At 39.1% G+C, this 144,179-nt stretch overlaps 2 protein-coding genes and 1 pseudogene across 9 annotated transcripts; 1 reads left to right on the top strand and 2 right to left on the bottom strand.

The window, feature by feature from the left end:
* Nucleotides 1–29,746: 29,746 nt before the first annotated feature.
* TFAM (transcription factor A, mitochondrial) lies at nucleotides 29,747–43,765 on the bottom strand. Its single transcript, XM_066242461.1, has 7 exons — nucleotides 43,502–43,765; nucleotides 42,869–42,987; nucleotides 40,780–40,850; nucleotides 40,201–40,350; nucleotides 36,838–36,933; nucleotides 34,145–34,201; nucleotides 29,747–33,435 (listed from the first exon to the last, which is right to left on the bottom strand). Exons 1-7 carry the CDS (start codon nucleotides 43,600–43,602, stop codon nucleotides 33,295–33,297), a joined length of 735 nt encoding a protein of 244 aa, XP_066098558.1. The 5' UTR covers nucleotides 43,603–43,765; the 3' UTR covers nucleotides 29,747–33,294.
* Nucleotides 43,766–49,422: 5,657 nt separating this feature from the next.
* UBE2D1 (ubiquitin conjugating enzyme E2 D1) lies at nucleotides 49,423–137,741 on the bottom strand. Of its 8 annotated transcripts, XM_066243126.1 has the most exons (12): nucleotides 137,646–137,741; nucleotides 137,021–137,496; nucleotides 125,817–125,914; nucleotides 123,073–123,183; nucleotides 122,480–122,540; nucleotides 120,894–120,929; nucleotides 120,422–120,459; nucleotides 101,922–101,985; nucleotides 101,797–101,828; nucleotides 99,728–99,805; nucleotides 97,426–97,531; nucleotides 49,423–50,467 (listed from the first exon to the last, which is right to left on the bottom strand). In XM_066243126.1, coding segments are annotated over exons 5-12 (522 nt in total). In that variant the 5' UTR covers nucleotides 122,481–122,540; nucleotides 123,073–123,183; nucleotides 125,817–125,914; nucleotides 137,021–137,496; nucleotides 137,646–137,741; the 3' UTR covers nucleotides 49,423–50,300. The 8 variants fall into 8 exon arrangements, with proteins under 8 accessions (XP_066099223.1, XP_066099224.1, XP_066099225.1 ...); XM_066243127.1 differs by lacking the exons at nucleotides 137,021–137,496; nucleotides 137,646–137,741 and adding an exon at nucleotides 127,611–127,712; XM_066243128.1 differs by lacking the exons at nucleotides 122,480–122,540; nucleotides 123,073–123,183; nucleotides 125,817–125,914.
* On the top strand, nucleotides 102,098–102,665 carry LOC136313157 (phosphatidylinositol N-acetylglucosaminyltransferase subunit P pseudogene; annotated as a pseudogene).
* Nucleotides 137,742–144,179: the final 6,438 nt, after the last annotated feature.

The raw sequence follows: 144,179 nt of genomic DNA, 5'->3' as shown, positions 1-144,179 counted from the left end.
ACATCAAACTGAAAAGTTTTTGTGTAGCAGAGGAAACCATCAAAAAATGAAAAGACAACCTACTACTGAATGGGAGAACATATATTTTATGCAATGTAATTCTTCCATAAAGTATATTTTTTGGCTGTGGGAAGCAGAAGTATTTGATCAACTGTGTAAACTCATCTCTTTGTACACAAACCATACATTTCCTCCCAAAAATATCATATTCAGAAAGCCAAAGATCACAGATACATTCAGGGATCCCATATTAGCCACAGAGTCAATAATACTTCATTCTTTGAAGATTACAAGATGCAAGTTCCTGGATAATATTGTGACTGGTAACTATTTTAATATTTATAAGAGCTTTAGCCAGGCTGAAGTGCTCACCAGCCACAAGAAAGTGGCAACAAGAGTAACAAGAAATTTAACCTTGGCCAGTTGGCTCAGTGGGAGAGCATTGGCCCAGTGTGTGGAAGTCCAGGGTTCGATTCTTAGCCAGGGCACACTGGAGAAGCACCCATCTGCTTCTTCACCTTTCCCCCTCTCCTTTCTATCTCTTTTTTCCCCTCCTGCAGCCAAGGCTCCAAGGGAGCAAAGTTGGCCTGGGCCCTAAGGATGACCCCATGGTCTCCACCTCAGGTGTTAGAATGGCGCTGGTTGCAGCAGAGCAATGTCTCAGATGGGTGAAGCATTGCCCCCTGGTGGGCATGTTGGGTAGATCACGGTTGGGCACATGCGGGAGTCTGTCTGCCACCCCCCATTTCTAACTTCTGAAAAATCCAAAAAAAAAGTAACAAGATTTCAACCACAGGAAGTTTTCAACTATCCTGATACAGGTTTATGTAACCAACATAGAGCAGAAGAGCAGCAGTGCAGTACAAGAAGACAAAGACTGCAAACATAACATAGTATTGCACTGAAGAAAATTTTAAATAATTAAAAATAAAACTGCCTTATGACCCAGCAATTCCACTTCTGGCTGTATATCCAAAGAAACTCAAAACACTAATTCAAAAGAATATGTAGAAAATGACGTCAGAGTAATGGCGCGGTAGGAAGCAATACCGATAAATCTCCCCCAAAACTCAACAAGATCTTCAACCAGAAACAGAAAAACCTATCCTTGGAGCCTCCAGATGCTTTGCAATACACCCGAAGGTATGGTCGAGCGAAAAATTGGCTAAATATATAATCAAACCCCGAAGGAAATAGAAAGTAAGAAATGCTCCACCTTCCCAACTAACCTAAACAGGGCTGCTTTCACTGGGAACTGAGAATATCGAAACAAAGGCGGGCAAAGGGGGTGAATAGATCCAGGCTGTGGCACAAACAGCAGAACCAGGCTGTGGCACAGAAATCCAAGGCGAGGAAAAACTGTGCCTGTGGCAACCCAGTCAATTCAAGCTAACACTTGCACCAAACCCAGACAAAGAAAGACAAGTGGGGCAGCCATTTTCCCCGATCTACTGGTCGGTGCACGCAGATAGTGGGCGAGAGATTCCTTCAAAAGCCCCGGGAGTGGGTGCCCGTGTTACCCCACAGAGAGGCAGAGTCAAAGGCCTTTGTGTGGGCTGAAAGCGGAATCTTTGGGCCGCCTCAGCGCCCTGAAAAAGCCGCGCACAGGGAGGGAGCGAGAGCCAATTCCAACCTGAAACTTTTCCATGCGGGTGGGGGTTTCACTCAAACTGTGAGGCGGCCGGCCTGGTATCCTGGTCTGCGCACACGGAGAGTGGGCTAGAGATTCCTCTGAGCACCTCAGGAGTGGGCGCCCGTGTTATCCCACAGAGGGGCAGAGTCAGAGGCCTTTGTGTGGGCCAAAAGCGGAATCTCCAGGCCGCCTCAGCGCCCTGAAAAAGCCGCGCACGGGGAGGGAGCAAGAGCCAATTCCAACGCTGGAACTTTTTCGTGCGGTGGGGGTTTCACTCAGAGGGTGAGGCGGCCGGCCTGATATCCTGGTCTGCGCACGCAGATAGTGAGTGAGATTCCTCCGAGTGCCTCGGCAGCACACGCCCGTGTTATCCCACGGAGGGCCAGAGTCAGGGGCTTTATGTGGGCCAAAAGCAGAATCTTCCAGGCCACCCCAGCACCCTGAAAAAGCCGCACATGGGGAGGGAGCGAGAACCAATTCCAACACTGGAACTTTTCCGTGCAGGCGGGGGTTTCACTCAGAGTGTGAGACTGCCTACCTGATATCCTGGTCTGTGCACAGATAGTGAGCAAGAGTTTCCTCAAAGTGCCCTGAGAGTGGGCGCCCGCTCGTGTTACCGGAAAGAGTGGCAGAGCCAGAGGTCTTTGAGTGGGCAGAAGCCCCGCCTGATTATGCTAGCAGCTCTGACTGACTGAGCCTTACCCAGAGCCCTGTGCTGAGTGGGAATAGAGTGGGGAGTTGCCAGCTCTTTGAGCCTCTTACTATCCAGGCAGAGGCAGCAGCAACCTCATTGCTAGATTATCAGGCTACTAATTGAGGAAGGAAAGACTAGGAGAGAGGCTCCAGGGACACGAACTCTATCACTGTCGGAGCCTACAAATACTAATGAGCGTCGACTGCCAATGAGACTGAAGCACAATACATGACATCGCCATAGAGTCTTATCAACTGCAAACCTCTACCTGAGCATGACAAAGGGGCAGAACCCGGAATACAGAGTCACCGACCAGGAAGAGGGAGAGAAAGGAAAAAGCAAGAAGATAACCTCTCAAAATCAAGAATAATCCACAGACTTTATAACCCATCCCATTTTATTATATTTGTTCATTTGTTTCTCTTATCTTCATTCTTGATTTTTTTTTCCTCCTCCAGTTTGGTCGTTTAACTCTCTGCCGGTCCTATTCTCTCCTCTCCTTGAACTACACTACCCATAAGTGTTACATCTCCCATTATCTTTTCTTTCTTCTTCCTTTCTCTCTATGAGGGTTGTACTCTAAAACCCTTAACTCTCTCTCTCTCTCTCTCTCTCCTCTTTTTACTTCTTTTAGTGATTCCCTCTTTTTTTTCCCTGTCTCTCTTTCTTCTCTCCCTCTATATTAGTTTCTTCCTTTCTTCCTCATGTCTCCTCTCATTCAAACCTCAATAATGAACAAATTATCTTACCTGGGACTCAAACTTATGTTTGTGGCATTTTGGGGGGTTTACACTTCACCTTTTTAATTCACTAGCAGTGCTCTCATCCCTGGCCCTTCATTTTATCTAGTTATTGTTCCACTAAATAGTAATTTTTTCATTTGTCCCCCCATTTTCCTGTTTCCCTCTTATTCCTCTCATCATAACTCTTAACCAACACCTAAGAGCAAATCATTTTATTCTTGACCCAAATTTTTCCTTATTTGCTTTTTATGGGTCCACACCTCCTTTTCTTTTCTTTTCTTTTCTTTTTTTTTTTTTTGTGCCTTTATTACTTCTCCCCAATTCAGGTCCTCCATTACAGGCATTGTTTGTTCTATTTAGTGCAATATAATTCACAGTTCACCACAAGATTTTCTCAAGAAAGAGGGGAGAGGAGAGGAGAGGAAAAAAGGAGGGGGAGGAATAATTTCCTTTTTTTCAAATTTTTATTTTATTTTATTTTTCTTTATTTAATTATTAATTTTTTTAAAAAACCAACTCTTTTTGATTTTTTATTTTTTAACTTTTTATTCTTTATTAAATCTCATTAATACTATCAACAAAACCACCCTCAGATGCCATTAAAGAAGAGAAACTCAAATATCATGGATACAAAAGAAAGAGAGGTAACACCGAGAGATGAGGAAAAATCTATGGAGAAAAAATTTAATATATTGGAAACCTTGGAGTTAAATGACAGAGAATTTAAAATAGAAATCCTAAAAATACTCAGAAATATACAAGAAAACACAGAAAGGCAATTTAGGGAGCTCAGAAAACAACTCAATGAACACAAAGAATATATTTCCAAGGAAATTGAAACTATAAAAACAAATCAAACAGAAGTGAAAAACTCAATTCACAAGCTGAAAATGAGGTAACAAGCTTAGCTAATAGAACAGGCCAAATAAAAGGTAGGATTAGTGAAATAGAAGACAAGCAACTTGAGGCACAACAGAAGAAGAAGAAAGAGACTCAAAAATTAAAAAAAAAAAAATGAGATACCCTACAGGAATTATCTGACTCCATCAAAAAGAATAACATAGGAATAATAGGTATATCAGTGGGAGAAGAGAGAGAAAATGGAATGGAGAACATACTCAAACAAATAATAGATGAGAACTTCCCAAGTGAAATAAGGACAGGATGAACAAATGGAACTATACAAAACTAAAAAGCTTTTGCACAGCAAAATACAAGATGAACAAAATAAAAAGACAACCCACACAATGGGAGAACATATTTGCCAACATTTATGATAAGGAGTTAATAACCAAAATCTATAAAGAACTTGTAAAACTCAACACCAGGAAAGTAAACAATACAATCAAGAATTGGACAGCCCTGGCCGGTTGGCTCAGCGGTAGAGCGTCGGCCTAGCGTGCGGAGGACCCGGGTTCGATTCCCGGCCAGGGCATATAGGAGAAGCGCCCATTTGCTTCTCCACCCCTCCGCCGCGCTTTCCTCTCTGTCTCTCTCTTCCCCTCCCGCAGCCGAGGCTCCATTGGAGCAAAGATGGCCCAGGCGCTGGGGATGGCTCTGTGGCCTCTGCCTCAGGCACTAGAGTGGCTCTGGTCGCAATATGGAGACGCCCAGGAAGGGCAGAGCATCGCCCCCTGGTGGGCAGAGCATCGCCCCTGGTGGGCGTGCCGGGTGGATCCCGGTCGGGCACATGCGGGAGTCTGTCTGACTGTCTCTCCCTGTTTCCAGCTTCAAAAAATGAAAAAAAAAATAAAAAGAAAGAATTGGACAAAAGAACTGAATAGACACTTCTTTAAAGTGGCCATAAAGATGGTCAATGGGCATATGAAAACATTTTCAACATCACTAATCATTAGAGAAATACAAATAAAAACTATAATGAGATATCACCTCACACCTCTCAGAACGGCACTCATTAACAAAACAAGACATAACAGGTGCTGGCGAGGGTGTGGAGAAAAGGGAACCCTCTTGCACTGCTGGTGGGAATGCAGACTGGTACAGCCACTGTGCAAAACAGTATGGAGATTCCTCAAAAAATTAAAAATGGAACTGCGTTTTGACCCTGCTATCCCACTTTTAGGAATATATCCCAAGAACACCACATCACTGATTCAAAAGAAGAAGTGCATCCCCCATGTTTATTGTAGCATTGTTTATAATAGCCATGATCTGGAAACAGCCCAAGTGTCCATCAGTGAACAAGTGGATTAAAAAGCAGTGGTACATATACACAATGGAATACTATGCAGCCATGAAAAAGAAGGAAATCTTACCCTTTCCTACAACATGGATGGACCTGGAGTCTATTATGCTAAGCAAAATAAGCCAGGCAGAGAAAGAAAAATATCATATGAACTCACTTATATGAGGAATCCAATGCACAATGTGAACTGAGGAACGGAAGAGAGGCAGAAAAGGGGTCAAAGAGTCCAGAGTTAAAATGGTCAGAGGGAAAGGGGATGAGAGGAGAGAATCAAAGAAAGGAAAGACATTAGTGAAAGTATATACACATAACACAGAGAGATAGAGGGCAGGATAGTAAATCATGAAGGTAAGAGGGGAAAGTGGTGGGGGGAAGGGATAAACGGGTTATCAATGAGAACATGAGGGAGGGAAGGATGGAGATATATTTGGGGAAACACTTGTAACTACGTAAACACAACAAATTAAAATCAATAAAATAAATAAATAAAATATTATTGGCCAACAAAAAAAAAGAATCTTAGCATTTGCAACTGCTCATATCACATACTGCTTCATATAGAAGATAACAACCTGTTAGAACAATGAAATGACCTGCTGAAGGACTAACTCATAGGAAATATTCTGTAAGGACAGGGTATCATGCTCCAGTATGCAGTGCACACAGTAAATCAAAAACCTCAATATGTGCTACATCTCCAATAAGGATAATTCATGGATCCAAAAACCAAGGGGTAAAAGCTTGACATCATTTACAATGACTCATTAGTGGACTTTGTGCTTTCTGTTCCAACTCTAGGCTCTGCTGGACTAGAGGTCCTGGTCCCAAAAGGTCCTTGCAAAGGGACATAGCAAGGCTTCCACTATCTATATGACATAGCTGTCATTAGGAATCTTTATATCTAGGACCATTAGGCACAAACAGGAGTCATTGCCTTAGCAAGGGTTATTGATCTTAATCAGCAGAAGTCAGGGTTATGTTACACAAATGGGACAGGGACAAATGTTTGAAACTCAGGTCATCCACCAGAGCACTTCTGGTTATGCTTTTGTCTAACTGGGACAGTGAATTGACAAGTGCAGCCATCCTAACCTTGGAAGAATATAGTTCTCAAAAATTCAGACTCCTAATGAATTAGCATTTGGATCAAACCAAATAAGAAGCCACTGAGGCCAGAAGGTGGAAGCTGAGGGAGAGAAGAATTTAGAATGGATGCTGGGCAGAGATAGAAAACAAGTACCGAGTGACGACAGAGAAATGGTGCCATGAGGAGCACTACAATAAATCTCCCAAAAATTTCAACAAGTTCTACAAACAGTGACACAAAAATCTATCCTTGGAGCTTCTGGAAGTCCCACACACTGAAAAAAAGTACTATCAACAAAACCATCCTCAGATGCCATTAAGAAAAAGGAAATCGAATATCATGGATACAAAAGACAAAGGTGTAACACAGATAGATGAGGAAAACTCTATGGAGAAAAAAATTAATATATTGGAAACCTTGGAGCTAAATGACAGAGAATTTAAAATAGAAATCCTAAAAATACTCAGAGATATAAAAGAAAACACAGAAAGGCAATTTTGAGAGCTCAGAAAACAACTCAACAAACACAAAGAATATATTACCAAGGAAATTGAAACTATAAAAACAAATCAAACAGAGATGAAAAATTCAATTCATGAACTGAAAAATGAGGTAACAAGCTTAACTAATAGAATATGCCAGATAGAAGGTAGCATTAGTGACATAGAAGACAAGCAACTTGAGGTACAACAGAGAGAAGAAGAGACTCAAAAAATTTTAAAAAAATAAAAAAGCCCTACAGGAACTGTCTGACTCCATCAAAAAGACTAACATAAAAATAATAGGTATATCAGAGGAAGAAGAGAGAGAAAATGGAATGGAGAATATAGTCAAACAAATAATAGACGAGAACTTCCCAAGCCTGTGGAAAGAACTAATGCCTCAAATTCAAAAAACAAACAGAACACCAAGTTTTCTTAACTCCAACAAACCTTCTCCAAGACACATCATAATGAAATTGGCACAAACCAACAACAAAGAAAAAATTCTCAAGGCAGCCAAGGAAAAGAAGAATACAACATATAAAGGAAGGTCTATTAGATTATTATCGGATTTCTCAGCAGAAACTCTACAAGCTAGAAGAGAATGGACCCCAATATTTAAAGTCTTGAAAGAGAGGAACTTTCAGCAATGAATACTATACCCATCAAAGCTATCCTTCAAATACAAAGGAGAAATAAAAACATTCACAGATACAGAAAAGATGAGGGAATTTATCATCAGAAAATCCCCACTCCAGGAAATACTAAAGGCGGTTTTCCAACCACATACAAAGAACAAAACAAAACAAAACCACAAGTAAAAGCTCCACCAAGAACACAATAAAACCAAATTTAAACTGTGACAAAAAAAGGGGGGGAAGAGAAGACAGAGATTAACAGTAGGAAAGGACGATGGAGTGCAGAAGTACTCACAAGATAGTGCACTACAATGAACAGGGTAGGAACACTTTTCATTACTTAATGGTAACCACCCTTTAAAAAACCACCACAGAAGCACATGACTTAAAAAACTTAGCAACAGAGGAAAGATGTATGGAATACAACCAGACAAAAACAAATAATAGAAAAATGAAAGAGAAGAATCAAACAAAATACAAAACTAACAGAAAGTAATTTATAAAATGGCAATAGAAAACCCACAAGTGTCAATTATTACACTAAATGTAAATGGATTAAACTCACCAATAAAAAGAAACAGAGTAGCAGAATGGATTAAAAAAGAAAATCCAACTGTATGCTGCCTACAAGAAACTCATCTAAGCAACAAGGATAAAAACAAGTTCAAAGTGAAGGCTGGAAAACAATACTCCAAGCAAATAACATCCAAAAAAAAGCAGGTGTAGCAATACTCATATCGGATAATGCTAACTACAAGACAGGAAAAGTACTCAGAGACAAAAATAATCATTTCATAATGATTAAGGGGACACTGAATCAAGAAGACATAACAATTCTTAATATATATGCACCAAACCAAGGAGCACCAAAATATATAAGACAGCTACTTATTGAACTAAAAACAAAAACTGACAAAAATACAATCATGCTTGGAGACCTCAATACACTGCTGACGGCTCTAGATCATTCATCCAAACAGAAAATCAATAAAGATATATTGACCTTAAACGAAACACTAGAGTACCTGGATATGATAGACATCTACAGAATATTTCATTCCAAAGCGACAGAATATACATTTTTCTCTAGTGTACATGGAACATTCTCAAGAATAGACCATATGTTGGGCCACAAAAATAACATCAGCAAATTCAGAAAAATCAAAATTGTACCAAGCATATTTTCTGATCATAAAACCTTGAAACTAGAATTTAACTGCAAAAAAGAGAAAAAAAACCAACAAAAATGTGGAAACTACACAACATACTTTTAAAAAATGAATGGGTCAAAGAAGAAATAAGCGCAGAGATCAAAAGATATATACAGACAAATGAAAATGACATTATGACATATCAGAACCTCTGGGATGCAGCAAAAGAAGTGATAAGAGGGAAGTTCATATTACTTCAGGCCTATGTGAACAAACAAGAGAGAGCCCAAGTAAACCACTTAACTTCACACCTTGAGAAACTAGAAAAAAAAACAAACAAAGGCAACCCAAAACCAGCCCAAGAAAGGAAATAATAAAAATCAGAGCAGAAATAAATGAAATGGAGAACAGAAAAACTATAGAAAAAATTAATAAAACAAGGAGTTGGATCTTTAAAAAGATCTAAAAAATTGACAAACTCTTGAAAGACTCACCAAGGAAAAAAGAGAATGGACTCACATAAACAAAATCCAAAATGAAAGAGGAGAAATCACCGCAGACATCATAGATATACTAAGAATTATTGTAAATACTACGAAAAACTATATGCCACCAAATTCAACAATCTAGAAGAAATGGATAAATTCCTAGAACAATACAAACTTCCTAGACTGAGTCATGAAGAAGCAGAAAGCCTAAACAGACCAATTAGCAGGGAGGAAATAGAAATAACTATTTAAAAATACCCCAAAAATAAAAGTCCAGGCCCAGACGGTTACACTAGTGAATTCTATCAAACATTCAAAGAAGACTTGGTTCCTATTCTACTTAAAGTCTTCCAAAAAATTGAAGAAGAAGCAATACTTCCAAACACATTTTATGAGGCCAACATAACCCTCATACTGAAACCTGGCAAGGATGGCACAAAAGAAAAACAAACTACAGACCAACATCTCTAATGAATACAGATGCTAAAATACTCAACAAAATACTAGCAAATCGAATACAACATGTTAAAAAAATAATACATCATAATCAAGTGATAATATGTTGATCAATAATATCATGATCAAGTAGGATTCATCCCAGAATCTCAAGGATGGTTCAACATATGTAAAACGGTTAACGTAATACACCATATCAACAAAACAAAGAACAAAACCACACGATCTTATCAATAGATGCAGAAAAGGCATTCAATAAAATACAACACAACTTTATGTTTAAGACACTCAGCAAAATGGGTATAGAAGGAAAATATCTCAACATGAAAAAGGCCATTTATGATAAACCATCAGCTAACATCATATTAAATGGCATAAAACTGAGGACTTTTCCCTTTAAATCAGGAACAAGACAGGGTTGTCCACTCTCTCCACTCTTATTTAACATGGTGCTAGGAATTCTAGCCAGAGCAATCAGATAACATAAAGAAATAAAAGGCATCCATAATGGAAAAGAAGAAGTAAAGGTACCACTTTTTGCAGAAGATATGATCCCATACATCAAAAACACCAAAGACACCACAAAAAGATTACTAGAAACAATAAACCAATACAATAAGGTTGCAGGATACAAAATTAATATACAAAAGTCCATAGCCTTTCTATATGCCAACAAGGAAACATTAGAAACGGAAGTAAAAAAAATAATCCTCTTCACGATTGCAACAAAAAAAAATAAAATACCTAGGAATAAACATAACAAAGAATGTAAAGGACCTATATAACGAAAACTACAAAGCATTGTTAAGGGAAATCGAAAAAGATACAATGAGATGGAAAAATACTCCTCTTTCTTATATAGGAAGAATAAATATAATCAAAATGGCCATATTACCCAAAGCAATGTACAAATTCAATTTAATTCCCATCAAAATTCCAATGACATTTTTTTTTAAAAATGGAACAAAAAATCATCAGATTTATATGGAACTATAAAAAACGTTGAATAGCTAAAGCAATCCTAAGGAAAAAGAATGAAGCTGGGGTCATTACAATACCTGACTTCAAACTATATTATAGGGCCATGACAATCAAATTAGCATGGTATTGGCAGAAAAATAGACACTCAGACCAATGTAACAGAAAAGAAAGTCCAGAAATAAAACCACATATATATGGTCAAATAATTTTCGATAAAGGGACCAACAACACACAATGGAGAAAAGAAAGCCTCTTCAACCAATGGTGCTGGGAAAACTGAAAAGCCACATGCAAATTATGAAACTCGACTACAGTTTGTTCCCGTGTATTAAAATTAATTCAAAATGGATCAAAGACCTAAATATAAGACCTGAAACAATAAAGTACATAGAAGAAGACATAGGTACTAAACTCATGGACCTGGGTTTTAAAGAGCATTTTATGAATTTGACTCCAAAGGCAAAAGAAGTGAAGGCAAAGATAAATGAATGAGACTACATCAGACTAAAAAGATTTTGCTCAGCAAGAGAAACTGAAAACAATATAAACAGACCGCCAACTAAATGGGAAATAATATTTTCAAACAACAGCTCAGATAAGGGCCTAATATCCAAAATATACAAAGAACTCATAAAACTCGACAACAAACAAACAAACAATCCAATAAAAAAATGGGAAGAGGACATGAACAGACATTTCTCCCAGGAAGAGATACAAATGGCCAACAGATATATGAAAAGATGCTCATCTTCATTAGTTTTTAGACAAATGCAAATCAAAACTACAATGAGATACCACCTCACACCTGTTAGATTAGCTATTATCAACAAGACAGGTAATAGGAAGTGTTGGAGAGGCTGTGGAGAAAAAGGAACCCTCATTCACTGTTGGTGGGAATGTAAAGTAGTACAGCCATTATGGAAGAAAGTATTGTGGTTCCTCAAAAAACTGAAAACAGAACTACCTTATGACCCAGCAATCCCTCTACTGGGTATATACCCCCAAAACTCAGAAACATTGATTCGTAAAGACAGATGTAGCCCCAAGTTCATTGCAGTATTGTTCACAGTGGCCAAGACATGGAAACAACCAAAAAGCCCTTCAATAGAAGACTAGATAAAGAAAATATGGCACATATACACTATGGAATACTACTTAGCCATAAGAAATGATGACATCAGATCATTTACAACAAAATGGTTGGATCTTGATAACATGATACGAAGTGAAATAAGTAAATCAGAAAAAAACAAGAACTGCATGATTCTATACATAGATACATAGGGGGGACATAAAACGAGACTAAGAGACATGGACAAGTGTGTGGTGGTTACAGGGGGGGGCACAAAGAAAACTAGATAGAAGGTGACGGAGGACAATCTGACTATGGGTGATGGGTATGCAACATAATTGAATGACAAGATAACCTGGACATGTTTCCTTTGAACATATGTACCCTGATTTATTGATGTCACCCCATTAAAATTAATAAAAATTTATAAGAAAAAAAGAAAGAAAGAAAGAAAGAAAGAAAGAAAGAAAGAAAGAAAGAAAAAAGAAAGAAGGAAAATGATACCAGTTGGAGCCCTTATCTTCCCCATGAGGAAGGCTCATTGGAATGCTAAAAGATCTGCTGCCATGCAGCATAAGGGGTGGACTGTGGCAGCCATGGAGGTTTATCGCTCTGAACTCCCTTCAAGAGAGAGCCTGCTGGCAGTCTCAGCTATTAACGCTTTCAGAATCTGCCTTAACTTTCAAGCTAAATCCACACTCTTCCAAATCATCCCCAGCTCATAAGAGCACAGCGGAAGCACTGGCGCCTGGCTATGTCTGCTTACTCCTGTAAAGAGCAATGTGTTGAGTTAGCTGAGGTTTTGTCAGATCTGAATCATGGTCTAAGGCACTTCCTACGCAATCCTGCTTCCTCCTCCTCTCCCTTCACAGGTGTCAGAGCTACATCACAAATCCCACTTCTTTCCCCTTTGATCTTTCACGTATATTACCACCTAATAAACTTCTTGCACTCCAAACCTTGTGTTGGTGTCTGCTTACGCTAGGAGCCAAATGACACACATGGTTTCAAGTATAAGCTCCAAATTTAATGTCACAAGGGCCAACACTGAAACTTATAATTGTTTATTTAGAAACAACTTATTATCAGGGATTTACTTATTTAAGGATCATAAATAATCCTTTCGAAAAATGCAAAGAAGGCCAGCTAGAAATAAAGTCACAGTTGAAATCTACTAAATATTTATAGTTATTACATGCCAAACTCTCCACATGAAATTCCCTACTTACTCCTCATAGTGCCTTATACAGTGTGTAGAATTTTTATTATTCCCTTTTACAGAGAGCAAATGGCAATTACTTTGATTGTCCAATAACATAATTAGTAAGTTAAAGAGTCAGAATTTGTACCCAGGAAAGCATACCCTATTAACCACTACACCATTCCTGTTACCCAGAGTTGATTTATGTTGTTTACAACTGAAGAATACTAATGATAAGAATATTAGTTCCAAAGAACAAGTTGTAGGGTACAGAGCTAGGCAAACAAATCTGGTGCTATCTAAAAGTATCATCTGCTTCTGATCCTGGTAACCTCAATACCCTTTCCTAAAAAAAATTGCTTGCCTTATTTTTGCTGGTATAAATTAGCCAATTTCTACAATGTTTTTGGAACATAAACTTTTTTTTTAACTTTTATATTTTATTTATTTCATTTATTCATTTTTAGAGAGGAGAGAGACAGAGAAGGAGAGAGAGGAGAGAGAGACAGAGAGAGAGAGAAGGGGGAAGGAGCTGGAAGCATCAACTCCCATATGTGCCTTGACCAGGCGAGCCCAGGGTTTCAAACCGGCGACCTCAGTATTTCCAGGTCGACGCTGTATCCACTGCGCCACCACAGGTCAGGCCATAAACTTCCTTTTGAAGGGTCCAGTTTTGCATATAATCCTAAAAACAATGGGATCTAGTCCTAGTCCCCAAGCTGCTGATAGATGAAGCATGAAGGGGATCATTAGCTTCCTCTTAGAAGAGAGCTAGCTCTCAGGTTGGCAAAAAGAACAGCTTCATGTTCATTGCAGCATTATTCACAGTGGCCAGGACATGGAAACAACCAAAAAGCCCATCAATAGATGACTGGATAAAGAAGATGTGGCACATATACACTATGGAATACTACTCAGCCATAAGAAATGATGACATCGGATCATTTACAACAAAATGGTGGGATCTTGATAACATTATATGAAGTGAAATAAGTAAATCAGAAAAAAATCAGGAACTGCATTATTCCATATGTAGGTGGGACATAAAAGTAAAACTAAGAGACATTGATAAGAGTGTGGTGGTTACGGGGGGGGGGAGGGGGGAAAAGGAGAGGGAAAGGGGGAGGGGGAGGGGCACAAAGAAAACTAGATAGAAGGTGACAGAGGACAATCTGACTTTGGGTGATGGGTATGCAACATAATTGAACGACAAGATAACCTGGACTTGTTATCTTTGAATATATGTATCCTGATTTATTGATGTCGCCCCATTAAAAAAATAAAATTATTTAAAAAAAAAAAAGAACAGCTTCTATAGACAAGGGAGGTAGAACCACTTCATTATGCACTGACATTTCAATGGTGAGCTTTTAAGAGGGATCTGAGTACTTGGGAATCTCCAATTCCCTTTCCAATCCTTATAGCAATCTCAGCCTTACAGTTAGAAGAGTTAGAGATTCTTAGAGAATGCTGGTCATAGAAAATTGAGAAATTTCCATTTGTGACTCCTGGAAAATCAAACTCTGGGTTGGTTTCATAGGCTGTAGGTTAAATTTTCAGTCTTTCCAAGCATCTTATGTAAAAAATCTGGGCATTTATTATTAAAGAGTCCACTTACCCAGAGACTTTATATTCAATATACCAGCTGCAGTAACTGGATGCCATTCTAAGAGGGGCGGTATCTCGGGATCCACATAAAGGGCCTTTGGACTTCAAATACCCCAAGAGAAGCTGTTGAAAAACATACATAAGTAGAATGTATTTTGTTTAAAAGCTATACTGTGAGGTCAGGTAGGTTTAGCTATTTCTAGTGCTGGTGTGTGAATAGTGTCGGGGAACACGTCCCAGCTGTGCCTCCATAAAGAATATGTGTAAAATAGCTCACAATCCATCACCAATTTGTATTTGTGGGACCAGGAAAGCTGCACTTGTTAGCATCGCTCCTAAGAAGCCTTTTCCAAACTTTCTCATGTCATCTGCGAGGTAAATGATTATTGAATGAATTATAGCTGCGAGCTTGATCACTACCTCATATCCATTATATTAGTGGCAGTGGTGGGCTCCCAGTCACTTACTTAGAAGTGGGACAAGGCACACAGGAAGAAGGAACTTATTACTCCAGAGGTTTCATGGTGGAATTGCATTTCAATTCACCTGATGGTTGCAAAGATCAGTGAGCTAGGGATCATAGTGCTGTATTTAGGCTGCAGCTGTTGCTTACCTTCAGCCAGGGCATCATTCAGGGATCAGTTAGAAAACAGAAACCACTTCATGGACATAGATAAAAGTGAAGTGGCTATCAGAGGAAGAGGGATGTAGGGAAAGGGTGTGGGGGGAAGGTAGTAAAAATGACCAAATATAGGATGACAGAAAATGATTTGGTTTTGGGTGCGATGGGTACACGGCATAATCAACAGTTCAAATGCTATAGAAATGTTTACCTGAAACCTATGTACTCTTATTGATCAATGTCACTCTTTTAAATGTAATTTTTTAAACAAAATTTTAAAAAAAAGAAACGACTTCAGTTATTTTAAGCAGAAAGGGATTTAAGAAATGCAGAGAAATTGACTGCATATAAAATATTGGGTTAGAGAAGTGAATTTGAGGTGGACCCTCCAGGGATGGCTCCCAGATGAATTGGCCTGCCAAGGAATCAGCTACCCTGCCATAATTAAAACAGAATCAATGCCAGGAAACTGCCCTGGAATTAGCTCCAGGAGCTCACAGCCTCAGTAGCAACTGGAAATCACGATGCCCCAGGAATATAGCTGTTGTCTTCAAAGTCATAATGCTCCTGCTATACTGGTACCAGGCAAAACTGCATGTCCAACAACCGATGCCTTAATGCCCATGGAGCTAGTGATTAGACATGTGATGCTATGACCAGAAGTCCAATCCTTCCACACCATGCCAGCCTGCAGGAAAGCAGCAGCAACTGTGCTTCTCCATGCACACATTTTTCTTCTAAACGTCCCACAGGTGCATCTGATGGACCAAACTTCAATCACATCTGGAACCTTAACTATAAGGGAATCGAGTTTTTAGCTCTCCAGCCTATGGTACAGACCGATATCCTAAAAGGAGCAAAAAGGAATGCCGAGCACTTTTCTACTGTGAACCCAGCCGACTTGCTGTGTCCTGGAGGAGGAAGGGCACAGGGGCAGCAAAAAGTCACAGGTGAAGTCATTTCTTGGTTTGAAAACAGAAGAAGAATAAGGAAAAATAAAGAACAGTCTAGTCCAATGGAGCATTCAGGCAGGTTTAACCCAGAGAATAGTTTTGAACTTTTGGAATCCTTATCAAATGCTGCCCTCTGATGTTTGTGAGATAAACTGCTTTTGAGAAATAATGAAACAGACTGATGAGAGAATACATCCAGATGTAGTTTTCTGGAGTAAATAGCTGTGGATGTCTGAACTTCACAGAAACGGGGAAGATCCACTGAATTGGACACTAAAATTATTTCCAAGTGAAGCAGCCAATTAACATCCAGATCCAGTTTTGCCAAAGTGTTATTGACCCAGACCTCTAGATATACATAGGTTATTTTTCCTTCATAATCAGAGTAGGGAATTTTTAAGTAGTCCTGGTGGTTCATGCAATAATCAGGAAAGCAGATGATCATTTAAATTGTGAATCATTTACACAAATTATGGATCAAAGAGAAGACTTTCAATGAAAGAGTTTAATTTACTGTCAGTATTGTTGATTTGATTTTTCTTTGTTTGTCATCTATATCTTTATAAGATGCTTGAAACGTGCTTTCCCCCAATATTGCATCCATAGAAGTGTGGTTCTCTCTTGTCTTCCTTCCAAGATGTTAAAATGCTAAGGTCCAGGCCCTGGCCGGTTGGCTCAGTGGTAGAGTGTCAGCCTGGCGTGCGGAAGTCCCGGGTTTGATTCCCAGCCAGGGCACATAGGAGAGGCGCCCATCTGCTTCTCCACCCCTCCCCCTCTCCTTCCTCTCTGTCTCTCTCTTCCCCTCCCGCAGCCAAGGCTCCATTGGAGCAAAGATGGCCGGGCGCTGGGGATGGCTCTGTGGCCTCTGCCTCAGGCACTAGAGTGGCTCTGGTCGCAACAGAGTGACGCCCGAATGGGCAGAGCATCGCCCCCTGGTGGGCGTGCCGGGTGGATCCCGGTCGGGCGCATGCGGGAGTCTGTCTGACTGCCTCCCGGTTTCCAGCTTCGGAAAAATGCAAAAAAAATAAAAAAAAAAAGATACTTAAAAAAAATGCTAAGGTCCAGGGTCCATGATCTCAAGAAGTGTGTCATAGTCCTCTATGAAAGGAGCTTCCCTCTTCTTTCTTCATGGCCATCTTGTGGAAAACCAGAACTGTGGTTGGGATCTTTCAATGACCAAAGCTGGGTTAGAGTAGGTCTCTTCTTTAGACAACTTTATGCGAGTTATCTATACTGGAGTTGGGGTTCAAAAGAATATTTATCAATCAAGTGTTACTCTGTTTTCTTTTGCTAACCTTCCTGGACTGTATACCTTTATTGGTTATTCTTTAGTAGGATTTAAATATCCACTGGTCTCTGGCCAAAATAACTTCAATATTTTTTATTTTTAAGTGGGAGGAGATGAGATAGAGAGACAGACCCCTGAATGTGCCCCTACCAGGACCCACCCAGCAACCCCCTTCTGGGGCTGATGCTCAAATCCACTAAGCTAACCTCAGCACCTGAGGCTGACGCTCAGACCGAGCTATCTTCAGCATCTAGGACCAGAGCTCCAGCCACTCGAGCCACTGGCTGCAGAAGGGGAAGAGGGAGAGAAGGGGGAGAGGGAGGGGAAGAGAAGCAGATGGTTGCTTCTCGAGTGTGCCCTGACCAGGGATCGAACCTGGGATGATCGTACGCGGGGCCAATGCCCTATCCACTGAGGCAACCGGCCAGGCCCCAAAATAATTTCCAGTAGCATCTCAGTTTCACTGTGATTTCTAATTGGATCCAAGCTAGAGAAGTCAAGGACAGTAATGAGAAAAGGCCATCATGGCTGGCGTTGTAGCACTCTTTTCTAAAAACTGTCTCTTCCGCCTGACCAGGCGGTGGCGCAGTGGATAGAGCGTCGGACTGGGATGCGGAAGTACCCAGGTTCGAGACTCCGAGGTCGCGTGCGGGCTCATCTGGCTTGAGCAAAGAGCTCGCCAGCTTGGACCCAAGGTCGCTGGCTCCAGCAAGGGGTTACTTGGTCTGCTGAAGGCCCACGGTCAAGGCACATGTGAGAAAGCAATCAATGAACAACTAAGAAGTCGCAACACGCAATGAGAAACTGATGATTGATGCTTCTCATCTCTCTCTGTTCCTGTCTGTCTGTCCCTGTCTATCTCTGCCTCTGTAAAAAAAAATAAAATAAAATAAAATAAAATAAATCTCTTCTTTAAAAAAAATAAAAAATAATAAAAAATAAAAACTGTCTCTCCCTAAGATCACCATCTCTGAGAACCTCTAAACTTTTGGAAACTCTTTGACAAAGAGTATGAAACCATCCAAGTTTGAGGCTAGAGCAGAGCTAAATATGACAAGCTGGTGGTGCTGAGCAGAAACCACTTCTTAAATTGCTTTATACAGATAAACCTTCTTTTTCCAGGTGCCAGAGCTGTCCCCATTCCCACTTCTCTGTTCAGTGTCCTGACATGAAGAAGGGAAAGGCATTAGCAAACAAGTCACTGCAGAGATCAGAGAGTTCCCTCTGCACAGCCTGGGGGACATGCACCAGCTCTTCCCACTTCACTGTTTGCTTTCCCACTGGGGAGGACATGGGCTTGTCTTCAGGACACAGGGATGAAAGGCTACAGAAAATAACAAGCGGGAAGCTGTGTGGGGTCAGGGCTGTGTGTAATCAGTCATTAGGGGGCCCTGATCGGCTGATCTGCTTCAAAGCTTTGGAATTGGACTGAAAGGAGGCCATCCTGCTGGGTTCACAGAAGAAATTCCCAGGAGCTGGAGGTGAGGTTCTGCCACAGAAGTGAGATCATAGATGGAGAAACACTCAGAAAAGAGTTTGCAGTGCTGTTGTTATGATAATGACAACAATAATAAGTCAACCACAAGAATCTTCCCCAAACTGTCAAATTCCCCCATGTTGAATAGTTTAGTCATTGTACAGTAACAAAGTATAGCTTTGAGATAAATAAATGTGGGCTAGAGAATCAGTTTTAATATTGACAAACAGGAGACAGATTAAATAAATTATGAATAGAATAATATGCAGCCATTTATAAACTATGTGGCACACACATGTTGCTAGCAGGCATGTAATTGGTACTTACGACTGTGGAAGCCAACTAGGCACCACAAATCAAAATGACAAATGCCTATACCTCTAAATTGGCATTTTGACTTTAAGAAATCTCTCTTACAAAATGTATTCACAGAAGTACAAATTAACATGTACAACATTATTTACTGCTTCATTTTTTTTGCAAGAGCAAATGTTTAGGAAATATCATTAGGGAACCTGTTTTAAAAGTTATGGTATAGCCATGCAACAGAATAGAGTGCAGCCTTAAAAAAAAAAAAAAAAAAAAAAAAGCAGCAGCAGCTCTATGTCCTGATATATTGCTACTAAATGTAAAATAATAATAACACACAAAAAAATCAAGCTGCAGAACAGTATCCTATTACACTCCCATTTGAGGTTAAGAAAGTGAGAGAGAATGGACCCCGGGGAAGAATATTTGCTGGATGAAACTCAGCCAGTGCCAAGCCGACCCGCTGTCCGCCTGGAAGCCTTCAGCCGGGGCCAGCTGGGCACTAAGCAGTTCCTGAACTGTGCAGCCTTAGCTGGAAGACACACATGTATGTACCCTGTTACAGGAGATTGAAAGTTTTAGTGGACATAAGAATCATCTGGATTATTTGATGAAAATGCAGATGTAAGGGATCTAGCCTTAAGAAATTGTGACTCAGTAGGTCTGGGGCTGGAACCTGGAACTGGGGTGGGGGCTATTTTTAAAATAGACTTTATTTTGTAGAGCAGTTTTATGTTTACACAAAACTGAAAGTACAGAGATTTCCCATATACCCACACACACACGCAAAACTCCCCCCCATTATCAATATTGATAGAGTATCAATATACTATACAATCAATTATATACATATATATGATTATATATATATGTATATGATTGCTAGTGCACCATATGTAACCTATTTCCTAGAGTATCTTTAGCACCACATCCACCCTGAATTGCAGGAGAACTACTGAAGCTGGACACTCCCAAACCCCTTACAGAGGTCCCCAAACTTTTTACACAGGGGGCCAGTTCACTGTCCCTCAGACCGTTGGAGGGCCGCCACATACACTACTCCTCTCACTGACCACCAATGAAAGAGGTGCCCCTTCCGGGAGTGCGGGGGGGCGGTCGGATAAATGGCCTCAGGGTGCCACGTGCGGCATGCGGGCCGTAGTTTGGGGGCGCCTGCTGGGAGAACCACTGAAGCAGCAGGACGTTCCCATACCCCTGAGATGACTGGTGCCCAAGAAGCAATAAAGACCACGATTGGATTGGAATGCCATGGAGAAGAAATTACAATCCTGGGAACCGGCCATCCTGCTTGATGAGTCTTACAATGCTGGGAACCAGCTATCCTACTTTATGACTAACTGCATGCCCCCATTGCACCTACCTCACCTGAAAAAGTATCTAATCAGTCCTCGCAACTGAGATTGTAAGGCAAGCTTTGGGCTAGTATGTGCTGCTTGTCTTCTCAAGTTGCTGGCAAGCTTGATTAAAGACTCCTGTTATCCTCTCAGATCCACTCTCTGCTTATATATAATGACCTTGTACACACAGCGTAGTTTTACTGCCCTAACAATCCAATTGCTCCACCCTTTCATTCCTTCCTCTCCCTTAATCCCTGGAAACCACTGATATGTTAACTGTCTCCATAGTTTTCCCTTTTCCAGAATGTTATCTAGTTGGTATCACATAGTATGTAGCCATTTCAGATTGGTTTTTTCACTTAGTAATATATACTTACAACCCCTACATGTTTTTCCATGGTTTCATAGCTAATTTCTTTCTTTTTTTTTTTTTTCTGAAGTGAGAAACGAGGGGGCGGGAAGGCGACAGACTCTCACATGCACCCGACTGGGATTCACCGGCACGCCCACCAAGGGGCGATGCTCAGCCCCTCTGGGACATTGCTGTGCTGCAATCGGGGCCATTCTAGCACATCAGGCAGAGGCCATGGAGCCATCCTTAGCACCCGGGCCAACTTTGCTCCAATGGAGCCCTGGCTGTGGGGAAGAGAGAGATAGAAAGGAGAGGGGGAAGGGTGGAGAAGCAGATGGGCGCTTCTCCTGCGTGCCCTGGCCAGGAATCCAACCCGGATGTTCGATAGGCCAGGCCGACGCTCTACCGCTAAGCCAACCGGCCAGGGCCTCATAGCTTATTTCTTTTTAGCACTGAATAATATTCCATTGTCTGAATGTCCCACAGTGTATTTATGCATTCACCAACTTAAGGACACCTTGGTTGCTTCCAGGTTTTGGCATCATTATAAATAGCTGTGAATAAATAACATATGCAGCTTTTTTGAGTGGACATACATTTTTAACTCCTTTGAGCAAATACCAAAAGGTACGATTGCTGGATTGTATCGTCAGAGTAGCTTTGTAAAAAAGACTCAAAAAATACAAAACTCTCTTCCAAAGTGGCTGTACCATTTTGCATTCACACCTCAATGTGTGAGACTCCCTGCCCTTTTAAATAGGCATGTTGTGGTATCTCATTGTTGTTTTATCTTGCATTTCCCTGATGACATACAATGAGAAGCATCTTTTCATGTGTTTATTTGCCATCTGTATACTTCTTTGGTGAGGTATCTGTTAAAATTTTTGGCCAATTTGATCTTTTTTAAAAAACAAGCACGAAAGGTGATTCTGAAACAGGAGATCCTTTGCTTAGTCTTTGAGAAGCAATGCTATAGCAACCACAGAACTAGGTGTATGAACAAAGCCTTCTCACTGGATTGAGGTCAGATCCAGGATCTGTGAGAGGGAAACCAGCCATGCCATTTGGCCTCAAGATCAAACTCAAAAGAGCCTTACAACTTGGCTACTATTAACTGGCAAATTTGTCCATGAAAACAAGCTCCTCCCAAAACATTCATGTTTTGGTCCTTTTGAGCTTGAGGCTATCAATACCATTTTTTATTAATTATAATAGAACTGCAATATAGGTAATTGCTGATCACCCAGAATTATTCATGGGTAGAGAGCTGGATTTATATGCACAAAACAATTGCTTGCCCAGTTTATGGCTTAAAGATGTTTTATCTGCTTCCATTTATATGGTGACACTTCTCAGAGAACATGGGATAGATATGCCCTTAAATAGTCATTGATAAAAATCTATGTATTGTATAATACACATGAGTATTGCAACTTGTTTTGTTAATTCTATTTATTTTCTTATAGTTTATTGCATTATTAGTTGTATTTTGTCATTTGCTTCTTTTGTTAATTTTAAATATGATTCAGGTAAAATAGAAGTGCAAACACACATTCAACATTTATGCATTTTTCCTATACCACTACTTACTCTTTTCATCAGCTCTGTAATATCTTTCAAATCCATTAATATTGTTTTGTTTGCAATTTACAGAGCTCATATTACTTAATAAACTTCCTAAATTTATATTTTACTCAGAAAAGTACAATGTAATCTTTGTTACATACTAGACTGGTGAGAACTTAGGTCGTAAATTTTCATAAAACTTTGCGTTATTATACGACACGTTTCCTGATATGTAGTGCAGTAAGCTACTGTTCTAGATACTTTATAACTAATTTAATAATCAAATAAGTCTCCCAATAAGTTGCTATTTCCATTATGCCATGTTGACTCTCAATATTGATGTCAAAGTTAGACTTCTGACCCTAATCCACCTTGAATTGAAATCTCCCTACACTAGCTAATTCCAAGAGCAAGGGGTCTCAAATCTGAATGCCTGTGGCTTCCCCAGTGCTGTTAGAAGAGTGTTCCCTACATATTGTACAACTCCAGCTCAGTCCTTGCAACTGCATAAAGTTTCTTTTCTTTTTTTTTTAGAGAGAGAGAAAGAGAGAGGAACAGACAGACAGGAAGAGAGATGAGAAGCATCAATTCTTCATTGCAGCATCTTGGTTGTTCATTGCTTTCTCATATATGCCTTGATCGGGGTGCTCCACCTGAGCTAGTGACCCCGTGCTCAAGCCAGCGACCTTGGGCTCAAGCCAGCAACCTTGGACTTCACACCAACAACCTTTGGGTCATGTCTATGGTCCCACACAAGCCAGCAACACTGCTCTCAAGCTAGTGAGGCTGCGCCCAAGCTGGATGAGCTTGCGCTCAAGCCAGTGACCTCAGAATTTTGAACCAGGGTCCTCTGCATCCCAGTCCAATGCTCTATCCACTGCACCACCGCCTGCTCAGGCTGCATAGAGTCTTGATAGATCCTGCTGGAAATGGGGTCCTTGCTTACACTCTGCCCTTCATGACTTGTCGCTGGATCTTCACTCTAGAAACCCTCTCTTGGGTGTTTGTCTATCCTAGGCTCTGTCTGGCTTTTTGACGATTACTGTTGCTTCTCTTTGTCTCTGAGTATTGCCTGTTGTCTCCATTCCCTCTGCATACTGTACATTTCACCTTCACCCCATCTTTAATTGGGCTATTGGGTTGGACTTCCTAGAGACTGTTATCTACTTGATTTATTCTAGAGTTCAATAGCCCCTTTCAATGCTGACAATAACCCTACAACTGGACCAGTTTCTCCCGACCCAGGTCTGACTTTCTACCTCAATTTCTTGGACTTGGGTTCTTAACATAAGCAGTATAGAAATCTACCTAAGCTCTGACACTTTTCCTTTGATTTGGAAATAATAAAGGCTCTGAGAAACTGGATTTCAGTGATGTGACCAAAAGCACAGGGCTCTCATGTTATACGAAGAGGTGAAATGTAACAGAAGCTGCACAGGAAGGTTAGCATCCTCCCTGCACTCCTGTTTCAGAGTTGTCTTCTGTTCTGCTTCACATCTGCTCTAGTCTTTCAATTTATATGAAGAACTACCTGTTTAGAGGCTATAAGAATTTTCTTCCCCCATAATAGTACTGCATTTCAAGTTGGGCAACTCAACACATCAATACAATCGACCGTAAATTTACTTTCCCTCAAATGTACTTCTACTAATTTTTCCTTATAAGGAAAAGAAGTACTTAGCTTTACAGAATCCTGCCTCGTATTTAAGACTGTGCATTAGCACTGGAGTTAGTTCATCAAACGGCCGTACTGAGCATTCCTGAATTTAATAGTACTAATAACATGCTGATTTTGTTTTAAAAACATTGAATCAACCTCTTTAAAGTGTTTTTTGGTTTTGTTTCAGACAAACCCCTAGAAAGGTTTAAAATGTTTAATGAGAGACCTTGTAGACACAAATATATATATATACTAACTTTAAAAGTCTTCAGTTTTAAGTCTACTTTCATTTATTCCTTTAATGTTCACTGAGTGCTGAGTATGTGCCAGGCACAATTCTAGGTACAACAGAGAAAACAAAGCAGACCTATTGAAGCTGACATACTAATAGCAATAGATACTAAACACAATGAGTAATTATATATATGGTATTCAGAAAGTGTTAAGATCTACGGAATAAAGAAAAAGAAGAATGGGCAGAAGGAATGGTAGTATGAGGATGGAGACACAGGTTGCCTTTTTTTTTTTTTTTTTTTTGTATTTTTCTGAAGTTGGAAACAGGGAGAGATAGTCAGACAGACTTCCGCATGCGCCCGACCGGGATCCACCCGGCATGCCCACCAGGGAGGGCAATGCTCTGCCCCTCCAGGGCGTCGCTCTGCCGCGACCAAAGCCACTCTAGCGCCTGGGGCAGAGGCCAAGGAGCCATCCCCAGCGCCGGGGCCATCTTTGCTCCAATGGAGCCTCGCTGCGGGAGGGGAAGAGACAGAGAGGAAAGAGAGGGGGAGGGGTGGAGAAGCAGATGGGCGCCTCTCCTGTGTGCCCTGGCTGGGAATCGAACCAGGGACTTCTGCACGCCAGGCCGATGCTCTACCGCCGAGCAAACCGGGCTCACAGGTTGCCATTTTAAAGGGTGTTTAGGAAGGGCTTCATTGGAAAGAGGACATTTGAGAAAAGACTTGAAGAAAGAGATAAGCTTCAGGAGTGGGTATATGGTCTGGTAGGTGAGAAGTGGGTAAAATTATGTGTTGGGGGTAGAACAGGAAATGAGGTTAGAAAGGGAGGATGAGGGTGAATCTATAATAACCCTATTAGCTTTGGTTCAAAATTGAGACAGACATTTACTACTTTTGAGTAGGGATTTATTTTTCATACTTCCAATAAAATTTTATTTTTTAATATTTATAAAATCTTGAAACATATTTTATTGACTTTATTGATAATAGAAGGTATGGCAAAAGTAGGTTTATAGTTATGAAGGCACAAACGTTTCTTCTTGTATTATCAATTAATTATGGTATTATTTTCCAAACAAATACAAACATACTTTTACCCCATCTTGTATACATTATATAATTCAATAAAATTTGATAGATGATAAAACCTGTAAACTCACTTCACTAAAGTTATAGAACATCATCCCTAAATTTTCCTATAACTCTGCAATCTGTTCCTCCCTATACTGCCAGCTCCAGTCAATTACCAATCTGCTTTTTGTCACTATAAACTGGTTTGCCTTTTCTAGGTTCTTATGGACATGGAAATCATACAGTATATACTCTTTTATGTCTGGCTTCTTTCACTCAAACAATGCTTTTCAAATCCATCCATGCTAATATATATATATATATATATATATATATATATATATATATATATATATATATTTCAGTCATTTTTTATTGCTGCACATTCCATTATATAAATATATATTATTCTTTCACTTATTGATGGAAACTTGGATTTTTTCCCTCTCAATTGTAAAATATTAATGTTGCTTTAAATAATTGTGTTCCAATAGCTATTATAATGATCCCACAATCTAGAAATTTTAAGTACCTAAAGCCTTGTGACCACAGGAAATTTTAGTTCAATACAAATTTATATATGTATTTTTGCTCCAGAGAATTATTATATGGTAATAAATAAAAGCCCAAAATAATGTTATAGGCTGTTGTTTTAAACATGAAAACATCTTACCATGATAGAATAGTTTTATGGAGGAAGTGGAATGGAAAGAAATGATGGGAAATTTCCTAGTGCTAATAAGTTACATGTTACACTGTGGTATTTACAGACCATTACAGAACTGAGGTGACTTTTATCTTTTTAAGTCAATATTTACAGTATGTTAGGTATACTTTACAACTCTTTGAAGTTAAATTATTTTACATATCAATTTTAAAATATGAATGTGAAAATTTTAAAAAAGTAAAAATGTTATAGAGTATCCCTTCTCTCAGGTCCTATTCCTAGAAACTGCTCTTTAATTGTTCTGGGGTGGGCAGGAACATTATGATTTTAAAAGTTTTCCTGGTAATGCAAATATACAACCAAAGTTTAGAGCAGCTGGTCTAAAACAGTAGTCTCTCTCAGCAGAATACTTGACAAGGGGTAGAAAAAAGTGAAAACCGCACTGTTTACCATTTTCCTGGGAGTGTTATGTTATCTAGCAAGTAACTATTTATAAGGTTCATAAAAATATTAACAGTCCTTATAGAACTTAAGTACAAAAAAGGTTAACTGATAACCAGGGGTAATCATTATGATGCCTTCCAATGGAGAAATGCTACTATTTGCAAGGCACTGTTACAGCTGTTGTAAGTAAATGAAATTACCATCTTTGTAGATTGTCCCAGGCCTGGAACACTAACTTACACAGAGATATGGTAACAAAGAAAGACCTCAGTAGGGTATAATTATTCATTAACTGGTAATTGCCCCTGGACTTACCTGTTAATCTCTTTTCACAGCAATTTTTCTTTTTGCTTACTGTCCAGAATTTCAAGTCTGCAATTTAATTTTGTTTTCTACTTCCCTATTCTTCTTCTGTTCTTTTCTTTTGCCTTAGCTATTTTTTCCTTTTACTCTCATTTCTTGTTATGATTTATAGCAGGGGTCCCCAAACTACGACCCGCGGGCCACATGCGGCCCCCTGAGGCCATTTATCCGGCCCCCACCGCACTTCCGGAAGGGGCACCTCTTTCATTGGTGGTCAGTGAGAGGAGCATAGTTCCCATTGAAATACTGGTCAGTTTGTTGATTTAAATTTACTTCTTTATTTTAAGTGTTATATTTGTTCCCGTTTTGTTTTTTTACTTTAAAATAAGATATGTGCAGTGTGCATAGGGATTTGTTCATAGTATTTTTTTATAGTCCGGCCCTCCAATGGTCTGAGGGACAGTGAACTGGTCCCCTGTGTAAAAAGTTTAGGGACCCCTGATTTATAGTATAGTGATAAAAAATGGGACTAGGATTGGGGCTTAAAGCCAAATTTCACAATTAATTACCGTGTGACCTAGTAAAATAAAGTACAGTGCAAGTCGTTGCTGTGTGGGCCGACGGGAACCTCCAGAGGGAAATGTTCACGTCCTAATCCCCGAGGCTTATGAAATTACCTTTTACAGCAAAAGCTGTGATTAAGTTAAGGCTCATGAGAGGAGGATTTTATCCTGGATTATCTAGCTGCATGGACCCTAAATATACTACTCACAAAAATTAGGGGATATTTTATTGCTTCATATTCATTTTGAACTCTCCCCTAATTTTTGTAAGTAGTACAATCACATGAGAAAGGTGAAGATTTGAGACACATATACAGAAGAGAAAGTGATGAAAAGACAGAGCAGAAAGAGATACAGCCACTACAGGCCAAGGGCTGAGCTGAGAGGCTGGAAGAAGCAAAGAACGGATTCTCCCTTAGAGCCTTTGGAGGGACTGCAGCCCCACAGAACCCTTGACTTTATAGTCTACTAGAGAATAAATTTCTATTGTTTTAAGTCACCAAATTTGTAATAGCTTGTAACAGCAACCACAAGAATGAATACACTCTGGTTACCTCTCAAAGCAAAGAATAAGCTGAGGATTGTACAAATGCTTTGCAAACAGAGTGCTATACAAATACAAGCTCTCTGCACTGGTCTCTTTCTATGAGAACTTCTAAGACCATGCAAACAGCCATCATCATGAATCAGTCTTCATGGAACAGACGTAAGGCGAGTTCCTGGGGCTCCTTCTCCAACGCTCCCCATCTTGTCACCCCAAAAAATTTGGAAATTATCTTTCTCTGTCTTGTCTGTCACACTCCATCAATTATCAAGTCCTGTAAATTCAACTTCATAAGCATCTCTTGAATTAACCTAATTCTCGCCACCCCAAACGTACGGTCTTTGTGCTGTTGGCTTGGCCTTTCTAAAACTACAGAAGATTGGCCACATAGTAGCTACTTCACTGTTAGGTTAACCCATAGGTACGCTCCGAAATTCTGTAGATTACAAATGTACATATCTGCCAAATGCAAGTGAACACAAAGGTGCCATTGATGGCACAGAATAATAGAAACTAATATCAAAAAACAACAATTTCACTACAGAGTCAGTGAAATGCCTATCAGAAGAATCCCAGCTGGCTTCTTTGCAGAAATTGACAAGCTGACCCTAAAATTCAAATGGAAACACAGGAGGTTCCAGAATAGCCAAAACAATCTTGAAAAAGAACTAAGTTGGGAGAACTCACACTGCCAGTTATAAAACTTAACTACACAAAGCTCCAGTAATGAAAACAATGTGGTAGTGGCATAATGATGGCATCTAGATCAATCTAATGGGATTAAGATGTCAAAAATAAACCTATATATCCATGGTCAATTGATTTTTTAAAAGAGGTTATCAAGACAATTCAATGGAAAAGAATAGTCTTTTAACAAATGGTGTATCCACATGTAAGAGAAAGAAGCTATACCCCTACCTTATACCATATATAAAAATTAACTCAAAATGGATTATAAAACACTTAGGAGAAAGAGGAAGTAAATCTTTATGAACATAGATTTGGCAACTGTTTCTTAGATATGACACCAAAAACATGCAACAAAAAAATAAACATCATCAAAAAACTTTTGTGTGGCAAAAGGATACTACTATCAATAAAGTAAAGAAGGCAACTCCCAGAATGGGAGTAAATATTTGTAATTCATGTATCTTATAAGGGACTTATATCTAGAGTACATAAAAAAATCCCTTGAAACTTTATTAAAAAAAAATAACCCAATTTTAAAATGGCAAAAGATCAGAACAGACATTACTCTGGAGAAAAACAAATGTCCAATAAGCACATGAAAAATGCTCAATATCACCAGTCATTATGTAAATGAAAGTCAAAATCACATCGAGGAATTTACTTCACACCCACTAGATGGCAATAAGAGATTCATAGCCTGACCAGACAATGGTGCAGTGGTCCCTGGTTTGAAACCCCAAGGTCAACAACTTGAGCACAGGCTCATCCAATTTGAACACGGACTCACCAGCTTGAGCAGGGGATTGCTGGTGTGAACACAGGATGAAGGACATAATCCCAAAATCGCAGGCTTGAGCCCAAGGTTGCTGGTTTGAGCAAGGAGTCATTGGCTCAGTTTGAGCCCCAAAGCATATATGAGAAGCATTCAATAAACAACTAACGTGATGCAACTTCTCTGCTTCTCTCTCTCAAAAAATAAAAATAAAAAATTAAAGTAAAAAACAACTGTCCTTGTGTTTTTTTGTTTATTTTTAAAGAGAAGGAGGGAAAGTGGCTGTCGGAAAGGGAGAGAATATTCTTATAGTTGATATTGATAAAATTAAGAAAAACAATGGATACTATCACTTAACTATACAAAAAATTCCCTGGTGATGATTAATTTTAGATACAGTAAATGTCAAAAAAGGCAGTAAAATTTGCTACTTTAAATCAACTTCTATTTTAATTCAGAAATTTAAATACACATTCATAGCAATTATAAAAAATACAACTTTTTTTAAAAATGGCATTTTCAAGAAAGGAGCCAAAAGCAATAGCAAAATTACATGATTACAGCACGCTAAATCTTCACACAATATCCTTCAAATAAACATCAGAAAGTAGAGTTATCACACAACCCTCTCCTGTCATCAAATTATTCTTTTAATTGAATTTATCAGGGTGACACTGGTTAACAAAAGTATACAGGTTTCAGGTGCACAGTTCTACAACACATCTTCCGTAGACTGTATTTTGTGTTCACCTCCCCAAGTCAAGTCTCTGCCCACCATTTTCCCCTCCTGTACCCTCTCATCAAATTACTTCAAACCTAATGCAGCACATGCTCATAACAGCATAAACACGGCTGTTTCATTTCTTTGGCATCATTCCGCATAGCACTCTTCCTTAGCTCTTACTACAGCAATTAGTTTGTTAGGTCAAATTAAGTCTAAAAAGTATGGTTTTATATGAGTGGCCACTGGTTATTGACATAAGTTCTTATTCTTTATAACAACAAAAAACTAGTTTATATTGTTAAACTGGAAGGCACTGGATACATGGCATACCAATCTTCTACATGTATTGAAGTGGAATCAGATATATTTTAAAGCACTAACAAGAAAATTCTTTTAGAAAAAACAACAAAACAAAACAAATAAAATCTGGAATTATCATAAAATGGTTTTATTCTAGCTTTTTTCACTGCTTCACATTTTTCTCCCTATATTATTGTAAATACGTTAGAATTACTCATCACTGAACTTCCTAATATAATTGGGAAGATATGATTTGAATGTGTTCTGTATGTACTGGCAAGAGCTCAGAAAAAGGTAATTGCAAAGATGTGTTTTATACTATTGATACATTTGCCCTACAGATGTTTACATAACTCATTTCTCAAGCTCACCCATCCTATATTACAAACATTGACTCCTCTGTGCTCCCTGGTTTCATCTGAAGCGCAGAACACAGTAAATGATGTGAATGATTTTCTCCACTCTTCTAAGTGTGATACACAGTCAGGGTCATTCTAGATGCCACGGGGAATTAGGGTTTAATATTCCTGGAAACCCAGTTGAGAAACACTGTGATGGACACAAGCACACCTCTTCTTCCCCAACCTCTCCCTCCGCTGGTACCTATTTAACTAAAAGCTGATTTTGTCCTGTATTTACAACCACAGGGTGAAACAGTTATCTTAAGGTTCCTCTTAAATTCTACTATTCTCTTCAGTCCAAACCTTTGTTAAGTTCAGTACAGAACAAATCATGACTTATTTTCTATCCACAAACAACAAAAAACTTCAAACTTTTTCTAGAGATCTAAAATCAAGAATTCTTCAATAGTTTGCATAATAAATATAAGGTACAAAAAATTTTGAGTTAATCTATTCCTATGAAGTGATGATAAAAATGAATTATTTTGCTTGAAAAGGTAGTGTCATTTTGAAAACTTTTGCTTGACTCTCTTAAGAGGATAAACAAAAGCTAAGAGATGTGATTTTTGTGATATGCGCTACCTGGAAAACTCTTAAGGTTCAATTTACTAAACCATACCAAATAATTTAAGAGAATCCCATTCCACACTAGATGAAATTTATTATAGTGCAACATAATTTGAAACAAGATTATTTTTCTTGCTAATATTGTGGGGCAACAATTTAACTTCACTTGTGATTTGACCTCTTTCCTCTTAAGACAATGGTGACAAAGATTCTAAACAAAAACCTCTGAACCAGTTAAAAAAACCTACCCCAACATATTAACACTTGTTACACTACACTATACTATACTATAACCATGGGTTAGCACACATTTTCTGTAAAGGGTCAGCCAGGATTTTAGGCTTTGCAGACTAGTCTCTGAAGCAACTACTCAACTTTTACCACTCTTCCACAAAAGCAGCCGTAGTAATGAATAAATGAGTAAGTATGGCTGTATTTCAACAAGACTTTATTTATGGATGTTAAACTTCATATTAATTTTCATGTCTTGAAATATTTCTTAAACATAATTCTTAGCTGGCTAGATAGCTTGGTTGGTTAGAGCACTGTCCTGAAACACAGAGATTGCCAGTTTGATCCCTGGTCAGGGCACAAAGAGGAACAGATCAATGTTCCTGTCTCTCTCTCTCTCCCTTCCTCTCTCTAAAATAAATTTAAAAACAAACACATAATTCTTAGTTCATAGGCCATGAAAAGCAGGCAGTGGGCTGAATTTGGCCCAAAGGCCAGAATTGGCTATCCCTTATATAGTCTTTTATATGTTTATTTTTAAAATTTTTTTTAAAAGTGAGAGTAAGAGAGATACCGAGACAGACTCCCATATGCACCCTGACGAGGATCCACCAGTGACCCCCATCTGGGGCCACTCTCAACTGAGCTATTTTTAGCACCTGAGTGGAGGCTCCATGGAGCCTTCCTCAGCGCTTGGGGCCTACGTGCTCAAATCAATTGAACTATGGCTATGGGAGAGGAAGAGAAAGAAGGGGGTTGAGGGAAGGAGGAGATGGTCACCTCTCCTGTGTGCTCTGACCAGGGATCAAACCCAGGACATCCACATGCTGGCTCAGTGCTCTAACCACTGAAACAACCAGCCAGGGCCTAAAATGTTTTAAAATTACAGGTTCCAGTTCTAGAGACTTTGAAGACCTGTTTTTTGACCTTTCATTTTAAAACTTACAAGACAAGTTCTCTCTTTCTGGATAAATATACTCACATGAGGGAGAAAAAAAACACTTCAAAATAAAAATCCCTACTTATAAAGAAAAATAAAGACAGAAAGAGTAAAACAAATGTTTCACCTTAAACAAATTTATAATTAGGAAACACAAAATTTTTATTCCATGCACTATAGAACAATATGCATAGATCTGGTACATAATTTCTTAGTTTTTAGTTTAGAAAAAAAGACAATGAGGAAAAAGGTTTATAAAGAGCTCCTCCTCTTACACAAAGTTACAACTAAGACCAGCAAGCCATTGCCTGCATACCCATCAGCTCTGAATATAAATCACACCTAAGAACTGGAATTTACCTAAACAAGTTCTGGGTACTCTTTAAAAAATGCACAATTAAACATTGAACACTATGGCTCGTACAATTTGGGATACTTTTGAATAAGAAACCCGTCTCCATAATGTAAGGAAACAAGAATACTGTGTCCACAGTCATCAAGTTATAAAAAACCTTCACAGTCTGTTTCACCTTTATCAAAGGCAAAGTAATTACTGATACTTTCATGGATTATTCCGATCCTCAGTAGTTTCTAAACAGAAAATAAATTTTGCACGACCTTTTATGTTTGAGTTTTCCAAAGCAAGATACCAGTACAAAATTTATTGAACTGGCAGAAGTCCATGGGCTAAAGAAAAAGGAATAAAGTATAAAATGTTTACCAACTTTATCCTTCTAATTTTATAAGTTTCAGATATTGAGACCCAATTGGTTTCTTGCGTCTGTCCATTATGAACATAATTCAATCTTCTATTTACTATTCATCAGTGCTTTTTGCTTGGGGTTTCACTTTGCGACGAAGAAGATCATTACGGCCAACTTCAACCATTTGTTCTTCCCAAGATTCAATTTCATTATAATAACGATTTTTATCATCCTCAGCAAGTTGAATATATACCTGAGAAAAAGTGTAACTGTTAAAATGATTTCTTTAGAAGAATCTTTGCCATTAATTTCTGGAATGCTTCCATTATATACTATAAAAATTATCTTATTCTTCTAAAGTATAAAGGGGGGCTGGAGAAGGAATGTTTTTGAGAGATAAAAATTAAATGAGAAAAAAGATGAGAAAGATTTTGCATTAAAGTTGTTACAATTGGCCCTGGCCAGTTGGCTCAGCGGTAGAACATCAACCCAGTGTGTGGATGTCCCAGGTTTGATTCCCAGTCAGGGCACACAGGAGAGACAACCATCTGCTTCTCCCTCCCCCCGCCCTCCTCTCTTTCTATCTCTTTCTCTTCCCCTCCCACAGCTATGGCTCAATTGATTCGTGCACATTGGCCTGGGTGCTGAGGATGGCTCCATGGCCTCCGCCTAAGGCGGGTAAGAGCATGACTTCAGAGGGGCATAGCATTGGCCCCAGACAGCGGTTCCCAGGTGGATCTCGGCCAGGGCACATGTGGGAGTCTGTCTATCTCCACTCCTCTCACTTGGAAAAAAAGGAAGAAAAAAAAAAAAGCCAAATTGGTTCTAAGAATATGAAATTATTTTTAAATATTTTAAGTGTTAGTAATATATACGGCTATTTTCACGTGGATCAAGCCTTGCCCTAATACATTCTCTCAAAGATGTTTTAACTAGGTACTGAGACTAAAACACATACTTACTTGCTTTTGAGAATTAGAGAGATTTTTCCAGCTTTCATTTACACTCTTCAGTTTTAACTGTAAAACAACATATGTATAAGAAGTGCTAGACACAGAGACTTCAGTGATTAAAGACAGATTTTTTTTTATTACTCATTCCAACAAAAACTCAAGATACTAACAATCACAGGTAAAGCTTATCAAAACTTAGCATCTTTTCTTTCTAAATAAAACTATTAAACTGTTAAAATACACAAAATGAGTAGAATAAAGATATTTATCTTTTCTATTGTGATATAACAGATATATTAGTTTCAGGTACACAAAATGATTCAATATTTGTATATATTCTGAAATGATCAACACAAGTCTAGTTAACATTTGTTATCATAACTTTTTTTCCTCAGAACTTTTAAGATCTACTCTCTGAGCAACTTTCAAATACGCAATATAATATTATTAACTATAGTCACCATACTGTACATTATAGCCTCAAGCCCCTATTTATTTTCTAAAAGGAAGTTTGTTCCTTTTGACCACCTTCATCCATTTTGTCCACCCTCCAGCCCTGGCAACCGCCAATCTATTTCTTTATCCATGAATTCAGTTGCGTATTTCTTTACTCCGTAAAATAAGATTACACAGTATTTGTCTTCGTCTGGTCTGACTTATTTCACTTAGCATAATGCTTTCAAGATCCATCCATGCTGTTGCAAATGGCAAGATTTTTTTTTTACGGCTGAATAACATTCACATACGTGTATATACGTATCTCACTGTTTGTTTATTCATTCATCATTGGACACTTAGACTGCTTCCATGTCTTGGCTGTTATAAATCATGTTGCAATGAACATGGGGGGGTTCAGATATCTTTTCAAGTTAGTGTTCTCTTTTTCTTTGTATAAATACTCAGAAGTAAAATTGATGGACATATGATAGTTCTAATTTTAAGTTTTTCAGGAAACTCCGTACTGTATTCCATAGTGGCTGCAGCAAACTATGCACAAGGGTTTCCTTTTCTCTACATAGACACCGACACATTATTTCACATCTCTGATAACAGTCATTCCAACAGGTGTGAGGTAAAATGTGGCTCTAATTTGCATTTTCCTGACAGTTAGTGATGTTGAACACATTGATCATCTACCTGTTAGCCATCTTTATGTATTCTTCAGAAAATGTCTATTCAGATCCTCTGCCCATTTTTTAATTTTTTTTTTGCTATTGAGTGGAATCCTTTAGCTAGTTTGGACATTAACCCCTTATCTGATATATAGTATGAAAATATTTACTCCAATTTGGTAGGCTGCCTTTTCATTTTGTTGATGGCTTCCTTTATTGTGCAGATATTTATTTTTTGATTCAGAAATGCTAATATTCAAGTATATTATGTCACAGTATAACTTCAAAGATTGTTTTTAATTCCTCCTTGTAGCTAAATGTTTTCTTCTAAAATGTGTGCCAAAGTCTTTAGGTATACTGTAGTCATAGGAACAAAACAACATCACTCCTCAGTTCTACTTAGCTGAACTTAATTATGTGACTTGGGGAAAAAATCAAACCACTTCCCTTAGGCTTGGTTCTTCATCTATAGAATTAAAGGGACACAGAGACCCCTTGGCTGGAAGAGAGGCAGCGAACACAGCGTACCTACCTCACGCTGGCTATGCTGTTGCTCCCAAAGAGCAGACAATCAAGGGGGAAATGAGAGGCAGAAGAAGGGGGGTATAAAGGAGAGAAGGACATAGTCGGAAAAGTATCTGTTTAAAGCTAGGAAGACATCACCAGTGTTTTTAAGAAGTAGAATGAGAATAACTTCATTGTTCTGAGCATAACTTTGAATTTCATTTTTCTATCAACAAAAATAGAGGTACCAGGTAGAGACTATATAACCATTATATTTTAAACTTACCTTCAAAAAGACTCCTAACACATTCAGGGACAGATATTCATTAAATAACTGCTCTGACTCTTAGCTTTGGAAGGAATTACTTACTTTAATGCTTGTTTCTTTCCTAACTAATCCCTTTCTTATCCATAAAGTTTAATCCACAGTTTCATATTCACTGAGTTCAACAATAATTTATGAAGTTGCATACATAAGTAAATTGACTTTTCACCTAAATAAAATAATTCATTAACAAAACTAGAGATGGAAAGATGTGTTGCTCCCTCCTAAGACCCCATTAAAAATGTAAAGTACAATGTAGAACCACAAAGAAGCTCAGGAACTGACAGCACCAGGTAGGTATAAAATACAGGTAAGGACAGAGGACTGATTGAAAGTGTTTAAGAAGAGGTTGAACCTCCACTGTGGGCAGATTCTAGGACATTTATCCTCTCAAAACAGGAAAATATGTGTTTACTCAGTATATACCAGGTACAGTAGGGGGCAATGGTGCCAGGCTGAAAACAGGGAAATGCAGTGAAAATGTATACTTTATTCCAGAAAGAAAAGTAAAAAAGGCTAAGAGTTTAAAAAGTTGACAATATATGTCTTGTCAACAATTGAGCATACTCAACTGTACATGGTAAGAAAAAGGATTTTTCCATAAAAGAGATACAAGAAAGAAGGCCTTATTTCTATCCAGCACTATAGTAACTTACTATTTTTCTTTACTACCTGACCCATGGCACCCCTAAAATTTCCTGTCTAAATATTTTTAAATGAAAATAAACAAAATTTAAAAAACAAATGCAGTCATGTTTTACCTGTACTGTACCATCCTTAGCTTCTTGGAAGCGTTCAGCTACATAAATATTATATGCTGAGCGAGGTCTTTTTGGTTTTCCAAGCAGTGTCAACTCCTGAGTAATAAAAATGGAAGAGTCAATATAGTTTTAACCTCTGTAAGACTTAATTATACTTACAGAACTGTATTCACTGCTATGCATTATGCAGAATGTTCCTTAGAATCAATGTTATGATTCTTATATAGAATACGTGATTATTCCTTTCTGGGGTCAGAATTTTTATAGCACGAAGTTTTAATAATTTTAACAGATTTTATGACTCATTTTCCATACATTTCCTTTACGTATTATTTTCATAGTCTCTATGAGCTGAGTAACTGAGCACATATGTACAAATCTTTTTAAAAGATAAAGCAATCTCAGTTTCATTCTTACAGAATACTATCATCTCCTTGGCCAAACCATTACGTGTCTCCCCAGAACTCCAGAACACTAGAATATCTGTTTAATAATCTCTCATTTCATTCCCTTGCCTCATGTCTATCAACCTTTAAACCCCAACAGATGTGTTAAATTCTTTTTACTCAGTATCAAAAATAGGGACAAAAGAGAAGAAAAATATACAATTATCCCCTGATATCTGTATCAACTTAATTTCTGAATTTAGAGAATGAAAGATATTGCATTGTCCTAACCAGCATTTGAATACATATGGATAGTGAGTACTACTTGTAATTTATAAAATGCTGTGGTTTTTAACTACTGTAGTAGACTCCAGGCACTTTACAACTTAACTATCAACCCTTTTACTTCTAGAATTACTAGTAGGGACTTCTCTCCTAGGTGATTGCTTACAATTTCCTAGTTCCCACACTTCTTACCTGATCTCTAACTAGTTGGTACTGGGAATCTTTAATGGGGAGGGAAGGAAAATTACAAAATGGAGTGGGAATGGAAATGTGAGGGAAAAACCCTCAGGCTTCAGGTTTAGCATGTAAAGAGCTTGCAAGTCACCACTCCTTCCTAATAAGTATAAACTGAATAGACTGAAAAATCAACACTCTTCTTGGATCCATAGAGGACACAGGGAAAATTGTTGCCCCTCCCCTCGGATTGGAGACAGACAAGCCAATACAGAGTTGGGGCTTACCAGAGCAGAGAAGCAGAGACTAAGGAGGAGACCACTGAGTGAACCAGCTCTGGGTAGGAACACCTGAACTGTAATTAACAAATTGCAGCCTGACCAGGTGGTGGCGCAGTGGATAGCGCAGAGGGCTGGGATATGGAGAACCCAAGTTTGAAACCGAGAGGAAGCCAGCTTGAGTGTAGGCTCATCAGGTTTGAGCAAGGCTCACCAGCTTGAACCCAAGGTCGCTGGCTTGAGCAAGCTGTCACTTGGTCTGCTGTAGCCCCCTGGTCAAGGCACGTATGAAAAAGCAATCAATGAACAACTAAGGTGCCACAACGAAGAATTAATACTTCTCATCTTTCTCCCTTCCTGTCTGTCTGTCCCTCTCTCTGTCACACACACACACACACACAAATTGCACGAGGTTGTGTGTGGACAACTCCAGAGGACCCAGACATTAGGAGGGCCCTCACAAAAATGTGAGATTTACAACTCCAGGACTTTGACCAGATTGCCACAATAAATATCTAGAAAACTTCAACACCCCCCTTGCTTCCAGCATTGGGAGGGGAAAAGAGCCATTTTTAAATGTCTAAGCACGCTATCATTCTTAACAAGGCTTGCCCTGAGGGGTAACTAGTTGATCAGAATTAACCTGCCAGGCTATCACCAGAGCCTAATTGACCTGACTGAAAGGAAAATACCCAACTCCAGCCCACTCTAGCCATCCTGTCCCACCAAAGGAGAGAGAAAACCGAGAAACACTTCTGTAGTTCAGTCCAGAAGCACAGAATCACTGAAAGGACGGGACCTAATCACAGCACCTGAGAACACTTCCCTTGTCCCCACACCTCATCACTCTATTAAGGTTCATTTAACAGCAATTCCTTTTACCCAGTTTATCATATGTCCGGCTATCAAGAAAAATTCCAAGGCACACTAAGAAACAAAATACATGGTTTGAAGAGGCAAAGCAAGCATGGCAGGCATGTTGGAGTGACCAGATCAGGAATTTAAAACAACTACGATTAATATACTAATACACTAGGGGTCCTAGACAGCAAGCAAGAACAGATGGGCAATGAAAACATAGTTGGGAATCCTAAAAAAGAAATGCTAGAGAGCAAAAACACTTATCAGAAATAAATGGTGCCTACAATGTGCTTATTAGTAGACTAGACACAGCAGCAGGAAGAATCTGAGCTATGGGACTCAATAACAGAATCCTTGAAAACCCCAAAACAAAGAGAACAAAGGTTGAGGGGGGAAAACTAGAATACCCAAGGACTATGGGACAATTCTAAAGGTGTAAGACAACCATAGCGGGAATAGTAGGAGAGAAAGAAAGAAATATTTGAAAGGGAAACCCCTTCTCTCTGCCCAGTCCTCACTTCTGGTCCTCTCCACTCTTAGCATTGGCTGGGTGCACTAAGGAGAAAGGGAGAATAAAAAGGTAAACTTTAGCACTCACCCCTCCAAATACCATCCCTGTGCAGTCTGTTACTTCCCCCTCTTGCTATCTTTTCTGGCTCCCTTTTACTAACTGATCAGTAACCTTACATCACTGACTTGAAAATAGTCCCATTTTCTTAAAACATTAGGGTTGTGGATATATAGCTTGGCATCTCACATTAAAGGTTATAATGTACTTTTTCAGAGAAACAGCTTTACCTCTGATGATCACTTTATATATTATATGTACTGGAGCAGCAAGCTGCCCACCTCACATTGAATACTGGTTTTATAAAAAAATGTAGTCTAATTTTTGAACCTTATAGGGTTTTTATTGAGGAAAAGCAGGATTTCATCTTAAATGCACTTATTTGATTAAATAAGTAGGTACTTTTCCCTGATGTGTTAATAAATTCAGTCTATTCAGCAATATTCAGAATCAAATTCACCATTATCTATAGAACAATTCAAATCAGCAGGCTATTCTAGACAAGACTCAGAAACAAAGATTCTTACCATTCCTGATTTAGCTGTTCCTACAACTTTCATGCCAGTGCAGTCCTAACTATGTATCTTAAGTTCGGATACATCCCAAAGTAGCACAAGGGTTTGCAAGATAGACTCAATGACAAATGCTGCAAGTGGCAGAAGAGGGGTAGCCAACTGTTCCTAACTAGAGTATACCTGATGACTTTCTATGAGATAGCCACACATATCAAAATAAGAGAAAATAGCTATATTTATATAGTTATATAAACTGTACTTCTTTGTCAAAGGAAAATTATTTCAATGACACTCACTCTCTTTTTCATTATTGATTTCTTTTTGGAACGTTTTTGTATAAGTTCTTTTTCCAAAGATACCCTCTGAGTTGGAGTTAGCTGCTCCTGAATTCTGTTTATCTCTTCTTTGTATGCCTGCCAGTCTGCCTTGTAAGCATCTTCATATATCTATAAATAAAAAACCAGAAAGATGTCAATAAACAGTTGCTGACTAATTAAACAGCACATCTGCCAAGGAAAGACAACTGCATGACTTCAGACAAAGACGTACTGAACCATCAAGGGAAAAATGTGCTCTGGGATCACATTTATATGGGCCAAATCATGTTGTTGTTTTTTATTTCATGTGTATGCTAACGAAGGTGAAAGTCTAGCTATAAGCTTTCAATTTCAAATTGCTGCCAACTCTTCATCACTAACCCTATACACCCTTATTCTCATCATTTATGTAAATAAGAAGGTATGAAGTTCCTTCGTAGATAATGAATGTTAAAAAATAAAATTCTGGGTCCTCGGGTCCCTTAAAGGACATGAACATGACAACTGTTCCTAATCGCAGAATGACAGGTCAGCAACGTTGGAAACCTATATGCTTACTTTTTTCTCTGAATCAGGAAGGGTCCTCCATAGTTCCGCGATCTTTTTAATTAATTCTGAATTTCTCGCATCTATGGATTGGAATGAGAAAAAATGTCACAATTTTATATCTCAGCATTAATTTCTAAATATTTTCAGAAAATCATAATCCATTTGCTCTAAAATTAAGTTTTATTAGACACCTCTATGCCACATACAACTTAATACAACGACTTAGCATTTCTTTAACCAAGTAGTTTAAATAAATTCAATATTGGCCCTGGCCGGTTGGCTCAGCGGTAGAGCGTCAGCCTAGCGTGCGGAGGACCCGGGTTCGATTCCCGGCCAGGGCACATAGGAAAAGCAACCATTTGCTTCTCCACCCCTCCGCCGCGCCTTCCTCTCTGTCTCTCTCTTACCCTCCCGCAGCCAAGGCTCCATTGGAGCAAAGATGGCCCAGGCGCTGGGGATGGCTCTGTGGCCTCTGCCCCAGGCGCTAGAGTGGCTCTGGTCGCAACGAGCGACGCCCAGGATGGGCAGAGCATCGCCCCCTGGTGAGCAGAGCGTTGCACCATGGTGGGCGTGCCGGGTGGATCCCGGTCGGGCGCATGCGGGAGTCTGACTGTCTCTCCCTGTTTCCAGCTTCAGAAAAATGCAAAAATAAAAAATAAAAATAATAAATAAAAAATAAATTCAATATTTCACCTATATTGTTAAAGTCTGTTATCTAATAATCAAGCAGTGTATCACTTATCACCAAACAGTCCTCAGAAATTGATCACTAATTTAAGCAGTTGGGTAATAAATTTAAGTTTTTTGTTTTTTTTTTAAGCATGAGGTGGGGGGGCAGACAGGGACAGAGAGACAGGAAGGGAGAGATGAGAAGCATCAATTCTTCGTCGCGGCATCTTAGTTGTTCATTGATTGCTTTCCTATATGTGCCTTGACCAGGGGCCTCCAGTGAGCCAGTGACCCCTTGCTCAAGCCAGCGACCTCTGGGCTCAGGCCAGCACTCATGGGGTTGTGTCTATGATCCCGTGCTCAGGCTGGCGACCTTGGGGTTTCAAATTGGGGTCCTCAGCATCCAAAGCCGATACTCTATCCACTGCCCCACTGCTTGGTCAGGCAAATTCTTCAAGTTCTTTACTTCGTATTTCAATCAAACACTTTTTTTCAAGTCTTTTAGGAATTAAGTTCATAACACGTTAAGAACAAAATACAGTCTTTTTTTTTTTTTTTTTTGAAAATACAGTCTTGATTTATATACTACCATCTCAGATTTAAAATACAGTAATATTATTTGCAAACAAACTAAATTTTTCTAAAATCAAGTCATTATTCCCCACTTCCTTTCTCATCTTAACTAAAATGGCAGGGTGTACATGCTCTAACAAACCACTCATTAGTTTCAACTCTTACATTTTAAAAGATGTGAGCACTTAAGCATGTGTCATAAACCAATGCTTTATGTGAGAATTTTTATTACAGCTCATTTGATTTTCACGTGTGCCCTGTGATATACTGCTTGTGAAAATGCTTTAGAAATCATAAGCAAAGGTTAGCTATTATTAATTTAGCTCTCTTTACATTACAACCCAAATGAAAGCCTTACAGCCTATCTAAGGAGTCATCAAACATCCAACCTGGAAATCTTTTAGTGCAAAAGCTCTTGAAATCAGCAGTAATCTGTATAGAGTTTTACAGTTTACAGACCATGTCCACAGAAGTTATTTCACTGCAACTTCTGTTAACAATTCCCTGAGGCAGAAATAGCTAAGCAAGAAATAAAATAATCTGTCAGTGGTCCTCTAAGCCAATGGCAACTAGGCCCCAAATTAAGCTTTTTCATAGCCTCTTCCTGTTTGCTTTTCATTCTACATGCCTGCTATTTTAAAAATACTTTTCATTAGTTCTTAATTATATTTAAAACATTTCTACATTTGGTAAAAAGAAAACATATACCATACATTCACGTGCTATTTCACAGACCATAAAATACAATGGTTATGTTCCTGCAGTCACCAGATGGTTGGTAGTGCAAATGAAGTTTAAAAGTTTAGTGGGCTCTTGATTACATCACAGACGAGTACAAGCCCCCAAAACTCCTTACCTGGGTTCTGCGCTTTAAATATGGGTAGCTTTTCCTTAGAAAATCGAACGTATGAAGACATAGGCTTCTTTGGATAACTACTCAAAGCTGATGAAAACCATCTCGGTATATATACAAAACTACATATAAATAAAAAGAAAGTAACCAATGTTAGTTATTTAAGTGCCAATATTTGTAGGTACATAAATATATCCCAAATAAGATGTCATCTGGATGCTATATATACGACATCTTCTGCAAGAAAGCTAAAATCGTGTCCTAAGCAGAGGGAAGACCTTGCAAACCAGAATTTGAACTCAGAGCCCTTAACTCCTACCAAGGGCAGAGCGGAAAAAGCACCCAAGCTCCTCTCCTGGGCCCCGCCTCCTCAACGCCTAGATGTGGGCGGGAGGCTGCTGGCGCGACTTTACAAAGAACGGCCCGATCGGTCAACCAGGTGCTCAGAGGCTGGACAGGGTGGAAGGCGGCAGGAAGCAAGGCACTGGCTACTACTGGGGTAAGGCCTGCAAAGCCACCGTTCCCTTGGCAAGATCGAGGTCTGAATCAAAGGGTCCAGGTAGCCCTGACCTCCTAGGAAGGGCAAAAAGTGGAAGACGAATATATATACACCACCTGCAAGGCGAGTAGTCCTACCTGAAGGGAGAGCGCAGTCGAGTCCCACAGCCCGCGCAGAGATCCGCTCCGGACTTTCCCAGGCCACTCAGCACGCCCCACAGGCCCCGAAGAAGCGCCATTGCACCCGCCCACAAGGCAGTGACCGGGCCCCAATCTCGTAGAGAACCCTGCACAACAGGACAAGACAACTATCTGAACCTGCGCTCACCCTTGCACAGCTCGCGTTCATACCCTGCTTGCGATGCACGATGGGAAATCTATTTACTTCCGGTGGATAGCTAGGGAAAGAGGCGAGACAGAATTGGCGCAGGCGCCGTAGTGGCTTCCCCAGTGGGCGGGGCTGCAGAAAGGGAGGAGGAGCTCAGGAGGGGAGAAGGGAACTGCTGCTGTCTCGCCAGCCGAGGGCCCTAGCTTCCTAGGGACGCTGCTGAGCCGCTCTGTCCCTGGCCGCCGCCTCCGCAGTCGATACTTCTGCGGGGCCCGGAGGTGATGAAGATACGGCGGCGGCCTCACCGGGATCAGGCACTGATTGGCGTCTCCCGGTGTCGGCTGGAGAGGAGAGTACGTAACAGACAGTTTACCAGCCGGAAGCTGGATGGTTGTGCCGCCCACGCTGCTGAGCTCAGATTGGCGGGTGCTGAGCGCCCAGCAGAGCCTCTCTGTTCAAGCCGGAGCTGGAGCGGAAAATAATACCGAACAGTGCAGTAGAGGATTGGGCATGTTTTTAAACCTAAAAATGCATGTTTTTAGACCTTTCCACAGCTCCTGATTCTGTGTGCCTGTGGGGTGCGAATCTGCGTCCTTAACCAGCTTAAAGTTTGATAAGTTCTAATGCCAGTAGTCGTGAGACCACAGGTAAAATAACACCGATATAGGTCATCGTCCCATCTGCTGCAGCGAGCGGACCCTGACCCTGTCTTCAAGCTTGTCATGCAACCTTGCTTAATTTGCGGGAAGAGACTTGGGCTACTGAGTTGTCCGAAGGCGGAAATTCTAGCCCCAGCATTAACATAAAGGTTTTGATTCAGGAATGTCGCATTCTCTCTCTAAGATTCAGTTTCCCACACTGCAGATGAGGATTTGTCCTCGATCAGTTTTCGCAATCAAAACCCTGAGAACTTGAGACAAGAACACTTTGATGTGCAGTACAACCATTTTCTTCTGTGTAGGCAATGGCATGAAAAAGATTGGGAAGACCTAAAGATATGTAAGGACTTTTCCAGCTTTTATGTTATGGATGCATAATAGCATTTCCTGAAACAGCCTTTCCTCTGTTGAATAGCTGTAATTGTTAGGAAATTCTTACCTGTTAACAATTAGCTGAGAGTCTACTTCCTTTCTGTAGCTTTGAAACATTGGCCCTTTGGTGCTACAAAGGACCAAGCTCATTTATTTTGAGTGGTAAAGAATTATCACCACTTCCCTTTTTATACTCTCAGGGTTGAAAGGGACCTTCCAGATCATGGGTTCAAACCTCTCATCCTGTCATGAAGAAAAGTTGTTTATTTTTCCTGAGTACACATGTACAAGGCACCAAGCATAGATAAAAGACACAGCATTTCTGCACCCCCAGAAAAACATAGTGGCAGAGGAAAAGAAAGAAACAATTATAATATAGTGTCAAGAGAGAAATATGTGTAGAATTCCTTATAATTACATTTTGGGAATAAATTGTTTTCTCTAGTTTTGTAGAATGTTTTTATTCTTTTAAATGTATAAATTCATCTTCTTTTGAATTATTAAATCTTGTTGTTTTAAAGTGTCATTCTGATAAATCTTGCTCTAAAGAGCTTATAAATCTATACTATTACATGCCTATTTTCAAATCAGATACCAGTATTCTTTAAAACTCATTTATATCACAGTGATTTTATTCCAAATGCAGTATTTATGAAGAAAATTTAATTCTACCTACTTGCTCAAACAGTCTTTGACTAAAAAGAGAGACATCTGGTTTCATTTACATTTACTTTATAGAACATGAAGATTTACCACGGTTGTTCTCAGGATTTTGTTCCTTTATTTTAAAAATTCATCCACTCCGATGACTTTATCACTTCTACACTCATGATTCCCATATTTTACATTGAACTCAGACCTCCCCTTTTAGTCCTCTTTTTTATGTAACCATTGTCTTTTGGACATCTACTATCATGACTCACAGATACTTCCATTTTCCCTAAATAATTCACTGTCTTTCTTGAACTCCTCTTGTTAACAGAAACCAGTATCTCATTTGATTCATTCGAGCCAATAACTTGATAAGTCATTTTATAATCTCTCCCATTGACTACTCTCCCATCAACCAATTGATCCTAAGTATTGCTGATTCCTCATTAACCCCTCTAGTAAATATTTTCTTCATTCCAACAGTGTGTTGGTAAATCAGCTCTCCAAAACAAAAGACCTAATTTGTAGTTGCTGGGCAAATAAGTTTGTAAAGTTTGTGTTACTTGGTTTTGCTCACTTTTATTGTTAAAAATGGCCGCTGCTCATGTGATGATGATGCTACATGATAGTGCTAATTACCTTTCTGCTTGGGAAGGGGCTTGGTTATGCTACTGTGTGCTGGAGGAGGGGTTGTCCTGCCAAAAAGTTTTAAAAGGAGGAGCTAGGGGGCCATTTTGGGAGGAGACCACATTGTTGCAGGGAGAGAGGTCACCTGGTTGAAGAGGAGGCAGGCAGCCAAGATGGAGGTGTGCAGATGGGAACCAGAAGGGACTGAGTGAGTTGGTGGGGCCTTTGATTCTAGGAAAACTTGGAAAAGATTCTCCTAGTCTCATTATATCTTTTTCTATTTCCATTAACAATGGTTTATAGTTTTCATTATATAAGTCCTTTACATTCTTTGTTATGTTTATTCCTAAGTATTTTACTTTTTTTTGTTGCAATCGTGAAGGGGATTATTCTTTTGAGTTCGCTCTCAATTGTTTCATTGTTGGCATATAGAAAGACTATTGACTTCTGTATGTTAATTTTGTATCCTGCGACCTTACTTATTGGCTTATTGTTTCTAGTAGTCTTTTTGTGGATTCTTTGGGGTTTTCGATGTATAGGGTTTATCATCTGCAAAAGTGATACCTTTACTTCTTCTTTTCCGATATGGATGCCTTTTATTTCTTTGTCTTGTCTTATTACTCTGGCTAGAACCTCTAGTACCACATTAAATAAGAGTGGAGAGAGTGGACAACCCTGTCTTGTTCCTGATTTAAGGGGGAAAGCCTTCAGTTTAGTGCCATTTAATATGATGTTTGCTGATGGTTTATCATATATGGCCTTTATCATGTTGAGATATTTTTCTTCTATACCCATTTTGTTGAGAGTCTTAAACATAAAATTGTGTTGTATTTTATCAAAAGCCTTTTCTGCATCTATTGATAAGATCATGTGGTTTTTGTTCTTTGTTTTGTTGATATGGTGTATTACGTTAACCGTTTTACGTATGTTGAACCATCCTTGAGATTCTGGGATGAATCCCACTTGATCATGATGTATTATTTTTTTAATATGTTGTTGTATTCGATTTGCTAGTATTTTGTTTAGTATTTTAGCATCTGTATTCATTAGAGATATTGGTCTGTAGTTTTCTTTTTTTGTGCCATCCTTGCCTGGTTTTGGTATGAGGGTTATGTTGGCCTCATAAAATGTGTTTGGAAGTATTGCTTCTTCTTCAATTTTTTGGAAGACTTTGAGTAGAATAGGAACGAAGTCTTCTTTGAATGTTTGATAAAATTTGCTGGTATAGCCATCAGGGCCTGGACTTTTATTTTTGGGGAGGTTTTTAATGGTTTTTTCTATTTCTTCTCTACTAATAGGTCTGTTTAGGCTTTCTGCTTCTTCTTGACTCAGTCTAGGAAGGTTGTATTGTTCTAGGAATTTATCCATTTCTTCTAGGTTGTTGAATTTAGTGGCATAAAGTTTTTCATAGTATTCTACAATAATTCTCTGTATATCTACGGTGTCCGTGGTGATTTCTCCTCTTTCATTTTGGATTTTGTTTATATGAGTCCTTTCTCTTTTTTCCTTGGTAAGTCTTGCCAAGGGTTTGTCAATTTTGTTGATCTTTTCACAGAACCAGCTCCTTGTTCTATTAATTTTTTCTATAGTTTTTCTGTTCTCTATTTCATTTATTTCTGCTCTGATTTTTATTATCTCCTTTCTTCGGCTGGTTTTGGGTTGTCTTTGTTCTTCTGGAAAAGATTCTCCTAGTTGTGGAACCGGAGAATGTGTGAATGGGTTTTGGTGCCCGTGTGTTTGCTTTTACTCTCTGGCTGAGTGAGAGGCTAGAAATAAAGAAAATGGCCCACCAGTTATTGGCTCTGTAATTTCATTACCATCTATCTGAATCAATTGGGAACTTGTATGTGGCAGGTGGCCATGACAGAGGTTGTGACTACTGGACTTAAAGTAGTGTTTGCCAATATCTGTGGTTTAAATACTACCACCATGGCTGAATTCAGAACTATCAGCTTGATGTCACTGAACCTGAAGTTGGGCAAATACACATTATTGGCTCTCCAAACCTGTACCAGCCAGCTTCTGTATGCCACCCGTTCAGGCTCTGCCATCGTTACCCAAACTTATAGTAGTTTTCCTTCCAGTCTCACTTCCCTCCAAACCATATTTCACATTTCACCAGCCCACTCTTTCTAAAAGACAAATTCCATTTACTCGTTTGTTCATTAAGTATTTACAGAGCACTAACTCTGTGCCATGCAGGCAATAATTTTTTTAAATTTTCTTTTTTCTACCCCCAGAGAGACAGAGATGGAGCAAGAAGGGGGAGAGATGAGGAGCATCAACTCGTAGTTACATCACTTTATTCATTGACTGCTTCTCATACGTGCCTTGATTGGGGGGGGGGGCGCTCAGCCAAGCCAGTGACCCCTTGCTCAAGCCAGTGACCTTAAGATCATGTTGATGATCTCACGCTCAAGCTGGCAAACCTCGGGGAGGCAATGATTATTCTATTTCTGTACTTGAAACCTTCAGTGGCTCCTGATTACCCTCAGAATCAAATTTAAATTCTCAAATATGGCATACAAATCTTCCATGAACTGGCCTTTCTGTTTCCTCTCTACTTTATTTCATCTTTGCTTAAAATAATTTATTATTTAAATACCTATTTCTTCTGATTTATTAAATACATCGAAGTACTTTATTTGGCTCTGGGTTTACCATTGCATTTTGTGTGATATTCCAAAGTTATGGAAATCACTGACTTAGAAGTTAGGCAGATCTAGATTCAAATCCTGCTCTTGTTACTCTGACTGGCTGTGTGACCTTGCCAAATGGCAATCTCTCTGACCCAGAGTTTCCCTCTGTGTGAAATGGGGACAGTATATAGTTGATTCCTAGGATTCTCATAAAGATTAAATTAGAAATTTGTAAAATGTTCTTAGCAGGCCCTGGCCAAGTGGTTTAGTGGATAAAGCATCATCTCAGCACACCAAGGTTGAGGGTTGGATCCAGTCAGGGCACATATGAAAAGCAATTAGTGAATACAAAACTAAATGGAATACCTATGTGAAATGAGTTGATGCTTCTCTCTCTCTTTCCCTCTCCTTCCCCCCTCCCTCAAATCAATGGAAATATTTTTTAAAACGTTCTTAGCAGAGTCCTTACCACATAATTAAGACTCAATAAATAGTGGCTAAAATTAATCTTACATTATTTATAACAATTATTATTAGCTCCCTAATTATTATAGGTATAGTATGAATTGTCCCCAAACAAAAAAGTCAGATTTGTATCATAGCCCTGTCATTACTTTGTCATTCCCTCTCCCTATTAAATAACATACATACATATTATATACATACATATTTTATACCAGTGTTGCTCTTTTCTTCCTATTGACCTTTCAACATTTCTTAGTGTTTGAGCATAAATACTATGATATATAATGAAAAATTAAAACAATACACCATTAGGTTGTAATCATACTTTAATGTTTTTAAAACACTTTAACATAACTTTATTTGCTTATCTGATTTACAAATTAAAGAAGTAAACAGAGAAGGTATTATCATGATCATGTTTCCCAATTTACATATGAGAAAAATTAACTTCAGAAAGCCCAAGTCATAAGGTTACAATAGTTAGCAAGTGGTGGAGGTGAAACCTGGTTTTCTGATTCATTGTCTTTTGCTTTTCAAACTGTCCCTCAGACTCAGTTAAGAAAACACATAATACCAGCTCACAGTATCTTCCTTGGATCTTCTATAGCAGTGGTAGTCAACCTAGTCCCTACTGCCCAATAGTGGGCATTCCAGCTTTCATGGCGGGCGGTAGCGGAGCAACCAGAGTATAAATAAAAAGATAGATTTAACTATAGTAAGTTGTTTTATAAAGACTTCTGTTGCCAAACTTAGTGAAAATCCGACATAAAGTACTTGGTAAGTAATTATTATTATATGCTTTAACTTGCTGTAACTTTGCTTTATAAATTTTATAAAGTAAAGTGACTTCCCTACTTTATAAATCACCATTACTGTGGAACTGGTGGGCAGTTAGAAAATTTTACTACTAACAGAGATACAAAAGTGGGCAGTAGGTATAAAAAGATTGATTACCCCTGTTCTATAGTGTGTAAGCTTGTATTATTTACCTGTAACATATCACATACCTCTCTGGTTTGTAATCCATTTTTATGTGTACGTATTTTTTCTAATATATGGTAAGTTACTTGAGGACAAGACCAAGTCTCTTGTTTCTTTCAATCCCTTATAGTACCTATCACAGTACATTGAGAATGACAGATGGAGATAGGGAGGGAGGGACAATATGAAAAGATTTGTATCTGCACAAATTAGTTTTATACAGCCTGACCTGTGGTGGCGCAGTGGATAAAGCGTTGACCTGGAAATGCTGAGGTCGCCGGTTCGAAACCCTGGGCTTGCCTGGTCAAGGTACATATGGGAGTTGATGCTTCCAGCTCCTCTCCCTTCTCTCTTTCTGTTTCTCTTTCCTCTCTCTCCCTCTCTAAAAATGAATAAATAAATAAAAATTTTTTTAATTAGTTTTATACAAATTTGGCCCCACAGAAAACAGCAACTATTTGTTAGTAGTGTTATTTTCCAATAAAAGCACAGTTATGTATGGAGATGAGAACCATGTAAAATTTTGGAATATACATATGAATGTCATGAGCATGGTTTACTGATATTTGCACATGGGCAAAGCCAAAGGGTATCACAATAAGTAGCAGCAGCATTCAGAGACCAAGGTAATTCCCTGATGAATAAAGGAGTTAGATACATAGATGCGTAGGTATCAGTGGAAGAAAAAACAACCCTAAAAAGAAAGCAGTAATGCTTTTGTAATTATAATGGATAAATAATTCAGTTATAATTGAAGCAATCACCTAATAGATTTAACATGAGGAATACATGTAATGCTGAACTCCTAAGTAAAATATATTTCTAGAAATAAGATTATACTGAAAACACCACATTTAAGGACAATTTACATATCAATTAACTAGCACTATGATAGGCATTGGACATGGCACAAAAAGGTAAAATATTGTTCCTGTGGAAACAAAGTATAACCTTGCAAACATTTCAAAAGTATAATAATTTGTTGAAGCATTCAGGGGAAAAAAGTATAATCTGAATATTTCCTAGTGTATCTTTCCTGTAAATTTTAATAAAATGTATAATTTTTTTCCTTCAAATTTTTCATTTACTAATGGTCTGTTATCATTTCACTGAAGTTTGCCTTTAAATTCAGTATACAAAAGGATGGGAGAGAAAAATTAGAAAGATCTATTGCAAATTAATAGTTCTCAGCTATCCAAATTAGTTTGATTTATTTCTCAATTAGAACAACGTCTGCATGAAGCCTTAACTATTCAGAGCATATCGGCCTGACCAGATGGTGGCGCAGTGGATAGAACGTCGGACTGGGGTGCAGAAAACCTAGGTTCAAAATCCAAGGTCACCAGCTTGAGCGCAGGTTTATCTGGTTTGAGCAAGGCTCACCAGCTTGAGCCCAAGGTCACTGGCTTGAGCAAGGGGTCACTCAGTCTGCTGCAGCCCCCCAGACAAGGCACATATGAGAAAGCAATCAACGAACAAGTAAGGTGCCATGGCAAAGAATTGATGCTTCTCATCTCTCCTTTTCCTCTCTGTCCTTATCTGTCCCTCTCTCTGTCTGTCACACACAAAAAAAGCGTATCAGAGTTATTTTTAGTCATTGCTGTAGCAGCATTATGCAAAATAAATATAGCTTTCTATTTTAAAGCTGATTCTATGAGTCAGGAGGTAAGACAAGCAAAAAAAATAACTATAATTTTATGCAAATTTATAAAATCCAAATTGATATTGCTGGATATTCCTAAAAGCTGGCTTGAAGAGTGGGATAAATCTAGAATGATTATATTGGTAGAATAATGATATTAATAAACAGTATAACCTCCAGTGTTTGCCCTCACATTACTGTTAGATACCTGATCAATAGAAATAATTTATTACTCATCTGCATGCCAAGCATTTTAATGCATTATTTCTAACCCTTTTTTTTTACACATCCTACAAGGAGGAATTATTTCTATTGTACAGATATGAAAACTAGTATTCAAAGAGTTATAGGAAGAAGTAACTTCCTTGTTGCATCTTGTTAAAAATTTCCATTTGTGAATCCAGTTTGCAGTTTTCAAATTATATTTGACTTTGTAAGCATGATATCGGGAAACCAGTCATGAAGTTGTGTTTTGTTTTTCCAACACTTGCTCAAATTCTATTGTTTCTTTTCTATCCCCAGAAAGACTCTTTCTTGACTGCTTTAATGAATGCATTGTTTAACATATTAAGTTTCTTTATTCACTCATTTGTTCAGTCATTCAGTAACACTTAAGTTTGAGTTTTTTAAAATTACACTTATGCATGGGTGTGCATGTATAAGAAGTGTGCAAAGTAATACACACAAAATTAGGTTTAATGTTGATTATACCTGAGTATTGCAGGAGTGATAGATGGTACTCACTTTTCACTTTATATAGATCTGTACTGTTTTATTTTTTCCAAAATACAACCGTAGTATTCCTCTTTTGTAATAGTTTTTTCAGAAGTAATTTCCTAGTAGAAGCCAGTACTATACTAGATACTATTAATACAATAAGTCCTAAAATACAAGAATGACTAAAGCCTGACCAGGCGGTGGCGCAGTGGATGGAGCATCAGAACTGGAATGCGGAGGACCCAGGTTTGAGACCCCAAGGTCACCAGCTTGAGCACGGGCTCACCTGCTTTGGGCAAGGCTCACCAGCTTGAGCCCAATGTCGCTGGCTCAAGCAAGGGCTCACTTGGTCTGCTGTAGCCTCCCCGTCAAGGCACATATGAGAAAGCAATCAATGAACAGCTAAGGAGCTGCAACGAAGAATTGATGCTTCTCATCTTTCTCCTTTCCTGTCTGTCCCTATCTGTCCCTCTCTCTGACTCTCTCTGTCTCTCCCACAGAAAAAAAAAAGAATGACTAAAGCATGATCCATCTGTTTTAATCTGCCTGTGAAAGTAGAGGATGTTTTCATTGAGAAGGTGACATTTGAACTGTTTTTTCTAGTGGGGAAGAGTGGAGGTGCTCTCCTGGGAAAGGAAACAGTATGTGCAAAAAAATAGGTGTTCATAAGAACTTGATGTACTTAAAAAACAAAATATATGGGAAAAGGAGTGATATAAGACAAATTCAAACAGGCTGAGTGGCATTAGATGTGGAAGGGCTATATGTTATATGCCAAGGAGTTAGCAAAATATAGACAAATAATTTTTGAGGCAGGTTAAACTTGTTTTTAGAAAAATCTCTTTGGTAGGAACACAGAGCGATGGGAGGGAGGAGACTGTTAAGAGGATGAGTTAGGAGATTATGTTACAGGGGTCGGTAAAAAGTAGGTTCACTGTTATGAGTGTGCAAAAGTTTGTTTTTGTTTTTGTATTTTTCCGAAGCTGGAAATGGGTAGAGACAGACAGACTCCCGCATGCGCCGACCAGGATCCACCTGGCACGCCCACCAGGGGGCGACGCTCTGCCCACCAGGGGGCGATGCTCTGCCCACCAGGGGGCAATGCTCTGCCCCTCTGGGGCATCGCTCTGTTGCGACCAGAGCCACTCTAGCACCTGGGGCAGAGGCCAAGGAGCTATCCCCAGCGCCCGGGCCATCTTTGCTCCAATGGAGCCTTGCTGCGGGAGGGGAAGAGAGAGACAGAGAGGAAGGAGAGGGGGAGAGATGGAGAAGCAGATGGGCGCTTCTCCTGTGTGCCCTGGCCGGGAATCGAACCTGGGACTTCTGCACGCCAGGCTGATGCTCTACCACTGAGCCAACCGGCCAGGGCGCTCAAAAGTTTATTCTTGTATTATTATTTATTATTGTATTATTTATATCATGTAACCTACTTTTGCCCACCCCTGTATATTGTGTCCAAAATACCATCACCATAAAAATAAATAGGGATCCTTGGAAAATGCCAGATTCCATACCCAAGACAGAGAAAGTATAAAATAAGCTTGGTACATCTTTTATGCCAAACAATAAATAAGTCCTCAAGTAATATTGGAGCTTGTGAAAAGGACATCGGAGTTGACTTAACACCCTCTGGAGGTAGACAATAGGAGGTAATTGGCGAGGAACTACTGTTTAAGCTGCTCAGTCTATGGTGTTTTGTTTTAGTAGCCTGAAAAAACTTGTATAGAAGAAAGCTGAGCATCAAAATAAATAAGATGAAATAGGAATCCATGAATGCATAGTGATATAAATGAATTAATGAATAAATAATGTGAGAGAAAAGGAAAAGCTGTTCTTACAGTGAATGTCAATCAATTCATGTAAAAGGAACAGTGGCATTAGAGCCATGTCTTGCAATCATAGTAGTAACCTTTAGGTAAGAATGATCAGGGCCTTGCTGGTTGACTCAGTGGTAGAGTGTTAGCCCAGTGTGTGGATGTCCTGAGTTCAATTCTTGGTCAGAGCACACAGGAGAAGTAACCATCTGCTTCTCTTCTCCTTCTCTCCCTCCTCCCTCTCCCAGCCTCCTCGCCAGAGCCATGACTCAAGTGGTTCAAGCACATAAGCCCCAGGCACTGAGATTGGCTCCATATAGCCTCTGCCTCAGATGCTAAAAATGGCTCTGTTGTGAGCATGGCCCTTGATGGGCAGAGCATTGGCCCCAGATGGGGGTTGCCAGGTGGATCCCAGTCTAGGCACATGTAGGAGTCTATCTCTCCTCATTTCAAAAAAAAGAAAGAAAAAAGGAGTGATTAGTGGCTTAAAGTTTGATGAGAGATAGGATAGTCTTGAAATACAAGGTAGGGTAAAAGTAGGTTTATAGTTGTGAGTACACAAACGTTTATTCTTGTATTATTTATTAATTATATTATTTTTCATATGAACAGCTATAAACCTGCTTTTGCCCCACCCTCTGTAATACAAAAAAGAAAGGTTGAAATTCTGAACTAAGCTACTTGTTGACATTCCAAAAGCATTTTTAAGTAAAATTAGCAGAATCATTGACCAGTTAATCATATGTAAACCAAGAATGACTGAGGATTTCTAGTATGACAGATAATTCCAATTCTCTTCTGAACTAACATCCCTAAGCAAATGTTTTCCTTACATCATTATGCTGCTTAAAAACTTACACTGAGTTAGTAGAGGCTATTAAAACAAAGTTGGATATCCAATAGGTCTGCCTTCTCCACCTAATTTTGTCTCATTAATTGCACACAGACTTACGAAGATGATTTTCACTTATTTTTATTTTATTACCTTTGTGTGGTTTCTCTTATTTTAATTAATATCTTTCCACTTAAATATGCCACTTAAGATTCGATCTTTCAAAGCCTCGTTCATTCATTTATTTATTCAATAAATACTTGAGTTGTTTTTTTTTAAGTTTTTATTTACTGATTTTAGAGAGAGGGGAGGGAGAAAGGGGGATGGAGGAGCAGAAAGTATCAAGTCATAGTAGTTGCTTCTCATATGCGCCTTGACTGGGCAGACCCAAGGTTTCAAACCGGCATCCTCAGCATTCCAGATCAACACTTTATCCACTGCGCCACCACAGGTCAGGCAAGAAATACTTGAGTTTTTATGTGCCAAATACTGTGCTAGGTCCAGGGAGTCAAAAATGGGAAATCCAAAGGATCTCACAATTAATGATACTAATAACATAGCATGGAAAGGACAATTATAAAGATACACACTGGGGGGGGGGGGCTGGGGGTAGAGTGACATCAGCATTATGACAGAATACTATTCATATTCCCCCCACCCCCAAAAACAATTTGGCATCTATCCTCAGATACAAATGCCTTTGTAAGAGCTGTGGGATCTAGTACCATATGCCAAGGGATACAGGAGGAGTCTTGCTCACCTGTGTACTGGGTAATAGGCATACAGATTTTGTTCCTGGCTGTGGATCCTGCAGTGGCTGATAAACCAGCTCTAGTCCCTGTTGTCCATAGTCCAGAAACCCGTACAAAACACTGTCTTAGACAATCATTTACAGATGAAAGAGCCATCGTGGGGGTCTAGATATCCCTCAGAGAACTGCCAGGACAATGATGAAGGAAAATGTAAGTTTGGACGCACTGGAGAAGGTAGGATGAACAGTTTGAGTTCACTCACATCACCCGTCTACCAAGGTGGCACAGTTTAGGGCCAAGAGCAATCTTCTGAGCCTGTGATTTCTCCAGTGAGGAAAAGTGAGAATGTGTGTGTGAGCATCTGGGTTCCCCAGCAAAAGGAACTCATTTCCCTCTCAGTCCATCCAAATACTGAATCATGAACTTCAGGAGTGCAGAGTGGGAAGAATCTGAGATAGTGCCAGATGGGATCTCTGAGGGCATTAAAGGGATGTGTATCATACTAACTGTGTTCTGGACTCCATCAAGAAGCAAGTCAAGGAGCACTGGGGATGCCTCACTCACAGACCCCCCCCCCATACTGGCCATGAGCAACCCCAGTGCTCAGTGCACCGCACGCACGCACACACACACACACACACCCCTACTCTCCTGCTTCCTGTGCACACTTCTGATGACATCAGTGAGAGTGAGGTTTCGCACAAAGCTAGCAAGCACAGACACAAAGTTGGCCAGACTGCAGGCTGGAAAGAGCCCATAAACTTGAGCTTTAGTACCAGTTTTGGAAAAACAAAAGTTAAACTGTTAACACTAAACCTGGTATGTTATAGGATTGAGAGAAAGCATACAAGCTTCAGAATTCTGCCACAAGAGGGAGCAAGGAGCATAGAGCAGGCATGGCCAGAGAAGGTCTGAAAAAGTCTCAGAATCCCTAGCAGAGTTGATGGAAATTATTTCTCTCCTGAAGGCAGTGAAGAATGAGGAAGTGCTACTTCAAAGTGAAGATGGCAATACAGAACTTGAAGAACTGCGAAAAATCAAGGAAACATGATGCCACTAAGGATCACATTTTTCCAGGAACCAATCCCCAAAACATAGAGATCTGAAATTTACCTGATAAAAAGTTAAAAACCATTGTTTTAAGAGAACTCAATATGCTATAAAAAAACACAGAAAGACAATTCAACAAAATCAGAAAAACAATAAAATTTAAAAATAAACAGTTTGACAAAGAAATACAAATAAAAAAAGACAAAATCTGGTGCTAAAAAATTCAATGAATGAAGTGAAATATGCAATATAGAGCAACAACACAATGGAACAAGCAGAAAAAGGAATCTATAAATTAGAAGACAAGAACTTTGATATTATCCAAACAGGAGAACAAAAAAGAGGATGAAGAAAAGAATGAATAAAGCCTACATGATCTATGGAATACCACACACACACACATACACACACACATACACACACATACCAAAAAAATAATTTTTTTTGTGCAAATTATTGAAGTTCTAGAAGGAGAAGAAGGGGGCAGACAGCTTATTTATATAGGTAATTGCTGAGAATTTCTAAATCTTAGGAGAGATTTGGATATTTTAGTTCATGAAGCTCAAAGGTACACAAACAAACACAATTTAAAAAGAGTGTCTCTCAAATGCATTAGAACAAAATGATCAAATATAAATAGACAAGGACAATCTTAAGAGCAGAAAGAAAAAAGAGGATTATAACTACAAGGGAGCCGCAAAAAAGCTATCAGATTTCTCAGCAGAAACCTTACATGCCAGGAGAAAATGAAGTTATATATAGTCGAAGTGATTAAAGGAAGAAAGTACCAACCAAGATTACTCTACCTGGTAGTTATCCTTCAGAAATGAAAGAGAAATAGACTTTCCCGGACAAACAAAAGGTGATGGAGTTTATCACCAACAGATCTGCCTTACAAGAAATGCTGAAATGAGTTCTTCACGATGAAATAATATTATGTTAATTAGTAACATGAAAATATACAATATACTGATACAAATAAATAAATAGTTAAATTCAGAATACCCTAAACCCAATATAAAGTTTAATATTTTTTAAAAAAATTATTTAAAAGTATTTAAACAAAATTATTTAAAATAACCATAGCTACAATTATTTGTTAATGAATACACAATATAAAAAGAGGTAAATAGTAATATCAAAAACAAAAGGCAGGACAATAAAAGGATGATATTTTTGTGTGTAACCAAAGTTAAGTTATTAGCATAAAATAGACCGTTGGTTCTATCTATAAGGTGTTTCATATAAGCCTCCTGGTAAATACAAGCAAAAATGTATAATACATTCCCAAAATAAAAAGAAGGAAATCAAAGCATACCACTATGCAAAATCACCAATTCACAAAGGAATGCAGCAAGCAAGACAAAAACAAGAGAACTAAAAAACAGTCAGAAAATAATTAATAAAATGACCTTAGTAAGCCCCTACCTATCAATAATTACTCTAAATTTAAATGGATTACATTCTACAATTAAAAGACACAGAGTGGCTAGATGGATTAAAAAAGCCTACTATATGCTGCCTACAAGAGACTCACTTCAGCCGTAAGGATGGATATACATAGGTTCAAAGTGAAGGGATCAAAAATATATTCCATGTTGAGGTCCCAGGTTCAAAACCTCAGGTCGCCAGCTTGAGAGTGGGCTCATCCAGCTGGAGCCCAAAGGCCGCTGGCTTAAAGCCCAAAGTCTCTTGCTTGAGCCCAAGGTCAGTGGCTTGAGCAAGGGGTCAACTGGTTTGGTTTGAACACCCCCAGCAGTCGAGGAACATATGAAAAGCACAGAAGCAATCCATGAACATAAAGTGATGCAATTATAAGTTGATGCTTCTGATATCTATCTCTCCCTGTCTCTCTCTCTCTCACAAAAAAAAAAAAAAAAAAGAGTTTAAACCAAGAGAGCAGGGGTAGTTAGCTATACTTACATCAAACAGAATAGACTTTAAGCCAAAAACTGTAACAAGAGACAAAGAAGATCATTATATAATGATAAAGGGGTCAATTCATCAACAATATATAACAATCATATATGCATCCAACATTGAAGTATCTAATTATATTAAGCAAATACTAAGAGATCTGAAGGGAGAAATAGACAACAATATAATAATGGTAGAAGACTTTAAAACACCACCTTCAACATAATGGATAGATCTTCCAGACAGAAAATGCACAAGGAAACATTGGTTTTGAACTGTGCTTTATGACCAACAAATCTAACAGACATACAGAATATTTCACTTCACCTTACATCACAAGACTTCTTAAAAGCACTGAGAACACTGTCCAGGATAGATCATATGATAGGTAACAAAACAAATCTTAGCAGATTTAAGACTAAAATTTTACCAAGTATCTTTACAGACCACAATAATATGAAACTATAAATCAATAACAGAAAGAAAGCTTGAAAAATCACAAATATTTGTAAATAAACAACATCCTCCTGAAAAACCAAGTGTCTACATAAAACAAAAGGGAAATTTTAAAATATCCTGACTTAACAAAAGTGGAAACAGGTCTGAGAGGGAATTTTATAGTGAAAAACATATATTTTAAGACAACAGAAAGACTTCAAATAAACAAACTAACTTTACACTTCAAGGAACTATAAAAAGAGGAACAAACTAAGCTCAAAATTAGTAGAAGGAAGGAAATAACAAAGATAAACCAGAAATAAATAAATACAGACCAGAAAAAATGTTTTTAAAAAATCAATAAAACTAAGAGCTGATTTGTATTTCTTTATTTTTTAAATTAATTGAATTTATTGGGATGACGTTAGTTAACAAGATCATACGGGTTTCAAGTGTACAGCTCAATAAAACATCATGTGCACACCACATCGTGTCCCCTCCACCCCAAGCAATGTTCTTTCCAACCCCATTTTCCCCTCCTTTGCCCACCTAAGAGTTGATTTAACATTTTTTTCCCCATTGATTGATTGAGAGAGAGAAGTAAGGGGGAGGTGGGGAAGAAGAGAGAGAGACAAGCATCAATTTGTTCCACTTAGTTGTTCCACTTAGTTGTTTGTGTATTTATTGACTGCTTATAACATGTGTCTTGACCACTACTGAGCCACCCGCCAGGGCCTAAGCGCTGATTTTTAAAAAGACATTCAAAATTGACAAAAATTTTAGCTAGAATTAGGGGAAAAAAGATTTAAATAAGTAAAATTGATATGGAAAAGGAGATATAACTGAAATCACAGAAACACAAAGAATTACAAGAGACAGCTATGAACAATTATACACCAAAAAACTGGATAACCTAGAATAAATGAATAATTCTAGAAACACAGATCCTGAAAAACTAGTAAATCAGAACTAACCAATAAGAAAAAGATTGAGTCAGTAATCAAAATTCCCCCACCAAAGCTCAGGATCAGATTGTTTCCCTGGTGAATTCTACCAAACATTTAAAGAAGAACTAATAGCAATCTTTCTCAAACTTCCAAAAATTTGAAGAACAGGAACACTCTAAAACTCATTTTATGAGACCAACATTACCCTGATACCAAAGCCAAAAAAGGAAACTGCAAAATAAAACTACAGGACAATACTCCTGATAAATATAACTGCAAAAATCCTGAACACAGCATTAGCAAACTGAATTCAAAAGCACCTTAAAAGGATCATACATCATGATCAAGTGGGATTTATCCCTGGGATTCAAAAACGGTTCAAATATGCAAGTCAGTAATTGTAATGTGACATTAATAGAATAAAAGATAAAAACTCATATGATCATCTCATCTGATGCAGAAAAAGTATTTGAAAACATGTAAAATCCTTTTAGGATAAAAGTCTATGAGCAAATTGAGTACAGAAGGAACATACCTTAACATAACAAAGGCCATATATGACAAACCCTCAACTAACATAATACTCAACAGTGAAAGGTTGAAAGTTTTTCCTCGAAGATTAGGAACAAGACACTTTTATTCAACTCAATAGTCCAGCCAGATCAATTAGGAAAGAAAAAGAAAGGACAAAAACGAAGAAACAAGTAACACCCCCCAAGAGAAAACAAAAACGTAAAGTTGTTTTTGTTTGTAGATTATATGACTTCATACTGTATATAGAAAAGTCTAAGGACTCCACCAAAACACTGGTAGACGAACCAACAAACTAGGTAAAGTTGCAGGATACAAAATCAACATACAGAAGTCAGTTGCATTTTTACACACTAACAACAAAATACCTGAAAATAAATAAAACAACTCCATTCACAATAGCATCAAAAAATACTTAGGAATAAATTTAACCAATGTGATGAAAGGTCTGTAAACTAAAAACTATGAGACTTTGAAGAAAGAAACGGAAGACAACACAAATAAATGAAAAGATATTCTATGTTCATGAATCAGAACTAATAATGTTTAAATGTTCATACTACCCATAGTCATCTATGCACTGAAAGCAATCCTTATCAAAATTCCAAAGTCATTTATACAGAAATAGAAAAATAAAATAAAATTCCTATGTAACCACAGAAGACGCTGAGTAGTCAAAGCAATCCTGAAAACGAATACAGCTGGAGGCATCACACTACCTAATTTCAAACTATATCACAAAGTTATATTAATCAAAACAGTACGATACTGGCGTAACAATAGACACATAGAACAGAATCAAGAGCCTGTAATGAACCTTTGTGTATATGATTAACTAAAATTTGACAAGGGAGCCAAGAGTATTCAGTGGAGACAGTGTCTTCAATAAATGATACTGGGAAAATTGGACAATCATATGCAGAGGAATAAAATTGGACCCTATCTTATACCACTCAAAATAATTAACTCATAATGGATTAAAGACTTAAATGCAAGGCTTGAAGCTGTAAAATTCCTAGAGAAACACAGAGAAAACCCTCCTACAGTTATAAGTAAATTTGGGGGATCTAATTATAACATGGTGAAAATAGTTAATAATATTCTATTACATACTTTGTGTCTAAGAGAGTAGATTTAAAATTTCCTCACCACACATAGAGGTGACCATTTTACAATATATGTGTATCAAATCATACACCTCTACACAATATTTTGTGTCACTTGTATCTCATTAAAACTGGGTGGGGGGGGATGCACACTGAGTGGGATGCCAGCACCAGTGAAGATTACTTATTTCCTCAACAGGTAAGAAAGATGAAACACAAAATTAGCTTTTTAAAAGATTGGAGAGAAGAGGGCATTTTAGGCATAATGAAGTCTGACCAAAGTCTGAGAATGAGAAGCACTGCTCTAATACTGAAAGTGAAAGAGGTTGGTAGCCAACGGGAACTGCAGGAAGTTTGATGACGGGCAGGGAGTGGACGATGAGTCTGGAAATGCAATCCAGGTCAGATCACCAGAGTTGTAAATAATTAGTACTTTATTGTACTGGTTAATGATTTAAACAAAAGGAACAAACCTAAGAACCCACAAGACCCTGATCTATAAATCAGATAAAACTAACCTTCACTTTCTGAAGTAAAAGTGTACGATCCAAAGGCAATAGCATCTACCTTCTTTTTTTTCCTAGACCTCTCTGCAAAACCACTGCTGTGGGCAGCCATTTAGAAAATTAAAGGTAATAACCCACAAGATCATATTTGAGTTAGATGGAATACTTTGACATTTCCATGGATGATGAATTTGAGGGCAGCCTGATGGTAGAAAAAAAGATAGTTTGTACAAAGATAGAAAATTATAGACCCAATGATTATAAACTTTATAATCTGCATACAACATCAGGGTGTTTAAATCTTTCATGGACTGGCACAAAATTTCTGGAGGACCGGTGGTTGAAAACCACCAAACTAGAGTCTTTATAGTGTTTGTACATGATGTCTGGCTTTCAGTAAGAGCACACTCACATATTATTTAGCTAATTGAATTAAGCAAAGACTTTAAAATAACCTTGATTAAGTACTTCAAAAAACATTAAAAAAAACATGGAAAAATTAAACAATTTAGGAATTCAATAGAAAACTAAAGTATGTAAAAATCAACTATTAATTCTAGAACTGCCCTGGCCAGTTGGCTCAGTGGTAGAGCGTCGGTCTGGCGTGCAGAAGTCCCGGGTTCAATTCCCGGCCAGGGCACACAGGAGAGGCGTCCATCTGCTTCTCCACCCCTCCCCCTCTCCTTCCTCTCTGTCTCTCTCTTCCCCTCCCGCAGCAGAGGCTCCATTGGAGCAAAGATGGCCCAGGCACTGGGAATGGCTCCTTGGCCTCTGCCCCAGGCACTAGAGTGGCTCTGGTTACGACAGAGCGAAGCCCTGGAGGAGCAGAACGACGCCCTGAAGGGGCAGAGCATCGCCCCCTGGTGGGCAGAGCGTCGCCCCCTGGTGGGAGTGCCGGGTGGATCCCGGTCGGGCGCATCCCGGTCGGGCGCATGCGGGAGTCTGACTGTCTCTTCCCGTTTCTAGCTTCAGGAAAAAAAAAAAAAAAAAAATATATATATATATATATATATATATATATATATATATATATATATATATATATATATAAATTCTAGAACTGAAAAATACACCTGAAATTAACTTCAATATCTGAAATTGATTGGATGGACTTAAGAGCACACTGGACACACTAAATATAGGATTTCTAAACTGAAAAAAGTCAATACAAAATTTCGAAATTGAAGCACAAAGGAAAAACGAAAAACACAGAAAATAGGTTAGGAAACATTTAGAATACAGTCAAAAGATATATTTTATGCTATAGTCCAAAAAAGGAAAAGAGAATGAAACAAAAGCAATATTTGATAACACAATGGAGTTTTCCAACTAATGAAAATGTAGCAACCCACAGATTTAAGAAGCTCTGTGAATAAAGCAGAATAAAGATAAAGAAAACCACACCTTAAAAAAAAAACTATACCTTGTAACAGCATAGTAAAACTACTAAAAAATAAAAAGGTAATTTAAAACACAGTTAGAGTAAACAGACATTTTTAAAGCAGCAACAATAAAAGCTAACAGCTAATTTCTCAAATGAATTATGGAATCCAAAGACAATAGAACATCTTTAAAGTTCTTAAAGAAAATAGTAAGCTAAAATTCTATCACAAGTGAAAATATCCTATAAAAACAATAGCAAACTAAAAACACTTCAGGAAAAGAAAAGAGTACATATTTGTCACCAGCTGATTTGCACTAAAAGAAATACTAACAGGAGTTCTGTAGTCAAAAGGCAAATGATCTCAGTTGAAAGTGCAAGAAGCAATGAAGAGCAGTGGAAAAACTAAATATTGAGCTATGTATTTTTGCTTTAAAGATTTTGAGGTCAAGTGATTATATATACACACACAATACACTCACACATAAAAGTATGATGTTTTTCTGGTACAGTCACCCCTTTTCCATTAAGAAGTGTTTCACTTTACCTCTAATAATACTTTAGCCTTGAAGTATACTGTATCTAATATTAATATAGCTTTCTTTTTGGCTAGTATTCACTATGTACATTTTTTTCTGTTCTGCGACTTTAGACTTTTTGTGTCTTTTTAAAAATTTGTATCTCCTGTAGTTGTCATGACATACAAAATAAGAATATTAATAAATGTCTTGTGGAATTTCACATGTAAAATGAACATACATGAGAATAACACAATATATGGGAAAGGTGTAACAGACTCCAAGTAGTGTAAGGTTCTTACATCACTGGGAAAATTATACTAAATAAAACAAAGATGGACATTTTAATTCAGGGTAATCACACACATAAAAGAATAAAGGAATGTCTAACAAGTTATCAGAGGGAAAAATAAAACTATTATAAAAATTGCTTAATTCAAAAGAAGGCAAGAAAGGAAGGAAAAAATAAACCACGACTTAAAAAGAAACCAGGAACTGGACTAAATGCCAAGGACTAAATACTGCAATTCTAAAACTAAAATTGTCGCCGAACAGGTGGTGGCACAGTGGAAAGAGTATCAACCTGGGAAACTGAAGACCCAGGTTCAAAACCCCAAGTCACTAGGCTGGGTATGAACATGACCCCATAGTTGCTGACTTGAGCCCAAAGGTTACTGGCTTGAATCCCAAGGTCACTGGCTTGAGCAAGGGGTCACTGGCTCAATCAAGGAACAACTAGTGTGCTGCTTCTCATCTCTCTCCCTTCCTGTCTGTCTGTCCCTCTCTCTCTCTCTTGCTAATAAAAAAAATCTATAATTTTCATATTGGATAAAAAAGAATCAGATAAAACCCAGTTATATAACAAATATAGTAGACACTGATTTTTAAAAAGACACAAAAAGGCCAAAGTTAAAGAAGAGAAAAAGATGTACATAGTAAATACTAGCCAAAAAGAAAGCTGGGTTAATATTACCCAAAGTAGACTTCAAGGAAAAAGTATTACTAGAGGTAAAGAGAAACATTTCTTAATGGGAAAGGAGTCACTGTGCCAGGAAGACATAGTAATTTTATGTGTGAGTACATTGTGTATTTATCCAATCACTTGATCTCAAAATATTTAAAGCAAAAATTAACTAGTAAACAATTTCACAGTCATAAAAGGGAAATGTAAGCATATTACTCTTTAATGGCTATGAGAACATTAAATAAGTAAATATTGTGAACACAATAAACTAGATTGGCACATGCACTATACTTATAATAATAATTTATATTCTATTCAAGTGGAAATGAAACATTTATCAAAATTACCATATGGAGGGTCATAAAGCAAATTTCAACAAGTTTCAAACAATTGAAATAATTGGGATTATGTTTTCTGGCCATAGAGAATTAAGTTAGAAATCAATAGCAAAATTTATTACTAAAATATCCCATTGCTTAGGAATGAAACAATATATTTCTATAACTCAAGGGTAAATAAAAAATCAAAATAGGCCTGACCAGGTGGTGGCGCAGAGGATAGAGTGTCTGACTGGGATGCTGAGGACCCAAGTTCAAAACCCTGAGGTCATCAGCTTGAGCGTGGGCTCAACTGGTTTGAGCAAAAGTTCACCAGTTTGGACCCAAGGTCGCTGGCTCAAGCAAGAGGTTACTCAGTCTGCTGAAGGCCTGTGGTCAAGGCACATATGAGAAAGCAATCAATGAACAACTAAAGTGTCTCAATGAAAAACTGATGATTGATGCTTCTCATCTCTCTTTGTTCCTGTCTGTGTGTCCCTATCTATCCCTCTCTCTGACTTTGTCTCTGTAAAAAAAAAAAAAAAATCAAAATAGAACTCAAAATATTTATAACTATATAATAATAAATATATTCTTCAAAACCTTGTAGGATATAACTAAAGTGATGCTTAGAAGAAAATATATATTCTTAAATGCATTGCATTAGAAAAGAAGGCAGAAATCACCTATTTAATCTCAACATGCTAAAATATAAATTTAAAAATCAAAACTGGGATTCCAAGATGGCAATGGAATTGGCAAATGTTCCTACTGCCAACTCTGAGGAACAAATTTGATTACACTTAATTTAAGAATGATTATCTTGCCTGACCTGTGGTGGCACAGTGGATAAAGTGTCGACCTGGAATGCTGAGGTTGCCGGTTCAAAACCCTGGGCCTGCCCGATCAAGGCATATATGGAAGTTGATGCTTCCTGCTCCTCCCCCCCTTTCTTTCTCTCTCTCTCTCTCTCTTCTCTAAAATGAATAAATAAAAATTAAAAAAAAAAAAAAAAAAGAATGATTATCTTGAAAAATGAACTTTGGACTACAGGAAAAGGAGTCTATAACCAAGGATTACAAAAGAAGCTACAATGAAACTGGTAAGAAGAGTGGAGATGCAAAAAAGGCTAACCCACTCCCAAGAATGAATGGATGGCAGAGGGTCCAGAGGGACTCTCAGCTGCAGGTGGTTTGCCCTGAAAAGTTGAGGATCCTAAGCCCCAGGCCCAGGACCCCATCCTAGAGTCCCAGAGCCTAGAAGAGGTGTCCACACAGCATTTGGCAGTAAAAAGAGCCAAGGTTTCTGTCTGTGAGTAAGAGATGAAGCTCTTGAAGATGCAGGCTCTGTCTTAAAGGGCCAGCACAGAAAATCTCATTCACAGCCACTTACTCAGGGATCTGGTGGAGGTTAGGCTGAGAGGACTAGAGTTGCTTGAGGAGACCATGAAGTTGGTGGCCCAAAGAGAGACACTCTGGGGAACAGACACCAGAATCCCTGTGCTGAGTCATTCTCTAATACTGTAGTCACCATCTTTCTTGGGTGGAGCCCCCTCCATGAGGCATCAGCCTGGGGGAAAGCAACTGCCCCACCATATGGAGATTAGGCCATTCTGAGAATCCAGGAAGCAGGGGACGCATTAGTGACTCAGATTTTTGGTGTTGAGGTTGGAGCTTTCCTCCAGACACCCCTGAGTCTGTGACTGATGCTTTTGCCTCATGGGAGACTCAGTAGACACTGTCCGGATTGTGGGCAGACCACATCTCTGGATCTCAAAGGCCACAACCACTGGACTCTGCATGGCCACACCCTACTGAAGTCTGTGAAAAAAGGCTGTACAGACTGACACCTGGGCCAAGGAGCGGGGTTCACACCCACCACCACTCCTACTCCCTGAATTGCCCCAGGCTCTAGATTCTACCAGAGGTTTTATTTCAGTGGCCAAGCACAACAAGCAGCCAGCAGGAAAAACTGGTAGAAGGCAGTTCTCAGGAAACCTTGACCTTTTGCTGAACTTCCTCCAGGTTCAGTGTGGGTAAAAGTCAGCCTAGGTGTGCAGCTTGGTATTTTCATGTGCACTGGGGCCAAGCAGAGGCAGCCACAAACTTTAGATTGCTTGTAGCTCCAAGAAGATTGCTGATGGCCAGTCATAGGAAGTATTTTCCATTGGTCTGCACTGGGTTCCTGACAGGGAGGCCAAGGGCCAGCACTTCCAAAGGCCACCTGCAGAGAACATTGGTATAGGGCCTAATGGCCATTACTGGACTCATGTCCTAAGGGAGGGCTCATTAGATACTGGGCCCAGCTGAAGCAAGTTCTGCTTTCTGTGATCAGCTCCAGTACAGCAGATTGTACAAATTGCACAGGGTAGAGCATGACAGTCAGCTAGCCTGAGTTCTGATATCCTGCCCTGCTGGGCTATGCTCCATGGGGGGAAGGGAGAGAGATTTGGAGCACAAACATTCAATGTATGGGTTACTGCATGCCTATTGTTGGCTCTGGTTGAGGGGCTTAGCCACTTTCTGGGATGGTACAGTCAGTCCCAGGGAGGACTCTCTCAATCTTCCTCCATGAGACCAGGGTTTCTTAGCTGGAAGAAATTCCGCAGAGGGGACTGTCAACCCCATTCAATCTGAACCTGCTGCTCATCGCACTGGGGAGAAATAGAATTGAAGTATTCAGCAGTGTTTGAAGGATTAGGATCTGGAGTAGGGGCCAATTTCCCCATCCTGAGCTCCTAACCAAGAGACCTCTGAAGTAAGGTGTTCCACTATTGTTGTATCCCCAACTGTAGCTGCCTTAACCCACCAAGCTTGCAACCTTTAGAGGGGTCATTGGAGTAATGCCAATCTGAGGCCACTCTACAGTCTTTCTATAGAAGTCACTGTGGGAATACCACTCAGCTGCAAGAGGAGGTAGAGCAGCTGAAAATTGGAGGCAAATCTTACGTAGCTTGGGGCATTTATGGAGCAGCTGTCATCTCTAAGCAGGAGGAAACTGATTCTTATACACAGGTGACCCCTCCACACTACCCAGGCACAGAAAACACAGACAAAAACAGCAAAAAGAGCAATAGCTCCAGATAGATAACCCACAGTTAGGTTACAAACAATGGCTAACACAACCCAAGAAGGCCCAGAACTAACAAAACCAGTAGTGGGCAGCAGACAGCACCAACACTAGACTCAGCTAGCTACACAAGCAGCACACCCAAAGAGGAGTCCAGTAGGCACCAGACACTGCAGAGAATAAATATGCCCAACAGGACAGACATTGCACAGTGTTTAATACATATGATCAAGGTTGACCCTTAGAGCCAGTCAGTCTGAAGGGATAGCCACATCCAGAAAAGGACTAACTTCATTCAATACTCACATACAATAGAAAGGAGCACCACCCTCAAGAAGCATTCCTAGAGCCAGAAATGCAAGTGGTCTGGAGGTCAGTATCACTGACTCATTTTCCTCATAAAGATACCACAAAAATTTCAAAGTCAGAGCAGCTACCTAATACACAGACAAAATGGGCTGACAAATAAATATGACCCGAATGAATCAACAAGAGAAATCCCCAGAAAAAGAACTAAATAAAATGGAAATAACCAAACTACCAGATGCACAGTTTAAAAAAATGATTATGTCTGACCTGTGGTGGCACAGCAGGTAAAGCATCGATGTGGAATGCTGAGGTTGCCGATTAGAGACCCTGGGCTTGCCAGGTCAAGGCACATATGGGAGTTGATCTTCCTGTTCCTTCTCCCTTCTATCTCTTTTTCTTTACTAAAATAAATAAATAAATAAATAAATAAATAAATATATTTTTTAAATGATAATGATTACCTGACCAGGCAGTGGTACAGTGGATAGAGAGTTGAACTGGGACACAGATGATCCAGGTTCAAAACCCTGAGGTGGCCAGCTTGAGCACAGGCTCATCTGCTTTGAGCAAGGCTCACTAACTTAAGCCAAAGGTTGCTGGCTTGAGTAAGGTGTCACTCAGTCTGCTGTAGCCCCCAGTCAAGGCACATATGAGAAAGCAATCAATAAACAACTAAGTTGCCACAACAAAGAATTGATAATTCATATCTGTCTTCCTTTCTGTCTCTATCTGTCCCTCTCTGTCTCTCTCTCTCTGTCTCTGTCACAAAACAATATAATAATGATTATTAAGATGCTCAAAGATCTCAGAGCAGCAATGGATGATTACAGTGAGAACTTAAAGACATAGAAGATATCAAAAGGGACATGGAAATCATATAGAAGAGCCAGTCAGAAATGACAAATACAATATTAGAAATGAAGACTACAGTAAAAAAATTCAACAGCAGGCTAGATCAGTGGTCAGTAAACTCATTACTCAACAGAGCCAAATGTCAACAGTACAACGATTGAAATTTCTTTTGAGAGACAAATTTTTTAAACTTAAACTATATAGGTAGGTACATTCCTTGTCGAGGTAGCACCCACATGTGGTATTTTGTGGAAGAGCCACACTCAAGGGGCCAAAGAGCTGCATGTGGCTCACAAGCTGCTCTTTGCCGATCAGGGGGCTAGATGAAGCAGAGGATCGAATCAGCAATTTAGAAGACAAAATAAATATAAGCACAGAAGCAGAGCAGCAAAAAGAAAAGAGGCTCAAAAACATTGAGGAAACTCTAAGAGACCTCTGTGAGAACATGAAGAGAAACAATATCTACCTCATAGGGGTTCGTAAGGAGAAGAGAATGAACAAGTGGTGGAGAACTTGTTTGAAGAAGTCGTAGCTGAAAAATTTTCTAAATTGATGAAGGAAAAAGTCACACAATTTCAAGAAGCACAGAGAGTTCCATGAAAGCGGAACACAAGGAGGCCAACACCAAGACACATCGTAATGAAAATGCCAAAGTTAAGAGACAAGGCAGGAATACTAAAAGCTGCAAGAGAAAAGCAGAGGAATCCCTATCAGTATGACATCTGATTTCTCAACAGAAACACTTCAGGCCAGAAGGGTTTGGCCAAAAATATTCAAAGTGTACAAAACAAAAAGCTACAACCAAGACTACTTTATCCAGCAAGGCTATCATTTAAAACTTAAGGAGAAATAAAAAGCTTTGCAGACAAAAAAAAAAAGACTCAAAGAATTCATTACAATCAAACCAGTACTACAAGAAATGTTAAGGAGCCTGCTTTTAAAAGAGCAAAGGATAAAAGAAATATAGAGAAAGAGGATTGTAGGTTAAAAGAATAAAATGGCAATAAGTAAGTACAAATCAATAACTAAACAGAAATTGATTAAAAACTTGAATAATAAAACATAGGGTAGCTGCATGGATATGCTGTCTACAAAAGACCACCTCAGAACAAAATATACACATAGACTGAAAGTGAAGAGATGGAAAAAAATATTTCATGCAAATGAAAACAAAACAAAACAAAAAGCTTGAGTAGCAATACTTATAAATGACAAAAATAGCCTTTATTTATTTATTTATTTATTTATTTATTTATTTATTTATTTATATTTTTCTGAAGTTGGAAATGAGGAGGCAGTCAGACAGACTCCCACATGCGTCGGACCGGGATCCACCTGGCATGCCCACCAGGGGTCAATGCTCTGCCCCTCTGGGGCGTTGCTCCATTGCAACCAGAGCCATTCTAGCGCCTGAGCCAGAGGCCATAGAGCCATCCTCAGCGCCCGGGCCAACTTTGCTCCAATGGAGCCTTGGCTGCAAGAGGGGAAGAGAGAGACAGAGAGGAAGGAGAGGGGGAGGGGTAGAGAAGCAGATGGGCATTTCTCCTGTGTGCCCTGGCCGGGAATCGAACCCGGGACTCCCACACGCCAGGCTGACGCTCTCAAAATAGCCTTTAAAACAAAGGCTATAATAAGAGACAAAGAAGGTCATTACATAATGATAAAGGGAACAATCCAACATAAGGATATAACCATTGTAATTATTTATGTACCCAATATAGGAGCACCTAAATACATAATAAATTTTGATGGACATAAAAGGTGAGATCAACAATACTATAATAGTAGAGGATTTTATTACCCCACTAACATCAATGGATAGATACTCCAGACAAAAAATTACCAAAGAAACAGCGGCCTTAAATGTAACACTAGATCAACTGCATTTAATTGATATCTTCAGAACTTTTCACCCAAAAGTAGCAAAATATACATTATTTTCAAATGCTCATAGTATATTTTCTAGAATAGACCACATGTTAGGACACAAAACAAGTCTCAATAAATTTAAGAAAACTGAAATTATACCAAGCATCTTCTCTTATCACAATGTCATGAAACTAGAAATCAGCTACAATAGAAAAACTGAAAAACATTCAAACACCTGGAGACTAAATAGCATGTTATTAAATAACAAATGGGTTAACAATGAGATCAAGAAAGAAATAAAAAATTTCCTTGAAATAAATTAAAAGAAATCTACAACAACCCAAAATCTATGGGACACAGCAAAAGCAGTCCTGAGAGGGAAGTTCATAGCATTATAGGCATACCTTAAGAAGCAAGAAAAAGCTCAAATAAACATACTAACCCTGCACCTAAAATGACTAAAAAAGAACAACAAATAAAGTCCAGAGGAAGTAGAAGGAAGGAATTAATAAAGATCAGAACAGAAATAAATTATATAGAGGCTAATAATAATAATAATAATGATAAAAGATCAATGAAATCAAGAGCTGGTTCTTTGAAAAGGTAAAAAAACTTGATGAACCTTTAACTAGACTCATCAAGAAAAAATGAGAGGGAACCCAAATAAATAAAATTAGAAATGAAAGTGGAGAAGTAACAACTGAAAACACAGAAATACAAAGGGTTGTAAAAAAAAATATTATAAAGATCTATATGCCAAAAAATTGGACAACCTAGGTGAAACGGATTAATTCTTAGAAATATACAAGCCTCCCAAACTCAATCTGGAAGAATCAGAAAACCTAGACAGACTAATTATAACAAATGAAATTGAAACAGTTATCAAGACTCCCTGCACACAAAAATTCTGGACCAAATGGCTTCACAGGTGGATTTTACCAAACATTCTTAGAAGAACTAACACCTATCTTCTCAAGGTATTCAAAAAAAAAAAAAAAAAATCAAGAGGGAAGACTTTCATGCTCATTTTAAGAGAAAAGCATTATCCTCATTCCAAAACTAGCTAAGGACCCTGTAAAGAAATAAAACTATAAGCCAATTTCCCTAATGAACATACATGCTAAAATTCTCAAAAAAAAAATATACTGGAAAACTGGACCTAGCAATATATTAAACAGATCATACATCATGATCAAGTGGGATTTATTCTGTGGAGGCAAGGTTGGTACAACACAGTGTATCTGTAAAGTCATGGTGCACTTTTGACCGGTCACAGGAAGCGGCAAAAGATGATAGAAATGTGAAATCTACACCAAATGAAAGGAAAAACCTCCCAGTTTCTGTAGGATGACGTAACACCATGTATACAGTGGAGCAGCCCACGGCCATGCCAGTCGAGATGTGGACGGTACAGAAGAAAGTTCAGTGTGTTTGTGGCTCACTAAATTCGAATCCGTGACCAAAGTGCAACGTGAATATTGGCGCGTTTATAATGAAGTGCCACCACATAGGAATAACATTACTTGGTGGGATAAACAGTTGAAGGAAATTGGCAGTTTGGTGAAGAAACCCTGTTCTGGTAGGCCATCAGACAATGACGAGTCTGTAGAGGCTATACAGAATAGCTACATAGGAGCCAAAAAAAATCTGTGTGTGAGCCCACATCAAACCGCATTAAATAGGTATTAAACTGGGAGAGTTTTCCTTTCATTTGGTGCAGATTTCACATTTCTATCATCTTTTGTTGCTTTCCTGTGACTGGTCAAAAGTGCACCATGACTTTACGGACACACAGTATTTGCAAGTCAATCAATGTGATTCATCATAAAAACAAAATGAAGGATAAAAATCACATAATCATATTAATAGATGCAGAAAAGCATTTGATAAAATCCAGCACTCGTTATGATCAAAACTCTGAGCAAAGTGGGAATACAGGGAACATATCTCAACATAATAAAGGTCATCTATGACAATCTGACAGCCAACATCATACTCAATGGGCAAAAATTAAAAGCAATCCCCTTAATATAAGGAACAAGACAGGGGTGTCACATTTCAGCACTCTTACTCAACATAGTTCTGGAAGTCCTCCTAGTCTAAGCAATCAGAAAACAAGTAATAAAAGGCATTCAAATTGGAAAAGAAGTAAAACTGTCATTATTTGCTGATGGCATGATATTGTACATAAAAAACCCTAAAGTCGCCTGACCTGTGGTGGCGCAGTGGATAAAGTGCCGACCTGAAAATGCTGAGGTCGCCGGTTCAAAACCCTGGGCTTGCCTGGTCAAGGCACATACGAGAGTTGATGCTTCCAGCTCCTCCCCACCTTCTCTCTCTCTCTCTCTCTCTCTCTGCTCTCTTCCTCTCTGTCTCTTTCTCTCTCTTTATCTCTCTTCTCTAAAATGAATTAAAAAAATTAAAAAAAAAACCCTAAAGTCTCAGTCAAAAAACTACCTGACCTGATAAATTATTTCAGCAAGGTGACAGGATATAAAATTAATATTCAGAAATCAGGGGCATTTCTATACACCTACAATAAACTGTCATAAAGATAAATTAAGGAAACAATCTCCTTCACTATTACAACAAAATAATGTACCTAGGAATAAATTAAACCAAGGTGATAAAAGACTTATATTCAGAAAATTTTAAGACATTGAAAAAAGATATCAAGAAAGACACTAACAAGTAGAAGCATGTACTGTGTTCATGGATAGAAAGAAAAAGCATCATTTAAATGTCTATGCTATTCAAAGCAATCTATAGATTCAATGCAATTCCTATTAAAATACCAATGGTATACTTCACAGATCTAGAACAAATACTCCAAAAATTTAACTGGAACCAACAACAAGAACAACAACAACAAAAAAACCAAATAGCCTCAGCAATCTTGAAAATGAAGAATAAATTGGAAGGTATCATACTTCCTAATATGAAGTTATACTACAAAGCTATTGTAATCAAAACACCTTTGTATTTGCATGAGGACAGGCATACAGATCAATGGGACAGAGAATGAAGATATAAACCCATGCTTTTATGGTCAATTGATATTTGACATTGGAGGCAATAATATACAATGGAGTAAAGAAAGTCTCTTTAATAAATGGTGTTGTAAAAATTGGACAAGTATATGCAGAAAAAATGATACTATACTACCAACTTACACCATTCACAAAAACAAACTCAAGCCTGACCACGTGGTAGTGCAGTGGATAGAGTGTCAGCCTGGGATGCAGAGGACTCAGGTTTGAAACCCTGAGGTAAATAGGTTGAGCGTGGGCTCACCAGCTTGAGTGTGGGGATGCTAGCTTGAGATTGGGTCATAGATATGACCCCATGGTTGCTGACTTGAGCCCAAGGTCGGCGAATTGGCTGGAGCTCCCCAGTCAAGGCACATATGAGAAAGCAATCATGAACAACTAGGAAGCCAAAACAAAGAATTGATTCTTCACATTTCTCTCCCTTCCTGTCTGTCTGTCACTAACTGCCCCCCTGTCTCTTGCTTAAAAAACAAACAAACAAAACCCAAAATGAATAATAGACTTTAATGTAAGCTACAAAACCATAAAAATCTTCAGAGAAAACACAGGCAGTAAACTCTCCAGTATCTCTCGTAGCAATATTTTTGCAGATATACTCCACAAGGCAAGTGAAATAAAGGACAATATAAACAAATGAGACTATATCAAACTAAGAAGCTTCTGCACAGCCAAAGACACCATTAACAAAATAAAATGACAACGCACAGAACTGGCCAAAGGAACTGAATAAACACTTCTCCAAGAGGACATACTGATGGCCAATAGGCATATGAAAAAATGTTCAACGTCACTAATCATTGGAGAAATGCAAATTAAAACCACAATGAGGGGGAAGACAAGATGGCGATGGAGTAAGCAGACATACCAACTTCCACCTCCCAGAACCAAAGTGGATTATAAACTAATTTTAAGAACCATCATCTGGAAAAACCAACTTTGGACTAAACTAAGGACTCTTCAACCAAGGAACACTGAAGAAGCCACACTGAGACAGTAAAGAAAAGCAGAAACACGGAGAGGGCTGCCCAGCTCTCTGGAGTGAATGGCAGCTGGGAGAGACTCGCGTGACAGGAAGTGAGTTTAGCAGAGAGGGGAGGGTCCTGGGCCCCAGGAACAAAGTCCCAGCCTGCAGCCCCAGAGCCTAGAAGAGGCGTATAGACAGTATTTAGCTGGAAACAAGTCAGGATACTGTTTGTGAGAAAGAGACTGATTTCTCAGACCCAGGATTCTCCTTAAAGGGACCGCGCAAAACAACCTCTCTCACAACCACTCACCCGGGGCTCCAGGGGATGGGGAGAGAGGAGAGGACTGGAGTAACAGGAAGAGAGTGTAATCTAGGAGGCACAGGGAAAAACATTTTGAGAGACAGCCACCCTAGCCTCTGGGACGAGTCACTTCCCAAATCTGAAGTGAATATTTCCTTTGGAAACAGCAATACCAGCAAAGGGAAGTAGGATACCAACCAAATAAGCTCTCCGGCAGCACTCAGAGCACAGTCACTTAGAAGAGGGGAGCTTTCGGGACTACAGTAGTGAGTCTTAGGGTCTGAACTGCAGTACTCCCACCCACATGGCTGAGGGCTTGCCCGAGGGTGGGCAGCAGCGGGATGTGGAAGTGTGGTTCTGTCGGCAAGGGCAGAAGCCAGCTGGCCACCACTGAGGCCCAGGTGTGAGCTCAGTCTTGCCCAGCTGGGGAGGAGAGGATGTGCAAAAGTGGTCAAGCCCAGCTGCGGGCCATCTGCAATCCAGCCTGCGGGGAAAGGGCAGAAGCCGCGGAAGGGGCAGAGACCCGCCCTTCAGCAAGGGCACAGGGGCACAGCCTTGCCCTACCCGAGGAACCAAGGCTTGTGGCCTGACTTGGGAACCGGCTCCTCCCGCAGGAGTGGAGCCAAAAGCCCAGAACAGGTGGAGTCCCGCTACTGAGCATGGGCATGCAGTCCCACCCGGCCTGTGGAGCCAAGGCTTGCAGCTGTCCCACCAGTGGGCTCCTCTTGCAAGGGCGGGGTGAAAGCCCGGAATCACACGGAGACCTGCAGCTGAGCAAAGGTACTCACCCCTGCCCTCAAGGCAGAGCATAACGCCACCCACAGGGGCGGGGTGAAGGCCAAGGCCACTAACGCTTGTACGCCCAAACACGAGATCACAGCCACTCCCGTGAAGGAGAGGCAGAAACCACAGCAACAGCCCCAGTGGGCAGGCACAGGCAACACCCATACCCGAATGCCCTAGGCAGCAACAGCAGAGGGGGTGGCAGGCCTGCAGAAAGACCACACCAAGAAAACACAGAGGCCACACTCAGTGGACTCTAGTGGCCAAAACATTCTTTTTCACAGATAAAATGAGAAGGCAGAGAAATGCAACACAAATGAATCAAGAGAAATACCCAGAAAAGGACCTGAATGAGTCACATTTAACCAAATTACCAGATGTAGAGTTTAAAATAATGATTGTTAGGATGCTCAAAGATATTAGAACAACAATAGATGGTCATTACGAACACCTAAATAAAGAGATAGCAAATATAAAAAAGGACATTGAAATAATAAAAAATAATCATTCAGAAATGACAAATACAATATCAGAAATGAAGAACACAATGGAAGGAATTAAAAGCAGGATGGATGAAGCTGAGAATCAAATCAGTGAGTTTGAGGACAAGATAAATGAAGGCATGGAAGCAGAGCAGAAAAAAGAGACTCAAAAAGTCTGAGGAAACTCTAAGAGAGCTCTGTGACAACATGAAGAGAAATAGGGGTTCCTGAAGAAGAGAAAGAACAAGGGATAGAGACTTTGTTCAAACATATCATAGCTGAAAACTTCCCTCAATTAAGGCAGGAAAACATCTCACAAGTTCAAGAAGCACAGAGAACTCCTTTAAAAAGAAACTCAAAGAAATCTAAACATCATAATTAAAATACCAAAGCTAAGTGATAAAGAGAAAATATTAAAAGTTGCTAGAGAAAAAAAGACTATCACCTACAAAAGAGCCCCCATAAGGATGACTTCCGACTTCTCAACAGAAACACTTGAGGCCAGAGGGAATGGCAAGAAATATTCAAAGTAATGCAGAACAAGAGCCTACAACCAAGACTACTTTATCCAGCAAGGCTATCGTTTAAAATTGAAGGAGAAATAAAAAGCTTTCCAGACAAAAAAAACTCCAGGAATTCACTACAACTAAACCAATGCTGCAAGAAATGCTAAGGGGCTTGTTGTAAACAGATCAAAGGAGAAAAAGAATATAGCAAAAGAGGAATACAGATTTAAAGAATAAAATGGCAATAAACAACTACATATCAATAATAACCTTAAATGTAAATGGATTAAGTGATCTGATCAAAAGACATAGGGTAGCTGCATGGATAAGAAAACAGGACCCGCCTGACTTGTGGTGGCGCAGTGGATAAAGCGTCGACCTGGAAATGCTGAGGTCGCCGGTTCAAAACCCTGGGCTTGCCTGGTCAAGGCACATATGGGAGTTGATGCTTCCAGCTCCTCACTCCTTCTCTCTGTCTCTCCTCTCTCTCTCTCTCTCTCTCTCTCTCTCTCTCTCTCTCTCTCTCTCTCCTCTCTAAAATGAATAAAAATTAAAAAAAAAACAACAAAAAAAACAGGACCCATACATATGCTGTCTACAAGAGACACATGTTAAAACAAAAGATGCACATAGACTGAAGATAAAAGGATGGAAAAAATTATTTCAAGCAAATGGAAATGAAAAAAAAAGTTGGGGTAGTAATACTTATATCAGACAAAATGGACTTTAAAACAAAGGCTATAGTAAGAGATAAAGAAGGTCATTACATAATGATAAAGGGAGCAATCCAACAGGAAGATATAACTGTTATAAATATCTACGCACCTAATATAGAAGCACCTAAATATATAAAGCAGACTTTGATGAATTTAAAGGGCAAGATCAACAGCAATATTATAATAGTAGGGAATATCAATATCTCACTAACATCACTAGCTAGATCCTCAAGAAAGAAAATTTACAAAGAACCAGCAAACTTAAAGGACATACTAGATCAACTCGATTTAATTATTCAGAACCTTTCACCCTAAAGCAACAGAATATACATTCTTTTCAAGTGCTCATGGTACATTTTCTAGGATAGACCACATGTTATGGCACAAAAGCGGTCTCAACAAATTTAAGAAGATTGAAATTATATCGAGCACTTTCTCTGATCACAATGGCATTAAACTAGAAATCAACCACAACAGAAAAACTGAAAAATACTCAAACACTTGGAAACTAAATAACATGTTATTAAATAACGAATGGGTTAACAATGATATCAAAGAAGAAATAAAAAAATTCCTAGAAACGAATAATAATGAACATACATCAACTCAAAATTTATGAGACAGGCCCTGGCCAGTTGCTTCAGTGGTAGAGCATCGGCCTGGCGTGCAGAGGTCCCAGGTTCGATTCCCGGCCAGGGCACACAGAAGCGCCCATCTGCTTCTCCACCCCGACCCCTCTCCTTCCTCTCTGTCTCTCTCTTCCCCTCCCGCAGCCGGGGCTCCATTAGAGCAAGGTTGGCCCTGGGCACTGGGAGTGGCTCTATGTCCTCTGCCTCAGGTGCTAGAGTGGCTCTGGTCGCAACAGAACGATGCCCCAGATGGGCAGAGCATCGCCCCTTGGTGGGCGTGCCAGGTGGATCCTGATCGGGTGCATGCAGGAGTCTGTCTGACTGCCTCCCCGTTTCTGGCTTCGGAAAAAAAAAATTTATGGGACACAGCAAAAGTAGTCCTGAGGGGGAAGTTCATAGCATTACAGGCATACCTTAAGAAGCTAGAAAAAGCTCTAATAAACAACTTGACCCTGCATCTAAAATAGAAAAATAACAGCAAGTAAAGCCCAGAGGTAGTAGAAGAAAGGAAATAATAAAGATCAGAGCAGAAATAAATGACATAGAGGCTAAAGAAACAATACAGAGGATCAATGAAACCAGGAGCTGGTTCTTTGAAAAGATAAACAATATCGATGAACCTTTAATCAGACTCACCAAGAAAAAAGAGAGAGGACTCAAATAAAATGAGAAATGAGAGTGGAGAAATAACAACTGACACAACAGAAATACAAAATATTGTAAGAAAATACTATGAAGAACTGTACGCCAAAAAACTAGACAACCTAGATGAAATGAACAAATTCCTTGAAACATACAATCTTCCAAAAATCAATCTGGAAGAATCAGAAAACCTAAACAGAAAACCTATTACAACAAATGAGATTGAAACAGTTATCAAAAAACTCCCAAAAAAGAAAAGTCCTGAGCCTGATGGCTTCACAAGTAAATTCTACCAAATATTCAACCAAGAACTAACTCCTATCCTTCTCAATCTATTTCAAAAAAAAGTCAAGAGGAAGGAAGACTTCCAAGCTCCTTTTATGAGGCAAGTATAATTCTGATACCAAAACCAGGCAAAGACAACACAAAGAGAGAAAATTATAGGCCAATATCCCTGATGAATTTAGATGCTAAAATCCTCAAAAAAATATTAGCAAACCGGATCCAGTAATATATGAAAAAAATCATACACCAGGATCAAGTGGGATTTATTCTTGGGAGATAAGGCTGGTACAATATTCGCAAATCAATCAATGTGATTCATCACGTAAAAAAAAAGGAAGGAGAAAAACCACATGATAATTTCAATAGATGCAGAAAAAGCATTTGATAAACTCCAGTACCCATTCATGATCAAAACTCTCAGCAAAGTGGGAATACAGGGAACATACCTCAACATGATAAAGGCCATCTATGACAAAGCCACAGCCAACATCATACTCAATGGGCAAAAATTAAAAGCAATCCCCTTAAGATCAGGAACAAGGTAGGGGTGCCACCTTTCACCACTGTTAGACAACATAGTTCTAGAAGTCCTAGCCACAGCAATCAGACAAGAAAAAGAAATAAAAGGCATCTAAAAATTGGAAAAGAAGAAGTAAAACTATCATTATTTGCAGATGATATGATATTGTATATAGAAAACCCTAAAGTCTCAGTTAAAAAACTACCTGACCTGATAAATGAATTCAGCAAGGTGGCAGGATATAAAATTAATACTCAGAAATCAGCGGCATTTTTATACACTAACAATGAACTGTTAGAAAGGGAAATTCAGGAAGCAATCCCCTTCACCACTGCAACCAAAAAAATAAAGTACCTAGGAATAAATTTAACCAGGGAGATTAAAGACTTATACTCAGAAAATTATAAAACATTGATAAAAGAAACCAAGGAAAATACAAACAAGTGGAAGCATATACTGTGCTCATGGTTAGGAAAAATAAACATCATTAAAATCTTTATATTACCCAAACCAATTTATAAATTCAAAGAAATACCGATTAAAATACCAATGACTTACTTCAAAGATATAGAACACATATTCCAAAAATTTATATGGAACCTAAAGCGAACACGAATAGCCTCAGCAATCTTGAAAAGGAAGAATAAAGTGGGAGGTATCACACTTTCGGATATTAAGTTATACTACAAGGCCATTGTACTCAAAACAGCTTGGTATTGGTATAAGAACAGGCATATAGATCAATGGAACAGAACAGAGATCCCAGAAATAAACCCACACTTTTATGGACAACTGATATTTGACAAAGGAGGCAAGAGCATACATTGGAGTAAAGACAGCCTCTTTAACAAATGATGTTGGAACAATTGGACAGCTATCTGCAAAAAAATGAAACTAGACCACCAACTTACACCACTCACAAAAATAAACTCAAAATGGATAAAAGACTTGAATGTAGGCCGTGAAACCATAAGCATCTTAGAAGAAAACATAGGCAATAAGCTCTCGGACATCTCTCATAGCAATATATTTGCCAATTTATCTCCACGGGCAAGTGAAATAAAAGACAGGATAAACAAATGAGACTATATCAAACTAAAAAGCTTTTGCATAGCTAAAAACAATAAGAACAGAATAAAAAGACGAACTACACAATGGGAGAACATATTTGACAATACATCTGATAAGGGGTTAATAACCAAAATTTATAAGGAACTTCTAAAACTCAACAATCAAAAAATGGGCGAAAGAAATGAATAGACACTTGTCCAAAGAGAATATACAGATGTCAATAGGCATATGAAAAAATGCTCAACATCACTAATCATTAAAGAAATGCAAAGTAAAACTATGATGAGATATCATCTCATACCAGTCAGAATGGCGCTCATCAACAAAACAACACAGAATAAGTGCTGGCGAGGATGTGGAGAAAAGGGAACCCTCCTGCACTGCTGGTGGGAATGCAGACTGGTGCAGCCACTGTGAAAAACAGTATGGAGATTCCTCAAAAAATTAAAAATCGAACTGCCTTTGACCCAGTTATACCACTTTTAGGAATATACCCCAAGAACATCATAGCACTGTTTGAAAAGAAGAAATGCACCCCCATGTTTATGGCAGCATTATTCACAATAGTGAGGATCTGAAAACAGCCTAAGTGTCCATCAGTGGACGAGTGGATCAAAGAGCTTTGGTACATATATACTATGGAATACTACTCAGCCATAAGAAATGATGACATCGGATCATTTACAACAATATGGATGGACCTTGATAACATTATACTGAGTGAAATAAGTAAATCAGAATAAACTAAGAACTATATGATTCTATACATAGGTGGGACATAAAAATGAGACTCAGAGACATGGAGAAGAGTGTGCGAGTTATGGGGTGTGGGGGGAGGAGAGGGATGGGGTTGGCAGAGGAGAGGGGCACAAAGAAAACCAGTTAGAAGGTGATGGAAGACAACTTGACTTTGGGTGATGGGAATGCAGCATAATCAAATGTCAAAATAACCTAGAGATGTTTTCTCTGAACATATGTACCCTGATTTATCAATGTCACCCCATTAAAATTACAAAAAAAACCCCACAATGAGGTACTACCTGTCAGTATGGCGCTCATTAACAAAACAACACAGAATAAGTGCTGGTGAGGGTGTGGAGAAAAGGGAACCCTCCTGCACTACTGGTGGGAATGCAGACTTGTGCAGCCACTGTGGAAAACAGTGTTTCCTCAAAAAATTAAATATAGAACAGCCTTTTGACCCAGTTATCCCACTTTTAGGAATATATCCTAAGAATCTCAAAACACTAATTCAAAAGAAGATACGTACCCCCCCCATGTTTATTGCAGTGTGTTTATACACAATGGAATACTATGCAACCATGAAAAAGGAATTTGCCATTGCAATTACCTTTTGCAATTGCATGACTAGAACTGGAGATTATGCTAAGTGAAATAAGCCAGGCAGAGTAAGACAAATATCATATGATCTTACTTATATATCAAATCTAATGAACATGGTGAACTGAGGAATGGAATGAGGCAGAGGCTGAGTCACAGGGAGCAGAGGGACAGCTTTCAGACAGAAGGCAGATGAGTGGACAGTGTCAGAGAAGGTGAAGGCATTAGTGAAATTATATAAATATATACATAACACATAAATACATAGAACAGCAATCCAAGAGGGATTAGTGGAGAGAGCGGGAGGGTCAAAGAGGGTATAATGGGGCCACATTGTTGGGGGATGAGGGTGTTAAATTGAGCAGGACACTTGAATCCATGTAACAAAATAAATTAAAATTTTTTAATAATAAAAAATTATATATAAAAATCAAAACTAAAGGAAATTTAAAAATTGTGTATAGAAGTCAATGAATTAGAAAACATATGTACAATAGAAATATCTAAAAATCAAATGTTAATTCTTAGAAAGATTAATAAAATTGATAGTACCCTAACAATAATCATCAAGAAAAACAGAAAACCTAAGGGATGACTACATAAAAGTATATCATTCACAACTCTATACCAACTAGATTGATGATTTGGCTAAAATGCACAAATTTCTTGAAAAACACATAAAAATTGAACATAACAAATAGAAAGTGTTTCTAGTCTTATATATAGTAAAGAGCTAGAACTTGTTATTAAAATTTCCCAAAAAACCTCTAGGCACAGATGGCTTCAGTCTATTTTTCAAAAAATTGGGAAGAAAACAAATGTTACACATATCTTTCAAGAGAATAAAAGAGAAATATTGCCCAAATCCTTTTATAAGGCCAGTATACTTAATGTATCCAATATGACAAAGATATTCAAGAAAGGAAATTACTGACCAACTTCTCTCATGAACACAGATGCAAAAATTTTCAACAAAATACTAGTAATACAATCCAGAGATTTTTTTAATGAGGACAATACATAACAAAGTGGACTTTAGCCCAGAAATCTAAAGATAATTTAACAACTTGAACATCAGTTAATGTAATTTATACTTTATTTAGTAGAGAAAAATGAAAATCACAATAATCTTGATATATGTAGAAAAAACATTCTATAAAATTCAACATGTAACTCAACAGCAATAAAATGCTCAATAAACTAATAGAATTTAGTAATATAAAGCAAACACCATACATAATATTGAAATAATGAAAGTTTTCCCTCAGAAATCAAGAAAGGATGCCTGCTATCACTATTTTTATTCAACATAGGACAGGAGGTCATAGCTATTGCAACAAGAAAAAGAAATGAGGCATATAGATTCAAAATAAAGATATGATCACTATTTTGCAAGCAGCAGAATTATAACTGCAGAACACTGAAGTTCTACAAACTTTTAGCTTGACCAGGTGGTGGCGCAGTGGATAGAGTGTCGAACTGGGATGCGGAGGACCCAGGTTAGAGACCCCGATGTTGCTGGCTTGAGCGTGGGCTCATCTGGTTTGAGCAAAGCTCACCAGCTTGGACCCAAGGTCACTGGCTTGAGCAAGGGGTTATTCGTGGAGTCTGCTGTAGCCCCACGGTCAAGGCACATGAGAAAGCAATCAATGGACAACTAAGGTATCGCAACAAAAAACTGATGATTGATGCCTCTCATCTCTCTCCGTTCCTGTCTGTCTGTCCCTATCTATCCCTCTCTGTCTCTGTAAAAAAAAATTTTTAAAAATCTACAAACTTTAAAAAAGTGAATTTAGCAAGGTTGTAGGAACCAAGGCAAATATTATAAATTGTTTTTCATTACAGTAGGAATATACTAAAAATTGAGATGAAAATAACTTTTATAATAGGTTTTAAAAATTAGATACCTAAGAATAAATCCAATGAAAAATATGTAAGACCTCTCAATACAGAAAACTACAAAACAATCAGAAATTAAAGACAACCACAATATATTGAATGATATGTGCATCATTTATATGATACATCTACATAGCATTCATGGAATAGAAGACTTAGTTGGATGTGGTGGTGACTCTAAATTCTTTTTTATGTAGAGATCTACGTGCCCTCCCCTTGAATCTGAGGAGTTGTGATTGCTTCAACCAATCAGCGACACAATGTTCCCTCAAAGGCTAGATCATAAACGGTTGAGCATCTCTCTTCATTCTCTTGGAACACTTGCTCTCCAGATGCTGCTCCCTCTTGGAGCTGCCATGTCATGAACAGCTCAAACCACATAGAAAGGCTTTTTACTAAGTGTTCTATTGGATAATGCTTATTTAGGTGCTAACATTTGAATGAAGAAGCCTCCAAATGATTTCCGCTGCCAGCCATTTGTCACCCCAGTGGAGGCCCTAAGTCTCAGGGAAGACAAGCTCTCCTTGCTGAGCCCTACCGCAATTCCTGACTCAACAGAATCCATGAACATAATAAAACAGTTGTTCTTTTAGTATATCCTTAGTCTGTGTGTGTGTGTGGGGGACGGATGTCATTCAGCAATATATAATCAGAATAAAGATGTCAATTTTTACCAAAATTGTTCTATGGATTTGATACAATGCCGATCAAAATCTTGGCAGGAGAAATGGTAAAGCTGATCCTAAAATATATCTGGAATCCTAAGAGACATGAATAGTCAAAACAACACTGTAAAAGAACAAAGTTGGAAGACCCAATTTTGTGTACTGCAATTTTAAGTTACTATGAAGCTACAGGTTTAAGGCATAAAGTATTGGTATGAAGCATCAAGACCAATGGAAGAGGATTGTGAGTCTAGAGATAAACCTCTGTGTTTAGTTGGTTTCAAAAAGGGTACCAAGACCACTCAATGGGAAAGATTAGTCTTTTTAGCAAAGGGTGCAGACCTGATCTTCAGAGGCTTGCTTACCAGGCTGGCCTCTGCTGCCATCCAGGCACTTGGCTCTTGCAAGTTTCCTTCCCTATGTGATACTGTGGTGTCTGCTGTGCTGACTAAACTTTTAAATAATGGAATTTATGAGGAACACCTGCTTTTCTTCTGGAAGACTAGAATTTTGAAGGGCAAAGGGTGCCTACATGATTTAGCCCAATAAAAACCCTTGACAGAAAAATACTGTGCCCACGTCATGGCATTTCACAGAGGCCTTCTGCGTGGCCTCTTCAGAGAGAACACAGGAAGCCTGCACATCAGTTTCTCTGGACTGCCTCATCTCTCTTCCCCTGACCGATCCATCCAACTGTGCATCTTTGCTGTGTCACCATAATAAATTTTAGCTGGGAGTACGAACATATGCTTAGTCTTGTGAATTCATCTATCAACACAGTGAAAGCATGGGTGGTCATGGGACTGCCAAAACAAATGTATAAGAAGTGATAAAACAAGTGGTGTTACTTGTTCCTCACTATATCTATGCATTAAGAGTTAGTAATAAAATAATTCATACACAACTCAGTGACCTTTTGCATTAGAGATCTTAACACAATCAAGCAAATTCTATGGGGGCAACATAATGCTAGTATGATAAAAGCCACTTCCTAATGAGGTAAGAAGGGCACATCCCTCCTTCTTGAACAGTAGAACCTAAGTGTTAAAATAAAAATTTAAAAAACTGTATTTAAAAAATGTATCTAATGTATCTTATTGTACAAAAATATCCTCAAATGCTAGTCCTTTTAGGTGAATATTCCCTCTTTTACTAATTCAGTTCATTTAGAGTTTAAAACCACATTCTTAGGATAACAGAGCAATGGAAGAAGCAGAAATTCCAATGTGACATAATATAAATAAGTGATAAAACACTATTAGGTGTCACCAAGACTAATGCACAACTTATTCCCACAACCAAAACATCAAGTATCCACAAGTTTTCAGTTACCACCACTACTAAAAAAACTCCTGTTGAAAGCATACCAATTACACAGTTTAAGAGGAATTTGCAGCTATCATTCAGTAGCAAAAAAACCCAGAAATGATAATGCATAGGATTTTTTTATGAGTGAAATTAGACAACTCTCTACCTGCTGCCTTCTTTGTATCATAAAACTGTCATAGCAGTAAAAGAGAAGCACTATAAAAAAAATGAGAACTTTCACAAATAACCTGCATTACATTTTAGGACTTTTAAATTGCAATTAAACGTGTTTTAAAGAAAAATATTTTTGAAAGTTCTAATTTACAGTTAATAGATGGGTAAAACTAAACTCTAAAAATTCTGATTTGTGGTTGTTTTAATAATCACTTAAAAGTTATAAACTTTTTTAAAGGCAGTCCTCTCTTATATCGTAACAGACCAACTTCAAGAATTTGAGTCCACTGAAGCTGTTTACACGGCCGTGGCTAAAGCATTAATCCCATTTTCCATGGCTGGTCCTAAGGAGAATGAGTAGCAGGACTGATGACTCGACTCCGAAGAAGAATGAGTAGCAGGACTGATGACTCTACTGCAGAATCAAGTTTTAAATCATCCACTGGACTGGTTTTTGACTCCATTTCAAGCTGACTACCAATAAACGTGACATAGGTAGCTTCATGACCAAGAAGTTCTTTTAATCTGAGAGAAAATAAACTTGCCCAATGTTTCCATTTTAAATAGTGTCAGATAGGTACCAGATTTATTTGGGTGATCACTTCCTAATTATATAAATGTCTAACCACTGGGTTATACACCTAAGGTAATATAATATTGTACATCAACTATAATTAAAAAACAAAAAATTATTTTAAAAAATTAAAAATACAGACCTGTGAGAGGGCAGGATTCTGTAAAGCATCGGTCATTGTAATAAAATAAGAGTAATGAAAAACTACATGCAGTATTGTTTCTATCATTATGTTTTTTTTTAAGTCACTCTTTTAAATATTAGCTCTTAGGATTGCCCTTGAGTGCTGTGTTTATGTTTCTCACTTAATACTTTTTTTTTTTTTTTTTGGTATTTTTCTGAAGTTGGAAACGGGGAGGCAGTCAGACTCCCGCATGCGCTCGACCGGGATCCACCCGGCATGCCCACCAGGGGGCGATGCTCTGCCCATCTGGGGCGTAGCTCTGTTGCAACCAGAGCCATTCTAGTACCCGAGGCAGAGGCCAAGGAGCCATCCTCAGCGCCTGGGCCAACCTTGCTCCAATGGAGCCTTGGCTGCGGGAGGGGAAGAGACAGAGAGGAAGGAGAGGGGGAGGAGTGGAGAAGCAGATGGGTGCTTCTCCTGTGTGCCCTGGCTGGGAATCAAACCCGGGACTCCTGCATGCCAGGCTGATGCTCTACCACTGAGCCAACCGGCCAGGGCTACTTAATACCTTTTGATCCTTTGTAATTAATTTAAGTTGATTTATAAAGAAAAATTTTAATTTTCCCTAACAGAGTTCATGAAAGGGTAGAGTGGGGAAAATAAAGCAAAAATTATTAATACTTGGAGGATTACACAGGCAATGTGTAAACCCTGTATTTCAGAAATTATAATGCTCTTAAGATATTTGGAGGATGAGAATGACGTTGCCCTTACAACCTGTATTACTGATGCATGTGGCAATTACAAGAATCCAGTTTGAATACAGTCTTCAAGTACATCTTAAAGCATCCAGGACTTCAAGTAGGACCCTAAGTATCCAAAAGTCTACCTGTTTCTCACACTCCAGAGAGGTCCTTAAGTTAATGGTTAATCTATGGAGGAAGGCCCCTGGCTTGGGATTTACAGTTATAAAAGCTAACTGATGGCCTGACCAGGCAGTGGCACAGTGATAGAGTGTTTACCTGGGACACCAAGGACCTGGGTTTGAAACCTCAAGATTGCTGGCTTGAGTGGGGTGCTCATCCAGCTTCAGCGAGGGTTTGCTGGCTTGAGCGTGGGATCACACACATGACCCCATGGTCACTCACTGGCTTGAGTCCAAAGGTCGCTAGCTTGAAGCCCCCCATCACTGGCTTGAACCCAAGGTCGCTGGCTTAAGCAAGGAGTCACTGGCTCAACTAGAGCCCACCAGTCAAGGCACATATGAGAACCAATCAATGAACAACTAAGGTGCTGCAACTATGAGTTGATGCTTCTCATCTCTCTCCCTTTCTGTCTCTCTTCTCTTTCTCTCTCTCTCGCATACACACGCTAAAAAAACTTAACTGATGTACTCTGTCAAAATGAAGCAAGAACAGCATACCCAAATGGCGATTTGACTGATCATTATGTCACTGATGAACTCTGAAGACTTTAGTTAGGAACTTGTGCTCACTCCTCAGGAGTCTGGCTGCACAATTCAGATGTAAGCAAAGGCAAACAAGAGTTAGGCAAGTTTCAAAACCTTTAATAAAGAAAAAAAAAAGACACTTCGAAAAATAAATGCCACACAAATGAAAGTTTATAAAAAAGTGAAAGATATTCATGAAACAAAACCTTTCACTATCAAAATATAGTAAATACTGAAATCTAATGATGTGGAGTGTTCAAATTCTGGGCAAATGTAGCTTATAATAATATAGCTAGTAAAGTAGTGTTTTCATGATATGGCTGTTTCAAGACATCAGTTAATATAATTACTTTTTAAACCTATATTTTCTTAAATATCCATTTCACAATTCATTTAATTATTTACATTCATTTATAAAAACACACTTTCTAACAATGGGTTTTTCTGTGCTTTAATAATAATGAACCATGGTAAAATACTTCAGTGATTTAAATGCTTTGCTAATGACTACACCCATCACAGATTCTTACACATTTATACAGCTACTGCAATAATTAGAAGAGCTACAAACTCTTCTTAAAAATGACACTCACCCAAGTTTGGTAAGCATGCTAATAATTCGAGATGTATTTTTCCCAAGTTAAAACATTAGGACTTTCAAGTTTTCTTTAAAATCTGCAAAGATAACTTGCTTATTTAAACTACTTGTAACTGGCATTTCATAAAAAGCAGAGGAAGCATCATAGAATTTTCTATGCAAGTTCTATAGTAAAAAAAAGGATGCCCTTCTTCAAAGTATGATGGCACCAAAATTCTATTTTAGAAATTCTAAATTTTAAAATGTGAAGAAATACAATGTCAGTTACATCTAGAGTGGTATTTTTATGAATTAACCTAATTATTCTTCATGTCTACAAAGACTTCAGTGTGGGTGACACTACCTTATACACACACATCTTAGTATCTCAGCAAATAATCCATTTTAGATGTGATCCAAGACAAACCCCAACTTATTCTAAATTCTCTTCTAAACAAGGGACCAATGTATATTACCTTTATACTAAAATTTAGTAAACAGACACAAACCTAAAGCAATAAAATTTTTATAATTAATGGTGATTAATTAGCCAAGTCAACAGACCTCAGTCACACAATTTGAAATTAATTTTCATGCAAAATATTACAGTTTTAATCTTTACTTATAAACTATTTTTTAAATCTTTTTAAGTAATCAAGACAAATAGTAGAAAAAGCATTTTATTATATGGAAAAAGCTACATTAAGTTCTGTAAAAGGTGTCATTATAATATTGCCTATACAGAAAAAAATTCATATGTGAATAGCAACAAATAAAAGTTACACATCTTCCTACTTAGCAGTGCAATTACTTCACATTGCAATAAAGTTAAGTCAAGTATAACAAAATCAAAACAAGTGTTTCTCCATAATCAGTATACTGAGAATTACAGTGTAAAGAACATTCAGGTTTAAGAAATCTGCAATTGATCTACAGAATACCCAAAGACAAGGGAGACAGTTAATTCACTTACTTAAAAGCTGTTCTGTTTTTTTCAATACTGTTCACAGGAAAAAAGTAATGAGTTGACATACATGTAAATAGAATATATTTAGTCTATACAGTAAAAAAATACAAATTATAAAGTGAGCTAACAAAGAGTGAAATCTGAATACAGGTTTATAAAACTGACAACATAGACAACACATACAGTATTTCTCATGTAAAAACATCTAGTTTCAGCAAAAAATAATTTGGTTGCTTTTCTGATGCATTGTAGATCTTGTAAGTTGAAGATGCAGATGTCCAAGTATCTTAAAAACCATAATAAATGTCTTTCTTAATGCATACAAAATGATAAATGCTCTCATCACAGTCTTAAGGGTTTATTGGAAGTTTGTTTTGTCTTGCTTCAGAAATACATTTAAAAAGGATAAAAATCAAAAGATTTTATGGTACAATGAAACAGTAAACAGTGCTCAATTTACTGCTAATATTGAAAAAAACCTAGATTTTACAGTACTCTGGTATATATGAAAAAAATTTTTATTTTACATTGCATATTTCTGAGTCCATTCTCTTGCGTGTCTGTTGTATCTGTAGGCATACAAAAAGGATACAGTAAAAACATACAAATTGAATCTTTTAGAAGATCTAGCTATATAAAACAGTTCATTCTACCTTCCTATGCTTCATTGCAATAATCATACATATACCACTTATTGGATCAATGTGATAGCCTTTTGCATAAATAAAACAGAAAACGGAAGTTATTTTTTAACTGATGAATTTTTGTACAACCTACATGAAAATATACCTAAATTATAGACAACAAAATGAAAAAAAACCCACCAAAACAATTTCTAATAATAATCTGTAAAAGGCAATAAGCATTATTTATAAATTTCAAATGAATCAATGGTACCATCAAGATGAAGCAGCTTGACAAGTAGGTCAGTTTGGGGAGTTTAGGGATGATTTCCCTTCTTGGGGGAATATAATATCTAATATTCCCAATTATCAAATTCTTTCATTTACAGTTTACTACTTAGAATTATGTATAGTTCTTTCCTACAAAAACATGACATACTGTGCAAATGCAGAACATGTACTATTAAAAAGTAAAGGATTATAAACAGTATGTGAAAAGAAACAAGATTTTTTGTAAAAAGACTAACACTTTAAAAAAAATGTTTACTCCACTGGGAAAGAAAAATGTAACTATATTAAGCATAACTAGATGTACTTATTAAATATATTGGTAATACTTTTATTTTGGGAGACTACAAAAAAAATGTAACCAAACAGAAATAAATATAAGTGAACACTTACTTTTCTTTGTCTGATTTATAGATTTGTGCAATATCTGGTACTAAGGGGTCATCTGGATTAGGATCACAAAGTAGAGAACATATGGACAATAAAACTAGATTTAAAAGAGAACATCATATTAATGATCTTTCTTCTTTATACAATTAACATATGTGAAAATAATTCCATTGAATATAGACACTGAACTTACAAAGAAAATAATACAAACACATTAAGTGACACTTCACACTATAGCTGGTAGCAAGTACTTCTAATTTTTAAAATTACAAAATTACCACATAATGTATAAAATATAAAATTACTATAACTTCTGAAGTTTTAAATTCTATTTGAATTTCTATTTATTTAAAAAATGCGAACCTCTAACGTAGCTATTACAACTCAAGAGTTCTCTACAAAAATAATTTTGGTAACACACACATATCCCAAATGGTACATATTTAAAAACCTTTTAGAATAGCATCCTAGCTTTAGATGTCTCTTAGAGAAATTTTGTATTTTAATAAGAAAATTGTACATTTTCTATTCTGTTTTAATGCAGAGAAAGTCTGTGTTCTGATCAATTCAAAGTGAAGTAATCAAATTACAGTTAATAGTCCAAAACATTTGGACACAGTGCTCAAGTACTTTCCTACTTTGGTCGTCCTATAGATCAGTGGTCCTCAACCTTCTTTGGGCCACAGACCGGTTTAATGTCAGAAAATATTTTCACTGAGCGGCCTTTAGGGTGGGATGGATAAATGTATCATGTGACCGAGACAAGCATCAAGAATGAGTCTTAGACGGATGTAACAGGGAATCTGGTCGTTAAAAAAAAATAAAACGCCATTCAGACTTAAATATAAATAAAACAGAAATAATATAAGTTATTTATTCTTACTCTGCGAACCAGTACCAAATGGCCCACAGACCGGTACCGGTCTGCGGCGCGGGAGTTGGGGACCACTGCTATAGATTGTCCATAAGGAAGAAGGATTGGAAAGAGTTTTTCAATGACTCTTTTATTCTGTGTACATAATTTGTACCACATACCATATTTCTCCATGTATAAGATGCACATTTCTTCGAAAAATATGGGGTCTAATAACTGAGTGCATCTTATACAGTGGTTGTAGATTTTTTTAAAGTGCATCACTCGCTTTATCGCACTTGTTTTTGCGCTCATTGTTGAAGACAGTGATTCGTCATCAGACATAAATGAGGACAAACAAGCTAATGGATGGGAGTTTTGACAGTGATGAGGAGTTGTATGAATTTCATGATAAATAAAACTTGAGTTCAATAACTTTACGTAATATATATTTTTTTTTCAAATTTTGGGCCCCAAAATTAAGGTCTTGGGGAAATATGGTATATGTAAAAATAATGTGAATAATTACTATATAACATGTATATTTCAAAATACCGATGAAAATTTAAAAAATAGTGGTTTCTTGCCACATTACATCAAAATATTAATGCAAATAGCTATACACACAAAAAACCTAAGAATATGAAAAAAGAGGTAACAAGGACTCTGGTTCCTTCTGCTTCAATTGCATGCCACCATTTTTGAGGGGGCCCACGGAATCTTCTGAATGACCTTCCATATTCAGCCTCCTCTACTATGTATGTTCCATAATCTTTTCCTATTCTTAAAAATCCACAGGTGGATTTTGGAAGTCAGAGTAATGATGGTGTGAGAGATACCCTGGATCTCTCCCTTTGAAATGTCAACAAATTAAACACCTATAACACAGTGAAAGAACCCCAGCTGGGCTCACAGGCGTGCCTGAAAGATCTGACTGCATGGAATGAACTAAAGGTGGGGAGTTGAGAAAGGGAGAGGAAGAGAAGACACCCTTGTAGTCAGGCTCCAGAGAGGAGAGAAACCTAAACTGCCTGGGTTTTTGTCTGCCAGGGCTCCAGAGAGCAGAGAAACCCAGAGTGACTGGGTCTCCTGCTGGGAGGAGCACAGAGATTGGGAGACAGTTGGAGAGATATTAAACCAAAGCAGCAGCAGAACGCGGGTCATGGCCAGTGTTTTCCTGACAGCAGCCCACACTCAGCACAGAGACAGAGAAAAACAAAGTGCGACACCCTAAACTCCCAGATCCTGCCTTTCTCCCCCTACGAGGTCTGGAGAGTGGCAGACATACTCCACAGATAGCTCTCCAGAGCCACTCTCTCCCCTGGAGAACAGAGGCGCTCTGTGTCTGGTCCCCTGGTCTGCTGAGACATGGGGAGGAGTGCCCAGAGGCCTGAGACTGCCATGGCTAAAAATCTACAGGTGAATTTATAAAGCAAAGTTGATTCTTAAATGACAGGGAAAGGAACTGCTAAGAGCACTAAAATTAAAACTAATATTTAATTCATCTTCCTTATCTCCTATTGTATATTAAACCACAATTACCTGGGCTCACATCTCACCCTGGCATACTGGGACAATGCTCCAACCAACTGAGCCACCAAGCCAGGGCAAAAAAAATTCAAATGTTTTAAGATAAGGAAAAAATATGTTGACATTCATTTGAGTACTTACTGTGTGCCAGGAGCATAATGACCCTTTGTAGTAATACTATTAAAGTCCTTATTTTACATATGAGGAAACTGAGGCTATTTGAACCTGTTCTAAAAGGACAGTTACCAGAAGGCAACAATAACAATTATTCATCATAAAAAGCTATTAGTATCAGTAGATGAGTGCTCAAAATCTGGCAGGCTAACATTTCTTTTACATGTGTAAGCACTCAGCTGTTTATGCCAAATGAATTCTATTTTGTGGTACCTTTAAGGAAAGAGTTTATGAATTCGAATAATGCTTTGATACAGAATCTTTCCTACATCGAATGCACAACAGTTATATATACTATGTCAAAGATTTTTTAAAAGACACCAGAATCTACATGAATATTTTACACAAACATTTTAGGTCAGAAAAACGGCCATTCACAAAAAACTGACTGACCTAAAGGGCTACTATTTACTTAATATTTGAGATAATTATGGTTGCAGACTGTTTTCTATAGACCTTATCATTTTAATTTTTATTTTATTATTTTATTTTATTTAAGTGAGAGGGCAGGAGATAGTGAGACAGACTCTTGCATGCACCTCTCAACTGAAATCTACCCGTCAATCTTTGTCTTAGGCCATGTTCGAATCAAGAGCTATTTTTAGTGCCTGGGACTAGTGCTTGAACCAATCCAGCCACTAGCTGCGAGAGCAGAAGAAGAAGAGAAGAGGGAGAAAGAGGGGAAGAGAAGCAGGTGGTCACTTCTCCTGTGTGCCCTGACCGGGGATTGAACCGGAACATCTGCATGCCAGGCCATCACTCTTATCCACTGAGCCAGCTTGCCAAGGCGTAAACCTCAACATTTTTAAAAACAAGTTATATGTTCAGGTAGTATTCATTTAAAGAAATTTTTTTTAATGACCATGGATCCTTCCCTGAATACTTCAAGAGAAACAATTTGCTTAAATTTTATAAAAATGAAAAACTACCAAGTTACTTCTGGGACAGATGCTTCTAACTCAAAACAATCTTTTCCAAATGTCAGGTTCTCTTCTGTTAGAGAAACAAGTCATAGAGTAAGAGGGCTGGCACAGCAAATATTATTGGCTAAAGAAACAAGAATGCCCTCAAAATGCCTGATAATTTAACAAAGAACAATTTTACAGATTTACTGAAAGTTAAGAATCCACATGGAGTATGTATCAGTCATTATGACAAAGTTACTGATTATTCAAAGTTTAGAACAGTGATTTTCAACTGGTGTGCCACGGCATACTGGTGTGTTTGTTGCCAGAGGCACACTGGTGTGCCTCAAGAATTTTTAAAACATGCAATACTTTTTTTTTTTAATTGAAAGAGAGAGAGAGAAAAGAGACAGAGTGAGGAGCATCAACTAGTAGTTGCTTCGCTTTAGATGTTCACTGACTGCTTCTCATATGTGCCCTGACCAGACGAGTTTAGGGTTTAGAACCAGCGACCTCAGTGTTCTGGGTTAACGCTCTACCCGCTGCGCTACCACAAGTCAGGCAATACCTGATTCTTTAGACAGGGCACTCACCTTTTCTCTCTTAGATTGTCAAATTAAAAAATGATAACATCCAACACACAATAGCCAGTCATCTGGTGTGAATGAATCTAAATTATACCAATTTTTTTTAACAGATCAGCAAAAAGTATAGTTTTTGGTGTGCTGAAGAATTTTAGTTAATTAGCTTATGTGTGCCATAAGAGTAAAAAGGTTAAAAATCACCAGTTTAGAGTAGTATGTTCGGCCCTGGCCGGTTGGCTCAGCGGTAGAGCGTTGGCCTGGCGTGCGGGGGGACCCAGGTTCGATTCCCGGCCAGGGCACATAGGAGAAGCGCCCATTTGCTTCTCCACCCCCCCCCCTTCCTCTCTGTCTCTCTCTTCCCCTCCCGCAGCCAAGGCTCCATTGGAGCAAAGATGGCCCGGGCGCTGGGGATGGCTCCTTGGCCTCTGCCCCAGGCGCTAGAGTGGCTCTGGTCGTGGCAGAGCGATGCCCCGGAGGGGCAGAGCATCGCCCCCTGGTGGGCAGAGCATCGCCCTTGGTGGGTGTGCCGGGTGGATCCCGGTCGGGCGCATGCGGGAGTCTGTCTCTCCCCGTTTCCAGCTTCAGGAGGAAAAAAAAAAAAAAAAAGAGTAGTATGTTCATATACTACATTACTCTAAAGTATAAAATATGTCATTCATTTTAAGTCATTTATTTTATCAGCCTAATCTTTCTTCTTAGATGAAGTAAAGCAGATGTAAAGCTTTAATCATTATGTCAATAATTCTCTTTACCTAATTGGACAACTGGCCCTAAAATCACGTTCACTTCTGTCTCTTTCTTTTTCTAAAGATAAAGCCAAAACTGCCCTGGCCAGTTGGCTCAGTGGTAGAGCGTCAGCCTGGCGTGCAGAAGTCCCGGGTTTGATTCCCGGCCAGGGCACACAGGAGAAGTGCCCATCTGCTTCTCCACCTTTCCCCCTCTCCTTCCTCTCTGTCTCTCTCTTCCCCTCCCGCAGCCAAGGCTCCATTGGAGCAAAGATGGCCCAGGCGCTGGGGATGGCTCTGTGGCCTCTGCCTCAGGCGCTAGAGTGGCTCTGGTCACAACAGAGCGACGCCCCGGATGGGCAGAGCATTGCCCTCTGGTGAGCGTGCCAGGTGGATCCCGGTCGGGCGGGAGTCTGTCTGACAGTCTCCCCGTTTCCAGCTTCAGAAAAATACAAAAAAAAAAAAAAAGCCAAAACTAAAGGGTAAAATGTCAAAAGACATATCTCTAAATTCCAACACCCTCCACACCAAGCTAACTGCTAAAAGCTAAAGAGAATACATATAAAAGCTATAAAAGCAAAGCAAAATCAAAGCAGGAGAAAATACAGTAGACTGGTTTTTTTTAAACTTTGGTCCTTAATAGATACTTCTGCAATACATTTACTGCCACACTATTATCAACTGTTATATATCTGATAAATAAAATTACCTTTTGATACAGTCAGAGCTGGTGACCACTGCGACCTCAGGATATCAAGACAAATACTTCCATTACTGTTTATGTTTGGATGATAAATTTTTGTTGTGAAAGCAATCTGAACATAAAACAAAGCAAAATAAATATGTGACAATCCAGTAACAATGAACAAAACAGAACCAGTTTGCTCTAGGGCAGGGGTCCCCAAACTTTTTACACAGGGGGCCAGTTCACTGTCCCTCAGACCGTTGGAGGGCCGGACTATAAAAAAAACTAGGAACAAATCCTTATGCACACTGTACATATCTTATTTTAAAGTAAAAAACCCAAAATGGGAACAAGTACAATATTTAAAATAAAGAACAAGTAAATTTAAATCAACAAACTGACCAGTATTTCAATGGGAACTATGGACCTACTTTTGGCTAATGAGATGGTCAATGTCCAGTTCCGTATTTGTCACTGCTAGCTGTAACAAGTGATATGACGCGCTTCTGGAGCCGTGATGCATGCGTCCCACATCACCGGAAGTAGTACTGTATGTGAGTGACGCCGCGCTTTGCGGCACTGCCACATACAGTACTCCAGGAGCACAGGATGCGGATGCATCATATGCTCCTCTCACTGACCACCAATGAAAAAGGTGCCCCTTCCGGAAGTGCAGCAGGGGCCAGATAAATGGCCTCAGGGGGCTGCACGCAGCCCCGGGGCCGTAGTTTGGGGACCCCTGCTCTAGGGTAAAATGCCTTCAATTTTACTGACCCTAGTAGATAAATGTATTCAATGCAAATTGAAAGAGCACCTACTTTGTATGCACATAGTTTTAGCTACTAAGAATGTGAAAGGAGATAAAGCCAGCCTCCCCCCCCCAACCTCCCAAGAAACAGAAATATTTTGGAGAATGCAATAAATCAAGTCTGAAACACCTGGTATGACTGGCTGAGTATCACCCAAAATAATTAACCATGGCTTGGATGATCCCTCAAAGAAATCCTTTTTTAATTTGATTATCGGTGATACCTCAAAGTGACACTAGGATCTACAAATAGGGTTCTGACCCTGTTCTAGGGGAAAGCTAAGAGGCCTCAGCTTAGGATCTGTCCTAAGAAATTCACCAAGAATCCTAATATTCCACAAGAGTTGTTACATTGTTTCATGTATCTAATGTTATTCAGGTGTTCTTAAAAATCTAAGATAATTATTTCCTGTACACGCTTCTCTGGGGAGCACCTCTGGGCCTCCTTACCCCAGGTGGTCAGCACCTTTGCCTTTCTCTCTCTTATGCTCCAGGGGCCCTTCTGCGTCTCTAACTTGTTTCCTGAGCCTAGGCAGCCCAGCTGGCTCACTTCTACTACCTCTGTAACTTTCTAAATAAACTTTCTCTTATAATTTGAAAAAAATATTAAAAAAAAATCCTTATTTCCTGAATGACAGAATGTGTTAATGATTTCCTCCCTCCTGATAACCTCATCATTTGCTTCCTTTCAATCTCATCCACATATATCTATATCTATATTTCTATATCTATATAGATATATAGAGATATAGATATATATTTTTTTTTAGGTGAGAAGAGGGGAAATTAGTGAGGCAGATGCCCAGAGGCGGAGGTGCTCCGGGCAGTATCCAGCTATTTTTAGAGCCTGAGGCTGACTTGCTCCAAAGGCTCCAAACCCAGCTAACCTCAGTTCCCCAGGACCATGCTCCATCGGCTACAGGAGGGTAAGAGGGAGAAAGGGGGAAAGAAAGAAGGAAAGAAGCAGAAAGTTGCTTCTCCTTGTGCCCGATAGGGAATCGAACCTAGGACATCAATACATCAGGCCCACGCTCTATCTACTGAGCCACCAGCCAGGGCTCAATCTCATCTAAATTAAACTGAATAAGAACATGCTTTTATATCTTCTACCAAACTAAATGAAAGGACCGTGTTATATTTACTTTTGTATTCCCCAACGTAACAGAACATGGTAGGTGTTCAATAAATGCTTGCTGAATACCTAACACTGAGAAAAATGTATCAACTTTGGAAAGATAATCCCCTAAAATGAAAAGTCTGATTCTTAACCATAAAACTCAAACTACAGAGACCTTAATGAAGAGAAAAAGAAAGTAAGGAACCTAATTTATAGCTTTTAACAGATAAATAGATAGTACTGCCTTTTGTTTTCCAAACATAATACAATATTTGAGTAAGAAAGCATATTTTAGACTCTGCAGTTTACAGAACAGTTGAACATGCTAACCTGCCTTGCACACCATAAAAATGTCTCTGGATATATTGATGTAAGTCGCATCAATCGTAAAATAAAAATACCTTTGGTGGTTTAAAAGGATAGTCTGTCGGAAAATGTACAGTGAGAAAGAAGACTCCACCTTGATAGGCGCTATCAGGCTGAAATTACAAAATATTTGCATCAGTGTTTGATTACTACATTTATTTGGTAACCTAAAATGACCCTTCCCTGCCCCCCAATATGCCAGTTTGAAAAACATGCCATCATTGCATAAGCTGAAATCATTTACCTTGCAAACAGGTTTTTCTTTGCAGGTATGAACGAGGATTTTCCAACTATCATGTCAACATCATAGATTTTAAAACAAATAAAAAATAGGGCACACTTAGTGGTGTGACTTGCCCAAACAAATCTGTGTATGAGTACAGATTTTTAAACATTAGTATATACACAAGGTTACTGTGAGAAAAGAATAATTTTCTACAGCAGTAATCAGTATAAAAAAAGGGCTGGGCTACTGTTTACCTTCTTAGCTATAAAAATAAAGTTCTAATGGTGATTTAAAGGGCAAGAATATGATAAACTGAAGAGAACAAGTTATGAAAAAGAAAGGCTAAGGGACATTAGTACATATTGTAGACTTCAAATCTTCACTCAGAAATAATTTATAAAAAATGCAAAAGAATACCAAACAAAACTGAGAAATTCAATATTCATGGAATTATCAAATTAGAATGGACAAGACTAATTTAAATTTGGCCATGTGTCATTATGGCAGTTAGAAAATACAATGTTGCAAGCAAGGGAAAAAGACAATTTTTTTAAAAGGTAGCAAAAATACCTAAAATTATACTTTAATCCTTGTGTATTTAATTAAATTTATCATGTTATATCAACATTTTGGTTATAATAGCAAGATTAGCATTACTTCCTTAAGTTTCTGCATTTTATTAGAGGACTACACTGTATACCTACTCTTACTATATGCATTAATTCTAGTTCATCAAAAACTACAAAGAGTGTAAGAAACATAAATTACAATGGATAGTCATGGTCTGTTTTGATAGTCAAATGATACAATAGAGTAACATTTGAGATTACTAAAATAAATAAAGTATGAGTAACATAATTGTAACCATTTGCTACATGTAATTCACTTAAGAAATATTTTTGAAGGGCTATGATTCAAGTGGTCAAGATGGGTTTTTAAATGACAGTATAGTATTTTAAAGGTTCTTAGTAAACAATGAATAACAAATAACTAGATTCTTATTAAATGTTATTTATATAAATGTTGCATTTTACCCTATAAAGGCTAACAATTTAGTAATTGAGATACCTGCCTAGGACTCTTGTTCTGAAAATTCAGTAATTGTTTTGTTTCGTAAGTTAAACAAAGGGCAATATGATTTAAAACTCTCTAGCTTACTAGATAAAGCTCTTTTGGGGGACGGAGGAAAGAATGATGCTCATGGAAACATGTTGCTATGTTGTCCAGAAATGTCAGTGCCATTCTTCTGCTCACAGAAAGGACGGCTCTTCTTGGTCATAAATGCCTCTCCAGTGTAGAAAGAAATCACCTTAACAAAGGTATTAAGTGTTAAGAGAAGCCGCTCATAAAAGAGCAGGTTAATTTTGACTTCAGGATAATCCGAAAAACTAAAAGCAGCAAACTCATGAGATGGCAAAGAAAAGACGCACTGGAAAACTTCACCAGTTCTTCTCTCAGAAACAGGAAGTGCTACTGCAAACTGGCACTTGTTACTTGTAGGAATCCCGTTATTTGGTTAATTAGACTTATTTCTGACTTACTAAAACTGTTGATGTGAGAATAATTATACTTAGTTCTGAACTGGCTTTTGGTGTTAAAAAAATAAATAAAGGAAATACACAGCCTGGTTGTAAATTGTGGGTGATCCATTACTATGTGTAATGGTCAAGTATTTGGCAAAGGAAAACACATCACAATGATCCTAGTTTGCCATCAGTGCTATAGAAAAGCATCATAAACCCTTTAATCACGTTTTAGTTGCTGAGTGATTCAGATACAAAAAGCTCAACCTGAGCCATAAACATCTGATCAAAGGTGAGATGGCAAGAATGAAGCATGGCTGAGGGGGTTAATTTCATATATATGAATCATACTTACAGGCCCCATAATAGTTGCTTGCCAGTGGAACACTGAAACAAACAAAGGAGTTTTGGAGTCATTAACAAATGTTCAAATCTCTATTATTAGTGGTAGCAAAACGCTAGCAATAAAGCAAAGCTTACAGTCGTCTCCCACAGGTCCAGCTGAACAGTGAGCAGGTGGGTCTCGTTGTAGATCACTTAATTCCTGAAGCAAAACAAAAATACTCAAGGTTAATTCTCTCTCTAGAGAAACAAGCATAATAATCCAAACTATCAACTTCACTTTAAAACCATTTTACACAAAATATGAAGACAAAATGTGGCCTGTGCCTGGGGCGGGGGGGATAGGGGTAGGGGTGGGGGGATTGGGGTGCACCCTCACCACTCAGCCTTTCGCTCAGTTTTTCGTCTCTCTCACCCCGGGACTCCCAGGTGGGTGCTTGTGCAGGGGCCTCCACACTGAGATTGTCTAAAGGCACAGGGAAAACAGTGGAAAATTCACTGTCACCACTGCCAGAAAGAGCAATTTATAGCTTTCTTCTTTTCTTAAGCTCCCAATTTAGCTTCATACTATATCTCATGTGGGCTTTTATTCCTGACTCTTGGCTAAACTCCTTAAGCTTAACCTATTGACCTCAAAAGTATTAGGTAGCTGCACTGTCTGTCTACCTCCCATTACTATAGCAATCAGCTATGTACTCTATTTGGAATAAACATGATAAGTACCTCGCTCCTCAACTCTCCAATCACAGACACCTATGCTAAAAATTAGCAGAAGATATACCAAGAGACCATCCCAGCATTAAGAGACATTTCTATTAAGTAAACCAAGTGTTTTTTCTTACAGCTAAAACACTGTACACATCAAAAAAGTTAAATGTATAAAGACTAACATCAAACATTTATTTTTTCTTCTTTTTCCAAGTGAGAGGAGGGGAGATAGACTCCTGCATGTGCTCTGACTGGGATCCATCATGCAACCCCCATCTGGGGCTATGCTCTGCCCATCTTGGGGTCATGCTCCCAACTGAGCTATTTCTAGCACCTGAGGCAGAGGTTCCTTGGAGCCATCCTTAGTGCCTGGGGCCAATGTGCTAGACCCAACTGAGCCATGGTTGTGGGAGGAGAAGAGAGAGAGAAAGAGAGAGAGAAGGAAGTGGGGGAGGAGGAAAGAAGCAGATACTTGCTTCTCCTGTGTGCCCTGACTGGGAATTGAACTGGGACATCACAGGCCTGGCTGACGCTCCATCATTGAGACAACTGGCCAAGGCCTACCATCAAACATTTATTATAATCTTCTGACATAATCATTTTGACCATAATTCTCTTATTAATACCCAACATGAAATGTTTTGAAAAATGCTAAATTAAACTTCTCTTAGAATTAGTTCCATTAATATTGTAAATGTTCTCAAATGTTAGTTATTAATGGACAGAATAGTAAAACACAGCATTACCTTTAAAAAAAAAAGGAAACAAAATATAGTTTGTCACTGATTGGAAGAAAAGTAGGAATAAGATATTTGCGAGAGAGATAGAGAATGAGACAGACAGGAAGGGAGAGAGATGAGAAGCATCAATTCTTTGTTGAGGCAACTTAGTTGTTCATTGATTGCTTTCTCGTATGTGCCTTAACCGGGAGGCTACCACAGATTGAGTGACCCCTTACTCAAGCCTGAGAGAGACCTTGGGCTCAAGCCAGCGACCTTTGGGCTTCAAGCCAGGACCTTTGGGCTCAAGCCAGCGACCATGGGGTCGTGTCTACGATCCCATGCTCAAGCCAGCAACCCCATGTTCAAGCTAATAAATCTGCGCTCAAGCCGGATGAGCCCGTGTTCAAGCTGGCGACCTCGGGTCTCAAACTTGGGTCCTCTGTGTCCCAGGCCGATGCTCTATCCACTGTGCCACTGCCTGGTCAAGCAGGAACAAGATATTAAACTCCTTTATGAGACAGCTCCAAACCTTGAAAAAATTAAATGGATTAAAATATTGTTTTCCTTTAACATCTCTGAGACAAAAATATTTAATGAGTACTGTAGACAAGGTAATTTATAAAAGAACTAGGTATATAATATAGAAGAAACAGTTCTTACTTCAACCGGTTTATAATCTTATTCGGGAGAATAAAGGCTCACAGAGAGATGGCTATTTAAGAAATAGCCTAAAGGTTAAATGAAAAGGAGGAGAGTGGGCCATATTTTGAAACCTAATATTGATCTATAAGCTCTTTTTTGCTCTCAAGGAAGCGATGGAAGGATCACGGGAATGACACAGCTTCAGCGTCCTGGATTGGAATTCCAGTTTTACCATTAACTAGCTTTATGACCATGGAGAAACAACTTCATTCCCTTAGAAAGAAACGGATCACCTCCAAATTTATAAAAGACATAAATTCAAAATAAAGAACTATGTATTAGGACTGAAGAACCTAATTTAGTTTGGAAGATCAGGGAATGTCTCTGAAGAAGGGAGATTTAAGCTGAAATCTAATTGAGTGGGGCTTAGTTTTGTGAGAAATGAGTGACACTGTGTGGCAGAGTGGCATAGGATGAGGCTGAAAAAGTGGGCAGAGGCTAGGCAGAAAACTGAGAATACACCCATGTTAATGACTGGGGGTTTATACCATTGCGTTGGGAGGGTTTTAAGAAGTGGCTTGATCAGACTGAAAAGATGGCTGGCTCTACTGGTCTAAGTATTGAATGGATTAGAGATGGTAAAGAAGAGAAGCTACAAGATTACTTACTACAGGCAAGAAAAAAGGAGGCTTAGACTGAAGAAGTGACAACAAAATAAAAGTGGATAAATCTGAGATTTTTTGAAGGGTCTACCTATCACAGGATGTGACAATGACGAATTAATTATATGTGCAGAGTAAGGAGAGTAAGGAGAGAGGTGTCATCCTACAGATATGTATGGTGAAGATTAGTGGCAGCTAAGTTACTCCCTGCTCTATTGTCCTGACACTCCTCGGAGATAGGTGTGATGACACTCCCTAGGTTACAGATAAAAAGCACAGGTGACACTTGTATGTATAGGATGGAACTGGGATTCAAACCCTGGCAATTGAACTTCTAGCTTTTTAGCTTTACAAATGTACAAATGTAGATACCATTTACTGAGATTAAGGAACAGTAAAAGACAACTTGATCTGGAAAGTCGACACAGAATCTGTGATTCCTGTGATAGCAAGGAAAAATTTAGTTCAACATACAGGGCTGGAGCCTAACAGGATGAGGCTAGAAATTAGAAAATCATTATACCTGGTATTTAAAACCATGACAATGATGTAAACATTTTCATAGGAGTACATGTAAACAAATACTGCATTTCATCACATCTAAGATGCCATCCACCGTAAATCATATAATTTTATGTACCAATAATTAAGAAGGAGTGAAGCCAATTAACTTTAAGATACTATCAACTATAAGAGGCAACCAGATTTTGGAAATGTTAAAATAAAAACGATGGGCATTTTAGAATCATTGCAATGTGGTAATTATCGTATTTTCCCATGTACAAGACACATCCTTTTTCAAAAAATTTGGGATCTAAAAACTGGGTGCACCCTTTTTCAAAAAATTTGGGGTCTATAAACTCGTTGTGTCTTATACAGTGGTTGTACATTTTTTTACTTGCATTTCCGGCTTTTTCGTGCTTGTTTTTGCACTCACTGTTAAAGACATTGAATCGTCATAAGACACAGATGAGGACAAGCTAATGGATGGGAGCTTTGACAGTGATGAGGAGTTGTATGAATTTTATGATGAGTAAAACTTGAGTTCAATAACTTTATGTAATAACATTTTTTTTCCCAAATTTCGGGCCCAAATATTAAGGTGTGTCTTATACATAGGAGCATCTTATATATGGGGAAATACAGTACAGCAATGAGTTTAGTGTTCTAACAGAGACAAACAAGAAGAGGATGTGGTAGGGAAAGGCTTCCCTGAGAAAGTGATCCGAGCTAAGTGACTGAGCCCAGTGCAAAGTCAGGTCTTCTTGTTCCAAGTCTTCTGGTCTACCTTGCTATTTTCATTGTTGGTTTTGTTGCTGTTTTTTTCCACAGCTGGTGCAGTGCTTCTCTTCCTGACAAGAATTAACTAACAGTGTTAGCAGCTCCTTTGCTCCAGATATAATTAAGCAATAAAGAGAAAGATTTCAGTCTTTGACTTAGCAATAGGGGTTAAAAAGCAAGGTTTTGAAGCTCCCATACAGGTGCCAATGCACACTTGCAACATGACCTTAGGCAAAACATTTTTTTCTCTCCTAATCTTAGTTTTCTTTCATGTAAGGGGTATTTCCTTTTTCATCCACAGTTCCTAGACAAACAAGAGAAATGGTACATGTAAAGTGTGCAGCAGTGTCTGGCAAACAGTAAGTATTCAAATAAGTGTTAAGATAATAGAAAATTAGGCCCTGGCTGGTTGGGTCAGTGGTAGAGCGTCGGCCTGGCGTGCAGGAATCCCGGGTTCAATTCCCGGCCAAGGCACACAGGAGAAGCGCTCATTTGCTTCTCCACCCCTCCCCCTCTCCTTTCTCTCTGTCTCTCTCTTACCCTCCCACAGCCAAGGCTCCATTGGAGCAAAAGTTGGTCCGGGCACTAGGAATGGCTCTATGGCCTCTATCTCAGGCGCCAGAATGGCTCTGGTTGCAACAGAGCAATGCCCCGGATGGGCAGAGCATCGCCCCCTGGTGGGCATGCCGGGTGGATCCCGTTTGGGCACATAAGGGAGTCTGTCTGACTGCCTCCCCATTTCCAACTTCAGAAAAAAAAAGAAAGAAAAAAACAGATAATAGAAAATTGGTAACAACCATCCTATTCTCTAGTAGCAGACTATAACTATTTCATTTAATCAATCAGGGGAGGAGCAGTTCCCAACTCACAGCCCCAGTTTAGGACTGATTTACTTAACAGTTTTCTAATTTGGGCTTTTAGAAGATTGCTTCTCAAAATATTCTCATGTGAGCCCTGGCCGGTTGGCTCAGAGGTAGAGCATCAGCCTGGCGTGTAGAAGTCCCGGGTTCGATTCCCTGCCAGGGCACACAGGAGAAGCGCCCATCTGCTTCTCCACCCCTCCCCCTCTCCTTCCTCTCTGTCTCTTCTTCCCCTCCCACAGAAGAGGCTCAAGTGGAGCAAAAAGTTGGCCCGGGTGCTGAGGATGGCTCCATGGCCTCACCTCAAGCACTAGAATGGCTCTGGTCGCAACAGAGCGACGCCCCAGATGGGCAGAGCATCGCCCCCTGGTGGGCATGCCAGGTGGATCCTGGTTGGGCGCATGCGGGAGTCTGACTGCCTCCCTGTTTCCAACTTCAGGAAAAAATATATATATATTTATATATAAATAGAAAACATAGTCTATAATTGTGGTTGTAAAAAACTGTTAATGATTCACTTGTACATATATTTTATATATATATGTATATGAGCTAGACCAGGAGGTGGCGCAGTGGCAGAGCGTTGGCCTGGGACACTGAGGACCCAGGTTTGAAATCCTGAGGCTGCTAGCTTGAGCACGGGGTCACCAGCTAGCGCAGGCATGGCCAACATACAGCCTGTGGGCCGGATCCGGCCTGCGTAATGAATTTATGTGGCCCGCGGTTAAATTTTTAATATTCTCCGCTACCTTAAAATCTAGCTACTCAGAAGCGAAAGCATCTTTGATTATTGGAAATCAAGATATTTAGGAAGATAGTACCCCTTCAAGCTCATTCCATTAATTAAATAGTTTCAATTGATTGCAATACAGTTTGAATATTTTTATATGGTATATAATTATATTTTTATTAAAAAATATTTTTATTAAAATATACATTAAAATTTTTCACTCATGTTTATTCATAAACAAATTACATAATAAAATTTTGTTTTAAACGAATTGTTTTTGTATTTAACATTTTTTAATTTTAATATTTCATCTGGCCCATGAATAAAGTTTTCTTTCTAATCTGGCCCAGAGGCAAAAACTGTTGGGCACACCAGAGCTAGAGTGTAGGATCACAGACACGACCCCATGGTCACTGGCTTGAAGCCCAAGGTCGTTAGCTTGAGCAAGAGGTCACTGGTTAAACTGGAGCCTCTTGGTCAAGAAACATATGAGAAAGTAATCAATGAACAACTAAGGTGCCGCAACTATGAATTGATGCTTCTCATTTCTCTCCCTGTTTTTGTCTGTCCCTATCTGTCCGCTCCCTCATTAAAAACAAACATTACATTTATGAGAATAAAGTAAACATATACATAAATACATACACATTTGTTTATTAACCAAAAAACCCCATTTTACTTGGAATAGCCTTGAATCCCATTCAAATTTCAAATGTCAGACAGTTCTTCCAGTCCCATTAAAACATTACAGAAAAATAAAGGTTTTTTTTGTTCTTATATTTTTGTGTCCTGATTCTACCTCCTCTGTAAAGAGAAGTTAGAGCTAAGGATGAGAGACAGAAAAATCTAACAATGGAACTCCTGTGTAAGGCCAGTAGGGTGGCCGTGGCCACGCAGGTTCACGTTGGATTCTGGCAGATCATAAAGGAACTATGGAGCCAGAGGATGGTGGGTCATTCTGTTTATCAGTCTTGCAAGGACAGCCAAGCAACAAGCAGGCAGGGCAAAACTGATTCTCCCTCTCTTTCAGGACTCACAAGCAAACAGGAGGGGGTGGGGTGGGGCAAGCGGTACCCCCTTCTGTGGCAAACAATAGCAAATATGGCCCCTCCCAATGGCAGCAGGCAATCTGCAATCTACAATCTGCCACCCTGAGGGCGAGCACTTGTAGCCTTAAACAGACTATACACACGTGGTGCTGCCCCCTGCTCATGCACCAAAAAGGCAAAGTACAAACAAGCAAGCTTAACACACTTGTTTGCCCAACATCGTGCAAAGGCCTGGTGTATTTTTCATTTGTTGAGAGAGAGAGAGAGAGAGAGAAAGAGAGAGAGAAAGAGAGAGAGAGAGAGAAACACTGATTCATTGTTCATTATTCCACCTATTCATGCATTCATTGGTTGATTCTTTTATTTTTTTTAAGTGATGGTGATAAAGAGACACCACCACATGTACCCTGACTGGGATCCACCCAGGAGTTGGGGTGGATGCTCAAATCAACTGAGCTCTCCTCAGTGCCGGAGGTTTACACTCAGAGCAACCGAGCTCTCCTCAGTGCCTGAGGTCTACGCTCAGAGCAACCGAGCTCTCCTCAGTGCCTGAGGTCTACGCTCAGAGCAACCGAGCTCTCCTCAGTGCCTGAGGTCTACGCTCAGAGCAACCGAGCTCTCCTCAGTGCCTGAGGTCTATGCTCAGAGCAACCGAGCTCTCCTCAGTGCCTGAGGTCTACGCTCAGAGCAACCGAGCTCTCCTCAGTGCCTGAGGTCTACGCTCAGAGCAACCGAGCTCTCCTCAGTGCCTGAGGTCTACGCTCAGAGCAACCGAGCTCTCCTCAGTGCCTGAGGTCTACGCTCAGAGCAACCGAGCTCTCCTCAGTGCCTGAGGTCTACGCTCAGAGCAACCGAGCTCTCCTCAGTGCCTGGGCTGATGCCTGAATGAATCGAGCCACTGGCAACGGGAGGAAAAGGAGAGAAGGAGGAGAGGGACAGGGAAAGGAAGATAAGCAGATGGGCGCTTCTTATGTGTGCCCTGACCAAGGGTCAAACCTGGAATATCCGCATGCCAGGTGGACGCTCTATCTACTGAGCCAACTGGCCAAAGCCCATTGGTTGATTCTTGTATGTACCCTGACCAGGGCTCTAACCAGCAACCTTGGCATACCAGGACATCACTCTAACAAACTTGCTACCCAAACAGAGCCAAAGGGCCTAGTTCTTAAGTTATCTATTGAAAGCTCGCTTATTATAAAAAAGAAGTGGCTGATGGCACATCATCATCATACATTCTTAATAGTCACATTCACCATTACTACTAATAATGCCACTAATGCTTTGGTGGGGTGACGTACACATCCTAGACTTTTTAGCAGGATCTAAATTTCTAATGTCCCGTCCTGTTGTCAAACCATGCCTGAAAATATGCCCTATTATGTTGATTGGAAATATCTAATTAAAACTAGGGTATATAGGAACAGCCAAAATGAACAACACAAACAAAATACAGGTCTTGAATTTGAAAAAAGAAAAATAATGAATTCTGAGATGAGCTAAAAAGGTGAAATATAACAAAAACTACAAACAAATCAGAACCCCATCTTTCTTGCTCTTAGTCTGCTCAGCAGCCAATGCATTTTTAGATAAGACACCAGAAACTAGCGACCACTTATATTCATTAAATTCCTTTTAACTTTGTTCACTCCCAGTTTTGAGAAATCACCTTATCTGACTTACGCTTATTCTAACTAGCATTCTTATTTATTTGCTTCTAGCATCACAGGCACATAAGGAATATAAAAAATAATTTAGTAATATTTATGTTATTCCAAAACAAAGTGTTAGGATTAGTCTCTTCCTCTGTTCCTCTTTCCACAATCTGTAAGAATTAACACCGAATTACACAAATAGCTCAAGTCCAAAGGATCCTCCTAAGAGTCAAGGCTTAATTACACATTACTCACAGCTAACGGAAACCCCTTCTAATGAACAGTTTATCACACTGACACTCACTTCTTGAACACTTCATACAATTCCACCCCTACCCTGAAATCCAGAATGCACCCTATCGCTAGTCCCGATAACTTTTCCACTGACTCCTTGGGCCTTTTGACTAGGTCTTTGCAGCCATGCTGTTATTCTATGCTGATTTAAAATAAGTATTGTATTAGAGCGTCTTGGTTATAAAAGCAAAACAGTGTTTTGCAGGAGAAATATGGAAAGAACAATATGTAAATAGGCAAACACATATGAGACCACTATCCAAGTCTAATTATTGCCAAGCTATTCTTAGAATACCTCTGTCCACAGCTTGGGTGGGAAATGAGGTGTCACTCACTGCTGGAGGAGTGTCAAATTGAGATACAACCTTTTGGAGGGCAATTTGGTAATAACTGAAAGTGAAAAATGCATACGGTCTCTGACCCAGTCATTTCAACTACAGTAATAACTGTCCAAATAGCCAAGGATAGAGATAGCAGAATGTTCAGTGGGGCATTTTATACAATTATGAAAAACTGAGAATAACGTAAAGGACCATCAGTAAGGAATGGTTTTATGATATAGCTATATTATGAAACACTGTACAGCCATTAAAAAGAATGAGGTAGATCTCTATAAACTGACATCAAAGAATGTTGTGTGAATATAGTTTCTGAGTGAAAAATACAAGTTGCCGTAGAGTATGCCCATTAGATTCCAAAGTATATAAACATATTAACGGTATATAGTCACAGAAGATAAATAAAAGAATACACACCAAATTTTTAACAGCAGTTATCTCTGGGAGTGAGTTGTCATTTTTTATTTATATCTTCTAAAATGTTTCAATTTTTTACGTTTGTAACATTAAAAAAATAATGATTTTATTCAGGTTCTTATCAGTTTTATGAAATAATACTTTTTCTTCACCACAGCTCTCTTATTTTTATTACCAAGAGACAGAGAGAGACAGAGACAGAAAGGAAGGGGGAGAGAGGTGAGAAGCATCACCTCGTAGTTGCAGCACTTGTAGTTGTTCACTGATTGCTTCTCATACGTGCCTTCACCAGAGGGCTCCAGCTGAGCCAGTGACCCCTTTCTCCAGAAAGTGACCTTGGGTTCAAAGCCAGTGACCTCTGGGCTCAAGCCAGTGACCATGGGACCATGTCACTCAAGCCAGCAACCCCATGCTCAGGCTGATGAGTCTGTGCTCAGGCCAGATGAGCCCATGTTCAAGCCAGAGACCTTGGGGTTTTGGACTTGGGAAGTCAGTGTCCCAGGCTGACACTCTCTCCACTGCACCACCATCAGTCAGGCACATCTTCTCTTTTCATTAATAAGTTTTTATAAGGCAAGGAAAGTCTAAGAACTGTTACAGATCAGAGGCTATATATACTAGAGATACAACAATTAAATCTAACACACAATCCCAAGTTGGATCCTTAAACAGAAAAAGAACAGTGTAAAATCTGTTTATAGCAGGGGTCTCAAACTCAACTCAGCATGTGGGCCGCAGAGCAAGATCACAGCCGTTCGGCGGCGGGCCGCACTAGGTCTACAAAAGGCAACTGTTACGCAACACTTTTCTTGAACTTCGTGGATTAGTCTGCGGGCTGCACAAAATTGTTCAGCGGGCCACATGCGGCCCGCGGGCCGTGAGTTTGAGACCCCTGGTTTATAGTATTGTACATGTTACTTTCCTCATTTTAACATCTGTATTATGGTTAAACAAGTAATAAATATCAGGGGAAATTAGGTAAAGAATATATATAAACTGTTATTTTGCAACATTTTGGTAAAACTAAAATTATTTCAAAATTTAAAAGAAATAATATAAAACTTTTTATATATATTCTAAAACAATTTACTATTCTCTTTCCCCAACTTGCTTTTTTTCCTGTGTTCCCTATATCTATTAAAGAATATTAATCTCCCAGTCACCAGGCTCAAAATCTCAGCATTGTTTTGACTCTTTCTTTGATTCTTCATATACGGTCAAATGAAGTGTATTATAATATACTTCAAGGTAGCCTGACCAGGTGGTGGTACAGCGGATAGAGCATTGGACTGGGATGTGGAGGACCCAGGTTCGAGACCCCGAGGTCGCCAGCTTGAGCGCGGGTTCATCTGGTTTGAGCAAAACTCACCAGCTTGGACCCAAGGTCGCTGGCTTGAGCAAGGGATTACTCAGTCTGCTATAGCTCCACGGTCAAGGCACATATGAGAAAGCAATCAATGAACAACTAAAGTGCCACAAGGAAAAATTGATGCTTCTCATCTCTCTCCCTCCTGTCTCTCTGCCCCTACCTATCCCTCTCTCTGACACTCTCTTTCTGTAAAAAAAAGAAATATATATATGTGTGTGTGTGTGTATATATACATATACATACACACACACACACACACACACACTTCAAGGCCTGTCATTGCTTATCATAGTTACTTCAAAAAAATTACATTTCAACTATAATTGATTTCCAATACTTTATGCATTACTTGCATAATAATATTTTAAAAGCACAACAGTTTATTTCTGCTTAGAAAATTTCAGTGGTTCCTCAGTGCTTATTTTTAAGACCAAATTCAACCTATAAAGGTCCCTCTTTTCAATTTCTCATCCCAACCTCACACTTTCAAATAGGTTCCCCATCACAAATGTGCCCAGTAATTCTACAAAGAACCTGCTTGGGTTTTCTAAAACACTTTCAGGAGGTCTGTGAAGTAAAAATTAATTTCATAATAAAACTAAGATGTTATTTCCCTCTTTCACTCTCAATATCTCATGAAGATAGTGCCATTTTCCAGTTTATAGCATGATATAGTAACATGAATGCATAGCAGATATGAGAACTCAACTATCTTCTATAAGCCTGACTATAAATGGATTGGAACACATATAAAACAATGCAACTCTACTTTTTTTGTTGTTGTTCTAGAAAGATATTTTTAATGAAAATGTTATTTAGGTTAATATATGAAGGGTCTATAATTTTTAAATTCTAAATATATTTAAATTTCTGCTTTTAGTTTTTATACAGTAAACATATAACTCATACAAATAAAACAAAAGCTTTTTTGGGCCCTCAATACTTTTAATTTTTTTTTTTTTTTTTTTTTTTGAGAGAGAGAGAGAAAGATAGGAACAGACAGATGAGAAGCATCAACTCATAGTTGCGTCACTTTTCAGTTGCTCATTGACTGCTTCTCATACATGCCTTGATCAGAGAGACTCAAGATGAGCCAGTGATTCCGTGCTCAAGCCAGAGACCTCGGGATTTTGAACCTGGGACCTCAACATCCCAGGTTGATGCTCTATCCACTGTACCACCATCAGTCAGGCAAGGCCCTCAATACTTTTAATATAAGGGGATCCCACAGATCAAAAAGTTTCAGAACCTTTTTTGTACAGTCTGGCCAACTTGAATGTTTCTTGTACATGGCTAAGTTTTCTGACCTTTTTAGTTTTTCTTCTCCTAAAATAACCTTCCTTCTATCTCCCTATGCCCAAATTTTACACATCCTTGTTAACAGTGGCTGTCTTCTCAATGGCCGTTTAAGTTTTGGAATTAGACTTAGATCAAATCTGGCTTTGCTACTGACCTTTTCTAGATGTGTGACCTTGGGTAACATACTTAACCTGTTTGTGTATCAAAGTGCCTCATTTAGGGATATCCCTGGTAACACTGAAGAACTATCTTGAGAATTAAATAAAAACACGTTAAGTAAAGTACCTAGTTAATACCTGGCATGTATAATATATGCTTAATTAATGCTAATTTTCTCCCTTTCTTTCTTTTTTTTTTACCAGAATATTTCTTATAAAATTGAGCCTTTTATGCAATTTTTATTCATGGATTCCTCCATAATACTTAGCACAGTACCTTTTATAAGGTGTTTGTTATTGAGTTTAGCAATAAAATTTAAGGAATATAGATAACTCATATTTCTGATTTTAAGAAATGTGAATGGGCCCTGGCTGGTTGGCTCAGAGGTAGAGTTGGTCCTGTGTGTAGAAGTCCTGGGCTCGAATCCCAGTCAGGACACACAGGAAAAGTAACCATCTGCTTCTCCACCCTCCCTGCTCTTCCCCTCCCACAGCCATGGCTCAGAATGGTTCAAGCAAAGTTGGCCCTAGGTGCTGAGAATGGCTCCATGGCTTTGCCTCAGGTGCTAAAAAATAGCTCAGTTGTCGAGCAACGGAGGAGCGGGCCCTGAACTGACAGAGCATTGCCTGACAGGAGGCTTGAGGGGTAGATCCCAGTCGGGGTGCATGCAGGAGTCTGTCTCTGCCTCCTCAGCTCTCACTCAATAAAAATAAATAAATAAATGCAAATGATAAGATTTGACAACAGAATGAGAATTATTCCCAATGTACATATAAAGATTGCATGTAATAAAAAAGAATATCATAACAGATGTTAAGAGAAAATAGTGCAGGTCACTTAAGAACATTGGAGCAGCCTTTTAAACAACCTAACAACACCTAAAAGCAAATCTCCAAAGAATATTAAACATTAAGGTTTTAAAAACACATGCTACTACCTGACTGATTATTGACACAGTGGATACAGTGTTGACCTGGGGCATTAAGGACTCAGGTTTGAAACCCTGAGGTCACCCGCTGGAGTGTGGGCTCATCTGGCCTGAGCACAGGGTTGCAGGCTTGAGTGTGGAATTATAAACATGAACCATGGTTGCTGGTTTGAGCTCAAGGTTGGTGGCTTGAGCAACGGGTCACTGGCTTTGCTGGAGCCTCAGTAAAGGCACTTATGAGAAGCAATCAATGAACAACTAAATGTCACAACTATGAGTTGATGTTTTTCATCTGTCTCTCTCTCTCCTTGACTCTAAAAAAAAAAAAATGCTATTGCCACAATTATTTTCAATTACCAGAATGTATGAGATTCTATAGCAAAGTGTCCAAAGCCACAAAAAATCTCATTCTTTTTTTTGTGACAGAGAGAAAAATAGAAAGGGACAGCTAGGGACAGACATACAGGAAGGGAGAGATGAGAAGCATCAATTCTTCATTGTGGCTCCTTAGTTGTTCACTGATTGCTTTCTCATATGTTCTTTGACTGGGGGGCTGCAGCAGAGCAAGTGACCCTTTGCTCAAGCCAGCGACCTTGGGCTTCAAGCCAGTGACCATAGAGTCATGTCTGTGATCCTGAACCTAAATCAGCTGACCACATGCTCACGCTGGCAACTTCGGGGTTTCGAACGTGGATCCTCCACATCCCAGTACAACGTTCGACCATTGCACCACCGCCTGGTCAGGTGCCAAACAAAATTTTTATTAGCAATATTTGTTTTGCTTTTTCTGGTTTAAAAGACCGCAATACTCTAAATATTCCATCTTTATTGTTTATTTAGCATACAGCTGACCTACTTTCAGGAAACTTCTCTGGGTTGCTTTTCCTAGGAATTAGGAGTTTGTGCTGAGCTAACCCGTCTCTAAGTCAGTCATTTCCTGCCCATAAGCAGAGCTGCAGTCAGTGGCACAGAGTTTTGTTACTGTTCCATGCTTAATTTAACCTCTGGACTTCCAGATCCTTTCTAACAGGGACCAGGACTCTGATCTTGTCCTCTCATCCCAACCCTACATTCCCATAGGCTTTAAAGGTTTAATTTAATTCTATCAGTTATGATGTTACTTAAAATCCTCACAAATTACTGGTCAGGCACATTTGTTAATGATTAAACTGAGGAATGAAATTCAAGGAGAACTGATTGGGGGGGGGGGAATAACTTCATATGATGTAGCTTACAAGGTACAGGAAAGAGGCCCTCTGGATCCTTAGAAGCTTAAAAGTAATTGAACCTCCAAGAAAATACATGTAACAGTAAGCGAAAAGCTTCAGGGGTCATCTTCCGAATGTGTTCATTAGAGTTTAGAACACTAGGGAACACTCTAGGGAATCCAGGAAAGAAAGTTTCTCCTAGGATAGAAACTGATCTAGTAACAAACTGATATAAAATATCTTCACTGACACAAACTATCTTCTAAATAAAAAATAAATACAAACACGAAACGTTAAAAAGTAAAGTTATAATCTGGTAAATTCTGAAAAGCCACATGGGTTGTCTCAGAATTTCTTTCTTTCTCACCCTATTAAATTTGTGGCACAAAATTCTGCATTTAAATAAAAACAACCCTTATTTGCTAAAAGGCAGATTGCTGAAGCATAGTAAAAGTTAATTTTTTTTTTTGTATTTTCTAGTTATTACAAACAGCATTCAAGGATGCTGCGTTTTGTCATACAGGCTGTGTGCACCAACTCCAAGGGACACCATTCACACAAACTTCAATGTGAGTGGGGCCCTACAAAGCTTCATTACAAAAAGCTGCACACACACAAAAAAATGGACAATATAGCCTTTAAACCCAACCTAGGATATTATCACTATTTTAGAAAAAGAAATAGCATTTTTGATGTAGAAGCAAAAGTGATAGTTTTACACACCTGAGTGGGGCATAAGCACTTATTTTAACTTTATTCGTCATCAATGTGTTGAGAATGGAAAGAAAACAATGGCAAAATTGAAATTCAAAAATTAAAAGTTGGCCTGGCCTGTGGTGGCGCAGTGAATAAAGCGTTGATCTGGGAACACTGAGGTCGCCGGTTTGAAGCCCTGGGCTTGCCTGGTCAAGGCACATATGGGAGTTGATGCTTCCTGCTCCTCCCCCTTCTCTCTCTCTTCCTTTCTCTCTCCTCTCTCTCTCTCTCTCTCTCTGTCTCTCTCCCTCTCACTCTCCTCTCTAAAATGAATAAATAATAAAAAAAATTTTTTTTTAAATTAAAAGTTAAGTCTACATTCTAGCAAAGGTGAAATATTTTTTTCAATACATGGTGCCAGGTCAACTGGGTATCCACATAGAAAAATACATGAACATCAACCTACCCTACCTTTATCCATACACAAAAATCAATTCTAAATAAACCATAAAAGGTAAAATAGCCTGACCAGGTGGTGGCGCAGTGGATAAGAGCGTTGGACTGGGATGCAGAGGACCCAGGTTCGAGACCCCGAGGTTGCCAGCTTGAGCGTGGGCTCATCTGGTTTGAGGAAAAGCCCACCAGCTTGAACCCAAGGTTGCTGGCTCCAGCAAGGGGCCACTCGGTCTGCTGAAGGCCCGCAGTCAAGGCACATATGAGAAAGCAATCAGTGAACAACTAAGGTGTTGCAACACGCAATGAAAAACTAATGATTGATGCTTCTCATCTCTCTCTGTTCCTGTCTGTCTGGCCCTGTCTATCCCTCTGACTCACTCTCTGTCTCTGTAAAAATAAATAAATAAATAAAAAATTAAAAAGTAAAATAATAATGCTTTTATAAGAAACATAAAATATCTTCATTACCTTGGGGAAGTAGAAATTTCTTAAACAGAACACAAAGAATAATCATGAGATAAAAAGGAAAATTTGGACTTGATTAAAATTCAGAACATCTGTTCATCAAAAGGCACATTAAAAATGTAAAAAGGTAGCACTGGCTAGTTGGCTCAGTGGTAGAGCGTCGGCCTGGCGTGCAGAAGTCCTGGGTTCGATTCCCGGCCAGGGCACACAGGAGAAGCGCCCATCTGCTTCTCCACCCCTCCTCCTCCTCCTTCCTCTCTGTCTCTCTCTTCCCCTCCTGCAGCGAGGCTCCATTGGAGCAAAGATGGCCCGGGCGCTGGGGATGGCTCCTTGGCCTCTGCCCCAGGCGCTGGAGTGGCTCTGGTCGCAACAGAGCGATGCCCCAGAGGGGCAGAGCGTTGCCCCCTGGTGGGCATGCCAGGTGGATCCCGGTCAGGCGCATGCGGGAGTCTGTCGAACTGTCTCTCCCCGTTTCCAGCTTCAGAAAAATACCAAAAAAAAAAAAAAAAAAAAAAGTGAAAAGGTAGCCTGACCTGTGGTGGCGCAGTGGATAAAGCATCAACCTGGAAACGCTGAGGTTGCCGGTTCAAAACCCTGGGCTTGCCTGGTCAAGGCACATATGGGAGTTGATGCTTTCTGCTCCTCCCTCCCCTTCTCTCTCTCTCTCTCCCCTCTCTATAATGAATAAAAATAAAAAATAAAATAAAATAAAAGTGAAAAGGTAAGCCACCAAATAAGATATATCTGACAAAAGACTCACATCCAAAAAAAAAGTAATTCCTAAAGATCAATTTTTTAAGTCAGACTTCAATAGGCATTTTACAAGAGGCTATCCAAATAACCAATATACAGAGTTGGAAAAAAATAGATTTACAGCTGTTTATATGGAAAATAATACAATAATTAATAAATAATACAAGAAGAAACTTTCACATACCCATAACTGTAAATCTACTTTTGCCCCACCCTGTACATATCAGAAGTGGCCCAGCTTCATCAGCCATCAGGAAATACAAATTAAAACAAAGTGCTATGCCACCACAAATCCAACAGAATTGTTAAAATGAAAAAAAAAAGAAACAGAAGATTTTGCACAGCAAAGGAAACCACCAATAAAACGAAAAGACAACCCACTGAATGAGAGGACATATTCACCAATAATACATCTGAAAAGGGCTTAATATCCAATTTATTTAAAAAAAATAAAACTGAACAAAAAAAATGCAATTAAAAAAATGAGCAAAGGATGTAAATAGACACTTGAATACAGAGGACACACAGATGGCCAACAGACATGAAAAAATGCTCAATCAATACCACTGATCATCAGAGAAATGTAAATTAAAACCACAATGAGGTATCACCTCACATTCTGATGTCAGAATGCCTACCATCAATAAATCAACAAACAAGTATTGGTGAGGATGTGGAGAAAAGGGAACCCTCCTATACTGTTAGTGAGAATACAGATTGGTGCAGACATTGTATAAAACAGTATGGAGTTCCCTCAAAAAATTAAAAATGATCTAGCTTATGATGGCACAGTGGATAAAGTGTCAACCTGGAATTCTGAGGTCACTGGTTTGAAACCCTGGGCTTGCCCAGTCAAGGCACACACGACAAGCAACTATGAGTTGATACTTTTTGTTCCACCCCCTTCTCTCACCTCTCTCTGTAAAGTCAGTACATTAAAATTATTAAATTTTTTTTTTTTTTTTTTTTTGGTGACAGAGACAGAGAGAGGGACAGATAGGGACAGATAGGAAGGGAGAGAGATGAGAAGCATCAATTGTTTGTCACGGCACCTTATGGTATTCATTGATTGCTTTCTCATATGTGCCTTGACTGGGGGGGGGGGGCTACAGCAGACCGAGTAACTCCTTGCTCAAGCCAACAACCTTGGGCTCAAACTGGTGAGTCCTGCTCAAACCACATGAGCCTGTGCTCAAGCTGGCGACCTCAGGGTTTCGAACCTGGGTCCTCTGCGTCTCAGTCCGACACTCTATCCACTGCACCACCGCCTAGTCAGGCAATACATTAAAATCTTTTTTTTCTCTCTCTCTCTCTTTTTTTTTGTATTTTTCTGAAGCTGGAAACGGCATGCGCCCGACCGGGATCCACCCGGCACGCCCACAAGGGGCGATGCTCTGCCCACCAGGGGGCGATGCTCTGCCCCTCCGGGCCTCGTTCTGCCGCGACCAGAGCCACTCCAGCGCCTGGGGCAGAGGCCAAGGAGCCATCCCCAGTGCCCGGGCCATCCCCACTCCCATGAGCCCTGGCTGCGGGAGGAGAAGAGAGAGACAGAGAGGAAGGGGGGGGGGGTGGAGAAGCAAATGGGTGCCTCTCCTATGTGCCCTGGCCAGGAATCGAACCCGGGTCCCCTGCACACCAGGCCGATGCTCTACCGCTGAGCCAACCAGCCAGGGCCACATTAAAATCTTTTAAAAAATTAATTAAAATAAAATTAAAAACGGAACTGCCTTCTGACCCAGGGATTCCACTTTTAGGAATATATCCAAAGAAATCTGAAACACTAATTCGAAAGAATATATGTGACCCTATGTTCACTGCAGCATTATTTAAAATGGTCAAGATGGAACCAGTCAAGTGCCTATCAGTAGATGAGTGGATAAAAAAGCTGTGGTACATATACACAATGGAATATGCCTTGGCTGTAAAAAAAGAAGGAAAAGGAAATCTTACCTCCTGCAACAGCATGGATGTACCTGGAGTGTATTGTGCTAAGGGAAAAAAGCCAGTCAGAGAAAGACAAGCACCATATGATATCACTTATATGTGGAATCTAATGAACAAAATAAACAAACAAAACAGAAACTGATTCATAGGTACAGAAAACAAACTGACTGTTGTCAGAGGGGAGGTAAGTTGGGAGGGTGGGTGAAAAGATGAAGGGATTAAGCAAAAAGACCCAAAATACTCAGAGACGTAACAATGTGGCATTGGGGGAGGCAGAAGAGGATAAAGGGCGGGATAAATGGTGATGGATAGAGAGTTGATTCTGGAGAGTAAACACAATACAATATACAAATGATAAATTGTACACCTGAAACCTATATAATTTTATTAACTAATGTCACCCCAATAAATTCAATAAAAGTTTTCAAAAAAGAAAAAAGTACAAATGTTAGCAAAGAAGTGAAACGGGAACTCTTACCTGCTGCTGGTAGAAGAGGAAGTTTGACAGTAAACACTAAACATGAACACAGAAATACTCAATGACCCAGAATCCCATCACTTGGTACATTCCTAAGACAAATATACAATTGTTCCTAAGACAATTGTACCATTATATATATATATATATAATGTCAAGGATCGCTATCAAACAATGAGATGGGCTACAAATCTATATACGAAAAGAACTTGTTATAGTAAACACACCGTGTGTAAACACATGTTTTGTGGATATATATATGTATGAATCTTTATTTCATTTGTAGTGGCTTTTTAAATCTAAAATTGAAATACATAGTTGATCCAATTTCCTTCTCCTTTGAGACAAAGTAAACTTAAACCAACCTTACACCTAACCATAAATCAAGCAATAATTATCACCAAAGTGGAAAAGTATGCCCCAGACAAAAGCAGTCTGTGTCACTAAAGCAATTTTCTATTCTAATGATTAACACTCAAATTAAAAAAAAAACTAAAAAGGTACCTAAATTTAAAAATATATAGTAAGATATAGTAATCAAAGTTATAAGATATTGCCCCTATATAAGAAGTGGGACTGTAAAAGCACTGTCAGTTCAACAAACACGTATATACTTAACGACTATTCTAGTTCAGATTTCTATGAGCAACCAAACACAAAGAAAAGTACTGAAAGGTCTGAAACTGAATTTTAAATTGGCACAGATGGCATGTTTATAACACCACCACAATATGCTGAGTGTTCTCCATAAAACCAACCTAGACACAGTCCCTGCCTCTAGGGGACTTAAAATCTAAAAGTAGATGAGGCAGTCTAATTCAAAGAAAGTAAACAAATAAAAGGAAACAAAGAAAAGAATGTAAGAGAAGAGAGGCCTGCATTAATCTCTCAGCTCCCAGAAGGCCTCCAGAAGGCTAACAGTCCAGTGTGAGCAGCGGAGAATGAAAGCTAACCAGTCAGAGCTGCCCTATTTACCGTCAGACTTAGTATGACACTATCCAGTAAATATTCTCTAAAAAATTATGCCGACCAGACTGAAAATGCTCTGTTGTTCTCTAGCTTCAACATTCATAAGGTCTGAATCTCTGCACTAGACAGAAAATATACCCCACTGGATATGTGTAAAGGACATTAAATAGTCCAAGCACAGCGACTGATTTACAGTTCAAAATCTAGATTACCGAATCCAAAGCATATGAAAGCATTATTTCAAAAATCCTGGCTCAACAGGCAATTAATTAATGTGACACAACCATCTTTATCTCAAAACTCCTAAAACAAGACAGTGATTCTTACCGCCCTGCATTTCTGATGTTGTCTCTAAAGGGACATATGAGCTATATTTGGTTTGACTGTAAATAAACATTTTATGGGCTTACAGTTCATATTCCCATCTCCTTATCCAGGTGACTAAAGCTATTTCAATAGAAAGATGTCAAACTATTGTCTGAAATGTCTCCAAATATAGACCCTCTTTAAGCCCTTGAATTAAAGAACATCTTTATTTTAAATCATGTAGATTCTTTGTGGAAGACTTCAAAATACTAACGACATCCAATTAGTTAAGTTATAGGAACCAAACTCACTTCAACAAACTTGGTCCTGGCCACTTCACTGCCCCTTTGGATCAGGTATCTCTGGCAAAGACTGTTTATTAAAAATAATAGTAATAATAATAATGATGATGCAGCCAAATTCCATACTAAAGAAAGAACATGAAGAAAGCAATGATGCTACTGACTTTGCAGCATCAAAGTGCTATCTTTGAAATGAACTATAAAGAGCACAATTTAGAATAAACGTTTGAGGTCAGGATTAGGAACATTATTTTCCCGATGCCTCAGATCAGCAATCACTGCCCCCTCCCCCATGCTCTCTACAGCAGCCATATGACTTTCAACTCCCCTAATGCTACCTCATCTACAGTTCAAAATATGGGTTCCTTTTAAAGAGAAGACTCTAGATCACTTCTCTTTATATATAAGATTTCCATTATGGGTATTATATTTTGAAAAGTTATACAAATTCAAGATATTTTAATAAAAACTGTATTTGACTCTACCTTGTTAATTATTATAGTAAAAAATACACTTGTTCCAGTGCCCAAACACTATACCTTCGAATCACCATCTGATTCCTTCTGCCCACTAAGTCCCACCCTCCCCTTCCACCCTCTCACATTAATCTCACAAAGTTGTTCAGATTCTCCTTTGATCCAGATCCCTTGCACGTAAGGGTCTCAGGAATAAGTCCATCACATAGTAAAATGAGGTCCAAAGGGCAGAAGAGTCTGAGAAAAGCCAGAGGAGACACATTTTAGCACAAGACAAAGGTTCAAACCAGGGAGACACTATTCAAGTGTCTGGGACAGATGGGTAGCAGGCGGTAGAGTCTGAGTAGACCGTATAGTCCACTGAGTCTACAGACTTGGCCTGAAGTCAAGGATTGGGTGGATCAGGCCAACTCAGAAAGGCTAGCTGGCACAAACAACCTATTGTTTTTCTCACATACCACTCTTTCCAAATGTCCTCTGCCACCATCCTAGCTCACACTCTCCTTAAATCTCACCTGAACAAATACAATGACATCTTTACTGACCCATTGTCCTCCTATCTCTCTACCAACACATTTGTCAAAATCATCTTCTTAGCCCTGGCCGGTTGGCTCAGTGGTAGAGCGTCGGCCTGGCATGCAGAAGTCCTGGGTTCGATTCCCGGCCAGGGCACACAGGAGAAGCGCCCATCTGCTTCTCCACCCCTCCTCCTCTCCTTCCTCTCTGTCTCTCTCTTCCCCTCCCGCAGCCGAGGCTCCATTGGAGCAAAGATGGCCCGGGCGCTGGGGATGGCTCCCTGGCCTCTGCCCCAGGCGCTAGAGTGGCTCTGGTCGTGACAGAGCGAAGCCCCGGAGGGGCAGAGCATCGCCCCATGGTGGGCAGAGCGTCGCCCCCTGGTGGGCGTGCCGGGTGGATCCCAGTCGGGCGCATGCAGGAGTCTATCTGACTGTCCATCCCCATTTCCAGCTTCAGAAAAATACAAAAAAAAAAAAAAAAAAAATCATCTTCTTAGCCTGACCTGTGGTGGAACGGTGGATAAAATGTCAACCTGGAATGCTGAGGTTGCTGATTCGAAAACCTGGGCTTGCCTGGTCAAGGCACATACAGGAGTTGATGCTTCCTGCTCCCCTCCCTCTTCTCTCTCTCTCTTTCTTCTCTAAAATGAATAAGTAAACATCTTTTTTAAAAATCTTCGTCATGTATCACATCAAACTCTTTCAATGTTTTTCCTGGCCTTAATATAAGATTTATAAATCCTTAAAATGGCTTACCAGATCTTCCAAGATCTGACTCCTCTTTAGACTCATATCTGCATCACTTTCCCCAGTGTTCTCTGCACCAGTCAAAATGACTTCCAATGCCTAGTTTCAAACAGCTTACTTTTAGGTAGAAGACTCCGAATCATCCACATACACACACTCACTCATTCACTTTACCTACTTTATTTTTACTGGTCTAATCCTACACAGTACTTCCTTAAGTAAGTTTTTCTTGACCCCCTTCGAAGGGTCCTTGCTATATTCTCAGAGTAGTACTCTACACTTCCCTTTTCATGATATTTACCAAATTTATAATTACAAATTGTACACAATCTTGTGTTCTATGAGGGCAAGAATGCACACCAGCACTGTAATTAAGAATAGCAATTTCTTGCCTCACCTGTGGAGGTGCAGTGGATAAACTGTCAACCTGGAATGCTGAGGTCGCCAATTTGAAACCCTGGCCTTGCCCAGTCAAGGCACATATGAGAAGCAACTACTATGAGTTGATGCTTCCTGAACCCCTTCACCCCAACCTTTTCTCTCTCTCTCCCTCTCTCAAGTCATTAAATAAAATCTTAAAAAACAACAAAAAAAGAATATTACTTTCCCTATTCAAAAACCTCCAATGGCTTTGCCAAACTTCTGCATTAAGTTCACATTTCTCAGGTGTCCTCACGGCCTTCCACGGTATGAACTTTTATGGTCTACTATCTCCTGAATGCCTCCCCAAAGCAGACTTGCCTGTTCCTTCCTATATGAACCACATACTCTCTAGCGCCTTCCTTTCTGTAGTTTCCCTTTCTTCCAAACCCACATCAATTCCATCTTCTGAATAGAATATTTCCTTATTTCCCCCAAATAAATTTGGTCTTGTCCACCTTTGACTTCCTTCTTGCTTATATATGTATTTCCCTTATGGCACTTCCCTAAAGCTACATAGTTGTCATGGTATTCTTCTTACCCTTTTTTTAAATTTCTTAGGTAATGCCAATTATAATTTACTTTTCTACAGAGCTCATTTCATTTTGTATGAGCCTTATATACACAAGGTACTTCATAAATGCATTAACTTGTAAGGCAGTCGTCTAAATGTATGGATTAAACAATCTTTCATGTACAAAAGACACCTGTGAAACAGATGGAAGCTAAACTAAATTACTATAGAAAAAGCATGCTATGTCACCAGTACAAAAACAAATATACTCTATTTGTATCACAAATAAATTTGTCTTTAATCAAAGTAAAACATCTTTACAGACTCAGTCTTATAGTATACATTAAGATGTCAATATTTATTTAAGTCTGAAAAAAGTAAATAGAATTTTAACTCAAGTTTCAGATAGCAGCAGAGCACAATGCACTGCTCAATATTTATTTTTGTGACAAGTTTTGCTGTTTGCTGAACAAAAACAAACAGCAAATAACATTATTTGGGCTTGCCTAAAATTATAACCATACAAATTATTTAGTTCAACCCATTACATTTCTAGATTAACAAAATAGAAACAATGTGTTTCTTGGCAAAGGTCACAAAGCCAAGCTAGGACAAAGGCTCAGGACCTTCTGACTTCCACTGCAGCACTGTTCCCACCCCAAAACAATACTCACCTCAGGCTGTAATAACTGGAGCACATTATTCTCAATCAACATTAGAGCCAACAATGCACCAGTACTGAATTAAGGCCTTTTGCATATTTTCAGTCATGCTTAAAAGAAACAAAAGTGTGATGAGTGAAGGAATGAAAAGGAATTCTTTTTATCTTTTCCCAGGAGCCTCATAACCTTTTTAAAGGAGAGTTGTTTGTTCAAAGAACTCTGAGAGGCAAGAAAAAGATGACAGAAATAATTTTCCAAAGTACATAACAGAATTTTGACACATAATGGAACATGCAACATAGAGTGTTTTGAATGAAAAATTATCAAAAGTTACTATTTACTTCATTACTATGAACGATGGTGCTTCACAGGGAAAAGAGAGGATAAAAGTGAAAGAGAAAAAGCTAGCAATTTATTTCTTAAAACCTATTTAAAAGATTACATACCTGCCGCCCTGGCCGGTTGGCTCTGTGGTAGAGCGTCGGCCTGGCGTGCAGAGGTCCCGGGTTCGATTCCCGACCAGGGCACACAGGAGAGGCACCCATCTGCTTCTCCACCCCTCCCCCTTTCCTTCCTCTCTGTCTCTCTCTTCCCCTCCCGCAGCCAAGGCTCCATTGGAGCAAGGATGGCCCGGGTGCTGGGGATGGCTCCTTGGCCTCTGCCCCAGGCGCTGAAGTGGCTCTGGTCTGCAGAGCAACGCCCCGGAGGGGCAGAGCATCGCCCCCTGGTGGGCAGAGCGTCGCCCCCTGGTGGGCGAGCCGGGTGGATCCCAGTCTGCACATGCGGGAGTTTGTCTGACTGTCTCTCCCCATTTCCAGCTTCAGAAAGATAAAAAAAAAAAAAAAAAAATTACATACCAGCCAATATTTACCAAATATTTGTAATTAAGTATCACACCTTACAGCTAGCTCTAGCCCTAATAACTGGTATATAAGTAAGTCACTTAATAAGTATATGCATAATAAATTGATTAATCTCTCTTGGTACCATCCAGTACTATTCTGAATACTGTGGTTGTACATTAGTGATTACAAACTGCTGCTACTTGTAGTAGAAAGGAATTAGCATCAACAGTTTGTAGCAAATAAAATGTTTCTAAGGCTAGAACATTTTACATTATGTGTATGTACCTATATAAGTGTATGTGTATTTGTGTGCTTATGTTCATTTGTTTTCTCTATACATACATGTATTCATATATGTATAAATATAAATACATATATAGAATGTGTTTTTGACAATAGTAATTTTAACAAAGGATCTTATGCTATGGAACAGTGATTTTTCAAACCTTCCTTATAGCAATTCATAATAAGACAAACACATTACAACCTAGTACATGTAACACACACACACACACACACAGAGGACAAGCGCGCATAACTAAAACAAAAGTTTTATAAAACACTACCACCCTCACTACACCTAAAGCACTAACATTTTCCATTCCATTTTTTAAAATGCTGTTTGTGACCCACTGAACTGTTTTTGTCACCCTGTTTTGGAAGCTCTTAAAAGTGCAAAAAGACACTGGGGAGGTATAAACCTTGGTTTGGCATTCATTCCTTAGGAATAACCTAGGCTCTAATAGACAACAACCAGAAACCAGCAAAATGAAGTCTACAAATTATTTAATATTGTTATTCAAATGCTATGTTGAGACCCTAAGAGTCATTATTAAATAAGCAAAAAATACAGACCATATTTTGGGCCATAATACAAGTCTCAAAAACTTAAAAGTCAAATAATAACACATCTTATCTGATAACAGTGAAATTAAATTAGAAACCAGTAACAGAAAGTTACCTGTGCCTTGGTCAGTTGGCTTAGTGGTACAGTGTTGGCCTGGCGTATGGACAACCCAAGTTCAATTCCCAATTAGGACACACAGAGAAGTAACCATCTGCTTCTCTTCCCCTTTTCCCTCTTCTCTCCCTTTTCCACTCTCGCAGCCAGGAAGCGTCAGCCCCAGGTGCTAAGGATAGCTCAGTTGGTCCAGCAAATCATTCTCAGGTGCTAAAAATTGCTTAGTTGGTTCAAGCATCTGCCCTAGATGGGGGTTGCCCAGTGGATCCCAGTCGGGGCACATGCAGGAATCTGTCTCACTATCTCCTCTCCTATCATATAATAAATAAATAAATAAATAAATAAATAAATAAATAAATAAATAAATAAAGTTATCTGCAAGATCCCATATATTTGGAAGATACATAATATACCATATTTCCCCATGTATAAGATTCACCCTTTCTGAAAAATTTGGGGTCTAAAAATTGGGTGCATCTTATACAGTGGTTGTAGATTTCTTTTACTTGCATTTCCCGTTTTTTCGCGCAGATGAAGAGTTGTATGAATTTTATGTTGTAAAATTGCACTGAGCTCAATAACTTTATGTAATACATTTTTTTCCAAATTTTGGGCCCAAAAATTAAGGTGCATCTTATACGTGGAAGCATATTATATATGGGGAAATACAGTACTTCTAAATAACTCATGGGCTGAACAAGAAGTCAAAAGGGAAATAGAGAATATTTTTAACTAAATGATAATGAAAATACATTAAAATGTAGGAAAGCAAAAACACAGGCCAGAGTTTTACTGGTTTAGAGAAGCATGAACCAGTCCATCAGGTCTACTTTGTTCCTTCTAGAACAATCCAAACTGCTCACGTAATGAGGGTGGCCACATGGAGTGAAAATCATTGATTATTTTTATTATTATAAAAGTTTAGCCTGACTAAGCAGTGGCACAGTGGATAGAGCGTTGGACTGGGACGAGAAGGACCCAGGTTCAACACCCTGAATTTGCCAGCTTGAGCGCAGGTTCACCAGCTTGAGTGTGGGGTTGCTGGCTTGAGCGTGGGATCACAGACATGACCCCATGGTCACTGGCTTGAGCTCAAAGGTCACTGGCTTGAGCAAAGGGTCACTTGCTCTGCTGGAGCCCCCAGTCAAGGCACATATAAGAAAGCAATCAATGAACAACTAAGGAGACTGAGGAGATGTTAACAAAGAATTGATGCTTCTCATCTCTCTCTCTTCCTGTCTGTCCCTATCTGTCCCTCTCTCTGTTTCTGTCACACACACAAAAATGGAAAGTTTATGATGAAAGAACCAATCTCCGCCTGACCAGACGGTGGCACAGTGGATAGAGCGTCACACTGGGATGTGGAGGACTTAGGTTCGAAATCTTGAGGTCGCTGGATTGAGTGCAGGGTCATCTGGTTTGAGCAAGGCTCACCAGCTTGAGCCCAAGGTTGCTGGCTCGAGCAAGGGGTCACTCGGTCTGCTGTAGCCCCCTGGTTAAGGCACATATGAGAAATCAATCAATGAACAACTAAGGAGCCGAACAAAGAATTGATGCTTCTTATCTCTCTCCCTTCCTGTTTGCCTGTCCCTATCTGTCCCTCTCTCTGACTCTGTCTCTGCCAAAAAAAAAAAGGAAGAACCAATCTCCTACTTCACCCCTGTTTGAAAGGCTTTCCTAAATCTGAAAGACTAGGTGTCTAATAAGCAATCTGGTCTCACTAAAGAAGAAGGCCACACAAACAGGGTAATCTGAATAGAAAGCAGTGGGGGACACATCCCGAAAGAGGCAAGACAGGAAGTTACAGAGCATGGTGGTAATCTGATGGGCAGCACTAAACTGTGGGTTTCAGGATGTTAGCTTCCTCTCCATACTAAGGACAACTTCTGGAACATAGTGCCTCCTGCTACTGCCTAACTCAGGGGTTCTCAACCTGTGGGTCACGACCCACAGGTTGAGAACCGCTGGTCTAACTGAAGCGTCCAAGACTCATCCCAGAGCCAAATTAAATGCAGAAAAAGCTCAACTTCTTAGAGATCATTTTGCCTAAGACAGGCAAGAAACAGAATCTATTTTGCCCTCAGGAAGATGTTCTGAGGTGTCCTAAGGACCCCTTCAATCCCCAAATCCTGCAAATCCGGGGTATATTATACATCTTAGTACCTTTTATTCCAACTTCACAGGGTTAAGAGTAAAACAGAATCTCAATACCTGTTTTTAATGAAATATCAGTTCATTCACTGTTTTTCCTTTTTTTTTTAAGTGTGTGTGTGTGTGTGTGTGAGAGAGAGAGAGAGAGAGAGAGAGAGAGAGAGAGAGAGAGACAGCAACTGCGAGGGACAGACAGACAGGAAGGGAGAGAGGTGAGAAGCATCAACTTATAGTTGCGGCGCCTTAGTTGCTCACTGATAGCTTTCTCATATGAGCCTTGACCAGGGGGCTCAAGCCAAGCCAGTGATCCCTTACTCGAGCCAGTGACCTTGGCACTCAAGCCAGCGATCATGGGGTCATGTCATGCTCAAGCCGGATGAACCTGTGCTCAAGCCAGTGACCTCCGGATTTTGAACCTGGGTACTACTCATCGAGTCCCAGGCTGATGCTCTATCCACTGTGCCACTGATTGGTCAGATAGTTCATTCACTTTTAAAAGGCAGTGGGGAGAGGAGCTAATACATTGTATACAACCATTAACTCAATTTGATGGAAAGTATTAGGCTTACCATTTTGATTAGTGGCATTCATTAAATATGTTTTCTCTGTGTTTTTTTCCGGAACTAAAGTGAGTAAGGATGCTACTTCGCTTTTCTGGAGGTGATCCCACATCCTGCTATGTTTGATTTTTCTAATATGTGCTTAGTTTCCTAAAATAAGCATAAACAACTTATTTAGACCTATACTATTTATTTCCAGAGATGGAACCTCAGAACTTCTTAATAATTAATAGGCTATCTCATCTTTTTACACCTTTCTTGTGATGAAGAAAGAAAAATACCTGGTACTGGAGACAAAAGGAAGTTGAGCTTAATTACAAAGATTTAAATACCAAAAATTCAGATGGCAGCTTTTTAGAAAAAGAACACTGTCTTCCTCTTATTTCAAGGCAAAATATTAATCTACCAAGAAGCATAAATACTATGTTGCTTCTTCAAAAAATTTTTGCTATATCCTTCTTTATTGAAAGAACCTGAAGTCTTAATTTAATCTTGTAATTTGAAAGTTTTTCTAACGTATATCTGCAATCTGACTACTATTCAAAGCCACTATAGAAACTAAAAAGCTACAGCAATTCATAAACAGTTTTCTCAAATAAAAACACCACAATGAAACGATACTTTTGACAGAACTTTTCTAAATCCTTTTGAAGGAGAAAACTTTTAAGTGATGGAACAAAGTGAACAAAGTTATATTATTTATTCATCTTGTTAAAAGATCCAGTACACATTAAGTCAGAGCAGATTTACAATGTATAATCAATACATTGAGTGCTGCGTCAATAAAAATGACTAAATATGCCATGGTCTTAATTATAATACCACTTTACATTTGAATAGAATAGTTTGCAAGGCATTTATATCCAAACTCATTTAACTCTACATGTCCTTTAATTTAAGTACAACAGATAAAAAGATATGAGTCCATCTAGATAAGAGAAGCTATGGACTGAAATTATTAATAGCACAGAATATACAGCCAGCCTCACCAGGTGGTGGCGCAGTGAATACAGTATCAGCCTGGAACACAGGACCCACGTTCAAAACCCTGAGGTGCCTGACCTGTGGTGGCGCAGTGGGATAAAGCATCAACCTGGAACACTGAGGTTGCTGGTTCGAAACCTTGGGCTTGCCTGATCAGGCACATATGGGAGTTGATGCTTCCTGCTCCTCCCCCTTCTCCTTCTCTTTCTCTCTCTCTCTCTCTCTCTATAAATCAATAAATAAAATATTTAAAAAAAAAACCCTGAGGTGGCTGTCTTGAGCGTGGGCTTATTTGGCTTGGGCACAGGCTCACCAGCTTGAGTGTGGAGTCACCAGCTTGAGCGTGGGATCATAAACATGACCCCAAGGTAACTGGCTTGAGCCCAAGATCACTGGCTTGAGCCCAAAGTTGCTATCTTGAGCCTAAGGTTGCAGGCTTGAGCAAGGGGTCACTGGCATGGCTGGAGTTACCCAGTCAATGCATATATGAGAAAGCAATCAATGAAAAACTAAGGTGCTACAGCTATGAGTTGATACTTCTCATCTTTCTCTCTCTCACTTGCTAAAAAAAAAAAAGGAAATCAGGAGCCAACTCTATGGTTTGGAATCCTAGCACTTAGTGATTGTGAGTAGATTACTCAACATCTCTGTGCCTCAGTTTCATCATGTATAAAATGGGGATAATCATTTCTACCTCTTGGGCCCACTAAGGATTAAATCAGTTAATGTATGTCAAGCACTTAAAACAGTGTTTAGCACAGAGTAACCATTATATATTACATACTCTATCTAATTGTACTTATCAGTAGCAACATTATATCACAGGGGAACAAGCTAGTAAGTCAGAGACAGAAATAGAAAGCAGATCTTCTCCCATTTGAAGCTCCATCCACAGAGAGCAGGGTTTGTTGTTGTTTTTATGTATCCTAAGGTTTTCCAGACTGATATAAACAGTTTAATGTGAAATTATACAAATCAAAAACTTCAGCAGCTAAAGTTGTATTATAATCAATGTTTACAGATTTTTTTAGTTAAATTATTAAAATAACAAATACTCCATTTTGGAGACAGAACTGTACATTAAGGAACAGTCACTTGTGTTGCTATTTTTGGAAAACAAAACTTTTGTTTCACTTTTCAAAAGAAAGATCAAAAAGGCAATAACCCTATCATATCATATCAATCATATCATATATCACATCTGTTAATTACTTCAACTTCTTCATAAAAAAAAATCTAGAAAGAAATAAGGCTAACCCTTGAACAATGCAGGATTAGGGGCACCAAACCCCACACATATAAAAATCAAATCCACATATAACTTCTGACGTCTCCCAAAACTTAAGCTGTCCCTCCATATCTACAGAGGATTGTTCCAGAACCCGCCATAATATAAAAATCCACACCTGGGAATACTGGTTCCTATATGCTTGCCTGACCTGCGGTGGCACAGTGGATAAAGCGTCAACTTAGATAGAATGCTAAGGCCACTGGTTTGAATCCCTGGGCTTGCCTGGTCAAGGCACATACAGGAAGCAACTACTACAAGTAGATGCTTTCAGCTTCTCCCCCCTCTTTTTCTCTTTCTCTCCCTACCAAAAGTCAATAAATAAAACCTAAAAAAAAAAGAAAAAGAAAAAGAAAATCCATTGATGCTCAAATCCCCTATATAAATGGCATACAGTTGGCCCTGTGATTCAGACTCCCGACTGTGAATCAAAAACAGAACAGATATTTACTGAAAAAAAAAAATCCCACATATAAGTGGACCCACACAGTTCAAACACATGTTGTTCACGGGTCAACTATATACTAGGATGATAACATCTGTACTATGATTTCCCTTTATTTCCCCCTCTGGTTTTCAAAACATTCAGTATCATGATATAAAATGATTTTTAAAAAGGTTTATCAAGATTTGATAACAGCCTGACCAGGCGGTGGCGCAGTGGATAGAGAGTCAGACTGGGATGCGGAGGACACAGGTTCGAGACCCCGAGGTCGCCAGCTTGAGCGCGGGTTCATCTGGCTTGAGCAAAAAGCTCACCAGCTTGGACCCAAGGTCGCTGGCTCAAGCAAGGGGTTGCTCGGTCTGCTGAAGGCCCACAGTCAAGGCATATATGAGAAAGCAATCAATGAACAACTAAGGTGTAACGGAAAACTGATAATTGATGCTTCTCATCTCTCTCTGTTCCTGTCTGTCTGTCCCTATCTATCCCTCTCTCTGACTCTCTCTCTCTGTCCCTGAAAAAAAAAAAAAAGATTTGATAATAGTATTAAGAGAAAAAACACTTGGAAATTAATTCTAGAAAATAATAGATGCCTAGTTGAAAACTGCCCTCCTTTTTTCAGATGTTTTAGGTATCTTTCCTCAGACTTTGTTTAAACTTTTTCCCTTTAGTGATTTTGGTGACTGTGATAATATCTTCCACTGATTCTAAAAATAGGGCATGGGTGTGTAAGTTTATGAGCTGACATGCAAAACTGGCACTAGATTATCTAAGTCAGAATATTAAATCATTTAGTACATTCTAGTATAAAAATATATCTTAAACACTGATACTCACATCCTTTGTATGTACTGTATATACAATTTTAATTCAAGCATATTTAATATTTTCATATGAAGTGAAGAAATATGAAGTCATAGACTGTTTAATATTCTCAAATATATCCTATCACTTCTTAAGCGATTAACTTAGACAAAGTATTCCTCCACTCCAGGCCTTTGAATAATGTGGACAGACTAGAACTTCACTGGCTATCCCCTTCTTTCCACGCCAACCCGTCTGAGGGACTCAACATCTCTCCATTTAGTGCTATGGGAACAGTCTGAAAATGTCCCACAAGTGATTCTGATACAGAAGCTGTGTCCTTGCTCTCCACTCCACTCCACTCCTGCAGATTTCTCTGAGGTTCTACACAGCTCTAAAGCCTGCCACTTTAGGTAGAGAAAAATATCACAACCCCATGACTTAGAAGGTATCTGACAGTGTTACTTTAATATGCTTAAAAAGAAGGGGCTAAATGTTAATGTGCATCTTCTTTTGTGGCAATGTGCAAGATTCAAATAAGAATCTGTATACTGAGGATTTCAAGGAGGGCTTCATAACTATATATATGGCAAACTGGAACTGCCCTTTAATCAAGGACATGGATGAAGGAAGAAAAGTGGGTAATCAAACAAAATAATGTCCCCTAAAGTTTGAGAGAATGGTTTGAATATGTGATTAATGGAAAGGTGATTTGTGCAAGTTAGGTCTTCTGATAACAGAAAAGGAAAGCCAAAGACTGACATGTAGAGATGCAATGTTATATGATCCCCAATTTCTTCTCCCAAGTATAATCTTTTCTTTTTTTCTTTTTTCTTTTTTTACTAAGAGAGACAGGCAGGAAGGGAGGGAGATGAAAGCATTAACTCGTAGTTGTGACACCTTAGTTGTTCACTGATTTCTTTTCATAGATGCCCCTTGCTCAAGTCAGCAACGACCTTGGACTCTTTTCTGTGATCCCACACTCAAGCCAGTGACCCAGCACTCAAGTTGATGAGCCCACACTGAAGGCAGATGAGCCGGTACTCAAGCCGGTAACCTCGAAGTTTCAAATCTGGGTCCTCAGAGTCCCAGGTAGATGCTCTATCCACTGTGCCACTGTCTGGTCAGGCCCAAATATAAATTTCTGCAGGTCTGACATCAACTCTATTAAAAATTAATAACTAATAACTACAAAAAATATGGTTTGAGTATATGCCATATTGTAAATATAAGTCAAATACATTGGCTCAGCCTGGCTTCTGGTGGCACAGTGGATAGAGCACCGACCTGGAATGCTGAGGTCACCAGTTTGAAGCCCTGGGCTTGCCCAGTCAAGACACATACAACAAGCACAAGCAAGCAACAAACAACTAAAGTGAAGCAACTATCAGCTATCAGTTATTGATGCTTCTCGCTCTCCCACCCCTCAACTCTCTGTAAAATCAATAAATAAAATCTTAAAAAACAAAACAAAAACACATTGGCTCAGCACGGTGATTGCCAGTTGCCCAGTAGGGTATTTACAAAGTGTCCTTTTTCGTTACTGTGTACAAATTCTACACTATTTAAAAACTATTGTATTTGCAAAGTCTCCTGAAAAATTCTCATAACTAGTAAAAAAAGAAATGGAATTTTACAGCTTTCTTGGAAAATGTATGTTGTTTAAGTGTCAGCCAATATTACATCACCATTAGTAAGTATACAAGGATCGGCATAGATTCTGACTGGGGCTTCAAAACTACAGTTATCTATATGAAAAAATATCTGTGCTTGCATTATCTGCAAACTAGAGAACATATTAATCAATAAATGCTGATTATTAGCTATATGTTATAGTAAGAGGACCCTTAAATGGCACAAAAAAATTAACAGTGATCCAAAGATGTGAAGCTTAAAAAAATTTTTTGGCTAGGTCTGAAAGTCACTGTTCGTTGTTAGAGAAGGTATCAGTAGTGGTGACTGGGACTATGATGTGTACTCCTCTACCACTACTCTATTGATTTATGCCTTAATAAAGTCAAATTTTTTTAGTATGCATCTATCTTTTCTTTAAGTCACTTAACAAAATATGCTGTCCACTGTTGGCTAACTTGCTGAATGCACTCTCAATTTAAAAAAATTCTCAATGCTCTCCACATGAACATGAACCAACCATATAACCGTAAAACCTAAAGCTTGTGTTAGTGAACAGATCGGTAACTCAACAAGAAATAAAACTGAACAACAACAACAAAAAATGCTCCAACCCCAATCCTGTAAAATGTTCACACTGGAAACAGTAGCAATAAATATTATGCAAGAGAAGATAATTCTTTATACAGAGCTGGAATGGATAAATATTTCTTGAATGAATACATACATTTCTTCCTCATACTATATCCATGTGTCAAAGCATCAAACAATTTAATTTGTGCCAGTTTCTGTTGTGTCTTGAACTTTATATTTAAGTTTATCATGAGGGGAATAAAAACCTGTTTGGCTTGCCTCACCATGAATCACAGCCAGGAGGTCAGCTTGTTGTGTATCAGCAACTATGTTTTCACTACAGCTATGTGACCTAAAGTGGCAGCAAGAGAGGCACCAAAATAGAAGGAGCAGGAGGCTTCTCCTGGCTCCTCAGCCCCCATTGGGCTTTTCCAGCTCATTCGGGTATCTGAGCAAGAGCCAACCGTCAAGGAGAGAAAGAACAAACCCAACATCCCCGATAAAAAAAAAGGCTGCAGGCCCACCAGATCTTCCTTGCCCTCCCCGAGAGCCCGGTGAAGCAAGAACATAAAAGAAAGCGGGCTTAAGAAACAGCGAGGAGAAAACACAGCATGACAGGGGCCAAAACTAGCCCGGTGCAAGGCAAAAATCCAGCGGTGACCGTCAAGCACAGATTTCGGGAAGATCTGGGGACGGAGGAGAATCTATCTCCCCACGGGAGCTCAGGGCGCAGGTTCAGCGCGAGCGCAGCGGGCCCCCGTCCCCGAAGTACCTCCGGGCACCCGGGACCTGCCCTGCTCCCACCTCACCTGTCCGGTGGCCACTGGCGCCGGCCGACTCCCCGGCCGCGGGTCCCGCCCCTGCCCGCCCTCCCAGCCCGTGCCCTCCTGGTGCGTCGCCTGTGACCACCTCCCGGGTCAATTCGGGTAGGAGTGGAAGCCCGCCTCGCCACCCCAGGCCTGTCGCCAGCACTCACTTTCTGAATCCGCTTCAGCGCCATGGGTCAGGGAAGACGGCGGGGACACCGGCCGGCGGAGGCGGCTGCGGGGCTCGGGGGCGTGCGGTCGTCGCGGGCGCGGCTCGCTGGCTCCTCGGCTGGCTCAGCCCGGTGAGTCTCCGGCTCGCCGCTCGCTGGCTCGCTCCAAGCGCCTGTGCCTGTTCCGTACGCGCCCAAGCGCGAGTGTGCGCGAGTGTGCGGGCGGGGACACCGGCGAGACTCTTTTGTTTCCGCTTTTGCTTCTGGGAAGGAGCCTGAGCCCTCCCCGCCCGCGCCCCGCCCCGCCTGGCACACTGGGAAGTGTAGTTCCAATCCTGTCCTCCGCGGTCAACCCCGGGCGGGGACCGTGACTCATTGCTGACCTCAACCCCGCAGCCTGGGCTTGGAACGCCTGGGGCTAGAGCCGGTCTCCGCAGTTTGATCTGGTTCCAGTTCCTGAACTTGACGTTTCCAGTCTGTAAAATGGGGACAAGAAACTCGCTCGTTAAAGTGCTTACTGGAATTTCTGATGTGATACCGCTGATCTTGTTATTTTTACAGATTTCACTTTCTTGTCAAATATATGAAAGTCTCACCCTCCACATATGGACAGACTCATAGCTACCTAGTTCTTACTGCAAAAAAAGGTGCCACCTTTGAAGGTGTCGCTTCTTTGAACTCCAAAGTTTGAGCTTCACCTTCATCATTGGCTTCTTCCCTTCTGTGGACAACGCAGGCTCTGTATAGTATACTCACACTCATCAGTCCCTCCATTCTTATGAACTTGTGTGCACATTAAAACTTTGTTTCTGGCCCTGGCCACTTGGCTCAGTGGTAGAGCGTCGGCCTGGCGTGCAGGAGTCCTGGGTTCGATTCCGGCCAGGGCACACAGGAGAAGCGCCCATCTGCTTCACCCCTCCCCCTCTCCTTCCTCTCTGTCTCTCTCTTCCCTCCCGCAGCTGTGGCTCCATTGGATCAAAGATGGCCCGGGTGCTGAGGATGGCTCCGTGGCCTCTGCCTCAGGCGCTAGAGTGGCTCTGGTTGCAGCAGAGCATCGCCCCCTGGTGGGCATGCCCGGTGGATCCCCGTGGGGCGCATGTGGGAGTCTGACTGCCTCCCTGTTTCCAACTTCAGAAAAATACAAAAAAAAAGAAAAAAACAAACAAACAAAAAAAAACTTTGTTTCTGGTCTCAGCACAAGCAGAATAGGTTTTCACTGGTGTCACGCTTTAGCTTATCTAATTGCCAAATCCAGTTCACTGCTTTACCTCCGTGCTGTTTTTGAACCATTTGATTGTGGGCCACCCTTACGTTTTTCGTAAAACTCACTGCCTATGGCTTCCATAGCACCATGGTATATGGGTCTTCTCCTTTTCTAAGTTTCCCTTTTCTGTCACTAGCTCCTCTTCTCGAGGGTTGGAGTGCCCCAGAATTCCAAGCCTTGGTCTCTCATGATCAGTGTCTTCCTAGAAAATACTGTATACCTGTGCCCTCCTACAAACTTTGAAGCCAACCAGTGCATTCAGAGGACCACTATCCTGGGATGGAATGCCAGCTTTGACCCCCCCCACCCCACCCCTCGTGTAACTGGCTAAGCCACATAAACTCTCTAATCCTCAGTTTCATCATCTGTCTATAGAGATAATAATCTTTAAATGTATTATTGTAAGAATTAGCTGGCATTAATATAATGTGCCAAACACAGTAACTAATATGGTGAAAGTGTTTAATAAAAATTATTACCTTATTTGTTTTTAATCTATGTGGTGATGACTTAGCCTACTGGACACATTAACCTTTCTTCCAGGACTCAGCGTTCATTGCCACAAGATGAGGGTGGAGGAAATCTTCCCAGGAAACTCTAAACAATAGCTGCCATAGCATTCTAAAGGCTTACAAGGAGCAAGGGGGAAAAAAATCACTTATGTAACTTTAAATCACATGTCCAGGGGAACAGGATAGCGAGAGAATAATAGAAATAATCAATGGGGTCTGAAATTTAATTTGGAAGCTTCTCATCCCCTCCACCAAATGTTGATGATGATAACGATGATGAAGAAGAAGGAGGAGAGGGAGGAGAAGAAGCAGAAGCAGAGGAAGAGGAAGAAGGAGAAGGAGGAAGATGGCAGTAACAACAGATCGGGAACCTGACTTCTCTCTTACTTTCATTTTCACGGGGTCTTGCTTTTCTCTGCACATTGGCCCACCCTCCTTTTTCCATCTCCCTCTTGGCTTCCCTTATACAAGGCTTGAGCATGCACTGTCCTTACCTCACTTTTTGACACTCCTCCAGCAACTGCGCCTGCTGCTAAATGATCAAGCCTTTTGGTACTCTCCATTTCATCTCCCTAAAAAGAAGAAACTCATTGATGCAACTCATCATTTTACTCCTGGCTATAAATGTCAGCTAGTGATTAAAGTATAGATTGACAACCCTTGGGTTAGGTGGCCACCCATAGTCCAGTCAGCCGGGGGAAGTTTAAAGTACTTTTGGGCAAAGAGGCTTCTGAAACACAAAAGCAAAAGAGGTGTACTTGGCTAGTTTTTTATACCACCTTTGTACTTCAGAAAGTGGGATCCTACCCCTACATTGCCCTTCCTTTTCATAGAGAAAGCATGAGAGTGTCCTTTAAATAGAGAGAAATAGTCTGAACTTGGGCACCAGCTGCTTTGGGGAGTTGCTTTCCCAAGCTGATAGCATTTGGATATAATGTCAGACGTGAGGCCATGATCAGTGGATACCACTATAGAGAAGCACTAGTTGCAGATAGCTCATTTCCAGGAAGCCCATAAAAAACCTCCAGGGTCATTCACTGGACAGTCCTTATCATCAAGCACTAGGTTAAAGAAAATACACACTCAAACAGCGGCTATGATCAGGGCAGTTTTATTCAAAAGGCATTGAGAGTTTAGTACACTAGCATTATTATCTCCCTGTTCCAGTACAGCCCTCATACTAGTCACACTAGTCATATCACTCCATTTCTTTTTTTTTTTAAAATATTTATTTATTTTTAAATTTTATTTTATTTATTCATTTTAGAGAGGAGAGAGAGGGAGAAAGAGAGGCGAGAGAGACAGGGGGGAGGAGCAGGAAGCATCAACTCCCATATGTGCCTTGACCAGGCAAACCCAGGGTTTCGAACCGGTGACCTCAGCATTTCCAGGTCGACGCTTTATCCACTGCGCCACCACAGGTCAGGCCACTCCATTTCTTAAAAACCTCTATTGGTTTGTATCATGGAAGCCCAATGCCTCAGCTTAAGACAAAACACCCATCATAATTTATTCTTAAACTCCTTCTTTCCATATTTAGCTCACACACTATAGTTAATGTCATATGCCTTTGCACTGTGCATTCTCTCCACATAAAATGACCTCCCATCAGTCACCTAACAAACTCCTATCTATCCTTCAAGACCCAACTCAAATGATACATTCTTTATGAGATTCTTCTCTACCTATATACTGAAGTTGATTTATTAATATTTATATTATTCTTTTAATTCCAGAAGCAAGATAGTCATATTTTAGGGATATTACTTGTCTTTTTCATGACTGGTTATCTCATTAGAACATGAATTCTAAGAACATATGAAAAATAAAATAAAATAAAGCAAACAAACAAAAGAAAATATGGAAAATGTTTACTTTAAAAACAATTATTGATTTTAGGGAGAGGAGAGAGAGCAAGAAGGGGGAATAAGCAAGAAGTATCAATATCAACTCATAGTAGCTGCTTTTCATATAAGCGCCTTGACTGGGCAAGCCCAGGGATTTGAACTGGCAACCTCAGCATTCCCAGGTCAATGCTCTATCCACTGTGCCACCAAAAGTCAGGCAGGAAATGTCTTTTTTTTTTTTTTTTTCAGAGACAGAGAGAGAGTCAGAGAGAGGGATAGATAGGGACAGACAGACGGGAACGGAGATGAGAAGCATCAATCATCAGTTTCTCGTTGTGACACTTTAGTTGTTCATTGATTGCTTTCTCATATGTGCCTTGACCATGGGGCTACAGCAGACCGAGTAACCCCTTGCTCGAGCTAGCGACCTTGGGCTCAAGCTGGTGAGCTTTGCTCAAACCAGATGAGCCCACGCTCAAGCTGGCGACCTCGGGGTCTCAAACCTGGGTCCTCCGCATCCCAGTCCAATGCTCTATCCACTGAGCAACTGCCTGGTCAGGCAGGAAATATAGTTAAAACTTGCATACAGTAAGATGAACACATCTAAGTGTACAATTCAATGAGTTTTCACAGATGAATATGCCTGTATAACAAGGCCTTAATCAAGATATAAAGCACTGCTATCACCACAGAAAATTCCACTGTAACCCTTTCCAGTCACTCTCAACCCCAATAGAGCACCAGTGTTCTGATTTCTATCACTATAGATTAGTTTTGTCTGTTTTTGAATGTTATGTAAACAGAAAAATACAATACATACTCTTCTGTGTTCTGTCTCATACCCATTGACATTATACAGTTATTAGAATATTATTGACTTTATTCTTTATGCTGTATTTTACATCCCATGACTGTTCTGTAACAATCAATTTGTACTTCTTAATCCTCTCACCTATTTGCTTTTATTTTATCCTGTCTTTTCTTTTGTTTCTCTGTTCCTTTATAGGTTTCTTTTTTATTGTTGAATATCTGTTAGCATCTAATTATAATTTTTTGAATTTTTTTGCACTTAGTGCTTTACTTGCATTATCTCATTTAATCCTCTAATAACCCTCTGACACAGGTATATATTTCACTCTCTTAGATACAGTGGTTCCTTGTCTATTGTAGAGGCTAGGTTCCAGAATCCCCTGGAATAGGCGAAAATCCGCAAAGTAGCAACCTTATATTTATTTTATTATTTATATATTTTAAGGCTTTATTTAGATTCAATATTCTTCTAATATGTTTTAATTAATATTTTTATAGTTTTCCTTTTTTAGGCTAGAAAATGCTTATTTTACTACAAAAACTATTAAAATAATAAATATATAAAAATACCTTTATACTGCAAAATCTCATGATATAGCAAAAAATCTGTGATACCAAATTAGATATGTACAATTTTAAAATCTGCGATACAGTGAGACTGTGAAAAGTGAACCGTGAGGAACGGCTGAAGGAAAATGAGATACACAGAAGTTAAGTAATTGACCAAAATCTAATAGCTCATAAATGGTGAAGCTGGAATTGGAATCTGGGCTTACTAGGTAGGCCACAGAGTTTGTGATGTAAAAACAACAACAATAAACAGCTCATGCTTAAATAAAAGTGGAAAGTATAGTGGAAAATATTTTTCCTGAACAATGTTAGAGTAGCAAAGTAATCAAGAGGATGACTATTCCATTATATTCATAGGTCCCACCAATTTTCAAGGTGATGGATTAAACAGGACAGAAATAGAAAGTTAAAACAGAGACTAACTTATTCACCCAAACTGTTCTTACTGTTCACGTTCTTTTCAGTCTGTGGAGTTCTATTATAGGGATTTAATTATTTTAGTTTGAGGTTTTGATCCCCATTAAACTATAAAAATTTAGCTAAATAATTCTAATTACCTACATAAGATTAGTAAGAATTAACAGCCCTGGCCGGTTGGCTCAGTGGTAGAGCATCGGCCTGGCGTGCAGGAGTCCCGGGTTCAATTCCTGGCCAGGGCACACAGGAGAAGCGCCCATCTGCTTCTCCACTCCTCCCCCTCTCCTTCCTCTCTGTCTCTCTTTTCCCCTCCCGCAGCCGATGCTCCATTGGAGCAAAGATGGCCCGGGCGCTGGGGATGGCTCTGTGGCCTCTGCCTCAGGCGCTAGAACGGCTCTGAATGCAACAGAGCGACGCCCCAGAGGGGCAGAACATTGCCCTCTGGTGGGCATGCCGGGTGGATACCGGTCGGGCGCATGCGGGAGTCTGACTGCCTCCCCGTTTCCAGCTTCAGAAAAATGAAAAAAAAAAAAAGATTAGTAAGAATTCATTATGAATTATTTCTCTGTAAAGAGAGGAAAATGTTTTTGCAGAATAAACCATAATGGTGTTAGAGTTGGTAGGAAAACAAAACAGAAAGAACAAAAGGGGATGAGGGACATTGCCCAAAATGAGAGATTAGGTAAAACTACACTCTTATAGCAATCAGCTGTAAATTTGTAACTTGAACCTTATCCACTGATGCACCAAGAAATAAATACCTTTCTATTCTTAGCCCAGTATCTGCCTCACACAAAGGGGCATCTAAAAGCCATAGCTTGATTTAAATCTATTCAACAACGATAGAATTTTGGTTATCTAATCAATTGATATACCGTACTCAAATTGACCCAAACCTTTGCATTTTTAAATTTGAAATGTCCCAGGTAGAGAAACAATCTGAGCCTGTGTAAAAGGAGGAGTATGGGCTAGACAGGGTCATGCAAGCCAAGGTGCTTGACTACCAAGCAACTGTAAAGGAAGTCCACAGTTTTGTATCTCAACCAAGTTTGGGAATCTGAATTTTTTAAAAAGTTCCCTAGATGAAGTGATTTCTTCCTTCCCTCCCTTCCCTCTCTCTGTCCCTATGTGTAAATCAAAACCAAATGAGGTCTTTCCTCACACCTATGAGGATAGTTTGTATAAACAAAAAATAAACAAACAGAAAATAACAAGTGTTGGTGAGGAAGTGCAGAAAAAGGAACCCTTTTGCTCTGTTGGTTGGTGAGAATGTAAAATGGCATGACCACTATAGAAAACAGAATGGAGACTCCTCAAAAATATTAAACAAGAACTACCACATGATCCAACAAACTCACTTCTGGTTACATATCCAAAGGAAAGGAAAATAGGATAGTAAATATATGCCTGCACTCCCATGCTCATTGTAACATTATTCACAATAGCCAAAATATGGAAGCAACCTAGATGTCCATCAACAAATAAGTGGATAAAGATGTGGTGTGTATATACAATGAAATATTATTCAGCCATGAGAAAGAAGAAAATCTTTCTATTTGCAACAATTGGATAGAACTTGAGGCATTTTGCTAAGTGAAATAAGCCAGACAAAGGCAAATACCATATGATCTCACTTATATGTGGAATCTAAAAAAAAAAAGTCAAACTGATAGAAACTAAGAGTAGAAAAGTGGAGCGGGAGAAATAGGGAGAGGTTGGTAATAGGTTATAAGTTGAAT

This window comes from Saccopteryx bilineata, chromosome 9, assembly GCF_036850765.1.
Source record: "Saccopteryx bilineata isolate mSacBil1 chromosome 9, mSacBil1_pri_phased_curated, whole genome shotgun sequence".
NCBI lineage: Eukaryota > Metazoa > Chordata > Mammalia > Chiroptera > Emballonuridae > Saccopteryx > Saccopteryx bilineata.
Note: the sequence above shows the minus strand (reverse complement) of the source record. Positions and strands in the feature narration are given on the sequence as shown.

Bases quoted from the DNA above. Each gene is read 5' to 3' on its own strand.
- UBE2D1 (XM_066243126.1), bottom strand. The intron at 101,829-101,921 runs GTAAGCTTTGCT...TGTTTGTTTCAG, and splicing joins TGGACCTGTGGGAGACGACT to TGTTCCACTGGCAAGCAACT. The intron at 99,806-101,796 runs GTAAGTATGATT...TTGTAATTTCAG, and splicing joins AAGCAACTATTATGGGGCCT to CCTGATAGCGCCTATCAAGG.
- TFAM (XM_066242461.1), bottom strand. From the start codon at position 43,602: ATGGCGCTTCTTCGGGGCCTGTGGGGCGTGCTGAGTGGCCTGGGAAAG. The intron at 42,988-43,501 runs GTAGGACTACTC...ATTTATATGTAG, and splicing joins CGACTGCGCTCTCCCTTCAG to TTTTGTATATATACCGAGAT. The intron at 40,851-42,868 runs GTAAGGAGTTTT...TCCAATCCATAG, and splicing joins ATTTAAAGCGCAGAACCCAG to ATGCGAGAAATTCAGAATTA.